General features: G+C 36.0%; 5 protein-coding genes across 5 annotated transcripts; 1 reads left to right on the top strand and 4 right to left on the bottom strand.

The window, feature by feature from the left end:
* Positions 1–75,341: 75,341 nt before the first annotated feature.
* Positions 75,342–110,778, top strand: LOC131166870 (ATP-dependent helicase BRM). Its single transcript, XM_058125481.1, has 14 exons — positions 75,342–76,024; positions 77,821–79,158; positions 79,292–80,620; positions 80,797–80,909; positions 81,427–81,514; positions 81,606–81,692; positions 82,013–82,105; positions 82,253–82,336; positions 82,420–82,623; positions 85,487–85,726; positions 85,810–87,384; positions 87,473–88,012; positions 89,334–89,585; positions 109,830–110,778. The coding sequence occupies exons 1-14, from the start codon at positions 75,827–75,829 to the stop codon at positions 110,478–110,480; spliced, it is 6,792 nt and encodes a 2,263-aa protein (XP_057981464.1). The 5' UTR covers positions 75,342–75,826; the 3' UTR covers positions 110,481–110,778.
* A 9,195-nt stretch (positions 110,779–119,973) lies between these two features.
* LOC131166659 (E3 ubiquitin-protein ligase At1g12760-like) lies at positions 119,974–120,675 on the bottom strand. The gene has a single exon (XM_058125237.1). It carries the CDS (start codon positions 120,673–120,675, stop codon positions 119,974–119,976), a length of 702 nt encoding a protein of 233 aa, XP_057981220.1.
* A 4,866-nt stretch (positions 120,676–125,541) lies between these two features.
* LOC131166658 (uncharacterized) lies at positions 125,542–126,243 on the bottom strand. The gene has a single exon (XM_058125236.1). It carries the CDS (start codon positions 126,241–126,243, stop codon positions 125,542–125,544), a length of 702 nt encoding a protein of 233 aa, XP_057981219.1.
* A 4,876-nt stretch (positions 126,244–131,119) lies between these two features.
* Positions 131,120–131,821, bottom strand: LOC131166657 (probable E3 ubiquitin-protein ligase ATL45). The gene has a single exon (XM_058125235.1). It carries the CDS (start codon positions 131,819–131,821, stop codon positions 131,120–131,122), a length of 702 nt encoding a protein of 233 aa, XP_057981218.1.
* Positions 131,822–136,394: 4,573 nt separating this feature from the next.
* Positions 136,395–137,480, bottom strand: LOC131166869 (probable E3 ubiquitin-protein ligase ATL45). Its single transcript, XM_058125480.1, has one exon. The coding sequence runs from the start codon at positions 137,472–137,474 to the stop codon at positions 136,689–136,691; it is 786 nt and encodes a 261-aa protein (XP_057981463.1). The 5' UTR covers positions 137,475–137,480; the 3' UTR covers positions 136,395–136,688.
* Positions 137,481–144,179: the final 6,699 nt, after the last annotated feature.

The following is a 144,179-nucleotide window of genomic DNA, read 5'->3' as shown; positions in this document are numbered from 1 at the left end:
GTAGAAGGGTGTTTAAGGATTGTCCAGCGGATATTCAGGGAAGGATATTGTCTGCTGGTCTTGTAGTGCTTTATAGGCACTGGTTTATTTTGATCTTGGCAATGGACTGACTAGCTGCCAGTTAGGCTAGTATGAACTATTATTAGAAAGTGGTAGTGTTCAAACCTCCAAGAAAACATGAGTATAGATTTGTGGGGCCATGTATGCACGCCCCACCACAGTTGTTATCCACCATTCATGCGAGAAGGTTGTTGTTGGAGGGTTGTCAGGGATTTGTGGCCTGTGTGAAAGAAGTATTAGAAGGGGATTTGAGGGTTGAGGATATCCCGGTAGTGAGGGATTTTGTTGATATATTTCCCGAGCATTTGCCAGGACTACCTCCTAAACGTAAGGTAGAATTTGCTATTGATCTGATTCCGGGGATAGCGCCAATTTCGAAGGCGCCGTACAGAAGGAAACTGGAAGAGCTGAAAAAAAAAATGAAAGAATAGTTGCAAAAACTATTAGATAAGGGGTTTATCGGGCCCAGCGTGTCACCCTTGGGAGCGCTAGTATTGTTTATGAGGAAGGAAGATGGGTTAATGAGAGTGTGCATCGACTACATATTTTCATATTTCCATAAGTTGGCCAAAATAGTGAGGACCGTGTAATCCTAAAATTAAGATGCCCATAAAAATGTAAGATATTAAGTGGGCAACAATTTGACTTCTATGTTCTGTGGAAGTTCTTTATTCCCTAGGCAGTGATGTTGTCACCATAAGCTGAAAACAAACCTGAGAATAAGATGTCATGGGCATCACATTACCAAGTAACCTGAAGGATCTTATGAATCAAATAACACCTAACAGAATCATCTTTATCAACTTTCTTAGAAGAAAAATCATAATGATACTTGGACCTTTAACAATCTGCTATCCAGAAAGAAACCGTACATGTTAGGACTCGGAGCTTTATCTTTTGCTCTATCCTATGCGAATCTTATTTGGCAATGGGATACCAATTTAACCATTTAGGCAGCGACTCGATTGAGATTTGATTTGTATACAACCTAATGATACTTGAACCTTTAGCAATCTGCTATCCAAAAAGAAACCGTACATGCTAGGACTCGGAGCTTTATCTTTTGCTCTATCCTATGCGAATCTTATTTGGCAATGGGATACCAATTTAACCGTTTAGGCATTGACTTGATTGAGATTTGATTTGTATACAACCTAATGTGGAATCTTCTGTTGTTGTCTATAATTAATTGTGGCTTTTGAAGCCATCCTCAGAATATGATTTTTCTACCATTAGCAACTCTTTGGTACAAATAAACGCCACCCTTTCCTTCTTGGTCCATTCCACACAAGATTTGTGCTGCCAAACAATATTCGATCACTGATTATAACTGACTAAACAACTTCATTACTATTATATTTTGTACCAAAAACAAAGACACGATTTTATTACATATTTGGCCAATCACTGGAGCAAGATCAGGGTTGGCTTGAGTCATTATACTAGACATTTATTGCTAACCTGATTTTGTAGCTAACTCTACAAGAGATAATTAAAACAGCTCAAAGGAAGGATGTAGAACTAGTAGAGCTTCTGGAGAAGGTACCGGATGGTCAAGAGACAAAATTCAGCATCTCAGATGATGGAGTCTTGAGGTTCCGTACCAGATTATGCGTTCCTGTTAACCCTGAGATCAAGAGGGTTATTTTGGAGGAAGCAAACCGGTCCCTGTATACTGTACATCCAGGTGGTACTAAAATGTATAGGGATCTTTGAGAGTCCTTCTGGTGGAGCAACATGAAGAGGGAGATAGCCTAGTATGTGGATTAGTGTTTGACGTGCCAGCAGGTGAAAACTGAGCATCAGAGACCAACAAGATCATTGCAGCCACTCTACATTCCTGAGTGGAAGTGGGAGCATACAACGATGGATTTTGTTACAGGATTACCGCCGACATTATGTGGATAGGACGCTATTTGGGTAGTAGTGGATCAACTAATGAAGACTGCTCACTTTTTGCCGATCAGAGTTAACTACTCCATGGACAGATTGACTGAGTTATATATTCAGGAGATAGTTAGACTCTATGGTGTCCCAGTGTCCATAGTTTCAGATTGAGACCCACGGTTCACATCTCGTTTTTGGAGGAGTTTGCAAGGGGCCATGGGTTCTCAATTGTTATTTAGCACAACTTTTCATCTTTAGACAGATGAGCAGACGGAGAGGATGATACAGATTCTAGAGGATATGCTGCGAGCATGTGTGCTGGACTTTAGAGGTCGTTGAATGTAGTATTTACCACTAGTCGAGTTTGCGTATAACAACTACTACCAGGCTAGCATTGGGATGGCACCATATGAGGTATTGTATGGCAGGAGGTGTCAATCCCTGTTGTACTGGGATGAGATTGGGGAGAGACAGATATTGGGGCCAGAGTTAATACAGTAGACTCAGGATAAAGTCAGACTCATCAGAGATAGGATTAGGACAGCACAAAATCGGCAAAAGAGTTATGCAGATACTCGTCGGTGAGAACTGGAGTTTGACGTAGGGAATCACATATTCCTAAAGGTGGTACCGATGAAGGGAGTTATGAGGTTTGGGAAGAAGGGTTGAGCCCTAAGTATATTGGGCCATTTGAGATTCTTGAGCGAGTAGGTCCAGCTGCCTACAGGCTGGTTTTACCACCTGCTTTATCTTGAATACATGATGTATTTCACATTTCGATGTTGAGGAAATACATCCCGAACCCCTCCTATGTAATTAGTTATGAAACACTGGAGTTGGGTGATACCTTAACTTATGAGAAAGTGTCAGTGCAGATTCTTGATTGGAAGGAACAAGAGTTACGTGCGAAGAAGATTCCACTGGTAAAAGTTTTATGGCGCAATCATGTCGTTGAGGAGGTTTCCTGTGAATTAGAGGACCAAATGCGCCAGAGATACCTATATTTATTTAGTGAAGTTTAGAGTTGAGCCAGTTAGAATAAGAGTTAATAATAATGTTGTATTTTGATTTGTTTAGTGTAACATAAGATAGATAGAGTTTTTAGTTTTGGGATGTGAATGGCTTTGGGAGAATTTTGAATAGTTGTAATCTCCCAAAACCCTCTTTGTAACTATGGTATTCCTCCATCATAAGTGAGGGTAATTAATAAAATTTGGGTGTTTTCTTTAAAGAATGAAAAGATGATGAACAACAAATTTCGAGGACGAAATTTTTATGAGGGGAGAATGTAATGACCCCAAAAATATTTAGGTGAAGTGATCCTAAAAATAATAAAAAATAAATATTAATTAAAATTAAAATTAAAATTAAAATTAAAAATTTAAAAAAATAATTAATTAAATAATAATTATTAATTAAAATAATATAATATAATATTATATATATATAGTAAAGCTTCGTAAAGCTTAACTTCAGGAAGCATTTGAAGATTCATTTTGCAGAGAGGTCTGCGAGCAGAGCCCCCCCCTGAATCTCATCTCCATCTCTCCTCGTTCTCTCTCCCACTTTCTTTAATTTCTTGACTGATTTTCGCCCGATCGAAAATTAGAAAATACTGCTGGACTCCATTTTCTGTCACCATCATTTCTATCAGAGCGGATTTGTCATAAGAGTGGCGTAGACATCATTCCTGGGGTAAGGTAATCTTTCCCTATTTTCTCAATTTCTCCTTAGATCTTCAGTCAAATTGACGATTAGACACTACCACATGGTCCTAGTCGCGATCATCGTCATTTTGGTTGGAGTAAGTTTTTAATTTAGGTTTCCTAAGCACCATTCCAAAGCGAGAGTTGGATTTGGAAAATTAAGTAAATTTGTTATATTTGAGGGCATAATTATTTATTTGGAATTTGTGAGCCTAGGGAATATTAAAATAATATTTTATTCAGGGTTGATTTAATGGAATTTGGATTTTTGATTCAGGGTCCGGGTGAGCACTGTAGGTATCAGTTTGGGATTCCTGTTGGCGTAGTTCAAGAAACCAGGTAAGGGAATAAATTAAGTCATAATTTTCATGGAAATACTTATTATTCTACAACATTTTATTTCAGAAATTATGTATGATATAAAATTATGTTTGGAAAAATTACTGCTGATAGAAATGCGAAGGCGGTAGAGTTTTGTATTTGATGCAGGGGCATATGACGGTACAACATGTAGCTAGATTTATCGAGTTGTTCCGGTTTTTCCCACACTTAGTGCCAGATAAGGAAAGAAGGAAAGAAAGTTTGGGGAGGGCCTGATTCAGGTATTTTATGAGCCTGATTCAAGTATTTTATGAGCAGGTTGTAGGTTTCTAGGCCTAGACTTTTTGGAGATAGTTGATAGAGCCACAGTGATTTAGAGTGGCCTATAGAGAGGTGCTGTGGCACAGAGTCAGAGGAAGAGGCCAGTGCCTCTAGATTTTCAGGTAGGGTTCATCCGAGGGATATGGAGGAGGTAGGATAGCAGAGGAGGTTAGAGACAGGGGATGGGACATCGAGCTGTAAAAGATAGACCGATTCCCCCTCCTTGTCCCAGATGCTACAAAAGACACCCGAGAGAGTTCCGAGTGTGGGAGGTTGTTTGTTATCGGTGCTATCAGTCTGGATATTTTTTTTTTTTTGAAACTGTTAGACACCTCCAACGATAGCGGCTGCTCCTCGACCATATAGAGGAGGCTATCAGGCACCTCGAGGCAGACAACAGATGAATACTGTTTCGATGCTAGTTTATGCATTGACGTCGGGAGATACTGAGGCGATAGAAGACAGGGTGACAGGTAGTAAAGTTATAATTTTAGTTAAAGTTATTTTTCTATGTTTTTTTAGAAGCAATGTGTTCGTTTATTTCTTGGGAATATATCAGATTGTGTAAGATGGAAATTTAATTGTTAGACATCAAATTATTTGTAGCCACACCAATAGAAACAATGGTAAAATGTAGAAGGGTGTTTAAGGATTGTCCAGCGGATATTCAGGGAAGGATATTGTCTGCTGGTCTTGTAGTGCTTTATAGGCACTGGTTTATTTTGATCTTGGCAATGGACTGACTAGCTGCCAGTTAGGCTAGTATGAACTATTATTAGAAAGTGGTAGTGTTCAAACCTCCAAGAAAACATGAGTATAGATTTGTGGGGCCATGTATGCACGCCCCACCACAGTTGTTATCCACCATTCAGGCGAGAAGGTAATACATGACACCAACTAGCTATCCATCCTAGGATTTATTTTATGTATTATACTATGATATATGATGTTTTACATGTACAAATATATAGCATGACATGTATGCTACTTTCAAATATGTTTATTCAGTAAATTATCAAAAAGTTTTCACAGATACGATTTATATATAGTATATGCTTATGACACATGAAAATACTCATGTTGCCACACATTGATATTAGTTTATTTCCCTTACTGAGAGGTGTCACACCCCAGCTCTAAAACATTTCAGGGAATTCAGGTAGAGGAGTGAATAGAGCTTCGCAGCGTTAGTGGTCACCTGATCTCCCCTGCCAAAAGGGTAAGTCACTATGTTAGGGTCAGATGGGTTTTTGGGTAGTGACCCTAGGGAACTTTATGATCATTTTGGGATGTGTGTATATTTAGATAACAGGTTTGTAAAACTCTAGTATTGTATTTGGACGGTTGGTTTGTTATGTATATGATGTATGTTTTTCGCTGCTAGGGTGACAGTGATATATGACAGGGTTTTTCCTCAGTACCCACGGGTCTTGGTGGATTATGTTTTTGGTTATCATAATTATTGGCATGCTATTATGTATAAAAAAAATATATATGATAAATTAGGCAGGTCGTTACATTAACACTGAAATTAACGTGGTTCGACCCTTTGCTTACATCCACACCTTGAGACACACTCAAGGATTCCAAAATCCACCAACCAATCTCCTTCAAGGATGGAGAATCCTTTACACAATCAGGGAATAAATCCCCTTTCGCTCACCAAGAGCCTTATAGCAAGGTTCACCAAGAACCCCTCAAAATCGGTTCACCAAGAACCTTTTTACAAAAAATGTAAGTAGCGAAGATGTGGTTGATACAAGTGATGCCCCCTCTATGAGCTAATTACAGCACAAAGAAAATCCCCACACTAATCTATCTAGTAATGAATTTTCACAAGTATAAAGAGCAAGAGAGATTTTTGAGCAATAAATGATGCACTAAATGCAAGTTTGGTATTCACTAAATGTCAAAGGTGTATATTTATTGCTAGTAGCTTGTATTTATGGGCAAATGGACAAACTAGCCGTTATATAGTCATTGGGCATTTAAAACAATTAAATACTTTGAAAACTAGCCGTTTTATGGACGTTGGGTTTAGAATTCCGATGCAAACTTGTTGGTCTCACAAGGTTTACGAATCTTATTTTGATGAAAACAAATCAAGGAAATTTAACATGTTTGGTTAAGTGATGATGTTTCAGGTAACTCAAGTATCAAGATCAAGTAACTGAAGTGATCAATATCAAAGTGCTTGTCAAAGTCTGTTTAAAAGCTTGAACTTAATGGCACAAGATCTTATGAAGCTTAAAGCCAAGCTTAATATGAAGAATGAAAGCTATACATGACGACTTAGTGATTAGAAGAGTCATTGCTTTTAAGAAGTCTCATGTAAGTACTTCAAATATTTAAATATGAATGAATGAAGCTCTTAGGTTTCATTATTGACTTAGATACCAATTTTTGAAAACCTCAGAAAATATTTTCAAAAATCTCAAAGTAATATGGCAAGTATAAAAGTTAACAAATTTTTTTGGAAACAAAATTGTAAAAGCATATATTGTTACACGATCAGGCGACTGACCTATTCTGGTAAGGCAACTAACCTTTTTATGCTGAAATAAATTGGGAAAACAAAATAGGTCCAGTCGACTGACCCCATGAGTTCAGGCGACTGACCCCATTCTGACTTTAAAATTTCGCTAGATTTTAAAAGATCAGGCGACTGACCCTGATAGGCCAATCGACTAAACTTTGTAACGGTCAAATTTAAACAACGAAAAAAAGTTTCCAAAATTTGATTACTTGGCTCCCAAACTTTATGAAAACTTAGGAAACACTCCAAGTAACTTGGGGAATATGAAAATTAAACTTTTTTCATCTATAAATACATGTTAAATCAAAGCATTAAAGACACCAATACATACAATCAACATTCAAGTATAATATTTTCTACTCTTCAAAAGCTATCTTGCTAAAACTCTTGCTAAAGTTTCTACTGAAAATTTGCTGATTAAAGCCTACGATTCTTTGCGTTTCTTCTAAGTTTCTCAATCTAAGAAAGAACTTCGGTGATAAATTCTTAAGCTTCATCTTTCTGTATTGATTTTGATTGAATTATATTGTGGTATTCACTTGTACTAATCTACTCTTGCTGAGAGTGCTTTTTGTACACAAGAATTGTTCTTGTTTCTTTTGTTGTTTTTTACGGTTCAGGATTGTTGAATCGTTGGACTACCAAGCATCCTATTTGAAGGAGTGTGTAGATGGTTTGCTCCACCCGGTTAAGGGAGTGGTATAGTGAAATCTTTGGGTGGTTTGCCTAAGGCAAGGACATAGACGGGTATAGCCGAACTTCGTAAAATCTCGGTGTCGTTCTCTTCCCCACTCTCTTTAATTTTCTGTAGATATAAATTGCGTGGATGTTTATTTAATTTCTGGAAATTAAATAGTTATTGGGAATTGCAGAAACCTTGATTAAAGAAAGTACGTTGATTGCGGAAATCTTAATTAAATGATATACGTTGATAAATATCAAAACTCATCAATAACACAAGTAACTTGTTTGATATCAAAGTCTGAATTTTGGAAGTTTACTGAAATTTCTATTTTATTGTAAAATCAAACTTACCTTATTGATTGAATTGATATATTTAAAAGTTGAATTCTAAATATTGAAGTTCTGACTTTTATGGTTATTCATTAATAAATACTAAATCTTGGATTGAATGTTGGTTATTGCAAATCAATTATACATGTGCAATTGCTGAATATAAAAGAGTTGGGAAAGATTTAATAAAAATATTATAAAGAAAGTTTTTAAAAATCCAATTCACCCCCCCCCCTCTTGAGAGTACACCTTACTTCTTAAAACTATCGACGAATTCTCCCAAACCATGGACGGTTTGCTTAAACCCTGGATGATTTCATTCAGGTCAAATTCCATTTAACTTACTGCCTGAAACCGTTGAAGGACCTACTCAAACCGTCAATGATTTGCCCTGTTTCTTTACTTGGGATGCTTACTCTTGGTTTAAACTTAACCGGGACCAATTATCTGAAAGATTATAATACTAAGATCGTTTAAAACTTGTCCTTTATGAAAATACATTTGATTATAGAATATTCTTTATGAAATGCATTTGAAAACTCATTAAGTTTTGTTCTAAGAGTTTGGTGATATCCTATATACTAGCATGCTCAGGCAATTGCTTAACTCTTGCTAAACTGACTTGCGCAAATTAGAACTACAAGACTTACAATCAATTCCTACCTTCAACACTCCCCATTTACATTGTAACTCTACATATGCTTTAGTTGGTTGTGCTTGAATTCTTCCGAGTGAGTGTCCACTTTGGTCTTTTCTTCTTGAATGTTCACTCGATCTTTGCATTTGATTCAGTACCTTCATGTTGTACCTATACTAACTTGATGTGCAAAGATTAGTTTAAATTAAAATCACTAATGAGTTGTTATCATCAAAATATGACAATTAGGATTATGTAGTCACTAAGGCTAATAGTAACCGTTGATGGTCTATGCAAAACTGTCGACGAATTTCAAATAATCTGGTAAAACTATTGGATATCTTTTATATATCATACCACTTCAATAAGAAAGAATAATTGACCAAATTGTTTATAAATAGCCATTTAAAAGGACCTCTTGGGACCTCTCTCTATATACACATATAACCTAGTGCTAATATGTTGTTACTTAATTTGGTCCTAGTGCCACTATCTCTCTCTCTCTCTCTCTCTCTCTCTCTCTCTCTCTCTCTCCCTCCTATGTACTATCTTTGATTCATTTTCTTATTTCTCTATTTCCCTCTCTATCCATTCTAATCTAAGTCAACACATCCTATTTCCCTTTGATACAATTTCAATTGTTCTACAATTGAAATTTACCTTCCCCCTCATTTGTGATGCATCCTTTACATTGTAGGGCACCCTCTACCTTTGTGGTGGAACAGACATAAGATATCAAATTTACCATTTTCACATTGCTCTATGACGATAATTGTACTTAACATGATTAACTTTGACAGATGATTTTGAATGTACTATTTTTTTTTTATCGCTTGGAATCCTAGCTTAAACGAAACCTTCCAACCTCGCCAGGTAGCACCAAACCGGGGAAGGACGTAACCAAACCCATAGATTTCTCCTAATAAATGAAGAATTGGCCTTCATGTAGAATTGAATCCAAGACCTTCTATTATCAAGAAACCTTGCAACCTGCTTATGTCCACTTGAGCTAAACCTTGGAGGCAAATGTACTATTTGTTTTTCAATGAAAAAAATTGAATAGCATCAATTGTAATGAGTTCAGTGCATAAAACTTGGATGGAATGCAATATAATAAGTCTTTATTTTTTTTATGTGTTTGCAATATAAATTTTTATTCTATTCCACTCCCAACTCTATTGAACGTTATTGCAAGTAGGAATGATTTGACCATCTAAATAAATCTCTACAACATGACTAAGGTTTATAATATCATACAAAGATATTTTTCACACACCAATTATTTTCTAGATTTAAGGGCATTAGATCGGCGTGTTCTTTTCATATCACTACAATGTTATGTTGTGGATGATAGTTCATTGATTTTATTATTATTATTATCATTATTATTTGATTCATTGGAAGCATATTGGGCTAGGCACACAATGGTAGGTAGCATTCATTTCTTATCCTATATCCTTTCTCACCCCTCCAAAATTTAAACTTGGAGTATCCAACATTGAAGTCCCCTAGCTTTAACGATTGAATTATTCCTTATAAGACTTACTGATTTAAGCTTAATTAGTTGTTAGTTGATAGACAAAAAATGCACTAAGTCAAATCTGTAGTTACTATTAGAATGAATATATATAATGTGATTTGTGAATACGACTTAAGATTATGCACACCCATAGAATAAATTGTGCCCAAGTTTAGGAAATTTATGTTGTGCCTAAGTTTATGGATCCTTTATGAGGTTTCCATACTGTCAACAAGTACATTAGGATTTCAATCATCACTTTTGAGTGAAGTTCTATGATATCTTTATATAATACTAAATCAATTCTATATCCTAATTCAAAAATATTATAACAAGATATGGGTATTAGTTTAGACTCGAGAGGACCAAAACTAACCCTTTACAAACTCCAAGTGGACCATCCTGTTAAACATAAGTCACAACTTTAAAATCTTTCCCTTGGCAAATATGTATTCTTTAGGTCTTTTGAAGAATTGTATATCCACCTAAACTGGTAGGCATCAATTCATAAACTGGTAACATGTGCAAATGCAAGCAATGCAAAAAAAAAAAAAAAAAGTAACAAATTTTCGTTTTTCTCTTGTGCCTACTGCTAAAAGTTGAATTCCATCAACATCAATCAACTCTCTTATCTTCGTTATACCTAACTAATATGTTTTGTCCTATCTAGATAGATATGATTCATTACTAAGCAAATGTTATTGTGGCTGTCAAAATGCAAATGAGTAGTGTGTTGTAAATAGTGAAATAATCAACCGTAGAATAAGTTTCCAACAAACAGGTTGTTTGTTGTAGACAAACACAATAATAAATTGTAGAATGAGTTTTCAACAAATAGGTTTGTTTATAATAGATAGACATATTTTATTGTGAACCTTTTGTTATCCAAGTCATTGTATAATCTACAATATAGTGCTTAATTGAAGTTGAGTCCAACCTTGTGCAGAAATGGTAGGGATAAATCTAAAACAAGTGGAAAAAGATAGTAAGGATTTAAAACCCTGTAAATATGTGGAAGAAATTTCCCAAGATTGTGCAAATTGGTGGAAAAGAAATCAGGTAGTCAACCCTATCTAATGGAATTTAAGGCTTAGTCTATTGTTGTTGTTTGCAATTATCAAAAAGGGAAAATTACAACATATGGGAAGAATAATTATATAAATGGAAAAAATCATTTAAAGCTTTAGTATTCTTAGGGTAATTGAACTTCTCATTAAGAATATATGCCACATACCAACATCTTCAACAAAGCTTAGTCAACATCAACATATTTAAAAAAATGTAATTTCAAAATTAACAAAAATAAAATAAAATAAAAAGCACTAGATCAACACATAAGTAAACATACATTTTACACATAAGAATAAACAAATTTATGACTAATAACAAAGCAACTGGCATGGCGTGCCTATTCAATCCATTCTATTTCTTTCTACCATTTTTGGGCTATCATAAATGATCCAACGACAAGTGATAAACCATATAATTATCACTATATGATTATGTTACTTATCATTGGTTATGCAATCACTAAGAGTAAACATACGCCGTACAAATATATATATACAGAAGGCGGTTCTCTACGCCTCCATCAAGGATAGAATTCTTAGCCTTGTCAAAATTACCTTCTTTGGGCATAGAGAGACTCTAAATCCATTTTCTTGGTATACAAACTAACCTTCCAAAATTCAAATGGTTTTCCTATATTCAAAGAAGCCATAACCCAAACCTCATGTGAATCCTCGTTCAAGGTTCCTCATTAAATGTCCTCATCCATTATGGACTTATCTAAGATTCAACTTTATTAATTAGAAGGAATTAAGATGTTAACTTAAATAACTCAAAAATGCTTGAGAATTTCATATTATATGTCTCGAGTTTGAGTTCTAATAGGGATGAGAGATGTGTTATTTCCTATTGTGTAGCTCAAGCCTTGTGTTGGCTTCTAATTGACAAAAAAAAATTAACAAATGTTTTTTTTTTTGTTCATAGGGTGTCACACTAGACTTAGGCTACATAATAGGAGATAGCTCATTTCATAATGTATATCTCTTTCCACCCCCACTAGACTTAGGCTACATAATAGGAGATTGCTCATTTCATAATGTATATCTCTTTCCACCCCCACTCCCCTGATCTTTCATAATGTATATCTCTTTCCACCCCCCCCCCCCCTCCCCTGATCTAAATATGAGATCTCCAATATGTCCCAAAATTTTAGTACTAGGATGTTGTCCATGGACCTCAACCAAACATATGCTCGCCACATGGGAATGAATCATGATTACTACCAACTTGCACACAAATTGAGCAAAAGTCTTTCTCCTTCACGTGCTGTTTTTTTAAATACCAAATTTGATTGTATGAGATGATTTGGGATAATCCAAAATTGTAAAAGAGGTTTGACACTGATTTGAACTTTGGACATACAAGTCGAGGCAAAATTTTTGTCATTTTAGGCTTTTTTATCCTCTTTTTGCTAAATCAAATTACACTAAGTGATTCAGGACAATTTGAAATGGTAAGAGGAGGTCCGACAGTGATTTTGATTTTAGAAATGCAAATTGAGGCAAAATCCCTATCATTTTGGGTTTTTCTATCCTCTTTCTACCAAATCTAACTATACTAGGTGATTTGGGATAGTTCGAAATGGTAATAGGAGGTATGACAATGATTTTGACTTTGACCATACAAATCAAGACAAAATTACTGTCATTTTTGGTTTATCAAGTTTTTTTTTTCTACCAATTTGGTTGCGCTGAGTGATTCATAATAGTCCGAAATGGTAAGATCATAGTATCTCACAACAACTTTGCTCTCCTACACGAAAATTGAGGTGGAAGCCCTTTCATTTTTGGCTTTTCGACTCTCTTTTTATCAAATCTTACTACACTCAGTGATTTAGAGCAGTAGAAATGATAATGAGGGTTCAAACAAAAATTTTGATTTCTAGCATGCAAATTGAGACAAAATTTTAACTTTTCTATAATTTTCTGGTATTTTTGGACACTTGTAAAAATTTTTATCATTTTTTGTGGACCCATGTACCTTTTCCTTTATTTTAATAAAATTAAAATTTTCAAAAAATTTAATGTAATATTATACTATTTTAATATTAAAATAATTTAAAAGAAATGAAAATCAAAAAGCGTTAGGGGTGGGAGACCACGCGCACACGCGTATGGGCATGTGCAAACCTCCCTCAAAAGTCAAAACAACACCATTTTGATTTTAATAAAAAATAAATAAAAATGAAACTAAATAAGGTGGGCATATCAAAAATTTTAATATATATATATATATAGGGGAAATGACGTCGTTTTGCCCCGTCTTCTTCGTATTCCCCACGGCTTTAGCGGCCCTCTGACCGTCAAAGCTGCCATTTTGACTTGCAAACCTTCTTTTTTTCTCTATTTCTCCATGCTACCTTGAGTCTCCCTCAGTTCACTCTAATCCCCGGAGTCCCCTTGCCATGACCATCCCGTCTCTGGCTAGCCCCAACTACCCTACCATATCCTCTGCCAGGTCCGGCCAGCCCTCTCTTTCTCTCTTTTTATTATTATTATTTTTTCATTTTTTCCCTTTCTTTATCTTCCCTTGGGTTTATAAATACCTAAGGAAGAAGGGGGTTTGGGGGAGCTCAATCTCTCTTTCTCTCGGATCTTTCTCTATTCCAGCTCTCTCCTCTCTAAGCTCTCTCTCTCTCTATTCTTTGCTTCTCTCTCTATGTTCTTTATCTTTTTTTCTTCTTCTACATGTATTGTGTAGCCGTGTGTGCGCTTTGCATGGGTGTCTACATGCAAAAATGCATGCATGTATGAGTGTGTGTATAGTGGGTGGGGGAAAGTTTGGATGTGTGTGTATAGCCATGCATACATATGTGTGTGATGATGCATGGTCATATTTATATTCATGAAATACATGTGCGGTGCACGTGTGTATGCATGTATGGATAGATGGGTAGATGCATGCGGGCATGTGTATGTGGATGTTTGATGCATACATGGATGGCTATGTATGAGGCATGCATGGATGTGTAGATGCATGTGAATTTGTGTGTGTGTGTGGATGTTTGATGGATGTATGGATGTGAATGTGTGTGTGGATGTATGATACATCCATGGATGTGCATATGCATCTGAGCATGCATGTGTGAATGTTTGATGCATACATGGATGTGTATTGCATGTTAATACATGCATGATGCTTGCATGGATGTGAATATGCATATGAACATGATGTATGTGCAAATGCATATGGATGTATGCATATGCATGTGAATGGGTGATAATGCATGATGATATGTATATTGCATGTGTATATGTGTATATTATTATGTAAATACTATTGTGTATATGTATATATGGATATGTGTTTTAGTATATGTATGTATATGTACTTATATATATGTATATAGATGTGTGTGTGTGTGTGTATATGTATATTTGTATGTATGTTAGTATATCTTATATGTATATACAAAGCAAGTTTATTACAAAGCTAACAACTCCAACAATCTTACCAAATTCAATTCAAACAAGTGAAAAAGGAGAAACTCTTATGTTGCAAGCTAATTATAATAGAAAATCTTTTGTATCTCATCCCAAGAAACTTTTATGGCATGAGATTCAGGCCGGGGGAGATTGGGAATTCACAAATCTAAACGAAACAGATCATCAAATCATTCCTGAAACACAAAAAACAGTTGCCACAAAAGTTATTCAAGATCAAGAAGGAAATGTTAAAATTAACTTTCAACCTTTACTCGCAAGAAGTCATAATCTAGGACAGATTTCAAAACAATCAATTGATTTAGGAAGAAATAGTATTTCAAGTTTCTACACTTATATTGAACCAAATCAACCAAATCTTAAACTTAAAGGAGTTGACTTTGGTCCTGAAATACCTCAAGGATATTATCAAGAAATTCCTGAATCAAACTCTCCAACTGAAACACAAATTTTAACAGAAGAACAAAGAGAAAATCTTTACGAAGAAAATCAAAGAAAAAATATAATGGTAATTAATAAGGAATTTATACCAAACATGGAAATGATTAAACGAGATTATTATCATGAACTTAACGAGAAAAATTGAAAATTATTTTTCAAAAAATTTAATCGTGAGGAAAGAGAACAGATTAAATCAGAATGGTTTAAAAAGATGGAACAATTAAAAGAAAATATTCCTTTCTTCAAATTTGTCAAAGAAAGAAGAACGGTTAATGTTATTCAAGACCCTTCTAAAAATTGGAAAACTATTGATAATTATTTTATTAAATCAATTCATCCTCCAGAAAATTCAATTAAGTTTAATTACAAAGAAACAGATATCTTAGCTTCTCCCTTCAAAGAATCAAAAGGAAAAACAGATATTGATCAATTAATTAGTCAAAATAATTATACAAATCAAATATTAAGATCAGTTGCTACTCAATCAACAAGGATTGAAGAACAACTTGAAAATCTTCTTGAAGTTAAAAAGAACAGCACTTATGAAAAAGGAGAATCAAGCAGATCCGAAGAAAGACTTGAAGAACCTATTAAATTTAACATATTAGATCATAATTTAAAGGATTTTAATTTTGACAAACAAAATGAATTACTCATTAAAAAAATTGATGAACTAGTTAGTCAAACTTCAAATCTCAAAATTAACACAATAATAAAAAAAGCCATTAATACCCTTGAATCCAACTTTACAGATGAAAGCTTTAACATTAACAAAATTAAAGATTAGAAGAGTCAAAGTCAAAAAACTTATTTCAAAAAACCCACACCTCCATGCCTTTTATCAGAAGAATCAAATGATTTACTACCACAAAGAAATTTTCAAGGTAATGAAATTCATGAATGGAGAATTGATGGTTTAACCGAACACCAACTTCATTCATTTTTACATCAAATGGCTATGGCAGCAACTGCCTATAGACTTCATTCAAACAAAGTTAGTGAAGAACAGATTGTCTCTCTTCTTATTCATGGATTTACTGGAACTCTGAGGGAATGGTGGGATCATTACCTCACTTCCTCTGAAAAAAGACAAATTTATGAATCCAAAAAAGTTAAAGAAGAAAATGGAATTCCTACCCAAGAAAGTGATGCTGTTGCAGCACTTATTTGGTCAATTTTTAGACAATTTATTGGAGAACAAAGTAGTCAACATGAGAAAAATAGTGTTATCCTCCTTAACCTTACTTGTCCAAAATTATCAGATTTTCAATGGTATAAAGAAGTTTTTATTGCTAAAGTGATGAGCAGACCAGATAGAAGATCTGGCTTTTGGAAAGTAAAATTTATTAGTGGATTACCTAAACTTTTTGCTCAAAGAGTTAGAAATCGTGTTAAGGAAACATTAGGAACAAATTATGAATTTATAACATATGGTCAAATTGTCTGTACAATTAATCACGAAGGATTAAAATTATGCAATGAACTTAAGATTCACTCTCAAATGAAAGCTAAATTTAAGAAAAATAAAGGTGAACTAGGTGACTTTTGTGCCCAGTATGGTTATGAAAAGATTCAAGCACCTTCAAGAAAACATCAAAAGAAAATTTATAAACACAAACCTTCGAAAGGTTACTACAAAAATTATAACAAAAAACATTCTAAGAAAAAGAAATCTGAAGAGACCTCAAAACCTCAAAGAAAAGATAAATCTCAAAAATAAAAAAATAAAAAAACTTGCTTCAAATGTGGAAAGAAAGGTCATTATGCAAGAGACTGCAGAGTTAAGCAAGAAATCAAAGAACTTAATATTGGAAAGAAATTAAAAAGACAAATGCTTAATTTAATTATTAATAGTGAATCAGAAGAAACTGAAGATTCAAGCTTATCTTCATCTTCTGATAGAGAATTTATCAATGAAATTGATTCAAACTCTGAATCTTCAGAACAAAATATTTCTTTAAAAGAATCCTGCCAAGAAGACTTAGGATTTTGTTCATGCAATAAATGTTCAAAATCTATTAATGTTATTTCAAAAGAAAATGAAATTATTTTTGAAATGATTGAACATATTCAAGAACCAGAAATTAAAAATAAATATTTACAAAAATTAAAAAAAAGGCTAGAAAAAGAAAATTTTCCCAAAATACAAGAACAAAGAGAGTTTAAACAATTGGCAAACAAGCATCATAAATAGTATGAGCAAATTGAAAGTATTCTCAAATTTTAAGGGATGACTAATGGTCCGCTGGAGGGACGTGCTATTATGTCAGAATAACTGGCCAGGCCAAGCTTGACTGACAACCTTTAAGTAATCTTGAGAAGATAAATCTAAAACAATTTTTCTGATGCAGAAGATCGAACAAAGTCACAAGTGCGGAGCATACTTAAGAAAAGCTTTAAAATAAACATTCTCACAAAACATTTATTGAATGCTTAAATATTTTACATAAGAGAAATGACTTACAGAAGAGAGGGATAGAGGAGGGAGAAGAGAGATTTGGGTGGAGCTCGAAGTGTCTTAGATCCTTACTAAAGAATCCCCAAATGTGGTGCGAGTTGTGAAGAAGGGAGACTACCTTATTTATAGATAGAAAGGCTTGGACTTGAAAATGTTTGGAATCCGGGGAAATTAGTGCGGGTGCTCATTGGGCCCCATCGACCACTAAAAACTTCACGAGTTCCTTATAGGACAAACGAGCCGACACAAACGACAACAGAAAAGTAGGGTTACTGCAGATGGACGGCAGCATTTCTGAGGCAAAGCCACAACCCTAACTTTAACTGATACAGACATAAAATAAAATAATTACAACCTTGGCCGAAAGGTGGACAGGTGTAAAAGAAAAACAAAGTTGGGCCAAATGGCTAGACAGCTGTAAAACATATTTGACAAGCTGACAGAAATAAAATTGACAATCTTGAATAAGCCGCATCTTTTGACAAGTTTGTCTTTAAACTTATTTCGAGGAGCTTTCAGCTGGATCATGAATAAATTTATACCAGGCGTCAATATATGAACCCAGTAGATTGAACTTTGGGGCGACTGGTGAGTCGGGCTCGGATCTAGAATCATCCGAGTTGAGCTGAGCAATCATCTTGAGTAATTTTCATTTTGTTGAAGATTTTGACTTTCTTGATGATACTGTTGACATAGTATCATCTTCTTCAAAGGTTTCCTTCTTATCCTTTTGAGTTTGATCTGGACTGAGGGACTGTGACAGCCATGCACGAACCTTTCCTTCTGGCATGGAGAACTTATCCCACCATCGAACTTTAAAAATTCTTCGTAATGTTTTCGAGTGTCTGAAGGAACTTTCAGGTGGAGAAACCAGAACATAGTCCCAACAGAAGATTCAAGTAATCATAAAAATTGAACAGAAGAAGAGAAGACTGGTTAAATCTTCTACTCCTTTTGAAAAACAAGGAGGAAGCTTGAAATTCTTTTTGAATAAATCAAAATCATTTCGAATTTGTTCTGGGAATAAATCAACTTCAGGTCCGAAGAAATTGAACCATGTAAGAAACCATTTTGGAAAATGTTTGATAATTTTTTGATCAAAGTGAATAAACCATGAGTGGGTAAAGTTTCTTACAAACAAGGCGTAAAACCAGGCCTTTTGATAATCTTGATAATCATAGGTTTGAGGAACATAAACTCCTTTAAATTCTTTTGAAGTTCGCGGATGTTGACCCCATTCAGAAAGGGGAAATGATTTTCAAAATTTTAATTTTTGAGAAATTAATTTTCGTGGCATCTTGAAGATCATAAGTATGATCAATGGCAACAGAATGGGTTTCATTAAGAATTAATTCGTAAAATCTTCTATCTTTGAGAATGTCAAGAGTATCAAAATGACATCCCCTAAAAAAGCATTTTTTGATAATTTCAAAAGGTTGGGATGCCTCCCATTCGGGTTCAACGGGAAACAAATATTCATATAGATTTTTAGTAAAGTAACCCTTTGAGGTAGATTTTAAGGGATGAGGGGAAGAAACTTGTCCTTCCATAATTTCTCTGAAACTAGGGGTTTGAGGTCTTGAAGGTCTAGTAAGGGGAGAATACCTGTTCGAAACAGGAATTCCTTCTCAAGGTTTTGAAGAAGGGGCTTTTGAATAAAAGTCACTGGTAGTTTGTCTTCTGGCCATGGTAACCCTGTAAGAATTCTCTTGTTAAAAAATCTGGGATTGAATTTGATGTTCCTTTAATAAATTCAATTTGAAAATCAAAAATTGAAAGAATTGCTTGCAATCTTGCAAAAATCTGTTTTGAAACAAGGTTTTTAACATTTTTTTCAATAATATTTTTTGCACTTGCACAATCAATTCGAAGTAAAAATTCTTTATTAATTAAATCATCTTGAAACTTTTGAATACATAAAACAATTGAAAGCATTTCTTTTTTAATAGTTGAATAATTAATTTGAGGACCAGACCATACTCCTGAATGAAACCTAACCAAGGTTTCTTTTGAATCAATCCTTTGCTTGAGGATGCCTCCAAATCCAATATCAGAAATATCTGTTTCGACTATCATAAAGGCTTTAGGATCTGGAAGACTAAGGCAAGGAAGAGTTTTGACTAAAGCTTTGATTTTAATGACAATTTGAGTACATTCATCATCCCAAGCTGGAGGATTCTTTATAAGTCTTTTAAATAATGGTTTGACTAAGATTCTGATGTTTGGGATAAAGTCTTCAACATAGTTGAGACATCCTAAGAATCTTTGTAATTGATTTTTATTAGTAATTTTTTCTAGGAATTTATCGGAAAATTCTAAAGATCTTTGAATTGGGGTAATCTTGTTTTGATAAATTTGATGACCAAGAAATCTAATATTAGTTTGGAATAATTTAATCTTTAGTTTAGAGACAACTAAACCATTTCTTTTTACAATATTATAAAAAATATTGAGATATTTAAAATGTTGACTTATTGACTCAAAGTATACAAGGACGTCATCAATGTATACAATGGTAAAGTTTGTATAATTGTTAAAAATTTCATTCATAATATTTTGAAATTTTGAAGGGGCATTTTTGAGTCCCAAAGGCATTACATTCCATTCGTAGTGACCAAATGGTACTGTAAATGCAGTTTTGTAGTTATCCTCTTCGGCAATTTGTATTTGCTAGATCCTGATTTCATGTCAAATTTTGAGTATATTGAAGCAGTATTGAGTCTATTGAGTAAATCTCTTTTATTGGGTATTGGATAGCTAATCCATTGCAAAGCTTTATTCAAAGGTTTGTAATTAATGACAAGTCTTGGGGCTCCTCTTTCAATTTCAGCTTGATTCTGAACATAAAAGGCAGCACAGCTCTAAGGAGATTTACTTTTTCTAATTAATTTTTTATTGAGTAATTCTTGAATTTTTTTTTTTTTACAGTATTCAAGTAATTCTTTGTTCATTTGTATTGGTCTTACTTTTGTAGGTATTTTTTTTTCATTAAAATCTTTTGTATAAGGCAATTTAACATAATGTTTTTTTCTATCCCAAAAAGCATTTGGTAAGTCTGAGCATACTTCTTTTTCAAGTTTTTCTTTGAATAAATTAATTTGTTTTTTGATTTCTGGAGTTTGAATCTGTTCTTTTATTTTCTTATGATAAATTTCCCTTGATAAAGATTTAACATGTTTTTGTTTATTTTTTATAAGATTTATTTTACTTATTCCAAGATTTTTGAGTAAATTGATTTCCTTTTCTTGCATTTTATCAATAAATTCAAACGTAATATCTTGACTACCAATTGAAGTATGAATACCACTTTCATTAACTGTGAAAGGGTAGATCATTGTAAAGAAGGGTGTTCCAAGTATGATTTCTTGTTGCATATTTTTGACAAGTACAAAAGTAGTTTTAAGACAGATATCTTGTTTACAAATATGAGCATTTGAAATTTTGTATTGTATTTTGAGTGTAGAATTTGTTGTACTGAATAATTGTACTTTGGTCTTTTCATAATAACAGGAGGGTATAAGACCTTCTTGGATACAATTTAAGTTTGCTCCTGTGTCAAGGAGGGCACAAGCTTTGAGAACAAAATTTTTATTAATCACAATCTTGATTTCTGAGTACCATTTATGAATATTGACTCTGGACAAATAATGAAGAAATTCTTGATTGATTTGAAAATCATCTTCATTATCAGAATTGATCTTCTCTTTTCCTTTATAATTAATTTATCAATTTTTGAATTTAAGTGAAACATTTCTTGCTTAAATTCTTCACTTTGTTCCTTTAATTTTTTGATTTCTTCTTTAGTTTGATTAACTTCTCTTTGTAGATCTTGAATGCTTAATTCTTCTTTTGGTAATGATTCTTTATCTTTGAATTTGTTAATAATTTCTTCAAGATTGTATCCTTCTTGTATTTTGGGAAATTTTTCTTTTTCTAGCCTTTTTTTTTAATTTTTGTAAATATTTATTTTTAATTTCTGGTTCTTGAATATGTTCAATCATTTCAAAAATAATTTCATTTTATTTTGAAATAACATTAATAGATTTTGAACATTTATTGCATGAACAAAATCCTAAGTCTTCTTGGTAGGATTCTTCTGAAGAAATATTTTGTTCTGAAGATTCAGAGTTTGAATCAATTTCATTGATAAATTCTCTATCAGAAGATGAAGATAAGCTTGAATCTTCAGTTTCTTCTGATTCACTATTAATAATTAAATTAAGCATTTGTCTTTTTAATTTCTTTCCAATATTAAGTTCTTTGATTTCTTGCTTAACTCTGCAGTCTCTTGCATAATGACCTTTCTTTCCACATTTGAAGCAAGTTTTTTGATTTTTATATTTTTGAGGTTTATCTTTTCTTTGAGGTTTTAAGGTCTCTTCAAATTTCTTTTTCTTAGAATGTTTTTTGTTATAATTTTTGTAGTAACCTTTCGAAGGTTTGTGTTTTTTATAAATTTTTTTTTTTATGTTTTCTTGAAGGTGCTTGAATCTTTTCATAACCATACTGGGCACAAAAGTCACCTAGTTCACTTTTATTTTTCTTAAATTCAGCTTTCATTTGAGACTGAATCTTAAGGTCATTGCATAATTTTAATCCTTCGTGATTAATTGTACAGACAATTTGACCATATGTTATAGATTCGTAATTTGTTCCTAATGTTTCTTTAACACGATTTCTAACTCTTTGAGCAAAAAGTTTAGGTAATCCGCTAATAAATTTTTCTTTCCAAAAGCCAGATCTTCCATCTGGTCTGCCAAAAAAAACTTCTTTATACCATTGAAAATCTGATAATTTTGGACAAGTAAGGTTAAGGAGGATAACACTATTTTTCTCATGTTGACTACTTTATTCTCTAATAAATTGTCTAAAAATTGACCAAATAAGTGCTGCAACAGCATCACTTTTTTGGGTAGGAATTCCATTTTCTTCTTTAACTTTTTTGGATTCATAAATTTGTCTTTTTTTAGAGGAAGTGAGGTAATGATCCCACCATTCCCTCAGAGTTCCAGTAAATCCATGAATAAGAAGAGAGACAATCTGTTCTTTACTAACTTTGTTTGAATGAAGTCTATAGGCAGTTGCTGCCATAGCCATTTAATATAAAAATGAATGAAGTTGGTGTTCGGTTAAACCATCAATTCTCCATTCATGAATTTCATTAACTTGAAAATTTCTTTGTGGTAGTAAATCATTTGATTCTTCTGATAAAAGGCATGGAGGTGTGGGTTTTTTGAAATAAGTTCTTTGACTTTGACTCTTCCAATCTTTAATTTTGTTAATGTATATATGGATATGTGTTTTAGTATATGTATGTATATGTACTTATATATATGTATATAGATGTGTATATATATATATATATATATATATTAGTATGTGTAATTTTTCTGAAAAACTGCATGTTTTGTTTTCTCTAAGCGTTGGTCAACCAGTTAAAATTCGATGGTCATGCCGATAAGCCACGAGAGCGTCTAGGGTGGTCCTGGTGGTCGTCCCAATTAGGAAAAAATAAAACCTGCAATAAAAAGAAAATTTAGAAAGATTATGGATAGGCTAGTTCAAAATTTCAAGAAAACGTGAAAGTTTTTAAAGGAAGTTAAAATGGAACAAAAGGAATCTTCATCAAGCAAAACATCAGATAAGAAAGAAATTCAAATTTCATTGGGCAGAATTGAAAAAAAGATCAGCAAATTGGAATGGTAAAGATTTACCTAAGCAAGATCCGAAAGAAATCTGGAAAATGACAAGAATAGAAGCTCAAGTAATTAAACAAAAGGATTCATTAGAAGTGAATGAAGAATATTTAGTCAAAATTGTTAATAAGTTTGTATCATTAGTAATAAACGAAGTTAGACAACAGAAGAGATTTTTAAGTATAGAAGATCTAGAAGCCTTTAGATCAAAATATGATAGGATTCACATTGGGATGGTCCAAGTAGGACTATTTCCTTTGACACGAGCAGGTCTTAACAAACCAATCTGTGTCTTACTTAAAGACGTCAGATATCATGAGTTTAATGATTCTTTATTAGGAATGCTAGAATCAAATATAGCTAAAGGACCAATTTATTTTGAATGTTATCCAAATATTATGGCAAACCTTCATGATGAATCAATTTACAAATTACTAACATTAGATATTCAAACTAAAAATTATAATATGGACTCAAGATCATCAAATTTAGAAATGATTTATAGAATCTACTACAAAGTAACAACTTCAACAGTTTTTCCAAATGCGATAAAAGAAAGTCCAAAAGGTGAAACTCTTTTACTTCAAGGTAACAATGAAAGAACCTCGTTAGTATCTCAATCAAAGAAACTTCTTTGGCATGAGTATCAAACTGGGGGAGAATGGGAGTTTAACAATCTTAATAAAAATACTAATGAAAAAATTCGAAGTGTTCAAAAGACAATTGCTACAAGTATTATTCAAGACCAAACTGGTAATGTCAAAATAAACTTTCAATCTCTATTAACAAGAAGCAGAAGTGCAGGTCAATCTTCAAGATCAAATATAATAGAAGACTTAGGTAGAAAAAGTATTTCAAGTGTGTATACTGAGCCCAATAGATATTACAAACTTAAAGGAATAAATTTTGAACTAGAAGTTCCTCAAGGATATTATTTTGAAGAATCTAATTTACCTACAATGTTTCAAGCTTTAGATGAAAAATAGAGAGAAGCTTTAAAGGAAGAAAATCAAAGAAAAAATTTATTAACCATAAACAAAAAGTTTGAACCAAACATGGAATTTTAAGAGAAGACTACAAGCACAAACTAAATAAGAAAAATAGAGATGAATTTTTTGAAAAATATAATAAGGAAGAAAGGGAACAAATAGGAGAAGAATGGTTAGAAGAAATGAAAAAGACTCGAAAGAATATTTTATTTTTCAAATATGTAAAAGATAGACAAACAATTAATGTTGTCCATAATTATAAGTCGAAATTATTAGACAATAATTACGTATCTTCAACACATTCACCAAAAGATTCTTTCAAAATTTCATATAAGGGAACAGAAGTTATTGCATCACCTTATAAAGAAGTTAAAAATACCAATAATGAATTTGATCAATTAGTGAGCCAAAATAATTATGCCAATCAAATGCTGCAATCGCTTGCAAACCAAACAACAAGAATGGAGAATCTTTTAGAAGAAAAATTAGTTAAAACTAACAGTACTTACGAAAGAGGAGAATCAAGTAAAATAAATAAACAAGAACCTTTATTCAAACCTTTCTCAATGTCTAACATTAATTTTAAATTTGAATCTAAAGAAGAGAAAATTATGTGGAAAATTGAATAACTGTTTAAGAAGTGTAATTTAAATATCTTAACCAAAGAAGAAGCTATTCGTAATTTAGAAAAGAGTTTTAAAGAACAAGAAAATTATGAAATCAATAAAATAAACAATAACTCTTGGAAGAACAAAAGTGCAAGAACTTATTACAAAAGACCCACATTTCCAAGTCTATTATTTGAAGATGAATTTATAAAAGAAGAAAGAAGTTTTAGCATAAACTCTTTACATGAATGGAATCTTGACTGTTTTACGAAATATCAAGTTATTAAGTTGGTTCAACAAATGACCTTGGCAGCTGCAGCCTCCATATATAATAATGAAAGAGTTGGAGAACCCACAGTAGTTGGGTTGTTAGTTCAAGGGTTTAATGGATCATTAAGATATTGGTGAGATTATTATCTTACTCCAAATGAAAAAGATCGTATTTTTGGGGCAGTTAAGATAAAAGAAGAAAATGGTCAGCAAACTCAAGTTAGTGATTATAATGACCCGAAAAATAATGGTTTTTAAATAATAAAGAGGAAGGGAAATGGAAACAAAAACAGATGGAGCCAGCAAGCTTTGACGACGTTGCACTTTAGACATAATAACCCAGAAGTTTTACATAGGGCCTCGTCGATGAACACAAAGAGTTTGTCAACGAGCTCATAAGTAGGCCTCGTCGATGAAGCCATGCCTTGTCGACGAGAAGATACCAAGAGGGGTTTTTGGGCAGTCTGAATTTCGTAGACGAAGAGGTAGGGTTTGTCGACGAAATTACTTAAGGACTCGTCGATGAGGTGACGTGTCTCATCGATGAATCTGGCTCTATAAATAGTGGAAACCTAGATTTTTTATGGAAATTCAGTGCAAGAAACCCTCTCTTTCTCTCTCTACACCCCTTCCTCCTTCTTTGTTTCATTCCAGCCCCGTTTCACGTCAAATCGATGATCTGAAGCCACTACGATGCTCCTGGCAAAGTTCTCTACAAGTCTGCTGGAGCTAATCGTTGGTAGAGTTGGTTTGGATTTCGTCCCAATCTTAGGGTAAGTCATTTTATTCGGTATTTGTCTTTCCCTTAGTTATAAGAAATACAATACACGAAGAAATACTGATATTTTGTTCTGGGGGGATGTGGTTTTCAGGGTGTTGAATGGGAAACCCTACGGTTATAGTGCTAGAGTACAGTAGGGACTTTTCAAAGATAAGGTAAGGGAAATATGCTATGCTAGGAGATTTATTAACGTTATCATAAATTTTATATATATATATATATATATATATATATATATATATACGCATGTATACCAGATATTATATAGGATATGAATTTTTAAAGTATGTGTGGCCTGAGTACATGATATTGATATGGAGTTTTAAGCAGTTTTTCAGTATTTCAAGTTATACAGATATAGTTAGAAAATTGCAGATTTTATACAGACAGAATATGTGTACATATACAGTTTTATTTAGGTGATTACATAAACAGATATATATTACAGTATACAGATATTTATTTAGAATAGTATATACAGTGTATATAGAAAGCTTGTTTTCCTAAATGTCATAACACTCATGTTATACAAAAAGAAAGTACAGACAAATTATACAGTTATAGCATCAAGATGCTACAGATATTACAGTATTTACAGTACATCAATATAGCGTTATGGTTATTTTGGAAATATAATGAAAACAGTATAAAGGGTATAGTATGTATATATATATATAATATCAGATCCTTGTGCAAACATTACAGACAGATACAGTATAAATATAGATTACAGAGCACGATACTGTTGCTAATACAGATAAAGTGCAACCATATATCTCAGATAGTGTGTGGGTACCGTCAACCATGCTCGGAGAGTATGCAGCTCCCCGGTTCGCTGGGTTGAGGGAGCCGGTTTGACGAGGTAGCAGCCGGTCCCGCACCTAGGAGAGTTTGCAGTTTGGCCGGACTGAGGTAGTGTAGAGTATAGTGACTTACCTGGAGGGCCGACCAGGTTAAGTCCCACCTATGGGCCGCACAACCCTATCATGAGGGGTTAAATCATGACATACAAAGTCTCAGGGAAAGAACACAATTATGTATATTTATATAGTTTTTGTCGTATGTAGTATGTTATAGCAGTATGAATGATAGAAAGCTCAGATGATACAAATGTTTTAAGCTATTATACATGTGTTTTTATAGATTTTCCAGATCATGCAATTTGACATACTATTATTATAATTTTATGACTCGGTCGCCACACACGAATAATAACATATTTCCACTTACTGAGCGTCGACTCACCCCATTACGTTAACATTTTTCAGGAGAGCCAATTAGGAGAGTAGATTAGGCACGGATAGAGATCATTTGGTCACCCTAGTAATAGGGTAAGTTTTGTGTAGGGTTTTGTATTTTTGGGGTAATTGACACTGGAGAGAGAGATGTATTATGTAGCTATGGTTGAAAATACTGTATTCTGGTATTGTATATATATGTATATGCGGTTATGTGATATATGTCTTCCACTACATAGGGGTGCCCATTATCTTTAAATATTGGAGTAATTTGTTATAAAAAAAAATGGTGAGAATTTTGAGGATGTTACATTTTGGTATCAGAACCTAGGTTGTTAGGTTCTGTAGACTCTAGAGTGTAGTAGAAAACAATACCAGAATATAGGAAAAGATTTGAGGTTTTGTTTTGTGGTCTAGATATAGGATTTTCATGGTGGTTTCTACGTTTTTCCTGGGGTGAGCATTTCAGGAAAACCATAGTAAACTATCAACGAGTCATGTGTTTGGGTTGCAAGATTGGAATTTGGGGTTAGGATCAGGAGGAATGGTTAATAGAGAATTTGGAGTTTTTATTGAATACGTTGGGTTTGTAGGGAATTAGGATTCTAAAATGGTGTTCTATGTGTTTGCAGGATGGACCCAGGAGGCAATAGCGCTCACACTAGTGGGGATGATGGTGCTGGTTCTTCTAGTGCAGCAGGTGGGGATTCAGATGCTGTGCTACGTAGTGTGGCTCAGCAAGTTATGGCTAAGATTACATGGACATCTAGAGAGCAAGGAGGTCCATCTTCAACTCAGGGATGTTCCATAGAGAAATTTATGAAGATGAATCTGCCATCATTTTCTGGAGTGACTGACCCTGCAGTTGTAGAGAACCGGGTGTAAGAGGTAGAGAAGATTCTGACAATACTTCATTGCACCGATGAGTAGAGAGTTTTATATGTTACGTATAGGCTGGCGAGGGAGGCCGAGAGATGGTGGTCAGCCACCAGACTGTTGGAGGAGCAGAGGGCTATACCAATGCCAATAACCTAGGCTCGATTCAGGGACGTGTTCTTCGATAGATATTACCCTGCCTCAGTCAGAGAAGCTTGAGTACAAGAGTTTCGGAGTCTGTCCCAGGGGTCATTTACTGTCCAACAGTATGCCGCAAGTTTTATTGAGCTATCGCGTTTTTGCCCCTATATTGTCCCAGATGAAGCGAAGAAGGCTAGAATGTTTGAGAGAAACTTGAGGCGTGATATTTATAAGCAGGTGGCAGTACTGAGGGTCCAGGACTTCTCAGAGTTATATTGTCCCAAGTGAAGTGAAGAAGGCTAGAATGTTTAAGAGAAACTTGAGGCGTGATATTTACAGGCAGGTGGCAGTACTGAGGATCCAGGACTTCTTAGAGTTATATTGTCCCAAGTGAAGTGAAGAAGGCTAGAATGTTTGAGAGAAACTTGAGGCGTGATATTTACAGGCAAGTAGCAGTACTGAGGATCCAGGACTTCTCAGAGTTGGTCGTCAGGGCTATTATAGCAGAAGACAGTTTGCCTAGGGAGACTGAGACACAGAGTCAGAGGAAGAGGACTGCGCCCTCAAGTTTTCAGGCGGGTTCTAGCTGAGGCCCTTGGAGAGGGGGTAGATTTGGCGGAGGCCAGAGACAGATGGTAGAGCACGGTGGATTTTAGGGCGGACAGCTTCCTGCCATTTGTCCTAAATGCGAACGGAAACATCCTAGTGAGTGCTGACTGGGGAAAAATATTTGTTATCGATGCGGGAGGCCCGGTCATATGGCTCGATCGTGTCAAATGCCTTTGAATTATGCACAAACTCCCAGACCGTCTTGAGGTGGATATCAGGCGACCCGTGGTGGTCAGCAGAGGAACACTGCGCCGGCGAGGGTCTACGCGTTGACACCAGGAGACGCTGAGATTGCTGGAGCCGTGGTCATTGGTACTTTTACTGCTTTACCACGTAAAATTATTGTTTTATTTGATACAAGTGCCACCCACTCTTTTATATCGGCGGGTTAGTTTAGAATAACTGGAATAGAGACACGGTCATTAAATATAGAACTGTCTGTGGGTACGCCGATGGGATCTGTGATGAGATGCAGGAAGATACTTCAGAATTTTCTAGTAAGTATTCAGGATAGGGTATTATCAGCTGATCTAGTCGTTCTAGATATGTAGGGGTTTGATGTAATATTGGGTATGAACTGGCTGGCTACTCATCATGCCAGTATAAATTGCCATCAGAAAGAAGTTATTTTCAGACCCCCAGGCGAGCAGGAATACAAATTCGTGGGTTCACGTGTACGTGCCTCACCACAGCTAGTGTCGGCTATTCAAGTGAGGAGACTGCTACAGGGTGGTTACCAGGGATATGTCGCATACATAAAAGAATTGCCAAAAGAAGAATTGAGACAAGCTGACATACCAGTAGTGAGGGAATTCCCATATGTATTTTCAGAAGAATTATCTGGTTTGCTGCCTGACTTTGAGATTAAGTTTACCGTTGATTTGTTGTCGGGATCTGCACCAATATCGAAAGCACCATACCGTATGGCCCCAGTAGAGTTAAAAGAATTGAAAGAACAGTTACAGGAATTGTTGGATAAAGGTTTCATCAGGTCCAGTGTGTTGCCTTGGGGTGCGCTAGTTTTTTTTGTGAAAAAAAAAAGATGAAACCATGAGATTGTGCATCGATTATAAGGAGATAAACAAATTGACAGTTAAGAATAAATATCCTCTCCCTAGGATCAATGATTTATTTGATCAACTTCAGGGAACCCAGGTTTACTCTAAAATTGACCTGCGGTCGGATTACCATCAGGTGAAAGTTAGAGTACAGGACATTTCGAAGACCGCATTTCAAACCAGATATGGGCATTACGAGTTTTTGGTGATGCCGTTTGGATAGACTAACGCACCACCAGTATTCATGGATTTGATGAATCGGGTGTTCCATCAATACTTAGATCAGTTTGTGGTTGTGTTCATCAATGATATACTGGTCTATTCGAGAAGTTTTGAGGAGCACGAGCATCATTTGAGACTAGTGTTGTAGGTATTAAGGGAAAGGAAATTATATGCAAAATTCAAGAAATGTGAGTTGTGGTTAAAGCAGGTTACTTTTCTCAGCCATGTGTTCTCAGAAGCAGGAGTATCAGTTGATCCGAGTAAGATAAAGGCTGTGGTGAGTTGGAAAAGGCCGGGAAGTATTCAAGAAGTCAAGAGTTTTCTAGGATTAGCAGGCTACTACTGGTGCTTCGTAAATAGATTCTCTAGTTTATCAGGTCCGTTGACGCGACTCACGAGAAAAAATATAAAATTTGAATGAACTGATGACTATGAGCAGAGTTTTCAAGAGTTAAAGCGATAGTTAGTTTCAGCTTCGGTATTAGCTATTCCATTAGGGAGAGGAGTTCAGCATATCAGATGATGGAGCCCTACAATTCCGTACTAGGTTATGTGTTCCTGCAGATACTGAGATCAAGAGAAGTATATTGGAGAAGGCTCACAGATCCCTATGCACGGTTCATCCCGATAGCACTAAAATATATCGGGATCTGCGGGAGTACTTCTGGTAGTTCTTTTGGAAAAACATCTGAAAATTCCCGCACGACTAGGGTACTATCAAGCTTCAATTCATTTCTAACGCTTCCTTTATAAAAGCCACGAATCCCTGACTTCCATCCAGGAGTAATCTGCTTGCCTGTATAGCTGACACCAGTTGCGGTGGAGTACGTACCCATGAACCAACGAATCTGAATTCCTACTCACCAGGGAGTCTAAAAATTACTTCTTTCTGACAGCAATCAATTTTGGCGTGATTAGCAACCAACCAGTCCATACCCTGTATTACATCAAACCCTCACATATCAAATACATCAGATCTACTGGTAGCACTCTATCCTGAATTCCTATTGGATGGCTTCTAAACACCCTTTGACATCTCATCATTGATCCTAATGGTGTAGCTACTGACAATGCTATATCCAACAATTGGGTCTCACTTTCAGATAATTTAACGTAAGATGTAGAGACAAAGGAATGAGTGGCACCTGAGTCAAATAAAACAATAACTAGATATGATAAAACAGTAAATGTACCTGTCACCACATCCGCGGCAGTCTCAGCATCACCTGGCGTCAGAGCGTAAACTCGCGTTGGGATTGCATTCCTCTGCTGGCCTCCACGAGGCACCTAATATCCTCCCTGAGCTTCCTGATGTCCTCCCCGATAGGGCCTGGAAGCTGAAACCTGGTCCTGCGGCCCTGGGCATGCACGTGCCATATAGTCGGGTCTCCCACACCGGTAACATATACCTTTCCCTGCCAGGCACTCCCCCAAATGACGTCTCCCGCATGTCTAGCACACTGGGAAGGCCTGCATACCCTGCTACTCATGAGATCCTGCCGTCTGCCTCTGATCTCCTCTATCACGGCCTCCCCTCCATAGATCCCTACTGGAGCCAGCCTAAAAACCCTAAGGCATCAGTCTCTTTCTCTGACTCTGAACTGCTAAACTCCTCTGAATACCACTCTCAATGATCAAAGGCTCTATTTACAACCTTCGTAAATGTCTGAGCTCTAAAGCCAATCACCTGCTCAAACAAGTTCTGCCTCAATCCCTCTTCAAACTTCCTAACATTTTTCTCTTCATCAGGTGCTAGATGTGGAGCAAAATGTGACAACTCGATAAATCGAGCTGCGTACTGGGATACGGTCATCTGCCCCTGTACCAGATGCAGAAACTCTACTACCTTCGCACTCCGAACGAGAGAAGGAAAATATTGCTCGAAGAACAGCTCCTTGAATCGATCCCAAGTCACTGGCATTGGAACCAGTCTCTGCTCCTCTATCAGTCGCTTTGACCTCCACCAGCGCTTCGCCTCCCCTGTCAGTTTAAACGCTACAAAATACTACCTTATGCTCATTCGAGCAAGGAAGCACTGCCAATGTTTCTTCAATATCCTGGACCCAGTTCTCAGCTACAATCGGGTCATCTCCTCCAGCAAAGAATGGGGGCTTCATCCGCATAAACTGCTCGATCGAACAGCCACGCTCCCTAGAGCTCCTGGTCATCTTAGCCAGCACCTGCTGGGTGACGCTGTGTAGAATGGCATCAGTATCTGCACCTCCTATACTGGAAGGTCTTGCTCCATACCTCCCAACGTTCGTACCACTACTTCCCATCCTGAAAAAGAAGAACACGCTTAAGAATCTTATCTCCTGATTAGACCTAATCTATTTTATTCTACTCAAATCTTATATTTATAATTAACTACTCTCCCCAATCTTAACTCAAAATCCAGTTCTGCCACCTAGACACACGACCCGATGATAGTTTACTATAATTTTCCTGAAATCGTCACCCCAGGAAAAACACAAAAACCACCACAAAAAATATTGTACCCAGACCACAGAACAAACCTCAAATTCTTCCCTATACTCTGGTATTGCTTCCATTGTGCTCTAAAGTCTACAGAACCTAGCAACCTAGGCTCTGATACCAAATTGAAACATCCTGCTAATAAAATAAAATATTTTTCCCTAGTTTTAAATTCAATCATTAACCTAAACAGCGAAAGGTTAATCATATAAAATAAAACCACCCATAATACAATACTAGAGTGTCAAATCAACCCACAATATACAATCATCACTGTTTTCCTGAAACTACCCTTACTGATACCAAGGGTTTACAAAAACATGCTACCCAAAAATACTCACTCTCAAAAAGGGCAGTACAAAAACCCCTCTACCTGCGAGCCTGCTCCGCTCGCCTAGTTCACCTAAAAAATAATTCAACACTGGGATGAGCCAACGCTCAGTAAGACAAAACATACTATTACTAGGGTGTGGCTATTGAGCTATAGTTTGGTAAAAATAATATGATTTAAGAATAATATGAATAATTGAATCCAAAAGTGCTGATATTACATAACGTATAATAAAACCATTAACTACATAAGTGAACATGCCAATCTGTATGAAATTACTTTTCATATTAATACTACTATTTTTGAAAATTAGATAGTACTCATAATATTTGAGAAATTTCCCTGGATGGCTGTGTGTCATAATTTAACCCCTTATGACAGGGTTGTGCAGCCCGAAGACGGGACCTATCCTGGCTGGCCGACCAGGGTAAGTCAATTGAATTCCGATAGTCTGATCGGCCCCCTCAATCCATATCTGATGGAGAGTCTGTCTCGACGTGGGCACGATCGACCTCATACCACTTACTGTCTGAGTAAAGTGGTTGCCCTCTATACTGAATATTTGTAGCTACAGTATCGTGCTCTGCTGGCTGATCCATCAGGGTCTGATACTATATAGGTAACTAATATCCGTAATATACTGTTTTTACTGTAGTTTCTAAAATAACCATGACCCCATAGAATTTATCTGAAATTCTAAATAACTGACTGAAAATCTGATTTATGTATAACCGAATTGCTGTCTGAATATCTGTATATCGGGGCGTTATGATACTAATAAACATGTTATTTTGAAATTACTGAAAATGCATATTTTTGAGTAATACTGTACATTGAAAAATTCGTCATTCTATAAACATGCAAATATCATGGTATTTCTGTTAATAACTATGAACATGATATTCACAAATTTTATAAATATAGTACTGTTCTGTTATCAACTCGAACCACACAAATAAATATTAATATTATCAAGTTCTGGAAACTGTAAATATATATAATCTGAATAATAATTTGATAAAAATATATAGTTCGTGCTGAAATTGTAAAAAAAAGTTTCCTAACATAGCATATTTCCCTTACCTGACTATTGAAAAGCCCCTATTGTTTACTGGTCCAACACCCACAGGGCTTCCTACTCAACACCCTAAAAACAACATTTGCCGAAATAGAATATCATTGTTTCTTTGTCTCCATAATTTCCTACAACTGTCAAAAGGTCAAAAATTGACTAAAAGACTTTACCCTGATTTTGGGAAGAAATTCAACTCGATTCCACCGACAATCCGCTCTGGTAAACTTGGAGAGAACTTTGCCAGGAGCGTCGTGGTGGCCTCAGATCGTCAATTAGGCGACTAACGAGGCTGGAATCGAAGAGAGATGGAGGAGAGACCATAGGAGAGAGAGAGAGAGGAGAAGTTTTCCATCAAATTTCTGCGATTAAACCAAGTTTAGGGCTATTAATAATGCAGCCTTCATCGACGAATCACGTCATCTCGTTGACGAGTCTAATAGGAAATTCGTCGACGAACTCTGCCCTTCGTCGACGAAATTTAGAATCGCCCAAAACATTCTCTCGGTATTTTCTCGTCAACGAAACATGTCCTCGTCGACGAGACCCTCTTGTACCCTCATTGACGAATCTCCTGTGTTCGTCGATGAGGCCATTAAAAAATTCCTTGGGTTATTATATCCAAAATGCAATGTCGTCGACAAACGCCTCGTGTTCGTCGACGAAGTCTTTTGTCGACGAAGTCTTTTGTCGACGAAGTCTGCTACCTCCTTCTGTTCCTATTTTCATTTCCCTCCCTCTTTATTATTTAAATATCATTATTCTTCATGTCGTTGCAATGCATGTAATAAAGCCATGCATGTAATGAACAATCAAGATAAAAGGGACTCAAGCTATGCATGTGAAGAAAGCTACGCCCGTGCATGGAGGAGCTCCTGCATGAAGAAGCAAAAAGGTTGGAAGCCGCATACACATGCATTAGAAGGCCGTGTGTGGGCTAGTCGTGAGTTTTAAATGAAGCCCATGCATTGGCCATGCACGTGAAGCCTTGAAGGAACCATGCCTTGCATCTTGGGCCATGCACATGAAGCCATGAACCATGTTGAAGTTGGGCTTCTTGTATAAAAGGGTGATGTGACCACGTGGAGAAGAGATGCAATGGGTCTCTTGAGAACTGGATTGCAATTCATGTGCAAGAAGGCCTTGGGGAAACAAAATGAAGTCGTTGGATTGCTGGGGAGCTAGAAGAAAATGAATAGAGGTGAGCCGGCCCATGGACATGTGCATGGATGTGACCATGTGGATAACCCATGCTTGAAGGCGCTGGAGCATGATATGGTTGCTTTTGAGGGGGCTATTATGGAAAAGGAAAAAGGTAGCTTTTGGAAGGCTTTATTAGGGTTTTAATAGGCTAGGGCTTTGTGAGCTTTGGGGAGGAACGCTACACTAGTTGTGGAGTACCCGAGCACTCTCTCGCGGCTTGCTCTTTTCTTTTCTCTCTCTCTCTCCCATCTCATTACTCCTCTTTCCCTCAATTAAATATCGTTAGAATTTATTTTCATTGTTCAGATTTTAGTTTATTTCAATTCAAAGCTTGGATTAAATATTTGTTTAAGAAAGTTTTTTTAATTTAAGAATCTTTTATTCGATAAAATTTTGTTTAATCTCTTCAATCTCTCTCCCTCTCTCTTGCATTTAAATCTTTGTTTAAGTAATTATTATTATTAACTTCAGTTTTGTTTTATTTAAAGTCTTTGTTTGGAATTTAAATATTTGTTGGGTTATATTTATTTTTAAGTTTAGTTTATTTGAAATCTTAGTTATTATTGTGTGTTAGTTTATTATCTTCCATTTAAGTTGTTAAGGTATTGAGTTCATCGTTGGGTTTAGTCTTGTTAATCCGTTATTGAATTTTAAGTTAATTTATTTTTGTTTGAAACTAGTGTTCGATTAAGTTTAATTTTTGTTTAAGTTATTGATTAAGCCAAGTTTAACTTTTGAGTTGGTGTTTAATTGAGGATTTTATAGTTGAATGCTTAAGTTAAGTAATAAAGTTTTCGTCTTTGAGCTTTTGTCCGAAATTTCAAATGTAAGATTTATTTCCTATCTGAATGTTTAAACATAGAATTGTGTTCCACATTTAATTTTGTTATCGTTTATCTTATTGTGTGGATGAATCATTGAGTGAGAAATATTAATGCCCATAGTTTATGTTTTGTTTCGTTTTAATTTCATCACAAATTCTCAAAAATCCTAAAAATGGAATTTGAACTGTGTTCAGTAAAATTTGTTTTCTTATCTTCTTTTTGTTTTATACAAGTATGGAATTAACCTGCATCCCCTGAGGAGATGATCTGGCCTTTGGGCTAATTATTACACGACAAAACTCCTATACTTGGGATAGTCTTTGCGCTGCTCATTTTTAGAGTGAGTCACCAACTAAATTCAAATCATCAACATAAACAGCAATTATAGTAAATCCAAATTATGATCTTTTAATGCATGAACAAATTGGATCATTCATGAATCCTTCTTTCACAAGGTATTAAGGAAATTACTCAGTTTTCCAGCAAACCGTCGACGGTAAAGTATTTGAATACTAAATCAAAGAGATTCTAGATTATCAAATACAAATAGATATTCAAGTAATACAATCTGAAGAATCCCAGATCACCGTGTACAATCAGATATTTGCAAATCTTCAACTACTAAGATTCTTGACAGTTTAGTAACAGGTGTAACTGACGACGGTTTGGAGAAATTATCGATAGTTTAATCACAGTAACCATTCTGCTTTAATCCGTCGAAGCATCCGTTGAATGGTTTATTGAAATCGTCGACAGTTTACTAGAAAATTGAGTAATTTCCTTAATACAAGGTACTCACTTAATCGATTGTACCACATGTATCTAGATTACTTTAATCCATATAAAGAACGTTAGAGTTTAATTGAATATAAATTTCTGAATTTTGCTTTAGGCAATTTAAATCCTTTAGGGATTTTCATATAAATTTCATTATCCAACGATTCATATAGGTATGCTATTACTACATCCATAAGACGCATGCTCAATCGTTCAGCGGTTACTAGCTCAATTAAGAATTTGAAAATGATTTCATCTATTACGGGAGAATATATCTCCTCATAATTAATTCCAGGGTTCTGCAAGAAACCTTGTGCCACAAACCTTTGCTTTATATCGAGTAATTTCATTATATTCATTTCGTTTGCGCACGAATACCCATTTGTATCTAACGAGTTGGACATCTTTTGGTGTCTGGATTACAGATTCAAAAACTTCTCTTTTTGATAGAGAGTTTAATTTTGATGTGATTACCTCTTTCCATTTTAGCCAATCACTTCTATATCGACGTTCATTAGCAAAATTAGGTTCAGGATCCTCATTACTTCTGGTAATGCCAGTAGCTACTGCATATACAAATGTGTTGTTAACAATAACTTTATTTCTATCTGATGGAATTGGTGAATTCCCAAGAGGGGGTGAATTGGGTATTTTTTTAAAAAATTCTTCCTAGGTTTAATCAAAACCACAATTAGTATTTCGCAACCTAGGGTATGTGTAAACAAATATCAATTACCCAACAATATAAAACTGAGCAGATAAATAAAACTCAGTACTTCCCAAACGTTCACAATAATTAAAATGTGCAAATATATAAATCATACATAGCAAATTAGATAAAGCATTCAAGTGTAGAAATTAAAGAGCATAGGGAAGAGAGTGACATAGAATATGTTATCGGGGGTTCGGCCAAACTTGCCTATGTCCCCGCCTCAAGCTAACAAGCAAGAGGATTCCACTAGTGCTCACTTTAACAAGGTGGAGTGACGCCACTTTGTTGACCTTATTAGTCATATCCCGTTTTGATTATGATAAATACTTTGGTATTTAATGGTTGATGAGTTTGTGTGCAGGACTAATCAGAAGTATCATATCGTACACACACATGACACATGAAATGAAGACCTAAAGACCATGAAAATTATTTCATGTTGTATTGTAATTTAATCTTCTATATAGGTCTGTAATAGTAACATAGGAACATGGTCTGTAATAATTAATGTTTTACCTGTATGGTAGGATGGATTAGCTCAAGACCATAGATGGACCTTAGGGAACACCCTTTGATCGATCGACGCCAGATTTTTTAGGTCAATTCTAAAATGCCTTAAACTGACCTTAGGACCCACAAATCTGTATGAAAAAGTTCCCCATTACATTAAAAATAAACAGCATATGAATAGGGTTAAGGTATAAGGGACTTAGAATCGAAATGCATTAAAAATGCATGTTCAATCGACCGTACCTTCACAGTGAAAATTTGTCGATCGACCGAACCAGTCAAGCGGTCAACATTTTGACCATAGTTCAGTCAACCGTACTGTACCAAGTTCATATGACTTGGTCGATCGAACTCCCACCAAGTCGACCTTTGACTCCTCGGTCGACCGACCAAATTTAAATGGGCAACGCCTAGTCGACCGAACCCACACTTGGGAACTTCATAGTTCAAAATCACCTGATCGACCAAACCGCGCGGAAATGGAAAAATTGCCTTAGAACCCTGTTGTCTGGTCGATCGAACTTCCAGTTCAAATTTTACCCGGTCAACCGAACTTGGACACTTGGTTAACCGAACCTCACCTTCGGTCGACCGGTGCTTTTAGGTTGTCATATTATTTTTACCGCGGTTAAATTTTTTAAACATGGTTAATGGTGTTAAAATGTTTTTAAACAATCCTACTAATACCCTACATGTCCTGAATGGTTATATTTTTGGAAAACCCTATATATACCCCCTCATTTACAAAAATTAGAAAAAGATTAGTAAAACAATTAGCAAATTTTCTCCGATTTTCGAAAGCTCATTTTATCACATTCAAGCTTCGTTCTTTTATTCTTACTCATCCTCATTGCAAATCTAGCTAAGCAAGAGTATTATTGTGAGTTTCTAGTTAAGCTTACACTCTCGTTAGTTCTAGCTGATTGGCATACATTTTTATCCGAGAGTAAGCTTGAGTTTTTCTAGGAGACTTCATTACTAAGTCTTCCATAGGAAAACTTCGTAGAGCTTATGAGTTTTGCATCATCATTACAAAACTCAAGAGTTTGGATTGTTTTTTATTTGTGAAATAAATTTTTACAAACCGATTTCAAATACTTCGTGTGATTTACTTTGAGAAATATTTTGTTGAGATATTTGTGCATATGCAAAAAGATCTTTGTTGAAATATCCTTTGATTGATTTTATCTTATTGAACACAAGGATCAAATCATTTTATAAATTAAATTTGAATATCTCTTGAGGTTTATATTTATACAAAAAATATTTGTTGAGATATTGAAAGTGTGTTAAGGATCTTTGTTTGTGCATTGTGATTGAAATCATTATTTTGACACAAAGATCATATCATTTATACTCTCATGCACTGATTGGAATATTTGCATAATTATTTGCGAGTAGACACTTAGACTACACTGCACTTATTAAATCCTATCTTTTGGTAGTGCATTGACTATACTATGCGTATTGTAGTACATATCTACTTAGTTGAGAAGCATATTTGTTGTACACAAATTTTATTGAAAAATCTTTTGTATTCTAGGTGTGGCCTGAGGGGGTAGTAATCCAGGCGTGGCCTGATTGTGTAGGTTGAGGTCAGCCCTATATTAATTGGCTTGGTTGTAAAGGTTGAAGTCAGCCCTGTGCTAATTGACCTAGTTGTTTAGGTGCCACTCCACCCGTTAAGTGAGCCTATAGTGGTAACCCTTGTACTTGTTAGCCAAGGCGGGGACGTAGGCAATTTGGCCAAACCTCGATAACATATTGCGTGTATTACTTACTTTTCCGCACTTTACTTTTATTGCACGTGTATCTTTATTCGTTGATTGCATAGACTGGCCCTATGTTGTATAATACTGTTGTTAAACCGATTGACCTAGGTGAACATTTTAAAATTTCCAATTCACTCCCCTCTTGGGGTTGCACCAAAGCTAACACACTTACATTCTCCTTACGCAACAGAGACTTCCTAACTCAAATTACGGGGCTGAGCCACAACCAATTCTCCTTACGAGAAGGAGACACCTCAATTCAATTATCAGGCTGAGCCAAACTATGCACACTTTACGGGATGATGCAAATCTCAGCTTTCCTAACCCGGTTTAAGCCAATTCGGGGCTCTTAACAAGGCGAGTCTACCTCTTCAGGCCACGCTCGAAATACAACAAATATAAAAATTTAAGTACAACCAAATTGCTTCTAAAAAACAGATGTGTACAAGTTGAAGCACTAAAATGCACTCACACAAAATATGAAATCAAAATTCAAATGAGTATATGTATTTTCTCTCAATAATTTTGTAATCTTTGAAAATGATATATATGATAAAGTACTTCAAAGATTTTTACCCTAACAAATATTCCTCCAAAAATATATTTCAATAAAATTAGGAGAATCTAGGGTTTTTCTTTCAAAATAATTTTCTAAAAAATGAGAGACATTTCAAGCAAAGATACGTAGTTTTGGAATATACTCAAGGTCCTCTTTGACTTACCCAAGTATTTTCCCAAAGATAATATTTAAGAATATAGTTTAAGGGAAGTTAAGGTTTTTGCTTTCAAATGATCTTGCAAAATAATACTTATCTATGTAAGCACAAATTCAAAAAAGACTTTCAAAACACTATATATATATATATATATATATTTATATGAATGTAGATATGTGCTCAAGTCTCTAAAAAATAACCAATAAAAGTTTTATCCCAAAAATATTTATCGAGAAAAAATTAATAAGGATAAGCTCTTGATTTACTCTCAATAAGGGATATTAAAAAATGTAAGATTAAAGAGAGTAAATACTTTAAAAGGATATATAAAAATTTTCCCAAAAGAATGATTCTCAATCAACCTTTCAAGAGCAACAAGTATGCTAGTGAAAGAGGTAAGAAATAATCAAATGCTCTCTTAAGAAGATTTTGAAATGAATGAAAAAGAGAGTATAAAATTAAAACATAAAATATTTGGGAGAATTTTCTAATCTAAGTATTAGTTTAAAAAATGGATAATGAGGGGGTATATATAGATTCTAGGGAAAATATGACCGTTTGAGACATAAAGGGAATTTTTAAATTTGTTTAATCCAAAAATTAATCACAATTAACACTAAAAATTAATTTTTCCCAAGAGGTTCGGTTGACCCAAGGCTTCGCTAGTCAACTAAACCAAGCTCAAATTTGAATTTTCAAAAGGGCTCGGTTGGCTAAAGAGAATGTCGGTCGGCTGAGCCAAAGGCGATTTTGAACCTTTCGTAGGTTCGGTCGACCTAGGCATATTTGATCTAAGTGGTCGGTTGCCCGGGCATAAGAAATTGGGCCAAAAAGCATTGGCTGGTCGGTTGACCATTTCAATAGAAAAACGGTCTGTCGGTCAAGGTTTCTAGAAACTTAAGGACACTCGACCGAGGTGTTTTAAACACGAAAGGGTCTGTCAACCAAGGCCTTTGTAAAAACTAAATTTGGCCTTGTTTTTTACCTTAAATTATTCTAAAAACCTTTGTAAGAGTTGAGATTTTTATGAAAAGGTTTTGGAAGAAAGGTATGAGTCCCTAAGGTCTGTCTACAGTCATCCGGAGCTTACATTTACGTCATGCATGACATGCATTATTACAAACCAAATAGAAAACAAAATGCATTACAAATAAAAACAAATATGTCTTCTTCTTTTGCTTTTGTGTGTGGAATACACCAGATGATGTGTTCTTTAAGTCCTTCAGGCTTCCATTTCATCTGTACCTCATGTGTATGTTGAATTGTAGACTTGTTCAAGCCCTCAACGCACAGATGAGATACCGGTGCTTTGTCAGTATCAAAATAGGGATCAGACTCAAAAAGTCAACACTATCCCATATTTCTCCTATGTAATGAATTGAGATCTCATTATTATTTCCAAATACTTGTCCCTTTTCAAGGGATGTCTCTTCAGGAGTTTTCTCTTCAGGAGATTCCTCTTTAGGAGGTTCTATAATAGGGATTTCATTTTCAGGAAAAATTGATTTGTGAATGTCGAATGGATTATCCACCTTTATAACTTCTTCTAAAGTGTTTACAGATTTCATTTTTCTCCTTTTGAGAGTTTTATCTTTTGCACCAATAGGCCTTCCATGCTTAACTTTTGGTTTAAGTTCATTAGTCGGTTGTTGTCCTTTAGGAACATCAATACGTGCTAGAATATTTGCAACAAGTATATGAAATTTTAATATGGCCTTGGTATCTACAAAAGAATCTGGTAATTGATTTGCAACCCCTTATAAATGTATAATCTTCTGAACTTCAGGTTCACTTTGATTTGTGTGAGAATCTGAATAAGATAAACTCATGACATTCCATATGATTTCATGTTGTGCTTCTGGTACTGATTTTGCTCCCCCTAATGTAGGGAATACTGCTTAATCAAAATGACAATCTTAAAACCATACTTTAAACAAATCACCTATTAAAAGTTCAAGATATCTAATAATAGAAGAGGAATCAAAACCAACATAGATACCAAGCTTACGTTGAAGACCCATTTTAGTTCCTTAAGGATGGGCAATAGGAACATATACAGCACAACCAAAAGTTCTTAAAAAAGAAATATCATGTTGTTGCCTAGAAACTAATTGCATGGGTGAAAGATTATTATAAGCAGTTGGCTTTATATGAACAAAACATGCAACATAAAGAATAGCATGTCTCCAAACAAATAAAGGCAATTTGGTTCTTATAATCATAGGTCTAATAATGCGTTGAAGTCTCTTAATAAAATATTCAGCAAAACCATTTTGTGTATGGGTATGAGCAATAGGATGTTCAACATCTATTCCAAGTGACATGTAATAATTATCAAAAATTTGAGATGTAAATTCACCAACATTATCCAAATGAATTGATTTAATTGGATAATTGGGAAAATGAGCTCGTAATCTAATCAGTTGAGAAAGAAGTTTCACAAATGCAATATTATGAGTAAAAGCAGAGAAACATGTGACCATCTAGTAGATGCATTGATTAAGACTATGAAGTATCTAAATAGTCCAAATGGTGGATGTATTAGTCCGCATATATCACCATGAATTCTCTATAGGAAACTAGGAGATTCAAGACTTACTTTTGAACTAGATGGTTTGACAATTAATTTCCCTTGAAAGCGAGCAGTACACATGAAATCATTTGATAAAAGAATCTTCTGGTTCTTTAGTGGATGACTATGTGAATTCTCAATGAATCTACACATCATTACATTTCTAGGATGTCCAAGACAATCATGACAAAGTGTAAATAACTTTGGGTCATTGCACTTCTGGTGCAAGACATTATATGATTCAACTGCTTTAATCTTTGCATAATGCAATCCAAAAGATAATATTGACAGTTTTCTAAAATTTATTTTTTCCCAAAAATAATAAAAGTAATGTAAAGGAATTCTTTACTGCCTTCATTCGTAGTTTTAATGTGATACCTATTAAGTCTTAAATCTTGAAAGCTCAAAAAATTTCTTTTGAATCTGCTGGAATATAAAGCTCCATCAATTTGTAATAAAGTACAAGTGTATAACTTTATATTAGCTTTTCCGGAGCTTTCAATCAAATTTGTAGAACCAGATATTGTATTAACATTTGTTGAATATATATTCAACTAATGGAAATATTTCTTATATTGAAGAATTGTGTGTATTGTAGCACTATCAGTCAAACAAACTTCTTCCAAAGACATCTTAGAATTGATCAAAGCTTTAAGACATTTCACTTTATAATACATATTTTAAAAATCCATTATTATAATTGATCATAGCAACAATAAATATGATAATTTATTAAAATCAAAATACAATATTTCTTACTTTATATCTTAAAATATTACATCATTATTTTTATCTTGATTTACAAGGAAATCAACAACATTAAGATAAACAGAGTTGGATGGTCCAACATTAAGATCTATTGGAACAACATTATTAGCAAAATCTGTTTCAACTTCTTTACTTTTTTCCTTTTCTTTTGTAGAGGTTTGGTATAGATCTATCAAGTGTCTGGATGTACGATAGGCCCACAACCAATGATCTTTTCTCCGCATCTGTAACATTCAGTTTCATGCTATCTGAGTCACTAATTTTGATCATTTACCCACTTATGGGGGTCATCCCTCTCATGGGGGATTGCAGCCTCACGTTGATGCCAGTGATTATTTCGACCACAGCCATGACCATGCCCACGACTATGCTTACGACCTCATTCTGGATCACGGGATGTATTCATATTCACTACAGGGAATGTGGTTGAAACAATTGGACGAGTTTAGTGATTTTTCACCAAAAGTTCGTTAGTTTGCTCAGCGATAAGAAGACAAGATATAAGTTAATAAAATTTAATAAATTTCCTCTCCCTATATTGCTGCTACAAGAGCATATTAGTGAGATGAAAAGTAGTAAAAGGTTTTTCAAGCATGTCTTCATCAATAATATTTTCACTACATAATTTTAGCTTCGAGGTAATGTTATGTAGAGCGGAGTTATATTCGCTAACTGTTTTAAAGTCTTGCAACATCAAGTACAACAATTCATATCGAGCTTTTGGTAAAATTACAATTTTTTTGTGGTCAAATCAATCCTTTAAATTTTTTCATAGGATAAGTGAGTCTTTAACAATGAGGTATTCAATCTTTAATTCTTTATTTAAATGATGACGGGGGAAGATCATAACTTTTGCGCGATCCTGTGGGGATGCAGTATTTACATCTAAAATAGTGTTTCCCAAGTTCATTGCATTTAGATGGACATCCACATAAAGAATCAATGATAAATAATTGTTGCCTTTGATATCAAGGTAAACAAATTCAACTTTGCTTAGGTTTGGCATCTAAATAAATTAACAATAATAAGATAATTTAAAAAACAAAATGTAAAAATTGAAATAAAACTTAGATAATAAAATAATATTATTTCCTTCCTTCCACGGTATTTAAATATGTTTCTTCAGGAACGTTATATTATTTTTCTCAATTTGTACTTTTCACGAGTATGATTCCAATTTACAATATTAAATTGAGTAATAATTTATCACCTCTTCCTGAGGTTAAATATACTACCTCATCTGGAGGATAAATGTTTCACCTCTTTAGGAGGTTGAATTTAACATCTCTTTGGGAGGTTAAAAGTATACACTCTTCAAGAGGTAAATATTTACCATCTATTCTGGAGATTAGATACATAACCTCTTCAAGAGGTCTATCTAAATATATATCTTTTTCAGGAGAACTATCTTACCATCTTTTCTGGAGATTGATATTTCTTTAAACCTTAAAAGACATATTCTCTTCTGGAGAATATCATGTTCTTGTAGAGTAAAAGTTATAAAAAATAAATTTCATAGGATTTAAAGAAATATCTTAGATAGTTAGAGTCTTGCATTGATAAAGTGTTATAAAATATGTAAAAAAAATAAATAGAGACGAGAAAGAAATTTACGTGGTTCGCCTATGCCTACTCCATGGGCGTATGTGATAAAAAATTTTACCATCTCGGGAGGAATTACAAGATGATTTAGAACCGACCTTGTATAAAATATCTCCGGTCTTGTACAAACTATCTCTTTTTTGTTTATCTCTTATCTTTTTTCCATATATCTACTAACTTCAAGCATGCAAATGTGTGTACAAGCATGGAAATATGCGTGTAACAAATAAGAAGGGGAGGGTGCCCTTATATAGGCAATAAGGATTGTCGTAACGTTCCTAGACGCGAACTGGACGAGAGGTGGTGAAAGACGTGGTTTTAAAATGATATTTTCGTAGAAAACAATGGTGTAATGGAGTTGTCACTAACCTTTTAGTGTGGTTAGAACACTTGATTACTACCCAATTAATGATAGAATCGGTCTGCGTTACAACAGCCAAGATCGGGAATTCAATTACGCGAAGAGAAGGTATGAGCACCCCCTACACGCCTGTTCTTACAAACGGTACCTAATTAATAAAAAATTATCACACAAATTAAATTTAATAAGCCTTTAAAATTACTCCCTTTCAAAAATTGCAAAGAAAATGCACAATAAAAATATTATATAAATATTCCTTCAGAACCGGGGCATACCATACTCCAAATAGCTCATACCCTTTTGTTGCAATCATAGGAAACGGAAAATCAAGAAAATAGGTTATAAAAATAGCTCCCGTAATTTTTGAAGTTTAGGGGTTTTCTCTAAGTATGAAAAATAATATTTTGGGAGGTTTTTTGAATTTATTTGGGAATGAAAAATTTGTAAAAATGAGTTTCCTGACTTAAAAATATTTTTATATTTTTCTACAATTTTTTTGAATTTTATAACAACTTTTCATATTTTCCCCAAATTTTGAAATAACAAAAAGGTGATAAAAGAAAAATAATGAAAGTTAGGAAATATTTTGAGATTTTTATTTTTCTCGTTAAGAAATATTTTGAGATTTTTATTTGCTCTGAATTTTTGTGATTTTTTCTAAAAATATTTTTATGATTTTTCCAAATACAAAGGCAGTCTTTCTAACCTTAAAATATTTTAGAAATTTTTATAACTTTTCTAATTTTTTATAATTTTTATTCAAACACAAAAATAATTTTCTAACCGAAGTCTCAGCTTCCATCTCCTCTCTTCCCTCATTCTCCTCTAACCTTCTTTTTCTACCATCTCTTTTCTCGAGTTCCATGTGCAGCAATCAAAAAAAAAAAAATTTATTTTAAATTTTAAATTTTAAAAAAATTTAAAAAATTATAAATTATAAATTAAATTATTATTAATTAAATAATATAATATAATAATGATATAATAATAATCTTATATATATATATATACGATTCAATCCTGAGATTGATCTCAAGATTGAGATGCAAACAGAGGTCGCCCTCTAAATTTCCTTCACTCTCTTCATCTGCGTCACGCCTCCTCCGTCTTCCTCCTCTCTCTCCTTATTTTCTCGAAAAATATTCAGCTGATCAGGAAATGGAAGGTGTCATTGGATTCCTAATTCCGCCACCGACATTTCTACTGGAGTGAATTTGTCGTGGAAGCGGCTTAAGCACCACTCCTAGGAAAGGTAACTTTTTCCTATTTCTTCAATTTCTTTTTAAATCTGCCGCTAAATTGACGATTGGGCACCACCACGGGGTCCTAGTCGCCATCATCGATGTTTTGGCAGGAGTGAATTTCCAATTTGAGTTTCATAGGCCCCACTCCAAAGTGAGAGTGGGATTTGAAAGAATAAGTAAATTGGTTATATTTGAGGGTATAATTATTTATTTGAAATTTAAGGGGTTAGGAAATATAACAATAGTATTTTATTTAGAGTTGATTTAATGGAATTAGGATTTTTAATTTTTGGATTCGGGTGAGCGCCACAAGCATCTTTTCAGGGTCCCTGTTGGCGTAGTTCAAGAAACTAGGTAAGGGAAAAAATATATATTAAACCAGAATTTTTATAAATTCAATGGAAAATGAATTGTGTTATATATACGTGTATATGTTTCGGTACGGGTTTAAAATGTCAACCATATAAATTATGTTTTCTGAACCTAGGGTTGTTTATTTAGATACGTATATGTGAAAATGAACTGATGTAAGTGAATGATATTTTCAGGATAATTATGTAAGATAAGAAAGGTATATTTTCAGCATATAAATATTAAATGTAGGTTGGCTTATTTTACAGGAAATATATATATATATATATATATATATGAATTTTACTACTAAATAGTGTGACATGAGTAAATAAGAATTCTGTGTGGAAATATGTTATATATATATAAGATGAGGGATATACAAGAAATGAACCGAGTATGAAAATGTTATATGAAATATACTACATGTGAGTGTTAATGCAACCATGTAAAACAGCTAAAAAATGTTGGGTAAAACAATTGAAAGATGCTGGGTAAAACAATTATAAAATGTTAGGTAAAACAGTTGAAAGATACTGGCACTACAAAAAATAAGGTTATTAGTGACGGTTTTCAATTTGTCGCTATACCTACCGTTACTAATACTTATTAGTGACGAATTTTTCAAACCGTCACTAAAGACCTAGGCCCGTCACTATACATTCTACACCAAATCAACAAAAATCGTCACTAAAGCCACAGTATTAGTGACGGTTTCAAAATCGTCACCATTGCTCTATTATTAGTGACGGTTGTAAAACCATCACTAATTATCCATTATTAGTGACAGTGCTAAATTCGCCATTTTTGCTCAATTATTAGTGACGATTCTGAAACCGTCACAATTACTCATCAATAGTGACGATTTCAAAATCGTCACTATTGCTCTATTATTAGTGACGATTTTGAACTCGTCACTATTTTTCTATTATTAGTGACGATTTCAAAATCGTTACTATTGCTTTATTTATTATTAGCGACGATTTTTAAAACCGTCACTATTGGTCTATTAGTAGTGACGATTTTAGAACCGTCACTATTGCTCTGCAGAACCATCACTTAGGATTTGGTGATGGTTTTAAACCGTCACTAAAGCGTATTAGTGACAATTTTGAAATCGTCACTGATACTTAAATTGCACAATTAATAGTGATGTTAATTTTTTTTCCAATGATTAATTCCTGTAAAAATCTATAATTAAATTACATTTACATTAAACCATAATTGCAATAAAATTCTTAAATTATTCAAAATTCTAATTCAAATTTAAATACATTTATTATAAAAATTCAAATTCAAATACAAATATATTATACAAATTCAAATTTAAATACAAATACATTATAAAAATTCAAATTTAAATACATTCATTTGTTCAGATAAAAAAAAAGTGGAAAGCTGCATTCGAGCTACATGACATCGTCCTAACGTTGTCACAGTTGCAAACCCTACAAAATAAGAAAGTTAAAAAAAATTAGTATATGGTTTTTGAAAATAAATCACTACCTACCACATATACAGGTATAAAAAATAAATCACATCACTAGGATTATTGGGATGGGGAGACCCACATATTGTGTTTGCCCTTCCATCTCCTTAATAATTAATGGATCTCTCCCCAAAGAGATGGGCCTTATTTATTTTATTTTAGGCAACATCAGTACAGTTTCTGATTAATAATACTAAATAAATAAAATTTTGAACAGCTGAACTGATTAATAATTACTGTTTGTTTTGCTCTAATCCTTTACTTGAATCACTTGTTTGCTTCAAATATGTATCCTTCTTCACCTCATTGTAAACTAGATTATTATATGTTTTAAGAAAAAATTCTAAATTGATTCTTTAAGAAATCCATAGAGGCAGTGCCTTGTAAAGGGATTTGTAAATCACATTTTTGTAGTTCTATTTTTAGTTTAAATATTATGCTTGGAAAAATATACAAAGAAATAGGATTAACTAGGTTCACAATTCTAAAAATAAAAATAAAAAGACATTTTGTACAAAAAGTGGTTGTCAGATTTGGTGAGAATCTATAAGCATTTGGAAAGAAGTACTGTGATTGCCCTTTGTTTATAATTTTTCATTTAAATACGAACAATTGATTAAAATAAGAAAATATTAGATTCACTTACACTTCTATTCATGCCAAGTAACCATATTGGATTTTTAAAATGGAATGAGTTCAATTCTATTACACTTTATTAGCAATAAGGGTGCCACACATGATCAAACCTCAAATGACAGCTCATCATCAAATATTTTTTGTTATAGCCAAAATCCTCTAGAATATTTTTCAGTTAAATACTGAGATATGCTACAAAATATTCCTTCTTGATGTATATAAATACCATGTCTGTATCAAATATTACATATATGAGAATGATACAATTCCTCTCAATGTTATTTTATTTTCTCTGTTTTTGTCATGGTATCAAAGCTAGCTAGGATAGTCCATTGTTCCAGGTCTTTCAGTCCAAAGCTCATAAAACTTTTCTCCCATGGCTAAAAATCCTGAACAAATTATTCCCTCACCACAAACTCTAATGTCTCTCTTTCCTCCCCCACAAACTTCATTGTTGTCAAATTAAACCATGAAAGTTATCTTCTGTGGAAGGCACAAATCACGCCCTACCTCAGAGGACAGAACTTGTTCACCTATATATTGATGAGACCATTGTTCCATTTTGAGGAATACAACAGTGGTGCACCAACTAGGACAGCAGCCCTTCTGCGTGCTAACCAACCAACCAGCAATAATAGTGGTAAAACAGCCCCAAGTAAACCTGAAATGCTATAGATGCTTCGATATTGGCCACGAGTCCAATGAGTGTCCAAAGAAGGCTGAAGGCAAAGTTAGCCTTGCTGACGATCAAGAGGCTGCCTGTGAAAAAAAAAAAGCTGCAATTCTTGAGGACCAAAAGCAACAACTACAAGCTGAAAATGATGTGGCAAAATAAGAGATTGAGGGTGATGTCCTTGGTGAGTCTTTAGTCATTTGAAGGTCATTACTTTCTCCTCTAGCCAGTAGCGACACGTGGCAACATAAAAATATCATTTGAACTAGAGGCACAGCGGGTGGAAAGCTTTGCAACTTGATAATTGATAGTGAGAGCAGTGAGAACATGGTTTGTCAAGAGAAGGTAGACAAGCTGGGATTGAAAAAAAAAAGACATCAACAGCCATACCACATTCTATGGTTCAACAAAGGAAATGAGGCAATCGTCTCTTTGAGATGCCTTGTCAATTTCTCAATCGGTTCCTTCATGAAATCTGTTTATTGTGTTGTGGCTCCTATGGATGCATGTCATATTCTTCTTGAGTGGCCTTGGCAATACGATAGCGGCACAATCCATGATGGTATCAAGAACACTTATTCATTTTTTTATTAAGGACGGTGAGAGAAAATGGTTGTTCACCTGCTCCTAAATAAGAAGGGTTTTGTTGAAAAAATGAAAATGGGTTGGGTTACATCCTTCTTCAAAAGGAGTGTAAGATGCAATTTGTGTTCCCAAATGATGTCGAGGAGATTTTTGATGAGTTAAAAAATGTGATGCCAGATTTTTGGAGTATTGGATTCTGAATGTGAAGTCTAACCTCCTCCTTAGTAATACTATTTCTTTTGCACAAAGTGTTTTTTGTTCGAAAGAGGCAGATTGTGTATGTTATTTTTAGTAAACATTTAAGTGGTAGGATGTTCATCGTACAGAGAAAAAGGGCATTGTGTTCAAATTAGATTTTCTAATTTTGAGAAGGCGTGTGATTGAGCTAGTTGTGAGTTCTTGGATAGAGTGCCTTTGAGGAAGGTGTCAAGTGTTACGTGGAGGAATTTGACAGGGGGCTTTTTATCTAATGCTTTTGTGAACCACCAATATGGATTGGAATACCTAATGAATGTCCGTTCTAAATTAACTAAGTCTACGTTGCCTTATTTATTATGATTCCTAAGATTCACTCATCCTTTCAAAAATATTTTAACATTAAACGACTAAGCCTATCTTTTCTTTTTATTTGGTCAAATTTTACCGCAATTTTAGCAGCATGCCGTCTGTAAATTGGACGTTTTCCTATAAAACCTGCACCTAATAGGTTCAAATAGAACATTTATAACAAATTCACGGCACATGAGAACCTATATCCACTACCAGCATGCAATACACATCAACTGCATCCGCCATGCAGGAGGCATTCTAGACTAGCATGCAATTATCTAGCATATTCACGACAGTAACATGCCAACCATATCTTAAATTCAGAATATAATTAAATAGCAGAGAACAGTGCTTAAGTTTCCATTTGTTGGAAAAGGAGAAGATAAGACAGTGTAATCAATAGGGAAGGAGAGAATGAAGTGGAATTGGACTTGTGGGTTAATGGGTATTTCTGAAAATGTGACAGGTTTGAACTCAGCTTATGTAAAAACGTCTTTTTTTGTCAACTCATGATATGCCATGGTCATTAATTTGGCAGTCACTTAGGTGGGACAATTCATGAAGTTTGAAGAAGTATCGGAAACATCTTCGAGACATGGTGGGATGACAACTGTAGGGGCAGTTCCTGTCCCTCAGTTGCCAAAATTACAAGAAAATGTGTGCAACTTCTTCTTTTTTGGGGGGGGGGGGGGTCGGGGGTTAAACGAACTGAGCACAACCTGCATAGCTTCTATATAGTTGCTGGATTTTGTTCCGTGTGTTGGACAACTTGAATCTTTAGAAGTAATAGTAGAGGTAGTAGTGGTGATAAGCAGTAAAATCTTAGTTATAGTCAGTTTTTTTGGAAAAACTGAACATAATTAAGATTTTACTGCTTATCACCACTACTACCTCGACTATTACTTCTAAATATTCAAATTGTCCAACACGCGGAACAAAATCCAGCAACTATACAGAGGTCATGCATCCTGTGCTCAGTCATTTTAATCCCCCACTCCCCCCCCCCCAAAAAAAAAGAAGAAGTTGCACGCATTTTCTTGTAATTTTGGCAACTGAGGGAGAGGAACTGCCCCTGCAGTTGTCATCCCACCATGTCTCGAAGATGTTTCCGATACTTCTTCAAACTTCATGAATTGTCCCACCTGAGTGACTACCAAATTAATGACCATGGCATATCATGAGTTGACAAAAAAAGACGTTTTTACATAAGCTGAGTTCAAACCTGTCACATTTTCAGAAATACCCATTAATCCACAAGTCCAATTCCACTTCATTCTCTCCTTCCCCATTGATTACATTGCCTTATCTTCTCCTCGTCCAACAAATGGAAACTTAAGCATCTTTAAACTTCATATATTCCCACACCTAAGTGCCTGCCAAATAAGCATAGCATATAATGAATTGATAAGTTCAAATAGAGCATTTATAAGAAGTTGTAGGCACACGAGAAAGTATATCAACTACCAGCATGCAATACACATCAACTGCATCTGTCATGCAGGAGGCATTCTAGACTAGCATGATTTAACATGAAACTCAATTTGTGATCATAATACCTTATAATCAATCAGAGGAGCCACCCGCATCATCTTGTCCAGATCGGCTCATCCTTTCCTCTAACCACACCTTCTAATCCATCATGGCTTGCATCAACGAACGGTGGAGAGGTCCGATCTCAGTTCCGCGTTCTCCATAGCGATCCTCTGCATCTGTCGAGCCATCTCCTGCTTATCACACTCAGCCTCTCGACGCTGTCGTTCCATCTTGCGCCGCACCCATGGATGATGATGCTGTTGGGGCGATGTATCCACTTCCAAGACCTTTCACCTAGCCCCCCTCGTTGCCCAAGCACGTGGGAAGTGATCTCAAAATCTGTCATGTGCGGACTCCCCTCTGAAACAGGTGCATTCCTCAGCTAGACCATCCATGCCTAATTTCAATCATGAAAATAATAAAAAGGAATAAGTAAGACTACAACTTTGATGTTTTGAATAAAGTAATAAACTAAATCTTTTGCTTCACTTACATGTCGATCCTGCGCACCCTCGCACCACTCCTCCGATCATCGTTGGTGTGTTCTCTGATACAGATCCGGCTCCTCTGTGCCAGTCTCGAGATCACGCTACAATATCATATAAGTCATCATTACTATTATGTCATGTAATGGTCAGATAATTTTATATATAGTAATTACCTGGCGATGATTTACAAATAGCCTCGATCCACCGCAATGCGTCGTAGGGAGTTTGCTGCGGTTCGCAGCATTTGTTTCACATATGGCCTGCAAGGAAGATGTTATGCTGACATATTAGGGACATCATTCTGAAAAATTAGTGATTAGAATACAAACACATCACTTGATAGCGCGGGTCGCAGAAATGGCAACAGACCACGTCCCAATCTTCTTGGGATATCTTATCGTATGGCCGCGCTTCAGCTTCATCTCCTATTGCTCGAAAATGGGAGCGCATTTTCGAGCGATAGCTCTTAAATTTATTACACAATTGGACATCGACCGCCCTTTTCACATGGTCATCCTCAAGGATGTCCATATCAAACTCCTCCTGCATATATAGGTAATACAATTACAATGTTAGACAGTTGTTAATTGGCTAGTATATTAAAAGTAAAAAAACATTGAAATTAAAAACGGCTATATAGGGTTAGGGAACTTACCAAAATGCGCTGCTCCTAAATCACCTGGGGCCAGCTGAATGCGGTGACTGGAGCATACTGTTGGCATATAATGCCGAGCTCCCTCGTCCACGCGATGCACCAATCGTTTAGCGGGGCGGTGTATCCTGGAGGAATGTCAATCCGAATTCGCTGTTTAGTCCTATCCAGGTGCTTCTTCAGTGACATGTTCTTTGCTGCACCATGGCTTGACCTGACCGTGGACGTAGATGCTGAAAGTAGAGTTAATTTAAAAACAACATTATAATCGTACATGTGAATAACTATAATCAACAGTTGATATGTAAATAAATGAATCGTATCCATACAAACACTGCTTATGACGGTCAACAACTCACCCTACGTGTTAGTTGCATTAGTGGTATCCATGTCTAGCCGAGGTGCCAATGGCTCAGACAATGGTGCTGTCGTATCAGTACCGACGGGCTCCGCTGGTCTCGAGGATGTCAAATCATCCTCATGCGATGTAGTAGTGGGCCTGAAAGGAAGTCTCCAACGTCGACCTCCTGGTGCCATATCAAATAATTATACAAGTCAATATAAGAAGAACGAATTTTTAAGTTATTTACACATGTCTCCAACGTCGACCTCCTAGTGCCATATCTGCCCATAATGCATATACCCTCTTCTTTTTGTCCTTGGCCCTTGGCCTATTTCCTCACATTCAGAGGGTTTAGCTTAGTGTTTGCTGCTTCCTCCCTACTAAACAATTCTACAACATCTGCAAATCCTGAGGCCCAAGGTAGAAATGAACCATATGAATTCTATAAAGTTTTTAATGGTTCTTTCTGAATTTTATATAGCTTTTAATGGTTAACTGAACACTGAGTACTTATTTGCCACCCTTGATGATTCCAAAAACATTATGAAGGATTGGCAAGCAGATAAAAACACTAGAGATAGAATCATAATACCAGAAAAATTATATGCATATGATCTAGAAAATGAACTATCTCCGCATATTAAAACGGAAATTGAATGCTATAAGTAGTACTCTACTTTCAACATAAGCTAATGCGTTTAAATTCAAATGCTTGAACCAGATTTTGATTATGGGAAGATCAAGTCTGCTTCTGTGTTTATATTTTTTTTCATTAAAAAATGACAAAGAATGGGAAAGCCAGCAAGTTATTTTTCTCAAGAAGTCCAAGATTCCTTCTCTAATTATGCTTTCAATGCCAAATGAGGTGTTAGGTTCAATGGTTTGTGTTAGAATTTGCTTTATTCTGTGCAAATGACAAATTGCTCTGCCAGTCAAAATACCAAATCACAAAGTATACTGTTTGCCAACAAATCATTTTATACAGTTATGAGTGGGCTGCTCTGTTTTCAACATAAGCTAATGCGTTTAAATTCAAATGCTTGAACCAGATTTTGATTGTGGGAAGATCAAGTCTGCTTCTGTGTTTATATTTTTTTTTTCATTAAAAAATGACAAAGAATGGGAAAGCCAGCAAGTTATTTTTCTCAAGAAGTCCAAGATTCCTTCTCTGATTATGCTTTCAATGCCAAATGAGGTGTTAGGTTCAATGGTTTGTGTTAGAATTTGCTTTATTCAGTGCAAATGACAAATTGCTCTGCCAGTCAAAATACCAAATCACAAAGTATACTGTTTGCCAACAAATCATTTTATACTAGTTTTGAGTGGGCTGCTCTGTTTAAGAGTAAATGGAGACCCCTTTTGTCTTCAATACTTGAGAGACTTTGTGTTTATGAATATCATATAATTAGCAACTTTGGGAAATTCACAGCATAGAGACTAAATCAGAGACCAACTTGTGTTTCTTTGATTACTAGCCTGGATATAGAAATCGCATTTATGTGAATTTTTTATGTATGAATACCAATACCAGATTTTTTTTTATCCCCAAAAATTGATATGTCAAATCTCTGCATGTTAACAAATCTGCAAACTACGGAACTAAGAAGGCCAGCCAATGAAAAGGGGAATAGAGACACAAAAAAGACAACAAACTTCAAGATCTAGGGAGCCCATTTATCTGCTCAAATTTTCAATTTGCTCTTTGTTTGTCTATTTTTACCATAGTCTTTCTGCAATTTAAATTTGACTACAATGCACTTGAGATACAACTACTCCACTTCAGATTTGCAGAGAGCAGTGGACTGCTGTTTACTCCAGCTGGCTTAGTGGGCAAATTGTTAATGATCTTAGTGCAATCCTTGATGTATGTGACACTCTACAAAGTGGTTGATGTTTTGTATCTGGGGATGGCATCCCCTTGATGCACTACTAATATAAATGAATCCAAGAACCACATGAGAGAGTTCCTCAAGCTCCCCATCATTAAGGCTAAACATACTAAAAAACTGATGAACATGGAAAGCAAAAAGCAGATTTGTAGAAGAAGAAGAAGAATACTTACAAATTCGAACTTCGATGCAAATGAACTCATGAACTCACAAACGCTCAAAGACGAGCTTGCGAGGAGCTCCTTCTGGTTTGAAAATTTCCACGATGAACTTGTGAAGCTCCTGACGAAGTGACGAACTCGCGAAGGGCTCTTGCTAGTTCGCAGTGTGGAAGACCAACTCACGAAGGCCAGAGGGCTTCGAAGGGTCGAAGAAGAAGGCCAGAATGAAGGGTCTCTCACTCAGTCACTCTCTCCTCTGGTGTTGGCTCTCTAAGTAGAGACGTTCGTCACGCTCAAATGAACAATCAACAGCAGGCAGCTAGGGCTCCAATTGAATTGGGCTGCGGGCATTAGGTGATTAGGGATTTAGGGTTAGGGCGCCGGTTGGCCTGGGATTGGAGTGGGAGGGGCCGAGTGGGGCATGTGGGCCGTGCAGTCGTGGGCACTAATACCCTTAAATATTTCTTTTTTATCATTTTTTAAATACGAATACTAGTAGTGACGGTTTCAAAACTGTCACTAATACCCGCTTATTAGTGACGGTACTCCCAAACCATCACTAATACCCTTAAATATTTCTTTTTTATAGTTTTTTAAATAAAAACACTATTAGTGACGGTTTCAAAACCGTCACTAATACCCCTTATTGGTGACCATTCCCCAAAACCATCACTAATACCCTTAAATATTTCTTTTAAATAATTTTTTAAATAAGAACATTAGTAGTGACGGTTTTGAAACCATCACTAATACCCACTTATTAGTGACGGTACTCCCAAACCGTCACTAATACCCTTAACTATTTCTTTTTTATATTTTTTAACTAAAAACACTAGTAGTAACAGTGCTATAATCGTCACTAATACCCTAAAATCGTCGCTAATATTTTCTTGGTAAAATTTTCCCGCAGAAATTGTTTACCGTGCTGTTTTTAGTGATGAAAGTATTAGTAACGGTTTAAAATCGTCACTAATAGTGTTGTATTAGTGACGACTGCTTAAACCGTCACTAATGCTTACATTATTAGTGACGGTTCTTAGAAATTGTCACTAATGCTCTATTATTAGTGACGGAATTGAATTCGTCACTAATACTTTCGTCACTAAAAACCAGTTTTTTTGTAGTGTGAGTAAAACAGCTGAAAGATGTTGGGTAAAACAGCTAAAAAATGTTGGGTAAAACAGTTGAAAAATGTTAGGTAAAACAGCTGAAAGATGCTGGGTATATTATGAAATGAAATGAAAATGAAAATAAATGAAACGGAAATGAAATGTGAAATGTGAACAATGTAAAATGGGAAAGAGCCACGTAAAGTGAAATGAAATGAAATATAAAAGATGAAAATATGAACAGTTGAGAAATGGAGAATAATGGCAAACAAAATAATATATTATGGTATTATCAGTATTTATGCTAGTAGAACATGTTACATTTGGGCGAGGCAAACTCTTCGCCTGAGGGCTTCCTGAGAAAGGCGAGTACCCTGGTTGTATCAGGTGTAGCAGTAGGTTACATAACATGTTAGGGCAGAGGGAAACTACTTGTATGGGCGAGTAGATTTCCTTATTCTTAGGAGCTTTCACCGGTAAACTTTTGTATGAACTGTGTGAGTATGATATTAATCTATCACTTGAGGGCTTATTGAGTAAGGTGAGTGCCCTGGTATGCTTCAACTATGACCTTTGGGTTGCCTAATGTATTAGAGCAGAGGGGTGCTACTTGTATGGGCGGATAATCACCCCTATCCTTAGGTAATATCGTGGGTAAAATACCTTGCATGTGTTTGAATAGGATCAAAAAATGATTTCAGAAATTATGTTAATGATTTGCAAATGATGAATAATATGTTATATACAAATTTCAAATTGGTCACATACTATTTTAATATATTGTTTCTTCCCTTACTAAGACGTGTCTCACCCGAATATGAACTTATCTTTTTCAGGACCTCCATGAGATCGAGCTTAGAGAGCTCGAGCTGTTATAGCATTTTTTTTTAGAAAGGGTATAATTTTGATGATATTTTGGGAGGTACATATGTTTTATATTTTATGTTTTATGTTTTAAGTCTTCTGAAATATGGATGGTTGTGAAACATACTGGTGTTTGTGAATACTAAATGTTTTTTGAGATATGTGTATATATGAGAATACATGCAATGAATAGTTTTTTTGGATTGTGGATAGAAATAGTAAACTCTGGTATTATATTTGTGGAGATTATATTTATGTTTTCCACTACGTACATGATATTAGAATGTGGATTATCAGGTAAATGAATGGATTAGTAGCACTCCAGGCCCACTTAGAGGGTTGAGGCGTTACACTATGTAACCGAAACTTGGTTCAAGCTCTCCTTATTCTCTCTACTCCTTCTTCGTGTTCTTCGGGAGGATCTACTGGCATTGGTGGTGGTAATGGTTTCTTCATCAGACTAAATTGGGGGAATATATCTGGTCTCCACCCAAGCTTCAACCTTTCCCACTCTATTACAAAATGAAGAGCCGAATGGCGAGTCATCTTCTCCTCTTCGGGTGCCATGGAAACAACTTCCCTTCTCCTCCTACGACAGTTGTGAGTCATCCCCAGTTGACTCCCAGACAGTGAAAGATCCAAAAGAAGACCGGTCGCCGGCTTGTAAGAGATATCTAGTGGAAGACATTGATGCCGAGGGAGAAACCATGAAAGTTGAAGAAGAAGACACTGGTTGAGTTTGCCCTTGTAACAAGGCGGGCGGAGTTTGAGTGCAAGGCCGATAAAACTCAACCAAAAGTTTCTATTTCAAAAGCTAGGTATTCTCTTTTTATTTTCATTGATTATTGTTGGTTATGATGCGGAGGTTGGAGCTCATATTCTGAGACAGAATGTTATTGATTTTTTTGCAATTGATTGAATGTTGTTAATATTTTCTGTTGATTTTGGGGCTTATGGTTCGAGGGGTTTCGGATTAGGGCATTGGGTTGAAGACGAGTCCACTCGTCTCAGCTTGATGAGTGGTGCAACAGGGTTGAATCGTACGAGTCAACCTAAGTGAATCACATGCTTCATGTGTGAACTTTAGGCTTTGGGTCAGCTCTTTGGGCTTGTCTAATGGGCCTTGGAGTTTTTAAAAGTGAGTATGAGCCTGAGTTTAGTTTAAAAAAAATGGGCAAATTATTTTCACAAAAAAAAAAACAGGCTCAGGGGTGAAATTTTTAAAAGTTGGGCCTCGGTTAAATTTTGAAAACAGGCCCGGGGTTAAATTTTAAAAAGGGCTTGGGGTGGAGTTATTTTAATGGGTCTGGGGTATTTTGAAAAAGGTTATGGGATAGTATTTTGAAAACTGGGCCTCGAGGTGAGTTTAAAAAAAAAAAAAAAAAATAGGTCCGAGTTAGTATTTTGAAAGTTGGGCCTTGGGGCAAGTTTAAAAACAGGCCCATGGTTACGATTTTGAAAAGGAGGCCTAGAGTTTATTATTATTTTTTTCTTAAAACAAAATCCCAGGTTAGGTCTCGGGTAATTCAAAAAAAGGATCTGGGTTGGCTCAGAGAATCCGAACCTGAGTCAAATTTGAATTCGGATCAAAAGATCTGAACTCTAGTTTAGGGCATTCGTTTGGGTCTAATGCCACAACTCAGGTTCACATACGAACCTGAGGCTTAGATAGGAGTTCCTGTATGACTGTATCCAAAGTCACATGGCATTGCACATGAATTATAGAAATGAAGAGAAGAGAATTAAGTTTTACCCCGAGTCTTTTCTCATTTAGTCTTCTTATCCTCTCTTTCTGTCTGATTGTCTGTCTGGTGTTTGGTTTGGTACTTTGCTTTCTTTGCTCTCTGCTTCTGTGCTTTTTTTGGCTCTTTGCTTCTTTTCTGTAATGCTCTAATTCTCTGCAGAGCTTCTTTTCCTCTTTCAAATTCTAGAGATTTTCTCCCCAAAGCTTCGTGATTTTTCTCCCTAAACTTTTGCAGGGATTTTTTTGCTATGCTTTCTACCCTCTTTTTTTCAATTCGAACAGGGTTTTCTCTAATGCCCTCCCCGTTGGTTCCCTTGCTACAGGGTGAGCCTCCCTATTTATAGGGACGCTTGGGGGTCTTATTGGCGCCAAAAATTCACCTTGCTAACTGATTTCCCCTCTTTATTCTCTGCGGTGGCAGGGAATAATTCTAATAAACTCATTCTTTGCACATGTGATTGTATTTTTTTTTCTTTTATTTTGTAATTTTTGTTGCTCACTAACTGTGCTATTTCTCTCTTTTGTGCATAGGTGATTTGAGGGATGCATTAAATTTGGCCTAGGTGACAATCTAGGAGTGGAGGACTTGACATTTTATTTATTTTTTGTATTTTTCTTTTGGGTGTATTTGCTTTGGATTGTGGATGTACCCATGGGTTTCCTTTCTGCAACATTTATTTGTACCCTCTCTATTTTTTTTAGTTTTCATTTTCTTTATTTTTGTACCTTTTTTGTATGTATTTTCAGTATGTGTGTGCCAGGTGCTTGTAGCGTCACCCTGTACCTTACAAACCCTGGGCGTGTGTCCTCCCCTTAATAAAATGTGACTTCATGAGTGTTTTTTTTTTTTTTTTTTTTTTCAATTTTTACTTTCGAATGGCCAACTTTGCTCAAAAGACTACGAATAATAAAAATGACTTTAAGGCTTAACCATTGTACTTGGTTCTGAAATTAAAAGACTAATTATTTGAAAAACCTAATTCAGGAGTTCTAACTCAAGATCTAAGAACCTGACTCAAAACTTGGAATTAAAATTTGAGAAACTCAATTTTTAAAATGAAAAGACTAAAAGGACTTGATCTAAAATTTATCTGAAATATTAGGACCTTTTTTTTTCGAAGAATTAATTTTTAAAGGCTTGATTAAAAATGACGGACCCTTGGACTCGACTTGGAAAATATGTGACTTGTTTCATAAACCTTGGATTGAGAAAAAAGATTAATTTTGCAACTAATAAAAATTTTATAAAAACTTAGTGCAAAAAGGACTCAAGACTATCCTAGAATACCGAGACTCATCTTGAAATAGAAAGACTTTACTTTGGAATAACTGGGACTCCAATATGGGACTTGATTTTTTTAACAAAGACTCAATTGAAAATAAGTCGGGACTCTATTTCAAAATAGAATAACCAGGACTTGATCGACCTTAAAAATCAGCTTTATTACACTTGGTCTTTTCAGGAAGACTAGGTAAAAATTAAGGTGTCTACAGTTACCCCTCTTTATAGGCACCGTTGCATAAAAATAACAGTGGAGGTTGCTCCTCTGTTATTTTATGGCAACATAGCTATAAAGATAAAAGACGCCAATTTTTACCAGGTTGGAGCACATATTTTCAAATGATTAGGCATTTGATCATCGGGATGAAACAATTTGTCTTAGCTAATCTCTTGACCATCAATAGGGATTCAAAAAGGGTTGGAGATAATGGCCCAGGTGTGGGAGCCCAAGTCTCTGGAAAAATGGTTGTTTTCTTGTGAATGATTAATCAGGTGAATTCCATGGTGTACTTGACTCGTACTAGATTTGAAAATCTAAATACTATAGCAATTGGGGATGGCTTATACCAGGCATGGGGACCCGAGTACCATAGTAAATGGGGATAACTCGTACCGGGCATGAGGACCCGAATACCATAGCAAATAGGGAAAGTTGTATCGAGCATGAGGACTCGAGTACAATAGTAAATAGGGAAACTCGTACCGAGCATAAGGACCTGGGTACCATAGTAAATAGGGATAACTCGTACCGGGCATGGGGACCCTAGTACTATAGCAAATGTGGATAACTCGTACTGGGCATGGAGACCCTAATACCATAGTAAATGGGGATAACTCATAACGGGTATGGGGACCCGAGTACCATAGTAAATAGGAAAACTTGTACCGGGCATGGGGACCCGAGTACCATAGTAAATATGGAAACTCGTACTGGGCATGAGGACCCGAGTATTATAGTAAATAGGGAAACTCATACCGGACATGGGGACCCTAGTACCATAGTAAATGAAGATGACTCGTACCAGGCATGGGGACCCGAGTACCATAGTAAATGGGGATGACTCGTACCGGGCATGAGGACCCGAGTACCATAACTGTAATGACCCAAATAATAATGGTATTTAAATGATAAAAAGAGAGGAAAATGAAAATAGTAAAAGAGAGCGGCAACAGACTTCATCGATGACGTTGCATATTGGGCTCCTCAATGAGGGTGTGCTTTGTCGACAAGAAGATACTGAGAGGATGTTTTGGCAATTCTGAATTTCGTCGACGAGGGGAAGAGTTCATTGATGAATTGCCTTCTTGACCTCGTTGACGAGGTAACGTGACTCGTCGTCGAAGGCCAGTGTATAAATAGGTCTAACTCTCATTTTTGGCTAAAAATTGTGCGAAAATCTCCCTCTCTCTCCTCCCTTCGTCCCTTCTACCTCTCTCTAAGATTTCGGGTTGAATTCTCGCCGGTTCGACGATCTGAAGCCACCACGATACTCCTGGGGAAGTTCTCTACAAACCTACGTGAGTGGATCGTCGGTGGAACTACTTTGGAATTCATCCCTGGTTTAAGGTAAGGATATTTATTCAAAATTTGGTCTTCCCATAGTAATAGGAAATGTTATTCACAGAAAAATATTGAAGTTTGGTTCTGCGAGTTGTCGTTTTCAAGGTGTTGAATGGGGAACCCTGCGAGTGCAAGATCAATGAATTTTAAGGGGGTTTCTTCTCAAAAATCAGATAAGGGAATAAATTAAAGCAGTTATCTTTCCATGAAAATTATTATTAATTAGAAGAATTATGTTCAGGAAAGCATGTATTATATTTGTATATTATTGAGAAAATGCATATTTGGGAAAAATACTGCTATTATGTTGAAATGTATATATATTAGAATGAAATGCCAGAAAATATGATTTTAGAATAGAATGTATGGTTTTATACAGCATTGCGTGGCATGAATATTATTTTACGTGGAAAGTACTATGGCATGACAATTTTATGAATAAAGTATGTTTTTCAGAGATTATGAAATAATGCAGTACATTATGATTTCAAAATACATGATAAATGAATTATTTATTCAGAATGATAAATATGAAATATTCGGCGCAAGGCCATGATTGATAGTCGGCGCAAGGCCGTGTATTATGTATCATTTCGGCATAAGGCCGTATTTATGAATGTTCGGCGCAAGGCCGCAGATATGAAAGAAATCGGCGTAAGGTTGTATATATGTATGTATGTATGTTATTACAGAAAATGCTATCAATCTATTTATGTTAGACAAGTATATTATCATGTATTATATGTTATTAGAACCAAGATGTTAGTTCAGTTTAGTTACAGGAGTATTGTACCGTTGCTATACAGATCAATTTCTTCTGTTCATACTTGTGCTAACCGCCCCTACAAGTAGAGGGGGTGGGAGATGGATAGTCGATGTGGCTTTCAGTGTAGAGTTGTAGACATCCACCTAGTAGTTCGGACCAGGGTGTGGCGGGCCCATCGTACTTACAGACATTTTTGACTCGGCAGTGGTCGGCCAGCCATTGTTGGGTCCCGTATTTCGGCTGCACAACCTGTCATGGGGGGTAATACATGACATCAGCTAGCTATACATCCTGGGTAAATTACAGTATTATCAGTTATATCAAACATTTCATGATCAGTATGAATTATTAGAAATTATGAAAGTATATGATTATTCAGTATGTTATGATGAATGTTTTCCAGCATATGAAATGTACTGTATATGTATTATAGTACTAAATATTCATGTTGTCACATAGATATATTTAGTTTATTTTCCCTTACTAAAAAGTGTCTCACCCTCAAACTTAAACAATTTTTAGGAAACCCAGAGAGATCGGTGGACCATGGCCGCCGTTGAGATAGGTTGATACTACCCCACTAAGAGGGTAAGTTTTGATCTAGGAACAGGAAATTTGTGTTATGGGTTCCTAGATATGTATATATTTTTGTATTTTTTGGAGATTGTATATAAACACATTATTTTGAGATGTAGTTGACTTTGGTGTTATGTATTTTATGATTTTGAGAATGTGATTTATATTTACTACTACTTAGGTTTTCGCTGTGAATGTCAGATGTGTCCCCATTACCCATAGGTTCGGGTTGACTTTGTTATTAATTTTGTTTTATTATAAGATAAGATAAGTAGGTCGTTACAATAACAAATGAGGATGACTCGTACCGGGCATGGGGATCCGAGTACCATAGCAAATGAGGACAACTCGTACTGGGCATAGCGACCTGAGTACCATAGTAAATGGGGATGACTCGAACTGGGCATAGGGACTCGAGTACCATAGTAAATAGGGAAACTTATACCGGGCATGGGGATCCTAGTACCATGGCAAATGAGGATGACTCGTACCGGGCATGGGGACCCGAGTACCATAACAAATAAGGATAACTCGTACTAGGCATGGGGACCCGAGTACCATAATAAATAGGGATGACTTGTACTAGGCCTGGGGACCCTAGTACCATAGCAAATGAGGATGACTCGTACCGAGCATGGGGACCTAAGTACCATAGCAAATAAAGATAACTCGTATTGGGCATGGGGACCCGAGTACCATGATAAATGGGGATGACTTGTACCGGGTCTGGGGACCTTAGTACCATAGCAAATGACGATAACTCGTACCGAGCGTAGGGATCCGAGTACAATAGAAAATGGGGATGACTCGTACTGGGCATGGGGACCTGAGTACCATAGTAAATGGGGAGGACTCGTACCGAGCAAGGGGACCTAAGTACCATAGTAAATAAGGACGACTCGTACCAGGCATGGGGACCCTAGTACCATAGTAAATGGGGATGACTCGTACCGGACATAGGGACTCGAGTACCATAGCAAATGGAGGTAACTTGTACTGGGCATGGCCGCATGGGGACCTGAGTACCATAGCAAATGGGGATAACTTGTACCGGGCATGGGAACCTGGGTACCATAGTAAGTCAGAATGACTCGTACCGGGCATGGAGACCCGAGTACCATAACAAATGGGGATAACTTGTATCGAGCATGCGAACCCAAGTACCATAGCAAATGTGGATAACTTGTACTGTACATGGTGACCTGAGTACCATATTAAATAGGAATGACTTAAAAGATCATCTAAATATTGGAGACATATTTTGGGACTTAAAGACTTGTGCCCCAGTCTCTGGGGTGGATGAAACAATTGTGGGAAAGAATTAAATGGTTCTGAAGACCATTGCCTCGGTTTCAAAGTATGTCATTCTGTGCCTGGGGTCAGCTGCCCCAGTTTCAAAGTATGTCATTCTACGCATAGGGTCAGCTACCCCAGTTTCAATGTATGTCATTCTGTGCCCTGGGTCAGCTGCCTTTATTTCAAAGTATGTCATCCTGTGTCTAGGGTCAGCTGCCCTAGTTTCAAATATTAGCAAGACAATAATGGCTCAGACAAGGATGCAAAATGATTATTCAAAAGCCTATTCAACAAGACAAGTATGAATGAATGGTGTTCTGTTGTTATATGTATGCATGTTGTTACCTACGATGCTAGAATGCAAGGATATATGCATGTTGCATAAGATGATGAGTATGCAATGTGTATTTTCTTTTTTATGCAATGCATGAAATACATGATGATGCATGAACTTTCTTCTTCCAACGTACCCGTACTCGACAATCCCAACTCTGACCTTGGCCCCTTTTTAAATTCCAATCCAATTTGAGGGTCCCTGAATTGGTTCGTTAGAAATTCAACTTGTCATTTGCCCTAGTTATATTTATTTGTCATTGATCTTGGCCAAGCTTTCAACTTCTACTCCAATGTGCAGGCTCTAGAACTGGCTATAATGTTACTTAACATGGAATTTGCCCCAGTAAAATGCATCTATAACAGCTCCTGACCATGTTTTCAAATTCTACTATAATGTGAAGATTCCAGGACTGGCTGAAGCTCAATCCAAAATTTGCCCCAGCTACATTTATTTGTAACTGCTCCTGGCCATATTTTTAGATTTCATTTGAGTAAGCAAATCTCTGAATTGACTCCTAGAAAAGTAGATCGGCAGGCCTTGCGAAATACTTCTTTGACTATCCAATCGTCTTTTGGAGCTTTTGAAGGATGAAATGGGTTTTAAGGGTGAGTGATCGTGCATTTTGGACATTGATTTGCAAAATCAAACAGTCACATGCACAAAATAAATGTTTCACCATGTTTATGCTATTTTGAAAGGAAAATTTTATACTAGTATTTGAAAGTCACGTGACATTAATGTTAGTTTATCAGGCTAAATAATTGACTCTCTCGTTTTGTTGATTACCCCAGTTTTGTCGAAGGAAACATTTCCCCTTCTGTCTTTTGCTGGGAAAGAAATGTCGCTTTCTTATTCTGGCTGTTGTCCGTAGTTTAGTGAAGCTCTACCCCTATTTTGATCTCGAGATGGACTTTAGGACTCGGGACGAAACGTAGGCCTAAGGATATGAAGCTCTACCCCTATTTTGATCTCGAGATGGACTTTGGGACTTGGGACAAAACGTAGGCCTAAGGATATGAGTTCTCAGAAAAATAAGGAAACCAAGGCTCAAAATTCCCTTCCCCAAATGATATCTTCTGCCCCCAGTTCGTGGCGAAGTATTTGCAAAATATTGACCGAACTTGTCATTTGAACAAGCTTCCTACATACCTTTTTAGGATCATGTCATTATGTAGTTTAAACTCAAATTTGAGTCTAACAAATCATTTAAGACAAAGATATGTACCAATCTGGTTAGGACTTTCATTTAAACCATAATGCAGGCTGGGGGTACAGGTCAGAGAAGAAATGGTACAATAAGGCTCAAATTTTGTTGAGCTCATAAAGGGTAATCATTGGCCAAATATCACATTTGAAGCATGTCCCTTTCTTTTTTTCATTTTCTTTTTCTTCTTCTTTTGCTATACTTCTTGTTTTTCCTTTTATGGAGGACTTTGAGCATCATTTTCATTGGGACTTCAATTGGGACTAATCTTTTTTAAAACTGCCCCAGTGTGGGGTGTGATCCTTTGATGGCTTAAATCAAGAATTGAATATTTCAAGCTCAAAAGGGCCAGCAAGGGGTTTATCTTTCTTTTGAATTTCTTTTGGGTAGCAGAAAAATGGTTTGCCGTCCTTTTGATAGCTAGTTGTTGTTTCATATGACTTGTTAGACGCCCGAAATCCTGAACCCAACTAAACTTTGGAAAATGACTTTTTAGAAAAGAAGATTTGACATTCTGACGCAAATAGTGTAAAAAGTGATAAATTAGTGCTTGGTTCTTTTTGTGGGAAAACTGGTCAGCCAAGGATGGCTATCCGTCATTTGATCAAAACAAAAGCGACAAGCAACATGAACTTATGGAACAAATAACACCATTTCATGGTTTCTAAGCAAAATGCTCTTTTGACGCGTGAATCCATAGGATGAGAAAAATTGTTTCATCTTTTTTTAACCTCCATTTCCTGGCTTACATTAATATATGTTTCAGGTTCATGAATACTGGTATGGTTATTTTCCTTATTCCTGCATGAAACACGAGCAAACAAATTTGGGCGATTGAACTCATGATGCAAGTGATATATGAAAGTGCATGACTTTATTTCATTGATGGGAACAAAATTCTCTAAGACAGAAATGTCACGGGATTACAAAGAGAAAATGAAAATAAATACAAAAGCCCCATCTGACGTGGATTGGATAGTCAACAATCTGTCGATTTTGTGTTTCTGCTCCTGTTGCAAAAGGTAAACCCATCCATTCAGGGCATTTGTGGAACTTCTTGGATCCATGGCTGATATACTCTTTCTACTTGACTTTGACTCTTTTCGACATGTTAATCATTTCTTTCCTCGTGATTTGGTAGAGGATCATTCTGAATTCCTGACTGTTTGTCATCAAAAGACAACCAACCCGCATCCTTTTGTGTTTGTACCTTATGTTTGAATGCCCAACAATGCTCGATGGTATGTTTCAGGGAATTGGCATGATACACGCACCAAGCATCTGAGTCATACCAATACGAGAAAGGGGGTATGACAGGAGTCCCTGGAATGGTTGAAACCATGTTTTGTTACTTCAATTGGGGGAATAAGTCTGAATATTTCATTGGAATAGGGGTCTATTTTTCTAATATTCCTCTGGATGCCCCTTTCTTGTGTTCGGTGAATCAACTAGGCAAGTATAGGATCGAGAGGAACCATTTGAGGCCTCATGCCTGCATGTGCAATCTGATTAACGGTGGGTCTAAAAGCAAAATTTTTCTTAGGCCACTGATTTCTGCCTCCCTAATGATAACGCCCCTAAACCATCTGAGCTTCCTCGTCTTTCTTCCTACCCATCCATTTCTTGCTTGATCTCGGGTATGAATCCACACCTTTGGTTTTGTCTGTCTTGATGGCTACCTCAATCCTCTCTCAAGTGGACACCACATCCATGAAATCATGGGGGGTCGCTCCTAGAAGGTGCCCAAAGTAGGGTTCTTTTAAAGTATTCACGAATAGGGAGATAGCCTCCCTATCCTCTACCGGAGGACTCACTTGGATTGTCATATCCCTCCATCTATACGCGTACTCCCGAAATGTTTCAGTGAACTTCTTCTCCATTGTATGTAGAGTCATACGGTCTGGCTCTATTTCAGTCACATGGCGGTATTGGGCTAGGAAAGCATTAGCCAAATCTTTCCAAGTACGGATTCGTGCTCTGTCTTGCTGAATGTACCACCTAACAGTCGTGCTGGTCTAATTATTTTGAAAGCAGTGCATCATTAGTTTTTCATCGTCTGAGTATGCTGTCATTGCCTGACAGTATAACCATAAGTGGGTTTGAGGACACTGGGTTCCATCAAATTTCTCAAAGTCCGAGATCTTAAATTTTGGCAGCAGAGTAATCATTGGCACTAAGCAGAGGTCCGCAAGATCAACAGAGTTGAATGCATTAATCGCTTTAATAGCTCTTAGGCGCTCTTCGAGTACATCACAATGATCCTTGATTTTAGATTTGTTTACTCCCGCCTCTATCATCACCATCAGAGGCATTCCGGCTGCTAGAAATCTGGGCACCAGTGCAATTGGAACAAACAGAGAGACGTTCGATAATGGGTTTTTTTTGTGGCGACCGGCGGATGTGCCAACGTTTGCCCATGAATCGGGGTGGAACTAGGAGCATGGGTAGGATATGAGTCTACCTTGTTGTCCTGCATTTGTACAACCTTCCCTTTACTTGTCAGCAACTCCAATATCTTGCTCATTTTGTTGTTCAATTGTTCTTGTCCTTGTTCGATGCCCAAGACCCTACTTTCTAGCTGCTTCGCCATGATCCTTGCTTTTCTTCTAGTGTTGTAATGGTGGGTAGAGGTGGCCTCAATGTTGGAATTCAGAATTTTGATTCCATCCTAATTTTACAAGAAATTGGGATGTGATTACTTGGTTGGTCGGAGATGAAATCTCATGCATGGATTATGTGTGAATTTATGCATGGGTGCATGTAATGCAACCTAAATAATCATTTGGCCAGAGTTCTAGGAAAAACCCTATCTGTTAATGGTCTCGGGAATGATCTATTTTCCCCTTAGTAGGGTACTTTGGGAGATAAAATTTGACTTTTTCATAACTGAATTTTCGAAACATTGGCCAAGTGATATGGATGCCTAAGTAAATGCAGAACATACAACACAAAGCATTTGCCAAACATATGTACAACAATGGTATTAAAACATGTGGAGAAGGATGCAGCTCATGTCCCAACCTCAAGGTAGTTTTGTATACACACAAGATTCTCTTAGGCTCTATTGTAGGCAAAGGATTCTAGATAATCATGTGTAGTTAGGCTCTAATCCTTACTGACGGCAGGTCCCCAAATTGAACTTCAATCCTCCTTTATAGGGGTTCAAAAAAAGCCCGCATTGAGCGGAGTGGTTTGCAGGTCCCATCAGGCTCTGCCACGAAGGGACTAACGCCATTACACTCCTATCTAATCCTAGTAGGGAAAGCTTGGGCATAAGGTGTGCGAGAGTGTGTGAAATCATCTTTTCTGCCCAAACCCTCTACCCCACATTCATCCATATGTTTACCAAAAATATTCACAAGCAATCTCATGCTTATTCAATCAATAAAGGAGACAAAGTATTTATAGTTGATCACAAGCTTATTTAATAAACAACAAAGTATTCACAATTAATCACATGTTTATTCATGGTATTCACAATTAAAGCATAGTATTCCAGATATTCACAAAATATTTGTGCAATGAAATATTCAAATGTATAAACAATATTTACAAAATGAAACAGAGTAATCAAAAGACTTATCAAATTTGGAATTCAGGATAATTATCGATTAATTATTGGTTCGACTCTCAGAGTCCCCAGCGGAGTCATCAAGCTGTCGCGACATTCCTAGATGCGAACTAGACAAGAGGTGGTGAAAAAGGTGATTTTAAAATGATATTTTCGTGGAAAACAGTGGTGTAATGGAGTTGCCACTAACCTTTTAGTGTGGTTAGAGTACTTGATTACTACCCAATTAAGGGTAGAATTGGTTTGTGTTATTAGAGCCGGGATCGGGAGTTCAGTTATGTGAGGGGAAGGTATGAGCACCCCCTACACGCTTGTTCTTATGAACGATATCTAATTAATCAAAAATTTTCCACAAGTTAAATTTAATAAGCCTTTAAAATTACTCTGTTTTAAAAATTGCAAAGAAAATGCACAATAAAAATACTATATAAGTATTCCCTTATAACCCAGCCATACCATACTCCGAAGAGCTCATACCCTTTTGTTGCAATCATAGGGAACAGACAATCAAGAAAATAAATTATGAAAATATCTTCCGTGATTTTTGAAGTTTAGGGGTTTTCTCTAAGTATGAAAAATAATATTCCGGGAGGTTTTTTGAATTTATTTAGGGATGAAAATTTTGTAAAGATGAGTTTCCTGAAAAATATTTTTATATTTCTTTGCAATTTTTCTGAATTTTATAACAATTTTTGATATTTTCCCCAAATTTTGAAATAACAAAAAGTCAATCAAAGAAAAATGATGAAAGTAAGGAAATATTTCGAGATTTTTATTTTCTTTGACTTTTTGTGATTTTTTCTAAAATATTTTTATGATTTTTCCCAATACAAAGGCAATTTTTCTAACCTTAAAATATTTTTGGAATTTTTATAACTTTTTATTATTTTTATGATTTTTTTCAAGCACAAAAATAATTTTGTAATTCCCAAAATATGTTTTTGAATTTTTCTATAATTTATCTGATTTTTTTTGGGATTTTTATGAATTTCTATGAATTCTTAAAGTTTAAATAATATAATAGTAGGTTGAACCGGTTCCATACCGATTTAGAGGACCAGATCGATTCAAAGAAGAACTGGTCAAAGAAGGGAAGCTGGTCAACTTGTTTTAGGCATAGTTAAGGCCAATGCCACGTGTCAGGGCTTGATTGGGCAAGCATGCTGTTAAGGATCAGTGTGGTGGCTTGATCCTAACCATCCACTGAGGGGTAATGATGTGACGATAGGGCAATTGTTGCGCTCGGATTGATGACATGGAGGAATCCTCATTGCCCCTAAGAAGCACACATTGGACGACAATTTGCAAAAGCATGCAGAATCGTGCGACTACGCCATGTGTCATGATCTAAAAGCTCCAAGCACGAATCATACTTAAACTAGAATTTTCCAATCCTTCCATTTTCATTCCCTTCTCTCCCTTAGGGTTTTCTCTTTCTCCTAGGGTTTCTTTGCCTCCTCTCTCTCCAACCAAAGCTCCAACCTCCATCTCCTCTCTTCCCTTAGTCTCCTCTAACCTTCTCCCTCTGCCATCTCTTCTCTCGAGCTCCATGAAACCGAAACCTGGTTCAAGCTCTCCTTTTTCTCTCTTCTTCTTCTTCTTCTTCGTCTTCTTCGAGAGGATCTGCTAGCATTGGAGGTTGTAGTGGTGTCTTCATCAGACTAAATTGTGGGAATATATCTAGTCTCCTCCCAGGCTTCGGCCTTTCCCATTCTATTGGAAAATCAAGAGGCGAATGATGAGTCATCTTCTCCTTTTTCGGGTGCCATGGACACAACCTCCCTTCTCCTCCTCTGACAGCCGTGAGACATCCCCGGTAAACTCTTGGATAGTGAAAGAGCCAAAAGAAGACTGGTCGTCGGCTTGCAAGAGATATCTGGGAGAAGACGTTGATGTCGAGGGAGAAATTATGAAATTTGAAGACAGAGACACTGGTTCAGTTTGCCTTTGTAACAAGGCAGATGAATGGAGTTCGAGTGCAAGGCCGACAAAACTCAACCAGAAGTTTCTATTTTAAAAGCTAAGTATTCTCTTTTTCTTTTCATTGATCATTGTTGGTTATGATCCGAAGGTTGGAGCTCATATTCTAAGTTGGAATGTTGTTGATTTTTTTGCAATTGATTGAATGATGTTGATATTTGTTGTTGATTTTGGGGCTTATGGTTCGAGGGGTTTCAGATTAGGGTGTCGAGTTGAAGATATGTCCACTCCTATCAACCCGGTGAGTGGTGCAATAGGGTTGACTCGTACGAGTCAACTCGAGTGAATCATGTGCTTGCAGGCACGTGTGGACTTTAGGCTTTGGGTCAGCTCTTTGGGCTTGTCTAATGGGCCTTGGAGTTTTTAAAAGTGAGTACGGGTCTGAGTTTAATTTAAAAAAAATGGGCTGGGTTATTTTCACAAAAAACAGGCTCAAGGGTGAAAATTTTAAAAGTTGGGCCTTAGTTAAATTTTGAAAACAGGACCGGGGTTAAATTTTAAAAAAGGCTTGGGGTGAAGTTATTTTAATGGGTTTGGGGTATTTTGAAAAAGGTTATGGGTTAGTATTTGAAAACTGGGCCTTGGGGCGAGTTTAAAAAAAAAAAACAGGCTTGGGTTAGTATTTTGAAAGCTGGGCCTCTGGGTGAGTTTACAAACAGGCCCATGGTTATGATTTTTATAAGGATACCCAGAGTTTATTATTATTATTTTCTTAAAACAAAAGGCCAAGTTAGGCCTCGGGTAACTCAAAAAAAGGATTTGGGTTGGCTAAGAGAATCTGAACCTTAGTCAAATTTGAATTCGGATCAAAAGATCCAAACCCTAGTTCAAGGCATTGGTTCAGGTCTAATGCCACAACTCAGGTTCACAAACGAACGTGAGGCTTAGATATGAGTTCCTATATTCAGAGTCACATGGTATTGCACATGAATTATAGACATGAAGAGAAGAGAATTAAGTTTTACCTCAGGTCCCTTTAGTCTTCTTATCCTCTTTTTTTATCTGATTGTTTGTTTGGTGTCTGGTTTGGTACTCTGCTTTCTTTGCTCTTTGCTTCTCTGCTTTCTTGGTTCTCTGTTTCTTTTTTTGTAATGCTCTAATTATCTATAGAGTTTCTGCAAAGCTTCTTTCCCTCTTTCAAATTCCAGAGAGTTTCTCTCTAAAGCTCTTTGATTTTTCTCCCTAAACTTCTGCAGGGATTTTTTTTTGCTATGCTTTCTGCCTCTTCTTTTCAATTCCACAGGGTTTTCTCTAATGCCCTCCACATTGGTCCCCTTGCTATAGGGTGAGCCTCCCTATTTATAGGGAGGCTTAGGGGTCCTATTGGTGCCAAAAATTCACCCTGCTAACCAATTTCTCCTCTTTATTCTCTACACTGGCAGGGAATAATTCTAACAAACTCATTCTTCGCACATGTGATTGTATTTTTTATTTCTTTTATTTTTGAATTTCCGTTGTTAACTAATTGTGCTATTTCTATCTTCTGGGCACAGGTGATTTGAGGGATGCATTCAATTTGGCCTAGGTGGCAACCTAGGAGTGGAGGACTTGGCATTTTATTTACTTTTTGTATTTTTCTTTTAGGTGTATTTGGTTTGGATTGTGGATATACCCATGTGTTTCCTTTCTGCAACATTTATTTGTACCCTCTCTATTTTTCGTAGTTTTCATTTTTTGTATTTTTATACCTTTTTTGTATGCATTTTTTAGTATGTGGGTGCGTGCTAGGTGCTTGTAGTATCACCCTGTACCTTACAAACCCCGGCGTGTGTCCTTCCCTTAATAAATTGTGACTTCATGAGTGTTTTTTTTTTTTTTTTTTCAATTTTTACTTACGGACTACCAACTTTGCTCAAAAGACTACAGATAATAAAAATAACTTTAAGGTTTTACCATTGTACCCGATTCTAAAATTAAAAGACAAATTATTTGAAAAACCTAATTCAGGAGTTCTAACTCAAGATCTAAGAACCTAACTCAATACTTGGAATTAAAATTTGAGAAACTCAATTTTTAAAATGAAAATACTAAAAGGACTTGATCTAAAATTTATCTGAAATATTGGGACTCATTTTTTCGAAGAATTAATTTTTGAAGGCTTGATTAAAAATGACGGACCCTTGGACTCGACTTGGAAAATATATGGCTTGTTTCATAACCATTGGATTGAGAAAAAAGATTAATTTTGCAGCTAATAGAAATTTTATAAAAACTCAGTGCAAAAAGGACTCAAGACTTTCCTATAATACCGGGACTCATCTTGAAATAGAAAGACTCTACTTTGGAATAATTGAGACTCCAATACGAGACCCAATTTTTTTTTACGAAGATTCAATTGAAAATAAGCCGGGACTCTATTTCAAAATAGAATAATTAGGACTTGATCGACCTTAAGATCTGCATTTTCAGGAAAGCCTGGAGAAAATTAAGGTGTCTACAAGAATAGCTAAGTATTTATTGGGTGAAAAACGAAGGGGCGGAAGATGGGGTGATATTTATATTTTTCATAACAAAAATCATAATATTTAATTTTTATTTTTTTAAAATAATTCAAAATTAATAAAAAAAACAAAAAATAAAATAAACACGTTATAAAATTATTTTTGGACTAAATAAAAAAACCGGCATCACACGGGCTTACAGTTTCTGAAATCTAAACAAAAAAACCAAAAAAAAAAAAAAGAAAAAAAAGAAAAAAAAGAAAAAAAAGAAAAAGAAAGCTGCAGGGGTGTTTGATGTAGATATTGAAAATTTCAGGGGCAAATTCGATAACTCACTCTGCCTCAAGCTTTTTTCGGGTAGTTATAACCTCAGTTAACATTAACCCAACGAAAGAGTTTAGAAGTATGATAAATATATATAAGATATTACCACATACAGAGTCACGCGACATCTTCGAAAACCCGAGAAGGAAAACAAAAATTAGGAAACGAATCCAAAGAAGGGAAAGAAATAAAAATGAAATTCATAGAATAGCTTAGGGTTTGACTGAACGCACCAGAGAGTGCGAACCCCAAAGCCGAATAACACCCGATTCCGGCAACTTCGGACCTCTCCGGCACGCCGATCGCTTCATTGGTTGAACCATTTGCCTCACGCCAAACATCCGCGGAGGTCCACTTCGTGTTAGCAGCGGAAACATCTGGTTTAGAGAGAGAAAGCTGTCGAATCTAGAGAGAAAGTGTGGGGGGAGAGGGAGGGAGTGTTGGGGTTTTTGAACGTTAGGATCGTGGGACAAAATAGGTGTTCTTTACTTTTGAAAGGGGTTGGGATGGGTTGATTTGGGTGTTTTTGATCTTGGGTTTTTGTCTTTTTCGTTTTTTTTTTTTTTGGTTTTTGTTTTTTGTGCATGCAATCTGGGGGTGGGCCGCAGCAAGGCCGCGGGGCCGCCGGAGGTGGCGTCGGCGGTGGAGCCCCTGGTCGGAGTCCGGGTTCGTCGGCATCACCGTCTTCTTCGTCATCTGCAGTGTCAACGCCGCACTTTGGATTTGATTCGATGCAGCAGCAACAGCATCAGCGGCAGCAGCAGCAGATTGGGTCTAGGCAGGTTAGTAATTTGTGTTTGATTGTGTGCTAATTTGATTTAATTTTGGTTGGATTGTGTTACTTTGATCGAACTGCTATGTGGGTTTTGAATTTGGTTTTTTAGGCAATGGGGTGGATGAACTGTGTTATTGATGGGGTTGATCGGCGCACCCTGATGCGAGTGTTAATACTTTACATGTTTGATTATAAGCTCTGTTGGGTGTGAATTAATAGCATTTTAGAAGTGAATTTCTGGCTTTGTAAAGCTAAAATTGTTCCTCTTTTTTTTTTTGGTGTTTGAAGCAAGAAAAGCATCTCCAAAATGCTAGTTCGGATGTTAAGGATTTATTTTGTGTTAAATTCTGGCTAATGATGGAGTCAAACCAGCCAGGTCTTAGTATAGAAGGGAAACTAGTGGTGACATTGAATGGTGAGTTGCTTAGCTATAATTGGCCCACAACTAAGCTCAATTCGACTAAACTTTAATATCAGCTGCTTCATGGTGAGCTGAATGCATTGTTTTTCCATTCAGCTTCATCTAGGAATCAGGGCCATTTCCTATGGCAATGTATAGGCCATAATGTCATTTGTTGTGGTGCTGTATTTACTATATCTTTCATTCTCTTTAATGTTTGCTTTGCAACATTTTGAATGGTGTGTGGTGATGAAATGAGGAATATACCATTTTAGGCTAGTGAAGTTACTCATTTTTGTAAGAGTTTAACTTATGTGAGTATACCTTAGGTTTGATTTATGGAAGAATCTGAAGTTCAATCATGTTTGCATTAGAATGGCAAGCTTCACTTATAGAATCTTTTTAAGTCAAAATCAAATTCAAATTTTGTATGCCTTGTCTCTATACCATTTTGCTGACACTGTTTACATTTTATTTCTACGTCCTGAGTTGTTTATGGTAGAATTTATGCGCTATTGTTGTAAGTCTATTGTTTCTTCTTGCTTGTATGGCTTGTCTGTATATTATTTTGCTGACAGTGATTACATTTTATTTCTACTTTCCGAGTTGTTTGCAGTAGAATTTATGCACTTATCTTGTAGTATATTGTTTCTTCTTGCTTCCATTTTTTTTTTCCTGTTTGAATTGCTATTTTGGACACACGCTTGTAATCCTATTGTAGTTAGGATTTTCATCTATATTTACATAAAGCTCCCAATGCATTCTTGTAATAAATGTTTGTGTTGACCTAGAACTGTATTGTACCCTATCCAAATTGGTTCCAATTATTTTATTCTAAATCCTGAACTAGAGATTGTGTTTTCTTTAAAAAATGATTCATTTTATGCACATTGTTTGTATGTAGAATATGTGGACATACTTCATTAGTAAGGGTAAATTTTAAGAATGCCAGTACTATCACCATCATTGATGGGTATGAAATCAGTGATTGATAAAAATGTATTGCTGCCATTTCAAATATTGTTCTTGTTTCTGCATCATTTCTATTTTCTGCAATTGCGCATCTTTGATGATTGATTCATATAATTTAAAACAAATGAAGGCTATGCAATTTTCAGGGGACACCCAACTGCACCCTCAATGCAAGCTGGGATTGTGTTTTCTTTGAGAGCATAAACTACAACCACAATAGAAGTAGTTTCGCTAAAATTTGATTCATTTATTGAGTAATTTATGATAGTCGTTTCTTGCTTTAAAAATTCTAAATTTTTCTTTACATCCCTAGTTTCTTTGTTTTGGATTTCTAGATTATATTGCGAATGATATATACATGGAATTTTATATGGAATGATGTATTTATGTCACTTAGGCTTCAATTTAAATTTTGAATATCTTCAATGTAGTCATTACAGCAACAATTACTAAGAAAACCAGAAGGAAATGAAGCTCTTCTAGCAGCATATCAAGCTGGTGGTCTCTCTGGAATCATGGGAGGAAGCAATTTTGCTTCGTCTTCTGGCTCCATTCAAATGCCTCAACAGCCCAGAAAATTTATTGATTTGGCTCAACAACATGGTTCCTCTCACATCCGAGATGAGGGACAGAATAAGAATCAAGGCGTTGAGCCACAAATGCTTAATCCAGTTCATCAAGCCTATTTGCAATTCGCTTTACAGGCTGCCCAGCAGAAGTCAGCCATGGGAATGCAATCACAGCAGCAAGATAAAATGGGATTAGTGGGCCCTTCATCTGGGAAGGACCCGGACATGCGGATGGGAAACCCAAAAATGCAGGAACTCATTCCTAGTCAGGTGGTGAACCATGCTCAGGTGTCGTCATCCAAGAAATCAGCGGAACACTTTGTTCGCAGTGAGAAGCAGATGGAGCAAGGACAGCAGCCATCCTCTGATCAGAGGAATGAGCCAAAGCCTCCCAGCCAGCCGACAACTATGGGACATATTGGAAGGCCTATGCAGGCACCGCAGGCTCAACATGGCATCCAAAATATGTCAAACAACCAGCTGGCAATGGCGGCGCAGATGCAAGCAGTGCAGGCCTGGGCACTTGAGCGCAACATTGACCTGTCGTTACCTGCAAATGCCAATTTGCTGGCTCAGCTAATTCCACTCATGCAATCTAGGATGGTTTCACAGCAAAAATTAAATCAGAACAATGCGGGTGTACAGGCATCTCCAGTTGCAATATCAAGGCAGCAAGTTGCCTCGCCTCCTGTCGGAAGTGAAAATTCTCCCCATGCTAATTCATCAAGTGATGTGTCTGGGCAGTCTGGCTCTGCAAAAGCCAGGCCGACCGTTTCACCTGGTCCTTTTGGATCAACTCCAAATTCTGCAATAGTTAACAATACCAACAACAATCCAGTGCAGCAGTTTGCCGTTCATGGCCGAGAGAACCAGCTTGCTCAAAGACAGTCGATTGTGATTGGAAACGGGATGCCTCCTATGCATCCTCCACAGCCATCTGTGAGTGCTAGCCAGGGTGTGGATCAATCTTTGCTTGTGAAAAATACCTTAACTGGTGCAGAAGCTGTCCAAATGCAACACCTCAGGCAGTTGAATCGATCATCTCCTCAATCTGCAGTTCAGTCAAATGATGGGAGCTCGGGGAGCCAGTTATCATCTCAGAGTGGACCAGCAAACCAGATGCCACAACAGCGTTTTGGTTTCACTAAACAGCAGCTCCATGTTCTTAAAGCACAAATTTTAGCATTTAGGCGTCTAAAGGTCTGTCAATTTATCTTAATTTCTACTTTGGTTATCTTCTACATTTTTTTTGAATACTCAAGAAAAGGCACTTTGATTTATTTAATTGTTGCTGACTGAGTGGCTCAAAGTAATTTATTTGCCTTCTTGACAGAAAGGGGATGGTACTCTCCCACAAGAACTTCTTCAAGCAATTGCACCACCGCCCCTTGAATCGCAGCTACAACAGGTTTGTCTTCCTGCAGGCTCAATTAATCAGGATAGATCTGCTGGGAAAAATGTGGATGACCATGCAAGGCAAGTGGATACCATTGAGAAAGATCCACAGGCTGTGCCCTCAAGTAATGGGCAGAATCTTTCAAAAGAGGATGCTTTTGTTGGAGATGAGAAAGCAACTGCATCAACAAGTCATATGCAGGGTAAAACTGCTGCACTGAAGGAGCCTGTATCAGTGGTATCTGCTGGAAAGGAGGAGCAACAGGGTACAACAGTTGTTAAGTCAGAGCAAGAAATTGAACGTGGCATTCAGAAAACTCCTGTTAGAAGTGATACAACCATTGACAGGGGCAAGGCAGTTGCACCACAGGTTTCAGTATCTGAGGTGGTGCAAGCCAAAAAACCTGTACAGGCAAGTAATGCATCCCAGCCAAAAGATGCTGTCTCAACTAGAAAGTATCATGGACCGCTATTTGATTTCCCATTTTTCACTAGGAAACAGGACTCCTTTGGGTCAGCAATACCTGTTAACAACAATAATAATTTGACATTGGCATATGACCTCAAAGATCTTCTCTTTGAGGAAGGCATGGAAGTGCTACACAAGAAAAGGACAGAAAATATAAATAAGATTGGTGGCTTATTAACTGTAAATTTAGAGAGGAAAAGGATTAGGCCAGATCTCGTTTTACGGCTGCAAATTGAAGAAAAGAAGCTTCGACTCTTAGATCTTCAGGCACGTTTAAGGGATGAAGTTGATCAACAACAACAGGAGATAATGGCAATGCCGGACAGGCCATATCGGAAGTTTGTTCGGCTTTGTGAACGTCAACGCATGGATCTCTCAAGGCAAGTACAGGCCACTCAGAAAGCCATGAGAGAGAAGCAACTGAAATCGATTTTTCAGTGGCGTAAGAAGCTTCTTGAGGCTCATTGGGCCATCCGTGATGCACGGACTGCCCGCAACAGGGGAGTTGCCAAATATCACGAGAGAATGTTGAGGGAGTTTTCAAAACGAAAAGATGATGATCGCAATAAACGGATGGAGGCACTGAAGAATAATGATGTAGAGAGGTATAGGGAAATGTTGATGGAGCAGCAGACTAGCATCCCAGGTGATGCTGCTGAGAGATATGCTGTTCTCTCATCATTTTTGACTCAGACAGAAGAGTATCTCCACAAATTGGGGAGTAAAATAACAGCTGCAAAGAATCAGCAGGAAGTGGAGGAGGCTGCAAATACTGCCGCAGCTGCTGCAAGAGCACAGGCATGTGTTCTAAAATTCTCTCTCTTCCTGTCCCCTCAAATTTTCTTGTTGTTGAGTTTTTAATGTATGCCTTTCTTGCCATTACTAAATGAACAAATAAATTTTGATTGAGTTCTTCTTAACCCTTTAGGCTTTGATAGCTTGAATTCATTTGCTTTTCCATCTGTTGACTAAAGGGTCTGTCAGAAGAAGAAGTGAGGACAGCAGCAACTTGTGCTGGAGAGGAAGTTATGATAAGAAATCGGTTCTCTGAAATGAATGCACCCAAAGATAATTCATCTGTTAACAAGTAAGATTGTCTTTGAAATAATGGGATGCTTCATATTTTTCTGTTTACTCAGGGATTTTAGAGATAATGTTAAATAGGTTGTTTAATTTGATGTTTTCTTGTGTTCTGTTTCATGAGATTCAGGAAGCTAGTTAGTTCTTCTCACATGTAGTATACAGCATTTCTTCTCTCCGGAAAAAAGACTTATTTTCATATTGGATTTTCAGCTAGCCTCTAAATTAGTGAATAAGTTGGTTTGTTCCTTATCTTTATGAACTCCCCCCAACACATGCACTCAATAAAAGAAGAATTTGGATGGAAGTTTTTTACCAGTTGTGGGTGTGAAATGCGTGTAGTATGTTCTAAAGTATTCCCTTTATTATTAGTTTACAAATGGTCACTAGTCATGTAAGCAGAATGTTTCCAAATTAATTTCTGTTTTGCTAACTTCTAGACAGCACTTTCTCTTAATATTAGGATCTGTATACAATTTAATCCCTGAATTTACTTATTTTTCTTCCCTTTTGGTTGTCACCAGGTATTATACACTTGCGCATGCTGTGAATGAAAGGGTCATGAGGCAGCCCTCAATGTTGCGGGCTGGAATGTTGCGAGACTATCAACTTGTAGGTTGCAATCTCTCTATGATTTGTTTTTTTTTCTTCTGTTTCTTATGCTGCTAAAAGGTTTTGGGATATTTACTGTGTTCATCTGCAGGTTGGGTTGCAGTGGATGCTTTCTTTATATAACAACAAACTGAATGGGATTTTGGCAGATGAGATGGGTCTAGGAAAGACTGTACAGGTGAATTTCACTTATTAGTTACATTTTGAAACCTCCCTCCTGCCAAACTTCCCCCAAAAGGAAGAAAATAAAGAAAATAAAAATTAGCATAATGAAAAAAAAATAGAAAAAATGCAAAAAAAAAAGAAATGCTTAATTTTAGTCTGAGCAACTCTACACATTTGGATTGCTGGGCTACTATATAATTTCAGTCTGAGGAAGCACATTAGTGTCTCTGGGTTTATCAGTATTTAGTGTGCACCATTCGTGAAACATCAAACGAGGGCAGAAGTTTTAGGTTACCTAGTGAAGCTTCTTTTATCATCTTGTTGCCCATGCAGGTAATGGCATTGATTGCTTATTTGATGGAGTTCAAGGGGAACTATGGCCCACATCTTATTATTGTTCCAAATGCTGTTTTAGTAAACTGGAAGGTGAGTTACTCCAGCAATTCCTCCCCATACCCCCCCCTCTACAAAAAAAAAAAAACATAAAAAAAAAAAAAATTACGATTGTGGCTTTTGATCCTTCTGATTTGTTCTTTTCTTTTCTCCACATGGCTGATTTCATTCATTTTCCAGAGTGAGTTGCATAATTGGCTACCATCTGTGTCCTGCATTTTTTATGTTGGTGGAAAGGATCAGAGGTCGAAATTATTTTCTCAAGTAAGATTTGCAGTTTCATTTATTTAGAAGATGCTGTTGTTTGGTTGCTGAAGTTTCCTTTTGTTTGGGTACTTGTCATTTAGGAAGTTTGTGCAATGAAGTTTAATGTCCTTGTGACAACTTATGAGTTCATCATGTATGATCGTTCAAAACTTTCAAAAGTTGATTGGAAGTATATTATAATCGATGAAGCACAACGAATGAAAGACAGGGACTCAGTTCTAGCACGTGATCTCGACAGATATCGCTGCCTGAGGCGCCTTCTTCTCACAGGGACTCCATTACAGGTCTGTTATGATAGCCATCTAATATTACTGTCACATACATGGGATATAAACCACAATATATGTATATTTTGTAGATGCACGGATTTTAAAAGTTCATAAAAATCTTGGCTATATTCTAGTTTATATCTCAAATAATCTTTCTAAAAAATACGTACGATATCAGCAGCTATGGTTTTGTAATTAATATACAATAAGATTAGATACCTCGATATTTCATGGTTTACCTTGCCAGTATATTAAATGTGCATTAAGTTCAGTAGAATAAGAACTTTTTGGTACAGCTAGCTGTACCTTAGATGAGCCTAAGCTCAATATACTCCTAAGAATGTAGCCTGAACTCCTGAAAAATATATTATTAATTGATAACTACATCCTTGAGCCTAAGGTTTTATTTTATTTTATGGTTGTACCTTTTTTCTTTAGTTCAGCTTTTCTGCTAACTAAATCTGCCATTTGAACTCCCTTTCTTACTAGCAGTTGCTGCTCTAGATTGTACTGGTTTAAGTAATGGTATAGCATGCATTATAAGGCTTTTAATTTTAGTTTATTTGGTTCTCTGCTCAGCATGGTACTTGGCAAGCTGAAATCTGAGTTTTAGAATAGGGACTGAAAACATTACGTGCAACTCCTTGTATGCTCAAACAGGCTGCCTTGTGGCCTGATATGTGTGCTCCTCTATCATGTGGATGAACTGGCTTGCAGTCAGTTTTATTTTCCCTTTTCTTTTCTGTTACACTTTGTGATGCTTTTTATGCTGTTTTCCCTTCTTTTTTGGTCATACCGCGTCTATTTGATTATGTTTTTATCCCAGAATTTGTCAGTTAGGAGTGCAGTTGTGTAAATGATTTTTTTTTTTAATAAAAAAAAATCAAGGTCAGAGGTCGTAGGAGTGGAATTGAGACCTAAGAGAACTTGGATTGATTCCGTAAAGAAGGATATGATGGATCTCCAACATTCTGAGGTGGTTGCCCTTGATCAAATAGAATGGAGGAGGATTCTTATAGCTGAGCTAACCTTACATAGTGAGACTCAGGGCTTTGATGTTGTCGAGATTTATCTTTGTTGCTATTGTTGTTAATGCTTGTTATTATTGTTGTTGATCTAGGGAGTGGGTTGTGGACTCTTTGGGTAATTTTTCTTTTTAGTTTTTTTTTTGCCATCTCATCAAGTCTGATGTCTTTTCCTTCATCATTGTATTTGGGAGTCAAAGGTCCCTTCCAATATCAAAGCTTTTATTTGGTTTTTAGCCCTTAATAGAGTTAACGCGAACAATTTGCAGAGTAGAATGTCCTTTTAAGGCATTGTTTCCAGAAGTGTGGTTTCTTGTGTTTTAAAGGTTCAGAGACTCTTACCTAATATATTTCTGCATTGTCCGTTTTCTTGGGACATGTGGAGTAGATTGTTTGGTTTATTTGCAGAGGATTGGGTGTCTCCAAAGATGGTGGATGAGTTTTGGGTATTTCTTTTATTGGTTTGGGAAAATGAAGTTTGCTGTAACTTTGTGGAAGTGTGTGCTCTTTGCTGTTTTGTGGGGGTCTGCTTGTAGCTATATGTGTGGGTTTTAATTGGAAAGAAGGTGTCTTCTAAATTTATTTGGGATAGGGTGTTTGACATCTCTTTGGGCTTTTAGTTCGGCTAATCAAAGTTCAGCTGTTTTAAGGGTATATGCTGTGAGGATGTCCAGCGAGACTGGAAGGCTTTACTGTTTTGTTTGCTCCTTTTATTTTATTTATTTTTTTAAATTTCCTATCCTCTCCTTTGTATATTCTTATCTATTTAATAAATTTCTTTATCTATAAATTTTTTTTCAAATATTAATATAATATTATATTCCATAATATATTTATATTTAATTAGGATGGCACTATTGACCCTTGGACTTTTCACTCTGCACGTGAAGACATAAAAAAAAGAGGACACATTTGTCATTACATTGAGAAACTAAGGGGTAAAATTGCCATTTGATACTTGAAAAGTAAATATGGAGTGCCAATAGCACTTCCTTTAATTATATTATAATGTTAGTATTATTTTTTTCACTTCATGTAATATATATTATAAAAGTATATATTATTGTATAAAGCATGTTGTATTATAATATTTACATATGTATGAGTATACTTGTGCGAATATTTATATATGCATATGACCTATTTATACTCATGTACGCATCTATACATGTGAATATATCATGTTTGTATGGATAAGTTATGCTTATGTACATACATGAATGTGTGCAAGCATAGATGGATGTTGATGTGATGTATACATGTACGTGTATATGCATGCATCGTGAGAGAGGCAAGATTGAGTTTTTAAAATTTCCTATGATTCTGGCCAAAATAAAAATATGATTCCGGCAAGGAAGCAGGAATCAAAAAGTAGGCTAATGGGAAAATCTGATTCCTGTACAGAGTGGGATTCTTGCAAATCAAATGTTACAAATTGAAATTGACCATTTGATTTCCCGAGCAGATTCCCAATCAACAAATGCCACAAGTGTCCTGTAATTACATTTCATAAGAAACTTGTGAGATTCTCTAGGCCCCTATTTTTCTTGGAGAAAATCCAGCAAAAAGAAAAAATATTTTGATTTTGTTAAACTGAACTCATATGCCAAATCTTATTCATTCATCCACAGGTTTTCATTGTCAGCAGTTTGTTGATGAATATAAACAGTTTTGGATATGACATTATCCATCTAGAATAATGAAATCATAAATGCATGTCCAATATTGATTTCTTAAGTGTAGAGTTCATTGATCTTACAAGTAATATAACCGTCTACTGGATTTCTTCTTTGTGCTCTTCTTTTGCTAATTATTTGAGTTAGTGTGTAAGTGCAATGAATTTTCTTCTGCAGAATGATTTGAAAGAACTCTGGTCCCTTCTAAATCTGCTGCTTCCAGAAGTTTTTGATAATCGAAAAGCATTTCATGATTGGTTCTCGCAACCCTTTCAAAAAGAGCCTACTCATAATGCGGAGGATGATTGGCTTGAAACTGAAAAGAAGGTGATCATTATCCACCGATTACATCAAATTCTGGAGCCTTTTATGCTTAGACGTCGTGTTGAGGATGTGGAAGGCTCGCTTCCACCCAAGGTATGCTCTTGTTACGTTATACAACAGTAGCATTGGTGCTTTCCACTTACATGGTGATTTTTAATATTAAATTTGGATTGCAGGTCTCTATTGTTTTGAAATGTAGAATGTCAGCCATTCAGGGTGCAATTTATGATTGGATTAAATCGACAGGGACACTGCGAGTTGATCCTGAAGATGAGAAGCGTAGGGTTCAAAAGAATCCAATTTACCAGGCTAAAATATATAGAACTTTAAACAACAGATGTATGGAGCTCCGGAAAACCTGCAATCATCCTTTGCTTAATTACCCATATTTTAATGATTTCTCAAAGGATTTCCTTGTTAGATCATGTGGGAAATTGTGGATCCTGGATAGAGTTCTTATAAAACTCCAGAGAACAGGCCATAGGGTTCTGCTCTTCAGTACCATGACAAAACTCCTTGATATATTGGAGGAATATTTACAGTGGCGGAGACTTATCTATAGACGGATTGATGGAACAACAAGTTTAGAAGATCGTGAAACTGCTATAGTGGACTTCAACAGTCCTGATTCTGATTGCTTTATATTCCTTCTTAGTATTCGTGCTGCTGGAAGGGGCCTTAATCTGCAGTCTGCTGACACAGTGGTCATTTATGATCCTGATCCAAATCCTAAAAATGAGGAGCAGGCAGTTGCTAGAGCCCATCGCATTGGACAGACGAGGGAGGTTAAGGTCATTTACATGGAAGCAGTTGTTGACAAAATCTCAAGCCATCAGAAGGAGGATGAATTCAGGAGTGGAGGTACAGTTGATATGGAGGATGACCTTGCAGGTAAGGATAGGTATATGGGGTCTATTGAGAGCCTAATAAGGAATAATATTCAGCAGTATAAGATTGACATGGCAGATGAGGTTATCAATGCTGGACGTTTTGACCAGCGGACAACCCATGAAGAGAGGCGTTTAACTTTGGAGACATTACTGCATGATGAGGAGAGGTATCAAGAAACTGTCCATGATGTTCCCTCACTGCAGCAGGTAAATCGTATGATTGCTAGGAGTGAAGAAGAAGTTGAGCTTTTTGACCAAATGGATGAAGAACTGGATTGGGCTGAAGAGATGACGAGGTATGACCAGGTCCCTAAGTGGCTTCGAGCCAGTTCTAGAGAAGTGAATGCTACCATTGCTAATTTGTCAAAAAAACCATCAAAGAACAGTTTATTTGGTGGTAATATTGGCGTTGATAGTGGTGAAATTCATTGTGATTTATCTTCAAAGACAGAGAGGAAAAGGGGTCGGCCCAAGGGAAAAAAGTTTCCTAATTATGCAGAGTTGGATGATGAAAATGGAGAATTCTCTGAAGCAAGTTCAGAAGAGAGGAATGCTTATTCTGTTCGTGAAGAAGATGGAGAAATTGGAGAGTTTGAAGATGAAGAAATTAGTGGTGCTGTTGGGGCAGCACCAATGAATAAGGATCAATCAGAAGATGATGGTCCAGTTTGTGATGGTGGGTATAACTATCCTCGAGCTTCAGAAAGCACTCGAAACAATCATATACTTGAAGAGGCTGGCTCCTCGGGATCATCCTCTGACAGTCGAAGATTGACACAGATAGTGTCTCCTATTTCTTCTCAAAAATTTGGGTCTCTGTCTGCATTAGATGCTAGGCCAGGTTCTCTATCAAAAAAACTGGTGTGTTTCTCTTTTTGTACGTATGCTTTCTTTTTTGAGTTGATATTATGTGCTTTATGCTGAGTTAACTATTTTGCATGTTTGACAGCCAGATGAACTAGAGGAGGGGGAAATTGCTGTATCAGGAGATTCTCACATGGATCATCAGCAGTCTGGAAGCTGGGTTCATGATCGCGATGAAGGTGAAGATGAACAGGTTTTACAACCCAAAATAAAACGGAAGCGTAGCATTCGGCTTCGGCCTCGCCATACTGTAGAAAGGACAGAAGACAAGTCTAGCAATGAGAAGGCACCTCTCCAGCGAGGAGACTCATCTCACTTGCCTTTCCAAGTGGACCGTAAATATGAAGCGCAGTTGAGGGCTGATTTGGAGTCCAAAACATCTGTAGAGTTTCATGCTTTCAAGCACGATCAAAGTGAGTCATCTGTGAAGAGTAGGCGTATTTTACCTCCAAGGAGAAATGTCAATGCCTCAAAGTTACATGCTTCGCCAAAATCCAGCAGGTTGAATTCTGTCCCTGCAGAAGATGCTGCTGAACACTCCAGAGAAAGTTGGGAAGGCAAAGTTACCACTGCAAGTGGAACTTCTAATTTTGGCATAAAGATGTCTGAGATCATTCAGAGAAAAGTGCGTATCTTTGAAAAGACCATGCCTTTTTTTTTTAACTTTGTTTAGGCCTTGATTTTGTAGGATTACATGGTTCATTTAGTACCCGTCTCATCCTCTTCCCTTTTGTCTTTTGCATCTTCCAATTGCTTTATGAAAGTTGTGAGAGTGGGAATCCATGAAAGCATTTGGTCTCCATCTTTGTTTAGTACCAACCATTATATTGATATTTGGTCTCCTTTCTTCTCTGGTTATCAATTATTATTATTATTATTTTTTTAAGTTATTACCTGCACTGTTTTCTTCTTTTATTATGTCTCTTGCATGGGAATTAGATACCATAGTTAATTAGTTCCTTAAGAACTATATTTCATGATCTAGGATGTAATTGCAGTTTTTCTGACATTTAATGTTGACCATGCTTTGCTTCCTTGTAGTGAGTATTCTCACATGTTGCTTGCCCTCGTTATATGCCCTGTAATTGGATTTTTTCCCCATGTTTGTATTGTGCTGGTGGCAATATATTTGGACTTTAATGCTTGTCTAATTGTGACTGTCTTGCACTCTCCATGTTGCATTTTGGCTTTCGATTGATTGGTGAATGACAGTTATGTAGTGGAATATAGAAGTCTTTATGCATATGGCATATAGAGTTTTAAAGAATGTTTAATTAGTGTTACTCATAGCCATAATCTTCGCTCTTATGCATAATGAACCTTTTGTTGTGTTACTAGAATATGGAAGCCGTCTCTCTCTCTCTCTCTCTCTCTCTCTCTCTCTCTCTCTCTCTCTCTCTCGCGTGCGCATGTACGCATGCACACACTTGCATATGCAGAGACAACAATCTTATGGCTGCAGTTTGACCTCTGAAATTTGCTCTTTTTCCATAATGAGTGAATATAACATATATGGTTATGCTGACAAGGAGATGATCAGATATTTTCCTCAAGCCGATGATAGGATAATGCCATTATTTCATATGAACAGGCCCAGCATCTCCCACTTGAAGAATGATTGTGTAATTAAATGAAACTTTTGATTTTACTGGATATACATCAGATTGTGTTAATTAGATTGGTTAATTTTTGGTTGACAATAGGGTTATTCTCACAATCAAGTAATCAAGCCAATGGAAAGATGTGTGATTCGCATTTTTAACCATTTTAAGCATCAATATCTGTGCATCTTTTTGGTTTCATAATGCATGAAAGGCAAATTTGTGCATGAGCTCTAAACATAATATATGTTTGCTCCTCTTTTTCTTCTCTTGTTCCCCCTTTCTTTCTTCTTATGTTTCTTTATCATCTGGTTATGCAACAAACTGAAATCTTATTATTTGCAGTGCAAGAATGTAATAAGCAAGCTTCAAAGGAGAATTGATAAAGAAGGTCATCAAATTGTACCTTTATTAACCGATTTGTGGAAGAGGAGTGAAAATCCTGGTTACTTGGGTGGGGCTGGGAATTATCTCTTGGACATCCGAAAGATTGATCAGCGGGTAGACAGATTAGAGTACCATGGAGTGATGGATTTTGTGTTAGATGTGCAGTTCATGCTGAAAAGTGCGCTACAGTTTTTTGGCTTCTCACATGAGGTATGCAGATTGTTTTTATTTTTTCAATCTCTTGTTAATTAAATATTGCATGTTTGCAACGCTACTTGACCCCTTTTTTGTGACAATTTTTAATTTTTGAAAATACTTCTAGAAAGAATGACTTTAAAACTCTCAATAATAACAGGCCTCACTCATAGTTTATGGTGGCTGATGTTTTGGACTAGTCACTTCGTCTTGAACATGGCCAGTTTTATAGAGCAGGCATAGGCTGCATCTTTTTTTCCTTGGAAGTTTTAGCCTTTTAGGTGGAATTCTTAACACTGCACATGGTTTCCGGAAGTCGCAAGAAGAGAAAATTTGGAATTATAAAATCTTTAAATTTGGAATTATAGAATCTCCAGTTTGCTGATGATTTTTTATGCTGTTTCTTGAGTGCTATGTTGAGAAATTCTGAAAGACAATTATTTTGTTAACAATCTTTCAAAAGCATTTTTTGGAATTAATTATGTACCAGAGTGGGTGGGGTGTATTAATGCGAGAGGTGGGTTCTCGAGGGGTTTAAGGCCATGGAGGGTTACTCTATTGTGGAGTGGCCTCTATCCCATCTTGGCCTCCCTCTTGGAGAAAACCTTCATTCCATGGCTTTTTGGGATCTTTTGATTGATAGGGTTGATTGGTGGCTGGAGGGGAGGAGAAAAGGGTACTTGTCCTTGGGGGGGTTGTACTACCCTCAATGGTGCTGCCCTCCCTAATGTCCTTGTTTACTTTCTATCTCTTTTTGGAGTGCCCAAGAGTGTTGCTAGGATTCTTAAGAGGATGTTGCACGAGTTTCTTTGGTTGGGTTCTTGGAGAATGAGAGACCACCTTATTAGCTAGGCATTAGTAGACCCAAATCAGCCCAGGGGTGGGGGGGGGGGGGTGTGACTTGGGAATGGGGTTTCAATAACATATCTCTAATTAGAAAATGGTTGTGGAGGTCCCCTTAGAGGTAGACTTCTCACGACACAAGGTGATTAAAAGTACGCATGGGTTCATCAGAATGGGTGGGACTCTAGAGGAAGTGGACTTTTTTTCCCATGCTAGCCCCTACAAGTTTTTATCAGATTGCCAATCTTTTCTTATCCCTCACCCGTTTCAAAGTGGACAAGTTAACAAGGTTTGTTTTTGGAAAGATGACTAGGTGGGTTAGGGATCATTGGAGTTGATGGGTGCCTTGCTTGTTTAACTTTGTTCCCTTCACCAATACACCTATCAATGACTTTTTCCCTTTTGAGGGGGTCTCTCTTTTTTGGGCTTTCCACTTCTTTAGGAATCTCTACGAAATAGAAGTCAACAAGCTTACTACTTAACATCCTAAATCTTTTTGTGTGGTCTAGTAGGGGAAATAAGAGGTGTGGAAGGGTGATTCATAAGGTCTTTTTCCTCCAAATCTTTCTTTCTTCATTTCCTCAAATTTCCTGCACTTGATTTTTTCCTTTGGAGCCACATTGGTTGGAAAGCAAGGGTTTCCCTCGATAGTCGAACTTGAACTTTTATCAGGACTGTGACTTTGAACAGGATTAACATGTATAGGTTGCTTTAGATTGGAAGGTACTTCTAGGCACTTATTCTTGACATGTTCATGATGTGCTGTGAGTCCAATGAAACAAATGCTGACATCTTCATACATTGCAAGGTTGCAACTCATCTTTTTGGAGTGCCCTCTTTTTTTGTTTTTGTGAAGCTTAGGTGCCACCTTGAGTGGTGGGTGAGTTTTTGGTTGTGGATATTGGGGTTTTGGCCAGAGCAGGATGGGAGAAGTGTAATGACATATGTCAGTTTTTGCTTTTTTGTGGACCTTATAGATCACAAAGGAATGTGAGAATCAATGATTGCGCAACCTCTCTAGGTATTTTGGAATAGAACACTGTTCTTGGCCTCTCTTTGGGCCCATTCCTTTGGGCTTTTTAGGTGTTTGCCGCTGCCTTGTTTTTTAGGGATTGACAGTAGTGCTTTTGTAACTTTTTGGTTTTATTTTATTTTTCTTTGGAAGGCATTGTGTTCTCCACTTCTCTTCTTATTGTACTTTTTAGTTTGATGTTTATGTGTTCTTTTTGGGGATCTCATTAAGCTCTAGTGGTCCACGTGGCACATTGAGGGGGAAGCCAGATTTGTGCTAGCTTCAAAACTGAAGGGATTGAAAGAGAAGCTCAAAATGTGGAATAAAAGCACTTTTGGGAACATTCAGGCGGGAAGACTATTATTCTTAATGACATCAAGATTATTGATGAGCAAGAGCAAAGACAAGGGCTCAATTCTGATGAAAGGGCCAAAAGATTTTTGTTGAAGGAGGATCTGACTGAGGCTATTAGCCTTGAAGAGATCTCTTGGAGGCAGAAATCTAGAGCCTTATGGCTCAAAGAGGGAGACTGGAATACCATATTTTTCCACTGAACTGCAAATGCCTATTGCAGATTGAAACCATTTCCAATATTGAAATTGAGGAGAACACCTTAACTGAGGAGGAGGACATCAAAAGGGGTTTTTCAACTTTTATAAAGCTGTTTACGTCAAATCCAAAAGCTGGAGACCTGTAGTGGACGACATCAGTTTTAAACCTATCAGCTTCTCCACCACAGAGTGGCTTGAGAGACCTTTTGGGGAAGCTAAAATCCTCAAGCCATTGGAGATTGCAATGGAGACGAAGCACCAGGGCCAGATGAGTCCTCCTTATCATTCTTCTAGAAATTGGGAATAGCTTAGGCAGGACCCTATAAATTGAGGAATTCTTTGGATTGGGTAGATTTGTGAGCAGCGCCAATGCCATTTTCCTTACCTTGATCCCGAAAAAACCCAGGGCAACCAACATGAAGGGCTTTCATCCAATTAGCTTGGGGGGAACTATCTATAAGATCCTTGCTAAAGTCCTTGCTACAAGGCTTAAAAAAGCCACTCCAGGGAAGTCATTGGGCAATTTCAACATGCCTTAGTGGCGGGAAGACAAATCATGGATGCAGCCCTCATAGCTAACAAGGTAAAGGATGCTTACCAGAGGGCGAAGGAAAATGGGGTGGTGTGCAAACTTGACATGGAGAAATCTTTCAATCATGCCAATTGGAACTTCTTTCTTTATACTCTTAGGAAAATGGGTTTTGGGGGCATTGGTGTTGTTGGATCACTCATTTGTATCAACAACCAAGCTTCTTAGTGTTAATTAAGGGGTGCCCTGCTGATTTCTTCCGCTCCTCCAAAGGTCTGAGACAAGGGGACCCTCTATCGCCCTTTTTGTTCATCGTGGTGATGGAGGTGTTGAGCCTCATGTTGATAAAAGCTACTGGAGAAGGGCTGGTCAAAGGCCTTAGAGGCTTCCTGTCAAGGCCAAATTCAAAGATAAAGGAGTGTGGGATCCCATCATTTAATAATTTGAAAAAAAGTTGGCTGGATGGAAGGGGAATTTCTTGTCTAAAGTTGGCAGACTCACTCTCATTAAAAGCACCTTGACAAATCTCCCTGTTTACTTCATGTCTCTCCTTCCCATACCAACTTTAGTTGCCAAGAGACTTGAAGGAATTCAAAGGAGGTTTCTTTGAGGGAGCTTTGGGGCGGGATTCAAATTTCACCTTGTCAAACTGGGCATGGTCAAACAACCCTTTCATTTAGGAGGCTTGGGTTTGAAATCCCTCCACATTTTCAATAAAGCCCCATTAGGGAAATGGTTATGGAGATTCATGATTGAGAAAAGACCGCCTTTGGTGGGGAATCATTGCTGTGAAATATAGGTTTGAACATAACGATTGGATCTCCTAGGCTAATAGAGGACCATGTGGTGTAGGGGTGTGGAATTTTGTCAGGGAAGGCTGGAATGATTTTTCTTCTTGTATTAGATTTCAAGTGGGGCATGACTTGTGGCGCGATCAAGTAGCTCTTAGTGTCTTATTTCCAGCCATCTACAACTTGGCCTATAATAAAGATGCCTATGTCAGTCAACACCTTCAAACCTCAGATTAGGGGCTCTTTTGGAACATTCCCTTGGAAATGTGGAAATTGGGAACTCAACCAGCTCATGGACTTTTACAGGTTTCTTTACAACTTCCAACACCATAATTAGCACCGATTGTTCCTATTTGGGCCTTAGATGAGAAGGGAGCCTTTGCTGTTAAATCCTTCTACAGGAAGCTCACCTCTTTGGAGTCAAACAACTTTAATTTCCTTTGGACTCAGATTTGGGAGCAGCCCCCACACAAGTTTCCTTCCTTGCATGGGAGGCAACACATGGGAATATTTTGACTATGGATAGTTTGCAAAGAAGGGGTCTGTCAGTCGCCAACAGATGTCTCCTTTGCACGGCTGACACAGAATCTGTTGAGCACATCCTCCTTCACTACACTTGGACAAAGAATCTCTGGAGTATGGCGCTGACTGATTGGACAAAGGTGGGTTGCTAACTCTGTGGGAGGGGAACTCAGGGCCTGGAAAGGGATTCACGCAACAAAGGAGAAGAGAAAGGCTATGTCCCCGGTTCCCCTTGCAATTTTCTGGTGAGTTTGGAAGGAGAAGAATAGGTGAGTTTTAAAAAATTCAACCTTCAATCCAAAACAGCGGAGAACAGTGGTTTACTGCGGTCAATAGCTGGCATAATGGGACTGTTGTTAATGATTATGATGTAATCTTTGATTTGTGTGATACTTCCCTTCAGGGTGCTTGACTTAATGCACCCTGGGCTGGCATCCCTTGATGCCTCTTCAATAAAGTTTCTTTTACTTGTCACAAAAAAAAGAAAACGTTTATGACTATATAGGGGGTTCTTGATAGGGGGAGAGTATGCATTGTCTGTGGGTGATGCATGTTTGAGAGTGGGCTAGAGAAAAGAGCTAGGAAATTTCTAAGAAGCGTGGCTGGTGAAGGGGTTCTGATGATTGGAGGGATTCCATGAACTAAAAGCAATCCAAAAGTTGGGGTGGGGGTGAGGGGGGAAGGAGAGCGAGGGGCAGGCAAACATGTGTGGGTTTTCATCCTTTAATAAGAGAATGCCAAATTGGGTTTTAACTAATGAAAAAGGGATAAATAAGTGGCGGCATGTGGCCGAGGTAAGAGATAAGAAATACTGGCACATGACTCACAACTTACAAATGAGGCATGGCAGGCACCTGAGCAAACTTTGAAAAGGCCAAGGTGATCTAGACTTCCCCTAATGAACCCTGGTTCCATGGTTTAAAACCTGGACTGGTGACAAACCCAGTGAAGCCACCGGTTTGATATTAACGTGGCATCATAATATATATAATATTTATATATGTATGCATATAATTCCATATAATATTGCAAAGGTTTGGTCAATATCACTTATAAGCTAATTAGAGCCAGAAATAATGACTAGCAATCATCTAGAAAAAAATTGTACTGTTCTTATTTTTCTAAAATATTATTGAAACTTATTAATTAACAGTGAAAAAAAAAATTGAAATTTAGGGAGAGAAGGGCGTTCTTAATTCTTGATTAAAATTTATTTCAAGTTGGCGTACGTGTTTCCTGACTCTCTATGTTTGTATTTCCTGTTGTTTAGTATATTATTTACCTGGTAAATAAACTGTTTCATGCAAGTTGTCTAGTGGTAAACCACCACCATATCTTTGTGGAGGTCTTTGGTCTGAGTTGGCGTTCTGCACTTGAGAAAGACAAATTACTCTCTCCCTCTGTAGTTTTTCTTTTTGTTTTTGGCAAGGGGCTGGGTTGACCCACCTTTGGCCTATTCATGTTGGTTCAGATTTGTTAGGTCAACCCCTGTTTGCATCGTTTCTAGTTTTGATCAGACCAGGCTTTTGGATGGTAATACCCGTAAGAATCAGATAGGCTAATTATTAAGAAGACCAAAATACCCATTCATTTTGGGCACATCCTTCTCTAAAAAAAGGAAAGAAAATCCCTAATTAAGAGCAAAAATATGATTCTTAAATAAATAACTCATACAAAATTCTGTAATTTTCAACAACATAAAGAAAATATCTGTCATATATCATGCTACAAAATATTACAAATTTCTACAACAAAGCGGAAATGTTTGAAACTGGGAAGGGTAGGTTGGGGAAGCAGATCAGTGTTCCCTAAGACAGCAATGGTGGCGATCTGAGTGATGGAGAAGGTGAGGAAGCGCTGAGGAAGTTTACCCAGAGCTTCAGATCTTTATGTGTGTGTATATATATATATATATCATTGAAAAGATATATAATGAGTTGACAACCGAAATTGATATTTTTGCTCTGGCAAAATTAATCAAAAAACTTCTTTGCTCCAGCTGATGTTGGCAGTTCACCACCATTGGGATTGTTGTCATTTTGGAGTCTAGAAGCCTTGTGCGCATCACCATGTGCCAGACTAGCACATGCAGATTTGAAAGATGAGATCTCTGTGGCGTTAATGGCTCTGTCAAAAGAGAATTTCTTGTTGTTCGCTATTGCCTTCAGCATCAGATCAATTCTCTTTCTAAGTAAAGATTCTCTTTCACAATAGAGCATTGACGAATTCGCCAACAGGGGATTTCAGCACAGATGTTGATAAGCACTGAATCCCGAGTAAAATCTGGAGGCGGAGAAATCCTCCTTGATCCTGTTGACCTGCAGAGCTTGGCGAAGGCATTGAAAAAGTTCTTGAGGGAGTTCTTGAGGGAGGTGTTCTCACTTTTACGGGTAGAGCAGAGTGGGAAGTTGGGGGGGGTGGGGGGTAAGGGGGCATCTCGCCCATTTTTTTTGTTAACTGGTCCTGGCTTTGTTTGAAAAAGGGGGGGGGGGGGGGGTGACTAGCTAGGCTTATCCCACATAGAAGGGCTAAGGTCCCCTTGGCCAGCCCAATTTGATTTGTGTGTTACACCTAACATGGGCTAAGGATTCTTGCCATAGCCTAGCAACTAAACTAAACACACCCTAACTAAAGAATTTATTGGTTAATTAGGTGAAAGTCAAGTCTTGTGCAGATTTTCTAGTTTGTTCTAGAGTTTCTTTGGGAGAGATCTCATTCTCCTTCTTGTAAATTCTTTTCCCATTAAGATAATTTTCTTTTTCTTTTAAAAAAAATGAGTATTGTGTAGTCCTACTAATGGTTTTAAATCGCGGTTGCGGGTAGCGTAACGTAATGGTAACTAGTGTAACGGGAAGCGGGAGTAGCGGATGTTATGTAACGGGAAGCAGGTGTAACGGCCGTGAATTTTTTGGAAGCATGCACAACCTTGTGCATGTTAGTGTACTTGCATGTTTTAAGCTTTTGGCCCTTCTTAGAATGAGTTTTAGCTTATTTTGGATCATTTAGTTCGTGTAACTAAGTTCTTTGGTAAGGGCAACAAGTTTACATTTGTTTTAAACCACCATTGATAGAAAAATTACGTGTGTGTATGCGTTTATACTTCTCATTGTTCTTATCTGTGATAAATTCTTATGTGTGCTAAATTAATTAATAGAACAAAATACACTCCATTAATTTATTAGACACATAAGACATACAAATAATACAAATATAAAATAGCTAGAAAAAAAAGATGGTTGAAGTTGAAAAATATAGAACATAGATATCACATTACTAATATTATCAAAATAAAATATTTTCCTAGCTAGTATTTTCAAATTGTTAATTAATGCATCTATTGTGAATATTTAAAGAAATAGTAAATTTTGTATCATTGTCATCCTCATTATAATCTTTTCCCCCTCTCGCCACATGGTATGTTGAGAATGATTTATGAAAGAGGGAAAAAGTGAGAAGAAAAAGCAAAAAATAAAATAATTTTTTTGGTGTAACAGTCCTATAGTGGTTACGTAATGGCCGTAGCGGCCTTTACGTAACGGTCGCGGTTCATAACGGCCGCTATGGCTGTGATTTTTCTTCACACCAATTTCGCGGTGTGTAATGGTATTGGCAACCTAAAAAACCGTTACGTAACGGTCGCGGCCTTTATTTATAACCATGGACTCCTTCTCCAGCCAGACATTCTCTTGACCTTGGTTTGCAGGTGTTGATACAGGATTAAGATTTTTTTTGGGGCTAAGGAGATAGACATTCAATATGAGGATATGGATTCTGTACTTATAGTTAAAGAGAGGCACTATTGACCCAACTCCATTGTGTCATCCTCTAAAATTTGCAGCATAAGGACTATCCCAATATATCCTCTCATAAAGTAACATGAAAGTTTAGGACCCACTGTTTGGTAGCATATCTAGTATGGGACTATTCATGGAATTCTTGAGGAATGGTGTTTGATATTGACTGTCATTTTGGAATGAAAATTAAGCCAAAGAGGTCTACAAGATATGACTTGAGAGGAACAATGGTGATATCTTACATCATACTCTGAAGTTGCAAGAACCATTTTGCTATTCTCCTAGAAAGAATTGGCTTGGTGAGGTGATATTTTATTGGCGAACTTCTTCACTTGGAGTACTTCGTAATCAAGAGGATAGTGTTAGAGCTTTTGAGGGGCAAAGACAATTGATGAACACTGCTTTTCTAACCTTCGGTATTAACTTCACTCTTGTGCAAAGATCTACTTAAGTAATAAACTAGGTGCCCACTTACTCACTTTTTGTGCCAATGGATCCCTTAAGAGTTTTTCATGGAGATGAGATACAATTTCATTGGAAGGTCCTAGATTGGCGTAATCATGGTGGTTGGAACACACTCAAGGTTGTAAAGGTTGGGATCCTACATGTGATCGCTGGAAGGGTTAGCAAAATGATCTTAGGATCGTATTGTGAACGGTAAGATTCTACTACCAATACAAGATAAATATAACAGTGCATTTTATTTTATTTTCCATATATTTTATATTAAAAGCAAACAAAAAATGTCTCAAGTTTTTAGGACTAGGAAAATGATAAGCAGCTTATATAATATAACCCTTACATAACAAGGATACTTGAGTGTTCAAATTGTTACATTCCTAGGTGAATCAAACCGACTTATGATGAAAAAAAAGGAACACATGCCTACTGAAAAAGAGAAAGAAAGAATCAAAAACATAATTTAAACACAAACCAGTCAACAAAGTGCAAACCATCCCAACATCCAAAATGGTATTTACTTCTTTAGCATCACCAAGACCAATCTGTCATCAAAATCTTCACCATCATGGTCATCATTATTCTCATCAAATGCATTAGTGGGTTAAAAATCTGCTTTCATCTTCAACCTACATATTAATGTTTGAACTTTGAAGTTCAAACCGCCTAATAAACATCAATATAAAAAACAAATTTAAGTTCATAATTTTGTTAATATTAGATAAACCAATTTACTTTCAATGTTGTCCATTCCTTGTAGAAGTTGTATGGGAAAAAGGCATAGCTTGTAGTACAAGTAATTAAGTATAATTTTAAAAATAGTGTATTGTAGAATCTTACAATTCTACCACAATCCTATGGATTCAACCGATCCTATCAATTCTTCTACGATTCTACTTTGATCTTACCAATTTGGATTCTATATAGAATCAATATCGGTTTGGTAAAGTAGGATTGCAATATCATATGATCCTATGTTCAGATCACAATTTTAACAACCATGAGCACACTTGAGAGTGGCTATCCTTAGTTTAAATTGTCACAATCTTGTTTGATGGGTGGGATCCAATACGAGCACTTGCTTGTTTCACTTGGGCCCTCAAGGGTTAGGTGCTATTTTTGTGGGTGTCAAGTAGTCCTCATATGCCTGGCCAAGTATTTTGAGAACAAAAATGCCTCCAAGACTGGTACTAGAGGAGCTTTGGGTGGCCTTTGTGATATGCAAGCTCTTGAAGCTTGTTGGATGTAAGAGGACGACAGTCATGAAGGGGGATGTTGTGTTTTGGTCATAAGCAGTAGACTTGGGCTGTCAGAGGTGTACAACCAAGCAAAATTTTTTTTGGGGGGGGGGGGTGGGGGGTGCTGCAGAACAAAAGAAAGGAGATGTTATTATCAAATGGGTTTGAGTAACTACTAATCAAATTTGACGATAAGGAGGATGATCTTCTATCCTCTTACAATTATGAGGAGGATCATTTACTGATTGATGTGGAGGAGAGGTGAAGTAGCTAATAACGATTTTTGGATAGACTCGAATGTAGGGAATTATAATTTTGGGGAGGTGGTTGGAACCATTGATGAGGATGAGTCTAACTTTAGTGGTTTCGTTGATGAATGATTCCCATATTAATGCAGGGAGAGGCAATATGGCAAGTGAAGCTCAGATCCAAGGACTGCAAAAATTAGTTGGGGTTTTTTTTGTGTCATGAAATCTTTGAATAATGCTACTATTCTTGAATCCCTTTCAAGTTTTTGGTTGAGAGCTTTGGAACTCAGAAGACAAGGTTTCACCAAAAAATCAGTGCTACTTCATCAGGTATGATTCCTACCTATTGGAATCTCATTGTCTCATACAAATGTTGAGTCACAGGTGTGCCCATATTTTTTCTTTTGGGGGGGTGGGGTGTTGGGTGTTTTGAGATCTGTAGCTAAGGGAATTTTGCAAATCGGATATCTTTTGGGAAATACTCAAAATCTCTTGGATGGTTTACGTATAAGTCTAGTGAATCCTAGTGGGTAAGTGATAAGGCTTAGGAAAGAGGGCCCTTAAAGTATGGAAAAAGTTTAAAAAATTAAGCAAAGAGTTGGCTAGGCTTGTTTATTATGTGAACTATGAAAAAGGTGGTAGGACCTTGGGTGCTAGTGCTACTAGTGGGATTAAATGGGACTCCTTTCATGGAATGTACGATGGTAGTGGGATTAAATGGGACTCCTTTCATGGAATGTACGATGGTTAAGGGAGTGGTAGTAAGCGTAGATTTGATTACAGAGTTATTCAATAGGGCCAGTCTTGACATTTTTTGCTTCTGCAAGAATCTAAGTAAGGAGAGATGGGTGCTTTCTTAGTTTTGAGCATTTGGGATGGTAGGTTTAAAGATTAGGTGTCTTTCCCTCCTTTAGGAGTGTCAGGGGGCCAGGTTGTGTTGTGGGATGTGAGGGTAGCTTTGCTGAGAGAGTATCTGGTCACATCCTTTTGTTATTATTGTTAGAAGTGAGGGGTGGTTTTCGAGTGTTGGTGGGTTACATTTGTATGTGGGGCCACTCAATTTTCTATATTGGCTTCATTTTTAGCTAGTCTGCCTGGTCTTTGTAGTCCACATTGTGCAGTTGGTTTTATATTTTATATTTTTTTGGTAGCCTGAAATTGTCGGAGGAAATTGTTCACAATTGTGTAAATTGGTGGACAAGGATTCATGTGGCAGACCCACCTAGTGGGACTTAAGGCTTGGTTTTTTGTTTTTGTTTTGGAGGGTGGGGTTGATATTATTAGGAATTCTAGTGATAGCTTGCCTGGGGGGTGGGTTCAGGGGGACTATGGTGACTGGTAGCATGGGGGAGTTTGATTTTTTCATTCAAGATTGCAGGCTTAGGGATATGCCCTTGACTAATGGGCATTTCATTTGGGTGGCTTCTGGAGATTGGTGGGCTTCTTTTATTGATTGATTTTTGTTTACCAATGTTTGGATAGTTGTTTTTTCTGAATGTAGTTCGAGAGGTCTCAGGACTGTTTTTGATCATTGCCTGGGGCTTTAGATTCCAATTCTGTTCAGTGGGATCCGTTCAGATTTGAGAATGTGGATGCATTCTTTCTTGGATCATGTCAAGAAATGGTAGAGGTCTCTTTCAAGGATGTGAGGCTTTCAGATTTGTGAAAAAGTTGGAAGTTTGTGAAATATATATATTTTTTTTTAAAGTGTGGAAAAAAGAGGTTTTTGGAAACATGCAAGAGAGAAATGAAATCTGTTGTTGGGATTTAAAGTTTGGATAAGTTGGAGGAGTGTGGGTTGTTGGGATAGGGCTAGAAGGGCTCTTTGTAGTAGTGTTTTGAAGGTGATTTGTTTGAGGGAGTATATTTATTGGAGGCAAAAATGAGGATAAAATGGGTAGAGGGGGATTGAAACCCTACATTGTTTCATAGGGTGGCTAATGTGAGGTGTATGAAAAGTTCTCTTAAAGAGTTGGAGAGATTTGGGGAGTCTTTTGAGTTATAATAGGCAAGTCAGTGAGGTGATTTCAAATATTTATAGAAATTTATTTACTTGTTGATTGTCAGCATAGATTGATGGTGGAGGGACTCACATGGAGCCCTATTTGGGGATATAAATCTCTTTGATCAGAGAAACTTTTTGATGTTAAGGAAGTTAAGGGGGGCTGTGTTTGAGATGGAAAAGGTAAAAGCTCAAGGATCTCATGGTTTTATGATTGCTTCTTTTCAAGGATAGTTGGGTGGTCATTCAAGAGGGTATTATGAGACTTTTTTGACATCACAATGGGATGGTGGGCAACGGTAATTCTACCTTTAATGTCTTCATTCCTAAGAAGGAACTATTGAATAGGTTGAGAATTTTTACTGGCCACTACGAGATCTTAACAATGGTTTTGTCAAAGAGTTTCTGAGAGGTTTTTGGAGGTATGGTACTATAGTGACTTTTGCTCACTCTGTTTCATTAAAGATGCACCGATTTTAGATGTAGTGCTGGTAGCTAATGAGGTGGTTGAAGATGTGAAGAGGAGAGAAAACATTTGGGCATTGTTTAAACCCCAGACCGGTAACCATCCTGTAATGCTGATGGGTTGGTCTGACCAGTTGAATCAGTGGGTCAAATGGTGGTTGGGACTGTTGATACACACACACATTGTATATGGTGAAAAAATTGTGGTACTAATAATATTATAATTATTACTAAGAGTCAAACTATATTTAATAATTGTGCTAGAGGATTTAATTTAATTAAAATTTACTTATGGTTATGTAGCTTTGATCAATTCATAATATTAAATAAGAACAAGAGAGGATTTGACTCTTTTAAAATTTTCTCTATGATAGATGAGGTTTATAGATATAAAAGTATAAATAAACGTGTGTGGTGTATATGTTGTTGGTCAAATTCTTAACATGAGCATGATTGCTTTGCTGGCAGAACCACCCCTCACTAGTTTAGTGAACCTTCTCTAGATTTGCATTTTTCTTGATTTATGGGGTGACTAGGTGAACCCAACCAACTCATTGGGTTTGAACAGGTTAAGCCAAGTCTCCCTAGTCTTTCTGGGTTGACACTGGTTCTTGTAATTTTTGGTTTCAAGCCATCACCGGGATCATTAAGTGGACTGGTTCGGGTCCAACCGGGTTGGATTAGTGGGTCTGATCCAGGTTTTAAAACCTTTTTTGGGAGGGGGTAGGGATTTCATTCTTAAATTGGACTTTGCGAAAGTCTATGATCTGGTGAGCTTGAGGTATTTTGGATAAGGTGTTGGGAAAGGGTTTTGGGTTCGGAGGAACTGGATTAAACCATGTTTGTCCTCGATGAATATGGCTGTAACTGTGAATGGACAGTGTAGGGAATGGTTTAGGAATTCCCGGGGTTGAGGCTTGGTGGTTGATCAGTTAAGCAGATTTTTGATTACTCAAGCTTTGGGAATGATTAGTGTTTTAATGGCAGGTAGAGAGGTGGTGGAATTGTCTCACCTTTGCTTAATAGGCGACACTAATTTTTTTCTTGACGAAAGAATTCTGAATTTGAAAATTTGGAAAGTTGTTACGGCTCGTTTGGTTTAGAAAGGAATGGCTATTCATTGGAATAAGATCAAATATAATTTAAATTTTAGGAATCAAGGGAATAGTTATTCCTTATATATTCCTAATTATTTTATTCAACATATAATAAGAAAGGAATATACATCCCCATGATGAAATTTGGGAATAGTTATTCCTCATTTATTCCTTATTATAGATTCATAAAATGTTTCACATTGTTATTTGTTTTATAGAAATAACATAATTTCTTTTACAACAATTGTAACTATCCTACTAAAACTAATTTAGTCTTAAGAATAGGCATTTTGCAAACCAAATGTAACCTTATTTTTTTTGAGAATCTTTGAGAAGATTTTGAGATTGAAGATCGAAACATGGATAAAAGTGAGGTGGCTGTTATTAATCCGGATGATGATGTTCTAGAAGGTTTCAAGGCTTTAGATGGTTGTGATTTTGTGGCTTGGCCTTGGTCTTAATCAGGTCTTCCTTCGAGTGTAATCCTACTTGCTTTTTGGGATCTGGTGGTTGAGAGAGTGGGTAGGAGATTGGATGGTTGGAAGAGGGTGTGTTTGTCCTTAAGGTTCGTATCACTCTCAATAGTACTTTTCTTTTTACTATCCCTATTTATTTATTTTTATCCTTCCTTAGAATTCTTGCGAGTGTACTGAGTGTTCTAGAGAGGCTTATAAAATAAATGGCCTAATGTAGATATGTAAGTGCAGTGAGTGTTCTAGAATGAGTTGGCATGTGGGATAATAAAAGGGAATCACCTTGTAGATTGGGATGTGGTTAGGAGAGCGAAGTCAGAGGAGGTTTGGGGCTTGTAATGTGGTTTCTAGGAACATTTCCTTAGTTGGGAAGTGACTGGAGTTCTAGCAGAAGGTTATTAGAAGCAAGTATGGTGTTCATTGGAGTGGAAGGGATACCAGAGGGAGCATTTATGTTTCTCATGTGAGTCCTTGGATGTTTTCCCAGATTTCTCATCTGTTTTTTTCTGTCACTTGCTTCAAAGCGGTTGATGGCAATATGATTTGATTTTGGGAGGATCTTTGGGTGTGGGTGGGGTTTTGTTGGAGGTTCTGGTGTCCTGTTTTTTAGATTATCATTTGTTCATGGTGGTCCAATCTCTTCTTTGTATTCTTTGGACCCCAGGGGGTGGGGGGGGGGGGGGGGGGGGTCGGGGGCTCTCTTTCTTGGGATTCCTCTTTATTAGGAGTCTTGATGAAAGAGAGATTGATGAGCTCATCACTTTGCTCAGATTTTTGGGCTTAACGAGTGATACAAGGGTTTGGTAAGGGGATTCATTGGGATCCTTGTATTTTTGTCTCCATTTATTGAAACCTTCAGCCACTTGTTTGTTTCCTTTAATTTATTTTAAAATGGAAGGCTAAGGTTCTTTTAAGATGAAGGATTTCATTTTGACTTTTGAATCTTAATAGGATTAATATGAACAATTTAATGGAGGTAAGGAAAACCTATTAGGCTATTGGCCCAGATATTTATGATGTGCTTAGAGTCTAATGACATTAATGCGCATCTTTTCCTATATATCTGTGGTGTGGTGTACTAATTTGCTTTATTTTTGGTAGGTAGTTTTGCAAAATGTGCCTGAATTTGTGCTTTGTGCAATTTTGGGATTTTCAGATGAGGAAAAAAAGTAATGGCCTTATGGGTGTGTGGTTTATGCTATTCTTTGGACTTCGTGAACTGAGGGAAATGCCGGGATCTTCAATGGGGAAACTACTTGGATATACTTGTTATGGGATAGAATTCTTTTTCTCACTTATTTTTATCAGACTTATGGTGGAATATTTTTGTCTAACCTTGGAAGGGAATGGAGAGCAGCACTACTGTAATTACTTTAGTTCATTAGTGGAGAATGTCTTGTCCTCCACTGTTTGCATTTTTGTTTCTTTTCACATGAATTATTTTTTCTTTTAATTAAATCTACGACATCTATCAAACACCCTCCTTAAGTGCTTTTGGTGATCGTTGTCTGATTTCACTACATCATCCATATAGTTTTTGATATTAGCATGTGTCAGGTTGGGGAAGATAGCAGGCTAGTCCCTAGTCGATATGTTATTATAGCAAGGCTGTGGGTGTGGTGTCGTTTATGTGTCAAAACTATCAGTTTTATTTCCATATAAATTGGGTACGATTATGCAACTCATTTGCATATTGACAAGCTTTCAGCAACTCTTTTTTTTTTTGTTTTTTGAAGATATATTTTAGTATAAAACGAAGCTAAAATTTTAAAAAGGTTAAAATGAAAGATGCTCTTGAATCCCTAAGGTCTGGTTGTAGCAGTAAAAGGGTTGGGGTGAATATGGGAGATTAGGCTTCAAATTTTTAATAAAAAAAGATTTACGATTTTATCAAAATTATCTCTTACGACTTGGGAGCTTTTTGTTTCCACTTGGTTGACTATGAAGTGGAGGCTAGGTCTGATTTGTTTGACTAATAAGTGAACCGGTAGGACGTGAGTGTGTTTGGGAATACATCTAAATATAAGGTCTCTTATTCAGTTAGACATAAAATAAGCGCCAAATGAGAATCAGAAGCTAGCCATTCCTCTTTGTGCATCTCAATTTCAAATTGAATTTGAATCCAGTTCATTAGTTTGGAACTTGATTAAGATTTCAGCACTAACACCTAATTTTGCTGGAAGGCACCCTAGTTGATCTGTGCATATTTTCATTAATATCATTGACTTGTTTATGTTGGCCAAAGTGTGCCAACAATCAGCCCATGTGGAGGAGAAATGGGTGTGTGTCAAGTTGCAGTTGAAATGTGGCACTTGGGCCAATGTAGCTCAATGGATTCGAGTAGCTTGCTTGCTATCAGCTATGGCTTTTGGTGCAATTGCAGGGGCTCGGTCCAACAGGTGGTGTCAGAATCAAGAACATTGGCTTGATTCTTAAGAATCTCGACGCCAGTGGGCAACTGTTTTTTGTTTTATTTTTTAAAATTTTGGATTTTTTTATTGGGGGGGGGGGGGGGGGAATACGTTTGACTAGGCATGGTAGCAATCAGATTGTGTGGCAGAGGCTCAGGGTATGGGTCCAGCCACAGTTGAAACGTGGTGCTTGGGCTGTAGTTTAATGGATTTGAGCAACATTGTTACTATTACCTATCCTTTTGGTGCTGTAGCATGCAGTCCTACAGTTTCAACCATGCATTTGGGTGTCTGATATGGATACATTGAACACTGTATCATCCTGTACTACTACTACTACAACAACAAAACCAAGCCTCAAGTCCCACTAGGTGGGGTTGGCTATATGAATCCCTTTCCGCCAATTTATGCGATCATGAACCATTTCTTTTAACATATTCAGAGATATTAAATCCTTACTCACTATCTCGTCCCAAGTTATTTTAGGTCTACCCTTACCCTTTCTACTGCTCACCATAGTAACCAACTCACTCTTCCTCATTGGCACACTATGTGGCCTACGTTGTAAATGTCCATACCATGTGAGTTGTCCCTCTCATATCTTATCTTCTGAAATTAGGAATAGCTTCCCAAGAGAGGGGGTGAATTGGCTTTTTAAAACTCTCTTTAGTTCTTTTAAAATCCTCAACTTCTTTTGTGAATAAACCAATTCTTTGACTTGTTTATTTATTTTGTCAATCAAACAAGAACAATCAATCAATAACACAATTAAACATTTAATCTTCAACCACACTTTGAAAGTAAAAACAATCAAACAATTAATCACAATTTCCAAACCAACACAACCAATTTGATGGCCAAATATCAATTTACTTTAGCACTATAAGATTGATGGAAGCATTCAAGATTAGTATATGTAACTTTCAGCTTTTATGTTGTGTTCAGTCCTGTAGTAAATATGAGTTTGAACAAAGCCCTGTATACATGAAATTTCTTCTTCAATATAAAATCCAATTACTCTTTCCAAACTTCAGAATTCAAATAAAGTCTTAAGTTAATTTATCTTTGGGGTGTTTAGCCAAGTAATGTAGTTTCGTATGGTTTCCGCAAAGAATGGTTCAACCAACGTACTCCCTTTTGGTTTCCGCAACCCAAATCAAAATCAAACTTTAAGGTTTACTTGATTTCCGAATATACGTAGTTTATATGATTTTCAAATTCAAATCATCCGCGCAATTTAAATAAATACTGAAAATAAAGAATAAGGAAAGAGAGAGAGACGGATATTTTTACGAGGTTCGAGTTATACCAAGCCTACGTCCTCGCCTTTGGCAAACCACCAAAGGATTCACTAAACCTGTTCCGTTGACGACTGGAACAAAACCTTTACAAGCGATACCCCACGCTCAAACACTCCTTCACTAGGTTAGAGCCCGTCTCTCCAAACGATGTCCCCTCGTTCGGTCACTCCTTTAGGCTAGAGCCCGCCTCTCTAAGCAATATCCCCTTGTTTAGCCATCGATCCAAACAATCCTTGGAACGTCAAATAACTACAAGAAAACAAGATATAATCTGCGTACAAGTATACTTCCTCAAAGAGCAAGTTAGTACAATTTCAGCACTATATACTTCAATGTAAAATATCAATATGAAATACAATGAAGCTTAAGTGTAGAATTCACCAATATCCTTCTTAGATGAGGATTAGTAGTAGGAATTCAGAGAAGGAAGGATTAGCACTTCAGAATATCTCAGCAAAAGAATTTTTCAACGAGTGAACAAGAGAACTTTGGAAGAACAAGAGTGCTTTCAGCTTCTCAAACAAAATTTTCAATTCTTGGTATGTTTTGATTTGCAAAACCATGTATTTATAGGCATTCAAATTTGTTTCCTTGTTGCTAAAGTTTCCTTAGATAATTTCCCAAGTTTTTAGAAAGTTTGGAGTCCAAACAATGTAAGTTTGAATTTAAAAACTTTTGAAAAATATGCCCGTTAACAGTGTTCAGATGACTGAACTTTCGAGTTCAGTCGTCTGAGGAGGTTCTGCCTCTTTAGAAAATTCAGTAAAAAATCTTCAAATGACTGAACTTAATCTTCAGTCGTCTGAAGTTATTCTTCAGACATATGAAGTTACACTTCGGTCGTCCGAAGTGGCTTTGTTTGTTGTTCAGTCAGTTGAAGTTCCTCCCGTGAACAGTGTTCAGTTGGTTGACAGCTATGACCCCGCTTCAGTATTTTGCTCATAACTTTTTCTGTATAACTCCAAATTAGGTGTTCTTAGTGTTAAAAGAAAGTTAAGAGAAAATCCTACAACTTTCATGTTGAACACTTCTTAAAATAAGGAGGTTTTGATAGTGAAAAATGTACCTCAATGCGGATGTATAAAAATTGACAGCATTTGGAAAAACCTCCTTTTGATGCTTTTCATTCCAAAAATAATTTTAACCTTTTTGAAATATCGTTTGACCTTATAAAAATATTTTCCAAGTATTTTAAAAGGTATCTAGGTCCAAGAAGTTAACTTAAGAGCTTCATAATATTTCAAACGATATTTAAACATTAAAGTACTTACATAAAGACTTCTAAGACTTGACATTCTAAACACTCAAGTCTTCATGCTTGCTTTGACTTTTTCTTGATTTTCAAGTTTTAATATTCTTTGGGCTTTCTCACTTTGCTTTTTCTTCGACTCTTTTGACTTTAACATTCCTTGGCTTTCAACAAATCATTCATGTCCTCATATTCTTCAAGTTTTAATATATCATCTTTAAATTCATGCTTTGATCTTTAAATCCATGCTTTGATTCTTTTAAGTTTCATTTGATCCTTGTGAGCACTTTGACCTTGCTTTCTCATATATGAGCCCTGAGACAACATTACTCGCACAAATATGTTAAAATTCCACTTGTTTGTTAGCATCAAAACAAGATAACAAGATTTTAAGTCTTGTAAGACCAACATCTTCTATAGGAGTTACACCTAACTTACCGCGCATATGTTCATTTCTTAATTTATCTTTTAATGTTATACTACTCATCCGTTTAAGCATTCTCATCTCAGCAACTTTTACTTTTTGGATTTATATTTCTTCGTTGCCCAACATTCTAATCCATATAACATAGCGGGTCTTATAGGTGTCCTATAAAACTTCCATTTTAATTTTAAGGGTATTCTACGACTCAGAGCACACTTGAAGCACTTCTCCATTTTACCCAATCTGCTTTAACTCTATGCATTACATTATTTTCAATTTCTCCTTCAGCTTGCATAATAGATCCAAAGTATCGAAATCTACAAGTGCTATTTATTTCTTCATCATGATGTGCTAGTAGGGAACTCTTCTAGTATTAATTCGAATTTTTTTCATAAGAACTCTATGGGGTAAACTAAATGATACTACTAAACATTTTAATCTGTTTAAGCATATTGGTATTGTTGTCATTCAACAATAATATGTGGCAAATATTTACTTTATATGGGAAATGATGTTTAGAATCTCTGGATACATGTTTTGACTATTTCAACATGCTGATATTAATATTGAAATGTTCTTAAGAACTCATTCCCTATGATTGGTTGAGGCCTTGGATTTGGATTTGTATGGATTTGGACAAAATGTAATATAAAATTGTATTGAATTTGTTCAAATCCACAGAAATCAAAATCCAAGTCCCAAAATCTATGCACCTAAACACACAATTGAGTATTTCCAACTAAAATTCTTTATATACCTGTAGCTGTACAGTTTGGATGTAGTGTTTCCAATTCCCTGTTCTTAAAAGGAGCATCAAATTGTAAGATAATTCTACAACAATGATTTGCAGGTGAGAACTGAGGCAAGGAAGGTTCATGATCTCTTTTTTGATATCATGAAGATTGCATTTCCAGATTCAGATTTTCGAGAGGCTAGAAATGCGCTCTCTTTTTCTGGGCCATTAAATACAACTGCCTCTGCTCCGTCTCCAAGACAGGCAACTACTGGCCAAAGCAAGCGACACAGGCTAATAAATGAGGTGGAACATGACCCAAGCCCTCCCACAAAGCCACTGTCACGTGGGTCGAATTGCACTGGTGAAGACATGAGGCCTAGAAGCCATGTGCCCCAGAAAGAGTCGAGGCTTGGAAGCAGCAGCAGCAGTCGGGAGCAAGTTCATCAAGACGATTCTCCACTTCTCACTCATCCAGGGGAGCTGGTTATCTGCAAGAAGAGGAGGAAAGACAGAGAAAAGTCAGCAGCAAAGTCTAGGACTGGGTCTGTTGGGCCTGTATCGCCCCCCAGCATGAGTCGTAGTATTAGAAGTCCAGGTCCCAGTTCAATCCAAAAGGATATGAGATCGAGTCAGCAAACAGTGCCTCAGCAAGGGTGGGCCAACCAACCAGCTCAGCAGCTGAATGGTGGTGGGAATGTGAGCTGGGCAAATCCCGTTAAGAGGATGAGAACGGATGCTGGGAAGAGGCGGCCAAGCCATTTATGACTTTAAAGGTTAGTGTATGATGTAATGTAATAGAAAAGGGGAGAAATAATGTTGCTATTACTCTCATGTGGCATCAGGTGGGAATGTATTAGCGGCCTTTCTGGCCCCATACTAGTTCATCGAGCTCATACTTGCTGTCAATATAGTGTAGGCATTGCCTGCTCATTGTATCTTACTGCCCATTGCATGATTTCAGTCTGATGACTAGCTGCACCTCGCAGGCATTATTTTGTTATAATGTGCTTCATTAGATCAAAGTTTTTGTAAATTATATTTCCATTTGTAGTTAATTTTTCCCCCTTCTATGAGTTTTGCATTTCCTTTGAATGTGTGTGAAATCAATCCAAAGGCATTGCCTGTCTAGTGTCTTACTGTTCATTACACACCTGTATTATTTTTTATTTCTTATTATTCACTCTCAAAAGAAAGCCAAAGTTTATTATTTATCTATTTAATGGGCTGTAAGATTTGAAGTCATTTCCTCACCACCCTCCTACGGGCTCCATGTGCAGGCTGAAGTTCTAGTATTGTTGAATGAGTCTGAAATTACCTCATTTGCCCATATATTTTGCTGTAACATTTTCTGGCAGCATTCTTTTAGTCACAAGTTACTTCTCTCTCTCTCTCTCTGCAACTGCAACCAATTGAATCCCGTGCTCAATTCAATTCCAACTCCTTCACGATCTGTTGGCTGTTGACAACCTTTGGCAGGGTGCTTTCAAATGCTTGGAGGGGGCTAATGCTGAGGCTTACGGGCAGGTTTAAATGCAGCTATGCTTTCCATCTTGATGACTGAGACTTGATCTTTATATGTTGTGAGATGATGTTCTCGAGTGAAAATGTTTAATGTCCAACTAGTTGTTTGATGAAATTAGTGATGTGGGCGACTGAACTAGCCAACTTGCAGGATTGATCAAATTATGATTGCAATTTTCTAGGTTTTTAACCGTTATTTGCTTTTAGGCTTTTCACTATTAATGTTTGTGTTTGGATCAATGTGCACAGCTGGTTCAAACAAAATTGGTGGAACTAGATGCTATTTCAGATATGCTGTTCTCTTATTCAACCAGTTGCATCATGGTATAATTGTTACTTTAAACTTGTTCAGGCAATGGCGAGATGCTTCTGGCTCATTTTTTTTCCTCTAACTTAAATTTCCAATTAAAAATTTGTATTATTAAAACTTTTATATATTGTGCTGGTTGACGATGCATTTATATATAAAATTAGATATTTTGGTTGTGATACTTTCTATATTAAGATGATATTTGTTGTGGTTTGCTAAGAAATTGCAGCTTGATGGAGACGATGTTCAGAGGCCAACAGGTAGGGAAGAGAAATCGTTCCCGAGCACGGTATTTATGGGCTTGCTTGGATGCATCGACCTGTAATGCAATATGGTTTAGAGCTTACTACAATCCGACAGTATGCTCACCTAGTTGGTTGCACTTCATTGTTTAAGCTTTAATACGCGACTGCTAATAGGTAAGACCTTGATAAGATGTATGCACGTCTACTTTATTCTTTTATTGCAAAATTGATCTTTTAGTAACATGAAAAAGGATGTAGTGTACATTTAAAGCCTTGCTCTATTGGGTCTTGCTATCCAAGAGGGAAGCATCCTTCTATAGATAGGTGGGTACTGACATTGGATTGATTCTGTTTGGCGTGCTGACAAAAGGGAATGACAGTTGCCGAACAAGAAAGAAGAGTTTTGATGATTTAAAACAAAAAAGTTGTAACCTTACTTTTGTTTTCTTTTTGAAAATGTAGGGAAAATAAAGAAAAATCTGAAGAAAGGTTTGCGAAAATCAAATTTAGAGTTTGGGAGTAAATTTGTGCATAGAAAAGGTGATTAGCTAATCATCTCAGTGATAAATAACCTTTCAACACTTTTGACGACACATGTTCGTAGAATGGTTACCACAATTACGCAGGTGTTGCCTTTTAAAGAAAATCAAAAAAAAAAAAAAAAATGAAAGAGAAAAAAAATTCCTCTTGGTCCAATGATGAAATCACTGTCGGAGCACTTCAACATGGTTACGAGAAGTTCAGAGTATTGCTTTAAAAGAGGTTCACCTCATAATCCTAATTTTGATTAAAACATGATGATAATGATGAGTGAAGAAAACAATTGGTTTGAAAACGTCAAGCTTGTATTCTTGACTTGGAAAACCAAAGTTATTAAAAGAGAGGACCGCACTTATATTACTATTAATTGAATATGGTAAGTGAAAATAGTGAACTTGAAGATGAGAGTTGGAGTAGGAAAAGTATGGTGAAATGTATGAGTTTTAGAAATTTTAAGATTTTATCATTGGCATTTTAAAATCAAGAAAATACTAAAAAAACACATTTGATTTTTTTTTTTTTTTTTGAAAAGATTTTTGGAAGAAGAAAACTTTGACACCAAATAACAACATATGGTTCTGTTGGTCGGAATCATAATCATTTTCAAATCATATGATTCTCAAAAGTTCTTGCCATGCTTAGGGATAAGGGGAAGAAAATATTATCTCCTTTTATCCTATCATTGGCTAGAAATAGATTGTGGAAACCAATAGATCACACTTTTTTTTTCCACATTTTTTCATTTTTTTTTTTTAAATTTTCTATGAAGACAAGATGAAACACACTAAAACACATGTATACACTTATATACACATACACAGATGTACGCATCTACATACATACATGCACTTAGCTACATATGTACATACAAACATACTAATATATACAAGCAAACATATATACCACATACATACATACTGTAGTAACCGGAAATTTTTTATTATTATTAATAATCAATTAATTAATTAAATATTATTAAATTAATTAATTAAATAAACAAATAAAAAGGAATAGTAAACTAATTGGAATAAAGATATATATAAATATATATACACACATCTATTACTAAAGCTTCCTCAAGAAGTCATTTCTATTCTTCAGAACAGAGATGCCATCCCCTTGAAATTTCTTGCGCTATCTCTCTCTCCAGTTGTTTTCCTCCTCTCCGCCATCGACATTTCTACCAGAGAAGATTTATCGTAGGAGCGACGTAGACACCACTCCTAGGGAAAGGTATATTTCCTCTCTTTCCTTAATTTCTCTTTAAATCTTCAGTTGAATTGATGATCGGGTACCACCACGGGATCTTAGTCTCGATCGTCATCATTTTGGCTGGAGTGAATTTTCAATTTGGAGGTCTTAGGCACCACTCCAAAGCGAGAGTGAGATTTAGGGAATTAAGAAAATTGGTTATTTTTGGGAGTTTAATTGTTATTTGAAATTTAAGGGCTTAAGAAATGTTAAAATAGTATTTTATTTAGGGTTGATTTGATTAAATTAGGGTTATTGAATCAGGGTTCGGGTGAGCACCGCAGACATCGTTTTAGGATCCCTATTGGCGTAGTTCAGGAAACAAGGTAAGGGGAATATATTAAATCAGGATTTCTGAGGAAATAACCAGTGAAAAATGGAAATTTTATATGTATATGCATATGATTTTCACGTGACTTCTGAAAAGCCGATCATTTGAATTATAAAGCATAGGGCTATATTACTAGATATTATTTGCGAAAATAGAAAGTTAAAATGACATATTTTATGGATAATTTTGTAAGAAATTAAATGTATATTCTCAGTATATTAATGATGAATGTGGGTTAACTTATTTTACAATAAACGTATGAAATATGTTGTTAAATTGTGTGGCATGAGTAAAATGAAGTTTCTGTGTTGAACTATGATATATGTATGAGATGCAAGAAATATTGGAAATAAATTGAAAATAAAAATGTGATATGATTTATTCTGCATGTGTTTGAGAATGTTAAATTACAATGTATTGTTTGTGGTGAAAGGTAACCATGATCGTGGGAAAGGAAAATTCAGAAATGGATCGAGTCAAAAATCCCGAACTCAATCTAAGAAAAAAAAAAAGGATATCTAATGTTATAACTGCGGTAAAAAGGGGTACGTTAAACCAATGTGTCTGGATTGGAAGAGAGGAAATGTTGAATAACATGAAAGGATTTCAAAATCAGCAAATGTAGTTCAAGAAGGAAATTCAGTTTGTAGTGATGGTGATGTACTTTCAGTTTCAGGTTTGGATCGCCTCACGGACTCATGGATTCTAGATTCGGCATGTTCTTACCATATGACTCCAAATAAGGAGTGGTTCACCACTTACAGGTTGATAAATTCTAGTTCAGTCCTTAGGGGCAATGATGTTTCTTGTAAAATCATTGACATTGGAAGTGTTAAAATTAAAATGTTTGATGATGCTATGAGAACCTTGAGTAATGTAAGACACATACCGGTCCTACGGAAGATTCTCATCTCACTTGCTACTGTGGATTATAATGGATTCAATTACAAGTCCAAAAGTGGGATTATTAAAGTGTGGAAAGGTAATCTGACGGTGATGAAAGGAAAAAAATTAGCTGGAAATATTTATACATTGCAGGGAACTACTATTGTAGGTGGTGCTGTAGCCATAGATACTGAATTTGATGAAACCGTTTTGTGGCATATGCAGCTTAGGCATATGGGTGAACATGGTATGAAATAATTTCACAAGAGGAAACTCTTGAAAGGTATGAAAAAATGTAAATTGAATTTTTGTAAGATTTGTGTTCTTGGGAAACAAAATAGAGAAAAATTTAAATAATTCATTCACAAGATGGAAGGTATTCTTGATTACATATATTCTGATGTTTGGGGGCCGGTTAGAGTGGCATCAAGAGGTGGACATGTTGACGACACAAGTCTAATACGTTTGCCAGGTTTAAGTTGTGGAAAGCTGAAATGAAAAACCAGACAGGGAGAAGAATCAAATGTCTTAGGTTAGACAATGAGACTGAGTATGGTGATTCTAGGTTCATGGAGTTTTGGGAGCAGTAGAGCATTAAGAGACATTTTATTGTTCGCCGGACACCTCAACAAAATGGTGTGGTTAAAAGGATGAATCGAACTCTAACTGAAAGAGCTCGGTGTCTCAGGCTTAATGCAAGTCTATTAAAGAAATTCTGGGCCGAGGCAGTCAGTATGACTTATTTCTTGGTAAACCGATCACCAAGGGCATCACTAGAGGGGAAAGTGGCTGAAAAGGTATGGATGGGAAATGCAGTAGACTATTTCGGATTGAAGGTATTCAGCTGTCCAGCTTATGTTTACGTGTCTAGGGAGGAGAGATCGAAACTTGATGCAAAGTCTAGACATTGCATCTTTTTGGGATATCAAAAAGGTGTGAAGGGGTACAGGTTGTGGGATCTAATGGCAAACAAGGTGGTGATCAGTAAAGATATAGTTTTCGATGAGAAAACTATGGTGAAGCGTGCTCAAGAATTTGATGAAGAGAAACATGAGCCAGAAAAATGGAATAGAGACGAAGATGTTGTGTAGGTGGAGTTAGAAACTCAGGGCAATGACAATGATCTTGGTCCTATGGTTATAGGGAGTTCTAGCTTGGGAAACCAACAAGTCGACAATATTCTGATACGGAGATCCAAACGCACTATTAGACTACCGCCAAGGTATGAGTTTGAAGAGTTAGTATCTTTTGCTTTCATTACTAGTTGCAATGATCTAACTACTTTTCAAGAGGCAGTGTACAGTTAAGAGAAAAGCAGGTGGATGGGTGCTATGATTGAGGAAATGGAATCGCTGCATAAGAATCAAACTTAGGAGTTGGTGGAGCTTCCAAATGGGAAGAGAGCAGTAGGTTGTAAATGGGTATATGGGAAGAAGGAAGCAGTTTCTAGAAAAGGAAGGAGAGAAATTCAAGGCACAGTTAGTGGTAAAATGGAACTCACAGAAAAAGGGAATAGATTATGATTAAATCTTTTCACCTATGGTACGACACACTTCCATTAGGGTAGTGTTAGGGTTAGTAGCTCATTATGATCTGTATTTGGAATAAATGGATGTGAAGACGACATTTCTCCATGGTGACTTGGAGGAATAGAATTATATGATATAGACAGAGTGATTCAGTGAACTAGGGAAAGAACACTTAGTTTGCAAGTTGACGAAATCTATTTACGAGCTAAAACAGTCTCCAAGGCAATGGTACAAAAAAATTTGATTCCTATATGATCAAGATTGGCTACAGAAGATGTGAGTATGACTGTTATATGTATGTGAATAAGCTTGTTGATGGTTCTCTTATTTTCTTATTGTTGTATGTCAATGACATGTTTATAGCTGTGAAAGATTTAACTGAGGTAAATAAGTTAAAGGATCTGTTGCATAAAGAGTTTGACATGAAAGATCTTGGTCAAGCCAAGAAGATACTTGGGATGGAGATTCGCTAAGACAAAACTGCAGGGAGGTTGTGGTTATCTCAGGGCGGTTATATAGAGAAGGTGTTGGAAAGGTCCAGCATGGCTGATGCTAAATCGGTATGTACACCTCTAGCGAGTCATTTTAAATTGTCTATTGCTGAATGCCTAAGTACGGATGATTATATTCGCGATATGTCAAAGGTCCTTTATGCCAGTGTTGTGGGGAGTTTAATGTATGCCATTTGTGTACAAGACCAGACTGAGCACATGGAGTGAGTGTGGTGAGTAAGTTTCTTTCTAATCTAGGTAGACAACACTGGGAAGCCGTCAAATGGGTTTTCAGATACTTATGGAGTACTTCTAGTTATGGCATTATATTCGGAAAGCAACAAGATAGTCCATTAGTTGTTGGATTTGTTGATGTTGATTATGCAAGGGATATGGATGACATAAGGTTTACAACGAATTATGTCTTTACCCTTGTGGGAGAATCTATATGTTGGAGGTCCATGGTACAATCCTTGATGACATTATCTACAACTAAATCTGAATATATGAAAGTTGCCGAAACTGCAAAGGAAGTCTTATAGCTTACCAGTTTGGTCAAAGAGTTGGGTATACAACAAAATGGGGTTGTGCTACATTGTGATGGCTAAAGCGCTATCTACTTAGCGAAGAATCAAGTGTACCATGCTATAACCAAGCATATTGATGTAAGGTTCCACAAGGTCCGAGAAATGATTACTTCAGGTGAACTTCTATTTGAGAAGGTTCACACATCTGAAAATGCAGTGGATATTTTGACAAAACCAGTTACTACTAAAAAGTTCAAGCATTGCTTGAACTTACTTCATGTCTCCAAGTGCTAGAAGGGAGACGAACCTAACCTAACGTTCCAAGGTCAAGGTGGAGCAATGAGATATGTTTTCAGATTCTCCTAAGGGGCGTATACTTGCCAAGGTGGAGATTGTTGTGTTTTTGTTACTCATATACTTGATGGAGTGCATAAACAAAGAAAGAAAAATATTTGAAGTAACTTGTGCAGAGCAGCAGCAGGAAACTATCGACTGATTGGCCAAATCAGTCAACTCATTAATTTAAATGTAGACATTTACATTCTGTCTGAATTGGTCGACTGATTGGCCTAATCAGTCGACTGATTTTCTCGGGGCAGCGAGACAGATTTCAAAATTTGAATGTGAGCATTAATATGGTTGAGTGTTTGGAGGGAAGCCTCCGAAGTGTTTATAAATATTCCGTTATGGGTATATTCTGAGAGTGGAAGATCATTGTATTTTATTGTATTGTATTGTATTGTGTACTTTGTGATTCTCATAGTGAAAACCTTTGCCGATTGCTCCGTGGACATATGCTTTGTCAAACCACGTAAATCTTTATATTGTTGAGTTTTGCTTTCAGATATACTGCGTGTATGTGTTTCACATACGTTTTTCATTGTTTGTTGTGTTTAAATTTTGCTGTACAATTCATAGTTCATACACAATACTATAGTAATCAAGCAATTGTAGGGTGAGCACTGCTTGTGCTCTAATTACTACACTCTTACATGAAACTATTAACTTGCATAAACGTATTTACAATTTGGTAGTCGTTTAATGTTTACTTGTCAAGTTGAAAACAATAATTGCACTAATAAGGACTAAAATGGATTAAATTATTATGGAAACAATGAGAACATGGATAAGCAAAACCAAACTTACATATCTAGATCGGTGTCCAAACTAGACTGGTGTCATCAAGGCACCATGATAGGTTAGCATTGAAAAGAATTGAAAGTAATTTAGTAATGGAGAAAAACACATGCACCCAACAATTTACATCAAACAATAACAGCAATAATAAAAGTAGTTCATTCACGGGGCGTGGGATTAGTCGCTGGCCGGTGCGACGGACCGTAAAACGGACGTCGTTGACGGTAGGCGGATACCCGGGTCGTACCCAAAAAAAAAAAAAAAAAAAAAAAAATAAAAGTAGTTCATTCAATGCATTACTCATAAAAAAACTAACTTAATCCCTCCAACATTAAACAATTGCAAGCCATCCAATTATCACGAACAAGGTAGTAGTTTCTTTTTTAAAATTACTAACAACAAATGACAATACAAAAGAACCTACTAGGCCACCATAAAACCCCTAACAAAAACAATACATAAAAACTAATAGACATCCTATGATCTTTATTTTAAATCCTCATTCAATATTAGTATGGTTCAAATCTGTATTTTATTTTTCTCAATTAATTTTACATTTAAATTAGTCCGTTGCAAATAAATTTATATCAAATATACATGTCCGCAAATTTTTGAAATTTTATATACTATGTGCAATTTTTATAAATATCATTTTATTCATATAAATTTATCAATATTTTCAAATACTCTGCTGCATTCATATTTTTAATATGCACAAAAATATAAAATTATAAAGATAAACTTTTATTTTTTTTTCTCACAATTAATTATGTGTTAATTACATTTTAGGACAAAAATTTAAATAAATTAGACATCAAGTTTCAGTCTGCAGCACTATGACTTTTCAATTAAAATAACATCTTGATTTAAAATTAGAGAGATATAGGAAAATAGAGTCATTATGATACAAAGAGATTAAGCTACTACTTAGATGTTAAAATAATTTGTTTCAATTTTAAGGGATCATGAACCGTGTTTGGAAGTACGGTTTTAAACTTTACATGTCTGGGTCTATAAAAAATATTTTGTATACATTCACACAAATCTAAATCTTACAGTTTCAAATGAGTGAATGTAATTATATTTCTATGTATCATTTTGCATGTGAATTTATCTGCACAAAAGAATTAAAATTGCAATAGAACTTAAGCCTTTGAAGAATAAAGAAAGGCAAATAACTATTACTAAATTTTATCAATAACTCTACTCTAGAAAAATGATTAGTATGACAATCATAAGCTCTTATGGTAGCTAAAAGTAGATTGGGCAAAATATTATGACTACCCGCCTATTCTATTTGGTATATATGACTATGTGAGTTTGTGACGAATCTATATACAATAAAAATAGGATTATTGCTAACCCAAATATCTAAAAGAGAAATTATGAAATACATTCGGTGTAAGAATCAAGCTGATGCATATACTTCTTGATATACTTGATATTTTTTTTTCTACCAAAAAATAAGAAAAAAAAAATAAGGGAAGAAAATCAGTGCGGCATAGAAAAGCGGCACAAGGGACAGAAGTGGCTTTTCCCGAGCCACTGAACGATACAATCTCCATGGAAAACATGAGAGCACGGCATTCGTCGGACCTCCGATCCTACCAGAAATTCTTCCAGGCAGATTACGCAGACGGACCCGGAACCCGTGCTCGACCCAGAACTCGGACCGTCGACTGTCGCCGTCTCCAGGGCTGCGACAGACGCCGTCGTCGCTGGCACCGCCCTGAATTCCGCCGCCTCAACCAAAGATGCCTCCATCGCACTTTCGGTTTCGAGGACCTCACTCTCCGCGTACAGTTCCACGGTCACAGCCGCAACGGTCATGGCGATGCAGCCGGGCACGCAGGCATCGCTTCTCCTGTATCGCGCGAGCTTTTGGAGCATTCGGTCGCGGTCGATAGGCCCGGCGCCGATTGCAGAGAGAAAAGGGGACAGCGCGGCGCCCACGGCAGCGTCGTCGGCCGGCGCCTCGGGGAAGACGGGGACGGTGGTTTGGGACCGCCGATTGGCTGCGGCGAGAAGGACGCGGTGGCCGGTGGGGGTTAGGTAGCATTTGTGGAGGACATGGTTCATGTTGAGCACCACGTAGAAGAGGTCCGGCGGCCCAATAGAGGGCGGCGGCGGCGGCCAGTAACGGGCCTGGGGTTGCCATAAACTGCAGCCGAAAACCTTCTCTCTGACTATCATTCTCACTCTTGCTGGATCTCTGTTTTTTTGGGGGAAGGGAATGGAATGATGTAAAATTGATGAGAGGATTGGAGTATTTATACATGTGAGTGTTTGTAATTAATCATGAGACTGAGAGTCCTTTTAAGAGAAGACCGGAGAAGGAGGACACGATTACTTTTCAAATTTTAAACGTCATGATTCATTAGCTGACTTATATATTGTACCAGGATTCACACACACACATGCCTCACATGTGATTGTCTCACATGCGACTGTATGTGAATTCATAACATTGGGTAAAATATTTTTATAATTTTCAATAAATTTTTAGATGTAATTTTAAAATTAATTAATAATATATTTTCATAATTTAATTACGAATATTAAAGTGTAAATATTCAAAATTATTTATAAAAATTTATATTTTATTAGAAATTATAAAATACAAACATTGATATGAGATATAATTATAATATCAAGTATCATCTAGATCTACATTGAGTTGCGCCTCATTGATATTTTTAAAATAAAACTTTTTTTGATAAATTAAAGAGTTATCTAGGCTTTAAAAATAAAAGAACAATACCCTGCTCCCACTTTTTTTACATCAACAAGAATAAAGGAAGAGTTTCGTACTTTCTTTTGACTTTTTTTTGGTCGATGAATATTATTTGATATAATTATTACGAGTGTGTGTGAATGCGCTTCCATTTTAATTTCCTGATAAGAAATTACTAAAAAAAAATTATATTTTATTATTTATATATTTCTTTATCTCTACTAATTCTTTTTTTTTTTCTAGATTTGTCACTAGAATTCACAACATTGTTCCTATAACATCGGTATGAAAAATTTGAAAAGAATGTCACAATATATTTTTTTGACAAAATTACTCTAATTAAAATTATGACAAATATTGAATTCTAATATTTACATAAAATTATAAAAAAAAAAATCAATTAGTAGGTTTATCATTATTTTCTATTTTTAAAACTCTAGATATGATTTTTTCCCATAAAAATATTAATAACTTCGTTGCAATTTTTAAAAATGTGATTTTTCTACCTAAAAATTTAATTATTATTATTTTTTAGTTAATGGTCAATTTTTAATAAATTTAAAATTTATTATTTAGAGGATACTTCTAGATCAAGAGTTTCATTTATAAAATTTCTCTTTCACAAATTATATTACTATTTATCTAAATAATGTTAGATACTTCACAATAATTTTAGAAGACGTCAGAGAAGTTTGCTTGTTTTATTTTGCGATGTACATTCTATTTAATTAATATTTATAATACCATTACATTTATTTTGTTATGAATTCTATGATTTTTAAAGTCCAAATCTTGACCTATTCAAAATAAAATTTTTGAATGTAGATTTTTCTAATGTCATTGAATTTAATATTTTTATATATTCTTGTTTCACTTCTAAAAGATAATAAATTTTTTGTTTACAATTGATTTATACTATTTGTGCTTTTATATATATATAGGATGTGCATATACATTGTCAACCATATATATTTTTTAAATATAGCTTCTTTTTGGGGTTCAAACTTTAAAATATCTGAATAGATTTTATAAATGTAATATTATATATATATATATATATATATATATATATATCTAATTTTGGTTAAATTTATTTTCTTCCAAAATTGTTTTATATTATTTCTAAAATTTAGGCCATTTTTGTCATATACTGCTTTACTTTATTTATAATTTATAATTTTATTATTATAATATGGATATAGATGTAGATATCTATATATAATGTTTTGCTTATTTTATTTAAATATTTTTTAAGTCAAAAAATGATAGGAATGGTGAATTCCCAAGAGAGGGGGTGAATTGGAAATTTAAAAACTTTTCATAAATTAAGTTCAAGTTACATATAGTATTTCACAACTTAGGAGCAGTTACCAATTCCATAAATAATCAAAGCATGTATGTAAAGTAATTAAAATAGTAATAAAAAAACATACATGTACAGAAATTAATGTGTGGAAAATAAAGAATGGACACAAAAATTGTTATCGGGGTTCGGCCAATCCTGCCTACGTCCCCGCCTTGAGCCAGCAGCCCAATGATTTTACTAATGCTCACTTAACGGATGGAGTGACACCAATTACAACCTTGAGGAATACCCCATGTCACATTACAGGGGTGATCCCAACAATACACCTTACAAGACGGTGCTCCTAATTCTCCTAATCAGGTCTGAACCAGTTCGGAACTTTCTTAACCGGGTCTAAGTCTATCCGGTGCTTTCCTAACCAGGACTGAGCCAAATCTGTTGCATGTTATAGGCCAGTGCAATTCTCCTCCCGACCACACGTTGGAATGCAACAATATCAAATATTTGTGCACAAAGATAATGCTTCTATACTAAGCAGATGATATACAACAAGTAAGCCTTTGAATCTTGCTATGGATGTGCTAGCTAGATTCACAAGCAATAACAAGTTTTTTCCAAAGATATATTAATCAAGAAAATGTATGGGAAAAGCTTTGAGGAATACTCTCAAAATGATTTTCAACAATAAAGTATAAGTGAGAGTGAATGGTTAAAATATATGTACAACTTAAATAAATGCCCAAAAGGAAATTTATCTCTTCCAAAAACTTTTTAAATTAAAAATAACGAGAGAAGGAGTATTAAATTTTTGCCCCAAAACGATTTTGAAATAATAGTGAATGTGGGGGAACTTTATTAAGAAAAGAATTGAGAGGATATTAAAGTAAATCAAAGTTGCTAATGTGACTTATGCAAGGGGTATATATGCAGTTTGGGAAAATTATGACCATTAGGGACACACTTGGTATTTTTAGATTTGTTTAATAAAAATATAATTATGTTTAGGAGCTGAAAAATTGACCGATCTGGAGGTTCGGTCGGCTGACATTTAGTGTCTGTGGACTAAACACACACAGCAAATTTGAAATTTAAAATAGGCTTAGTTGGCTGTGGGGGTCATTGGTCGGCTGGCCGAAAGGTGATTCCGAGCCTTCATAGGTTTGGTCGATTTAGGCCTAAGGCTGGTATGTCGGTTCTTGAGGGTCGGTCAACTAAGGGCATTTTGAACTAAGGTGGCCGTCGGAGGGATCGAGGAAGGTGGAAAAATCAAATTCATAGTTCGGTCAATTGTGAAAGCGAGTTCAAAATTGGTCGGTTCGACCAACCTAAGTCAAATATTTGACTTCTGGCCTAATACGTGGTTGGTCAACCTGAGAGATATAACACATAATTGGTCAGTCGACCAAGGCTTTTTAATTAAGCCAAAAAATCCAACATTGGTCGACTGAAGTTTTGTAAAATTAATTTTAACCTTAATTTAACCCTAAAGATATTCCAAAAATCCTTATTTGATTTTAGTTTTTTGAAAAAAAAATTTTATTAAAGTTTAGGTGCCCTAAGGTTCGTCTATAGTCATTAGTGAGCTTTCATCCACATCATGCATGTGATACATTATTATAGACCAAATGGAAAACAAATGCATTACAAATTAAAATATATGTCTTCATTTCCTTTGCTTTTCACTTCATGGAATGCATCAGACAAAAAGGTCTTTAAGTTTCGTCCTGACTTCCATATTTCCTTCGTCGTATATGCGTGCCAAAATATAAATATGTTCAATCACTTAAAAACACGCATAAGATCATTGTGCTTTGTCAGCATTAAAACAAGAATCAGACTCAAAAGTAAAAACAAAATTAATTTTTGAGGTCCCTTTGGAACTTAAAAAATGTTAAGGAAATGAAACCAAAATAATAAAGATTCCAATTTTTTTATATTTGATTATCAAGAAAAGAGAGAAAGAAAATAATATATATATATATATATATATATTCAATCTGTAACGACCCGGCCCTTTATACGGACTCAAGTGTCACTCACTCATACAAAATACCTGTACCTGTTCCAGATATATAGACAACCCGCCCTGAATAGGGACATACGGGTGTAAATCATACATAATATCAATGTAAATGTTGCGAAAAAACATAAACATTCATTGAGGTTTCTTCTAGACTTATACTAGAGCTTACTAACACATCCACAAGTACAAAACTCAGACATAGAATAAATCATGTTATTACAATCCTCTAGAAAGGACCTTCATCTAAGTTTAATACATGATTCGAATGCTTACGTAAGCTAAACCAAAATACAATCTCTCCAGTCCCTTTAGCTACTAGGACCGACGTATTGATGAACCTGAAAACAAAGGTTGTATGATAGGATGAGACACCTCTCAGTAAGGAAGAAAGTGTTACAACAGTATGTGATTGCATATATGCACATTTTCATACAAACTCATACGTTTGAAACATTTGTTTATAATACTATAACATATAATATTTATCTGCACATCAAGTATTTAAATCATGCATATGATTATTAGAACACCTCCAACTTGGTATGACAATTTGCCTATTTACCTCGTGGTACAGGTTGTGCACTGATTGCCTCTGACAATGTCCTGTTCGTGCAGACGAAGCCGAGCATCTTTTATGATCCGATCGCCCCCTAGTTTATTTTTACCAGCAGCTTACAAAAGAATTAAAATTGCAATAGAACTTAAGCCTTTGAAGAATAAAGAAAGGCAAGTAACTATTATTAAATTTTATCAATAACTCTACTCTAGAAAAATGACTAGTATGACAATCGCTCTTATGGTAGCTAATGGTAGATTGGGCAAAATACTGTGACGAATCTGTATACAATAAAAATAGGATTATTGCTAACCCAAATATCTAAAAGAGAAATTATGAAATACATTCGGTGTAAGAATCAAGCTGATGCACATACTTCTTGATATACTTGATATTTTTTTTTCTACCAAAAAATAAGAAAAAAAAATAAGGGAAGAAAATCAGTGCGGCATAGAAAAAGCGGCACAAGGGACAGAAGTGGCTTTTCCCGAGCACTGAACGATACAATCTCCATGGAAAACATGAGAGCACGGCATTCGTCGGACCTCCGATCCCACCAGAAATTCTTCCAGGCAGATTACGCAGACGGACCCGGAACCCGTGCCCGACCCAGAACTCGGACCGTCGACTGTCGCCGTCTCCAGGGCTGCGACAGACGCCGTCGTCGCTGGCACAGCCCTGAATTCAGCCGCCTCAACCAAAGATGCCTCCATCCCACTTTCGGTTTCGAGGACCTCGCTCTCCTCGTACAGTTCCACGGTCACAGCCACAACGGTCATGGCGACGCAGCCGGGCACGCAGGCATCGCTTCTCCTGTATCGCGCGAGCTTTTGGAGCATTCGGTCGCGGTCGGTAGGCCCGGCGCCGATTGCAGAGAGAAAAGGGGACAGCGCGGCGCCCACGGCAGCGTCGTCGGCCGGCGCCTCGGGGAAGACGGGGACGGTGGTTTGGGACCGCCGATTGGATGCGGCGAGAAGGACGCGGTGGCCGGTGGGGGTTAGGTAGCACTTGTGGAGGACATGGTTCATGTTGAGCACCACGTAGAAGAGGTCCGGCGGCCCAATAGAGGGCGGCGGCAGCGGCCAGTAACGGGCCTGAGGTTGCCATAAACTGCAGTCGAAAACCTTCTCTCTGACTATCATTCTCACTCTTGCTGGATCTCTGTTTTTTTGGGGGAAGGGAATGGAATGATGTAAAATTGATGAGAGGATTGGAGTATTTATACATGTGAGTGTTTGTAATTAATCATGAGACTGAGAGTCCTTTTAAGAGAAGACCGGAGAAGGAGGACACGATTACTTTTCAAATTTTAAACGTCATGATTCATTAGCTGACTTACATATTGTACCAGGATTCACACACACACATGCCTCACATGTGATTGTCTCACATGTGATTGTATGTGAATTCATAACATTGTGTAAAATATTTTTATAATTTTCAATGAATTTTTACATGTAATTTTAAAATTAATTAATAATATATTTTCATAATTTAATTACGAATATTAAAGTGTAAATATTCAAAATTATTTATAAAATTTATATTTTATTGGAAATTATAAAATACAAACATTAATATGAGATATAATTATAATATCATGTATCATCTAGATCTACATTGAGTTGCGCCTCATTGATATTTTCAAAATAAAAAGTTTTTTGATAAATTAAAGAGTTATCCCCGCTTTAAAAATAAAAGAGCAATGCCCTGCTCCCACTTTTTTTACATCAACAAGAATAAAGGAAGAGTTTCTTACTTTCTTTTGACTTTTTTTTGGTCGATGAATATTATTTGATATAATTATTACGAGTGTATGTGAATGCGCTTCCATTTTAATTTCCTGATAAGAAATTACTAAAAGAAAATTATATTTTATTATTTATATATTTCTTTATCTCTACTAATTCTTTTTTTTTTTTTCTAGATTTGTCGCTAGAATTCACAATATTGTTCCTATAACATTGGTATGAAAATTTTGAAAAGAATGTCACAATATATTTTTTTGACAAAATTACTCTAATTAAAATTATGACAAATATTGAATTCTAATATTTACATAAAATTATAAAAAAAAAAATCAATTAGTAGGTTTATCATTATTTTCTATTTTTAAAACTCTAGATATGATTTTTTCCCATAAAAATATTAATAACTTCGTTGCAATTTTTAAAAATGTGATTTTTCTACCTAAAAATTTAATTATTATTATTTTTTAGTTAATGGTCAATTTTTAATAAATTTAAAATTTATTATTTAGAGGATACTTCTAGATCAAGAGTTTCATTTATAAAATTTCTCTTTCACAAATTATATTACTATTTATCTAAATAATGTTAGATACTTCACAATAATTTTAGAAGACGTCAGAGAAGTTTGCTTGTTTTATTTTGCGATGTACATTCTATTTAATTAATATTTATAATACCATTACATTTATTTTGTTATGAATTCTATGATTTTTTAAAGTCCAAATCTTGACCTATTCAAAATAAAATTTTTGAATGTAGATTTTTCTAATGTCATTGAATTTAATATTTTTATATATTCTTGTTTCACTTCTAAAAGATAATAAATTTTTTGTTTACAATTTGATTTATACTATTTGTGCTTTTATATATATATAGGATGTGCATATACATTGTCAACATATATATTTTTTAAATATAGCTTCTTTTTGGGGTTCAAACTTTAAAATATCTGAAATAGATTTTATAAATGTAATATTATATATATATATATATATATATATATATATATATATATATCTAATTTGGTTAAATTTATTTTCTTCCAAAATTGTTTTATATTATTTCTAAAATTTAGGCCATTTTTGTCATATACTGCTTTACTTTATTTATAATTTTATAATTTTATTATTATAATATGGATATAGATGTAGATATCTATATATAATGTTTGCTTATTTTATTTAAATATTTTTTTAAGTCAAAAAATGATAGGAATGGTGAATTCCCAAGAGAGGGGTGAATTGGAAATTTAAAAACTTTTCATAAATTAAGTTCAAGTTACATATAGTATTTCACAACTTAGGAGCAGTTACCAATTCCATAAATAATCAAAGCATGTATGTAAAGTAATTAAAATAGTAAATAAACAAACATACATGTACAGAAATTAATGTGTGGAAAATAAAGAATGGACACAAAAATTGTTATCGGGGTTCGGCCAATCCTGCCTACGTCCCCGCCTTGAGCCAGCAGCCCAATGATTTTACTAATGCTCACTTAACGGATGGAGTGACACCAATTACAACCTTGAGGAATACCCCATGTCACATTACAGGGGTGATCCCAACAATACACCTTACAAGACGGTGCTCCTAATTCTCCTAATCAGGTCTGAACCAGTTCGGAACTTTCTTAACCGGGTCTAAGTCTATCCGGTGCTTTCCTAACCAGGACTGAGCAAATCTGTTGCATGTTATAGGCCAGTGCAATTCTCCTCCGACCACACGTTGGGAATGCAACAATATCAAATATTTGTGCACAAAGATAATGCTTCTATACTAAGCAGATGATATACAACAAGTAAGCCTTTGAATCTTGCTATGGATGTGCTAGCTAGATTCACAAGCAATAACAAGTTTTTCCAAAGATATATTAATCAAGAAAATGTATGGGAAAAGCTTTGAGGAATACTCTCAAAATGATTTTCAACAATAAAGTATAAGTGAGAGTGAATGGTTAAAATATATGTACAACTTAAATAAATGCCCAAAAGGAAATTTATCTCTTCCAAAAAATTTTTTAAATTAAAAATAACGAGAGAAGGAGTATTAAATTTTTGCCCCAAAACGATTTTTGAAATAATAGTGAATGTGGGGGAACTTTTATTAAGAAAAGAATTGAGAGGATATTAAAGTAAATCAAAGTTGCTAATGTGACTTATGCAAGGGGTATATATGCAGTTTGGGAAAATTATGACCATTAGGGACACACTTGGTATTTTTAGATTTGTTTAATAAAAATATAATTATGTTTAGGAGCTGAAAAATTGACCGATCTGGAAGGTTCGGTCGGCTGACATTTAGTGTCTGTTGACTAAACACACACAGCAAATTTGAAATTTAAAATAGGCTTAGTTGGCTGTGGGGGTCATTGGTCGGCTGGCCGAAAGGTGATTCCGAGCCTTCATAGGTTTGGTCGATTTAGGCCTAAGGCTGGTATGTCGGTTCTTGAGGGTCGGTCAACTAAGGGCATTTTGAACTAAGGTGGCCGGTCGGTCGAGGAAGGTGGAAAAATCAAATTCATAGTTCGGTCAATTGTGAAAGCTGAGTTCAAAATTGGTCGGTCGACCAACCTAAGTCAAATATTTGACTTCTGGCCTAATACGTGGTTGGTCAACTGAGAGATATAACACATAAATTGGTCAGTCGACCAAGGCTTTTTAATTAAGCCAAAAAAATCCAACATTGGTCGACCGAAGTTTTGTAAAATTAATTTTAACCTTAATTTAACCCTAAAGATATTCCAAAAATCCTTATTTGATTTTAGTTTTTGAAAAAAAAATTTTATTAAAGTTTAGGTGCCCTAAGGTTCGTCTATAGTCATTAGTGAGCTTTCATCCACATCATGCATGTGATACATTATTATAGACCAAATGGAAAACAAAATGCATTACAAATTAAAATATATGTCTTCATTTCCTTTGCTTTTCACTTCATGGAATGCATCAGACAAAAAGGTCTTTAAGTTTCGTCCTGACTTCCATATTTCCTTCGTCGTATATGCGTGCCAAAATATAAATATGTTCAATCACTTAAAAACACGCATAAGATCATTGTGCTTTGTCAGCATTAAAACAAGAATCAGACTCAAAAAGTAAAAACAAAATTAATTTTTGAGGTCCCTTTGGAACTTAAAAAATGTTAAGGAAATGAAACCAAAATAATAAAGATTCCAATTTTTTTATATTTGATTATCAAGAAAAGAGAGAAAGAAAATAATATATATATATATATATATATATTCAATCTGTAACGACCCGGCCCTTTATACGGACTCAAGTGTCACTCACTCATACAAAATACCTGTACCTGTTCCAGATATATAGACAACCCGCCCTGAATAGGGACATACGGGTGTAAATCATACATAATATCAATGTAAATGTTGCGAAAAAACATAAACATTCATTGAGGTTTCTTCTAGACTTATACTAGAGCTTACTAACACATCCACAAGTACAAAAACTCAGACATAGAATAAATCATGTTATTACAATCCTCTAGAAAGGACCTTCATCTAAGTTTAATACATGATTCGAATGCTTACGTAAGCTAAACCAAAATACAATCTCTCCAGTCCCTTTAGCTACTAGGACCGACGTATTGATGAACCTGAAACAAAGGTTGTATGATAGGATGAGACACCTCTCAGTAAGGAAGAAAGTGTTACAACAGTATGTGATTGCATATATGCACATTTTCATACAAACTCATACGTTTGAAACATTTGTTTATAATACTATAACATATAATATTTATCTGCACATCAAGTATTTAAATCATGCATATGATTATTAGAACACCTCCAACTTGGTATGACAATTTGCCTATTTACCTCGTGGTACAGGTTGTGCACTGATTGCCTCTGACAATGTCCTGTTCGTGCAGACGAAGCCGAGCATCTTTTATGATCCGATCGCCCCCTAGTTTATTTTTACCAGCAGCTTACAAAAGAATTAAAATTGCAATAGAACTTAAGCCTTTGAAGAATAAAGAAAGGCAAGTAACTATTATTAAATTTTATCAATAACTCTACTCTAGAAAAATGACTAGTATGACAATCGCTCTTATGGTAGCTAATGGTAGATTGGGCAAAATACTGTGACGAATCTGTATACAATAAAAATAGGATTATTGCTAACCCAAATATCTAAAAGAGAAATTATGAAATACATTCGGTGTAAGAATCAAGCTGATGCACATACTTCTTGATATACTTGATATTTTTTTTTCTACCAAAAAATAAGAAAAAAAATAAGGGAAGAAAATCAGTGCGGCATAGAAAAGCGGCACAAGGGACAGAAGTGGCTTTTCCCGAGCCACTGAACGATACAATCTCCATGGAAAACATGAGAGCACGGCATTCGTCGGACCTCCGATCCCACCAGAAATTCTTCCAGGCAGATTACGCAGACGGACCCGGAACCCGTGCCCGACCCAGAACTCGGACCGTCGACTGTCGCCGTCTCCAGGGCTGCGACAGACGCCGTCGTCGCTGGCACAGCCCTGAATTCAGCCGCCTCAACCAAAGATGCCTCCATCCCACTTTCGGTTTCGAGGACCTCGCTCTCCTCGTACAGTTCCACGGTCACAGCCACAACGGTCATGGCGACGCAGCCGGGCACGCAGGCATCGCTTCTCCTGTATCGCGCGAGCTTTTGGAGCATTCGGTCGCGGTCGGTAGGCCCGGCGCCGATTGCAGAGAGAAAAGGGGACAGCGCGGCGCCCACGGCAGCGTCGTCGGCCGGCGCCTCGGGGAAGACGGGGACGGTGGTTTGGGACCGCCGATTGGATGCGGCGAGAAGGACGCGGTGGCCGGTGGGGGTTAGGTAGCACTTGTGGAGGACATGGTTCATGTTGAGCACCACGTAGAAGAGGTCCGGCGGCCCAATAGAGGGCGGCGGCAGCGGCCAGTAACGGGCCTGAGGTTGCCATAAACTGCAGTCGAAAACCTTCTCTCTGACTATCATTCTCACTCTTGCTGGATCTCTGTTTTTTGGGGAAGGGAATGGAATGATGTAAAATTGATGAGAGGATTGGAGTATTTATACATGTGAGTGTTTGTAATTAATCATGAGACTGAGAGTCCTTTTAAGAGAAGACCGGAGAAGGAGGACACGATTACTTTTCAAATTTTAAACGTCATGATTCATTAGCTGACTTACATATTGTACCAGGATTCACACACACACATGCCTCACATGTGATTGTCTCACATGTGATTGTATGTGAATTCATAACATTGTGTAAAATATTTTTATAATTTTCAATGAATTTTTACATGTAATTTTAAAATTAATTAATAATATATTTTCATAATTTAATTACGAATATTAAAGTGTAAATATTCAAAATTATTTATAAAATTTATATTTTATTGGAAATTATAAAATACAAACATTAATATGAGATATAATTATAATATCATGTATCATCTAGATCTACATTGAGTTGCGCCTCATTGATATTTTCAAAATAAAAAGTTTTTTGATAAATTAAAGAGTTATCCCCGCTTTAAAAATAAAAGAGCAATGCCCTGCTCCCACTTTTTTTACATCAACAAGAATAAAGGAAGAGTTTCTTACTTTCTTTTGACTTTTTTTTGGTCGATGAATATTATTTGATATAATTATTACGAGTGTATGTGAATGCGCTTCCATTTTAATTTCCTGATAAGAAATTACTAAAAGAAAATTATATTTTATTATTTATATATTTCTTTATCTCTACTAATTCTTTTTTTTTTTTCTAGATTTGTCGCTAGAATTCACAATATTGTTCCTATAACATTGGTATGAAAATTTTGAAAAGAATGTCACAATATATTTTTTTGACAAAATTACTCTAATTAAAATTATGACAAATATTGAATTCTAATATTTACATAAAATTATAAAAAAAAAAATCAATTAGTAGGTTTATCATTATTTTCTATTTTTAAAACTCTAGATATGATTTTTTCCCATAAAAATATTAATAACTTCGTTGCAATTTTTAAAATGTGATTTTTCTACCTAAAAATTTAATTATTATTATTTTTTAGTTAATGGTCAATTTTAATAAATTTAAAATTTATTATTTAGAGGATACTTCTAGATCAAGAGTTTCATTTATAAAATTTCTCTTTCACAAATTATATTACTATTTATCTAAATAATGTTAGATACTTCACAATAATTTTAGAAGACGTCAGAGAAGTTTGCTTGTTTTATTTTGCGATGTACATTCTATTTAATTAATATTTATAATACCATTACATTTATTTTGTTATGAATTCTATGATTTTTTAAAGTCCAAATCTTGACCTATTCAAAATAAAATTTTTGAATGTAGATTTTTCTAATGTCATTGAATTTAATATTTTTATATATTCTTGTTTCACTTCTAAAAGATAATAAATTTTTTGTTTACAATTTGATTTATACTATTTGTGCTTTTATATATATATAGGATGTGCATATACATTGTCAACATATATATTTTTTAAATATAGCTTCTTTTTGGGGTTCAAACTTTAAAATATCTGAAATAGATTTTATAAATGTAATATTATATATATATATATATATATATATATATATATCTAATTTTGGTTAAATTTATTTTCTTCCAAAATTGTTTTATATTATTTCTAAAATTTAGGCCATTTTTGTCATATACTGCTTTACTTTATTTATAATTTTATAATTTTATTATTATAATATGGATATAGATGTAGATATCTATATATAATGTTTGCTTATTTTATTTAAATATTTTTTTAAGTCAAAAAATGATAGGAATGGTGAATTCCCAAGAGAGGGGTGAATTGGAAATTTAAAAACTTTTCATAAATTAAGTTCAAGTTACATATAGTATTTCACAACTTAGGAGCAGTTACCAATTCCATAAATAATCAAAGCATGTATGTAAAGTAATTAAAATAGTAAATAAACAAACATACATGTACAGAAATTAATGTGTGGAAAATAAAGAATGGACACAAAAATTGTTATCGGGGTTCGGCCAATCCTGCCTACGTCCCCGCCTTGAGCCAGCAGCCCAATGATTTTACTAATGCTCACTTAACGGATGGAGTGACACCAATTACAACCTTGAGGAATACCCCATGTCACATTACAGGGGTGATCCCAACAATACACCTTACAAGACGGTGCTCCTAATTCTCCTAATCAGGTCTGAACCAGTTCGGAACTTTCTTAACCGGGTCTAAGTCTATCCGGTGCTTTCCTAACCAGGACTGAGCAAATCTGTTGCATGTTATAGGCCAGTGCAATTCTCCTCCGACCACACGTTGGGAATGCAACAATATCAAATATTTGTGCACAAAGATAATGCTTCTATACTAAGCAGATGATATACAACAAGTAAGCCTTTGAATCTTGCTATGGATGTGCTAGCTAGATTCACAAGCAATAACAAGTTTTTCCAAAGATATATTAATCAAGAAAATGTATGGGAAAAGCTTTGAGGAATACTCTCAAAATGATTTTCAACAATAAAGTATAAGTGAGAGTGAATGGTTAAAATATATGTACAACTTAAATAAATGCCCAAAAGGAAATTTATCTCTTCCAAAAAATTTTTTAAATTAAAAATAACGAGAGAAGGAGTATTAAATTTTTGCCCCAAAACGATTTTTGAAATAATAGTGAATGTGGGGGAACTTTTATTAAGAAAAGAATTGAGAGGATATTAAAGTAAATCAAAGTTGCTAATGTGACTTATGCAAGGGGTATATATGCAGTTTGGGAAAATTATGACCATTAGGGACACACTTGGTATTTTTAGATTTGTTTAATAAAAATATAATTATGTTTAGGAGCTGAAAAATTGACCGATCTGGAAGGTTCGGTCGGCTGACATTTAGTGTCTGTTGACTAAACACACACAGCAAATTTGAAATTTAAAATAGGCTTAGTTGGCTGTGGGGGTCATTGGTCGGCTGGCCGAAAGGTGATTCCGAGCCTTCATAGGTTTGGTCGATTTAGGCCTAAGGCTGGTATGTCGGTTCTTGAGGGTCGGTCAACTAAGGGCATTTTGAACTAAGGTGGCCGGTCGGTCGAGGAAGGTGGAAAAATCAAATTCATAGTTCGGTCAATTGTGAAAGCTGAGTTCAAAATTGGTCGGTCGACCAACCTAAGTCAAATATTTGACTTCTGGCCTAATACGTGGTTGGTCAACTGAGAGATATAACACATAAATTGGTCAGTCGACCAAGGCTTTTTAATTAAGCCAAAAAAATCCAACATTGGTCGACCGAAGTTTTGTAAAATTAATTTTAACCTTAATTTAACCCTAAAGATATTCCAAAAATCCTTATTTGATTTTAGTTTTTTGAAAAAAAAATTTTATTAAAGTTTAGGTGCCCTAAGGTTCGTCTATAGTCATTAGTGAGCTTTCATCCACATCATGCATGTGATACATTATTATAGACCAAATGGAAAACAAAATGCATTACAAATTAAAATATATGTCTTCATTTCCTTTGCTTTTCACTTCATGGAATGCATCAGACAAAAAGGTCTTTAAGTTTCGTCCTGACTTCCATATTTCCTTCGTCGTATATGCGTGCCAAAATATAAATATGTTCAATCACTTAAAAACACGCATAAGATCATTGTGCTTTGTCAGCATTAAAACAAGAATCAGACTCAAAAAGTAAAAACAAAATTAATTTTTGAGGTCCCTTTGGAACTTAAAAAATGTTAAGGAAATGAAACCAAAATAATAAAGATTCCAATTTTTTTATATTTGATTATCAAGAAAAGAGAGAAAGAAAATAATATATATATATATATATATATATTCAATCTGTAACGACCCGGCCCTTTATACGGACTCAAGTGTCACTCACTCATACAAAATACCTGTACCTGTTCCAGATATATAGACAACCCGCCCTGAATAGGGACATACGGGTGTAAATCATACATAATATCAATGTAAATGTTGCGAAAAAACATAAACATTCATTGAGGTTTCTTCTAGACTTATACTAGAGCTTACTAACACATCCACAAGTACAAAAACTCAGACATAGAATAAATCATGTTATTACAATCCTCTAGAAAGGACCTTCATCTAAGTTTAATACATGATTCGAATGCTTACGTAAGCTAAACCAAAATACAATCTCTCCAGTCCCTTTAGCTACTAGGACCGACGTATTGATGAACCTGAAAACAAAGGTTGTATGATAGGATGAGACACCTCTCAGTAAGGAAGAAAGTGTTACAACAGTATGTGATTGCATATATGCACATTTTCATACAAACTCATACGTTTGAAACATTTGTTTATAATACTATAACATATAATATTTATCTGCACATCAAGTATTTAAATCATGCATATGATTATTAGAACACCTCCAACTTGGTATGACAATTTGCCTATTTACCTCGTGGTACAGGTTGTGCACTGATTGCCTCTGACAATGTCCTGTTCGTGCAGACGAAGCCGAGCATCTTTTATGATCCGATCGCCCCCTAGTTTATTTTTACCAGCAGCTTACAAAAGAATTAAAATTGCAATAGAACTTAAGCCTTTGAAGAATAAAGAAAGGCAAGTAACTATTATTAAATTTTATCAATAACTCTACTCTAGAAAAATGACTAGTATGACAATCGCTCTTATGGTAGCTAATGGTAGATTGGGCAAAATACTGTGACGAATCTGTATACAATAAAAATAGGATTATTGCTAACCCAAATATCTAAAAGAGAAATTATGAAATACATTCGGTGTAAGAATCAAGCTGATGCACATACTTCTTGATATACTTGATATTTTTTTTTCTACCAAAAAATAAGAAAAAAAAATAAGGGAAGAAAATCAGTGCGGCATAGAAAAGCGGCACAAGGGACAGAAGTGGCTTTTCCCGAGCCACTGAACGATACAATCTCCATGGAAAACATGAGAGCACGGCATTCGTCGGACCTCCGATCCCACCAGAAATTCTTCCAGGCAGATTACGCAGACGGACCCGGAACCCGTGCCCGACCCAGAACTCGGACCGTCGACTGTCGCCGTCTCCAGGGCTGCGACAGACGCCGTCGTCGCTGGCACAGCCCTGAATTCAGCCGCCTCAACCAAAGATGCCTCCATCCCACTTTCGGTTTCGAGGACCTCGCTCTCCTCGTACAGTTCCACGGTCACAGCCACAACGGTCATGGCGACGCAGCCGGGCACGCAGGCATCGCTTCTCCTGTATCGCGCGAGCTTTTGGAGCATTCGGTCGCGGTCGGTAGGCCCGGCGCCGATTGCAGAGAGAAAAGGGGACAGCGCGGCGCCCACGGCAGCGTCGTCGGCCGGCGCCTCGGGGAAGACGGGGACGGTGGTTTGGGACCGCCGATTGGATGCGGCGAGAAGGACGCGGTGGCCGGTGGGGGTTAGGTAGCACTTGTGGAGGACATGGTTCATGTTGAGCACCACGTAGAAGAGGTCCGGCGGCCCAATAGAGGGCGGCGGCAGCGGCCAGTAACGGGCCTGAGGTTGCCATAAACTGCAGTCGAAAACCTTCTCTCTGACTATCATTCTCACTCTTGCTGGATCTCTGTTTTTTGGGGGAAGGGAATGGAATGATGTAAAATTGATGAGAGGATTGGAGTATTTATACATGTGAGTGTTTGTAATTAATCATGAGACTGAGAGTCCTTTTAAGAGAAGACCGGAGAAGGAGGACACGATTACTTTTCAAATTTTAAACGTCATGATTCATTAGCTGACTTACATATTGTACCAGGATTCACACACACACATGCCTCACATGTGATTGTCTCACATGTGATTGTATGTGAATTCATAACATTGTGTAAAATATTTTTATAATTTTCAATGAATTTTTACATGTAATTTTAAAATTAATTAATAATATATTTTCATAATTTAATTACGAATATTAAAGTGTAAATATTCAAAATTATTTATAAAATTTATATTTTATTGGAAATTATAAAATACAAACATTAATATGAGATATAATTATAATATCATGTATCATCTAGATCTACATTGAGTTGCGCCTCATTGATATTTTCAAAATAAAAAGTTTTTTGATAAATTAAAGAGTTATCCCCGCTTTAAAAATAAAAGAGCAATGCCCTGCTCCCACTTTTTTTACATCAACAAGAATAAAGGAAGAGTTTCTTACTTTCTTTTGACTTTTTTTTGGTCGATGAATATTATTTGATATAATTATTACGAGTGTATGTGAATGCGCTTCCATTTTAATTTCCTGATAAGAAATTACTAAAAGAAAATTATATTTTATTATTTATATATTTCTTTATCTCTACTAATTCTTTTTTTTTTTTTCTAGATTTGTCGCTAGAATTCACAATATTGTTCCTATAACATTGGTATGAAAATTTTGAAAAGAATGTCACAATATTTTTTTTGACAAAATTACTCTAATTAAAATTATGAAAAATATTGAATTCTAATATATACATAAAATTATAAAAAAAAAAAATCAATTAGTAGATTTATCAATATTTTTGATTTTTAAAACTCTAGATATGATTTTTTCCATAAAAATATTAATAACTTCATTACAATTTTTCAAAATGTGATTTTTTTTAACTAAAAATTTAATTATTATTATTTTTTACTTAATGGTCAATTTTTAATAAATTTAAAATTTATTATTTAGAGGATACTTCTAGATCTAGAGTTTCTTTTATAAAATTTATCTTTTACAAATTATATTACTATTTATCTAAATAATGTTAGATACTTCACAATAATTTTAGAAGACGTCAGAGAAGTTTGCTTGTTTTATTTTGGGATGTACATTCTATTTAATTAATATTTATAATACCATTACATTTATTTTGTTATGAATTCTATGATTTTTTAAAGTCCAAATCTTGACCTATTCAAAATAAAATTTTTGAATGTAGATTTTTCTAATGTCATTGAATTTAATATTTTTATATATTCTTGTTTCACTTCTAAAAGAAAATAAATTTTTTGTTTACAAATTGATTTATACTATTTGTGCTTTTATATATATATATAGGATGTGCATATACATTGTCATCATATTTTTTTTTAAATATAGTTTCTTTTTGGGGTTCAAACTTTAAAATATCTGAAATAGATTTTATAAATGTAATATTATATATATATATATATATATATATATATATATATCTAATTTTGGTTAAATTCATTTTCTTCTAAAATTGTTTTATATTGTTTCTAAAATTTAGGCCATTTTTGTCATATACTGCTTTACTTTATTTATAATTTTATAATTTTATTATTATAATATGGATATAGATGTAGATATCTATATATAATGTTTGCTTATTTTATTTAAATATTTTTTTAAGTCAAAAAATGATAGGAATGGTGAATTCCCAAGAGAGGGGTGAATTGGAAATTTAAAACTTTTCCTAAATTAAGTTCAAGTTACATATAGTATTTCACAACTTAGGATCTTTTTAAGCAGTTACCAATTTCATGAATAATCAAAGCATGTATGTAAAGTAATTAAAGCAGTAAATAAACAAACATTCATGTACATAAATTAAAGTGCGGAAAATAAAGAATGGACATAAAAATTGTTATCGGGGTTATGCCAATTGTGCCTATGTCCCCGCCTTGAGCCAGCAACCCAATGATTTCGCTAATGTTCACTTAACGGGTGGAGTGACACAAATTACAACCTCGAGGAATATCCCAGGTCACATTACAGGGTTGATCCCAACCAATACACCTTACAAGACGGTGCTCCTAATTCTCCTAACCGGGTTTGAACAAGTCCGGAACTTTCTTAACCGGGTCTGAGTCTATTCGGTACTTTCCTAACTGGGTCTGAGCAAATCCGTTGCACGTTACATGTTAGTGCAATTCTCCTCCGACCACACGTTGAGAATACAACTATATCAAATATTTGTGTACAAAGATAATGCTTCTATATTAAACAGATGATGTACAACAAGTGAGCTTTTGAATCTTGCTATGGATGTGCAAGATTCACAAGCAATAACAAGTTTTTCCAAAGAAATATTAATCAAGAAAATGTATGGGAAAAGCTTTGAGGAATACTCTCAAAATGATTTTCAACAATAAAGTATAAGTGAGAGTGAATGGTTAAAAGATATGCACAACTTAAATAAATGCCCAAAAGGAAATTTCTCTCTTCCAAAAAATTTGTTAAATAAAAAATAACGAGAGGAGTATTAAATTTTTGCCCCAAAATGATTTTTGAAATAAGAGTGAATGTGGTGGAACTTTTATTAAGAAAAGAATTGAGAAGATATTAAAGTTAATCAAAGTTGCTAATGTGACTTATGAAAGGGGTATATATAGAGTTTGAGAAAATTATGATCGTTAGGGACACGCTTGGTATTTTTAGATTTGTTTAATCAAAAAATAATTATGTTTAGGCGCTGAAAAATTGACCATCCCGAAAGGTTCAATCAGCTGACCTTCAGTGTTGGTTGACTGAACACACACAACAAATTTGAAATTTAAAATAGGCTCAGTTGGCTGTGGGGGGCATTAGTCGACTAGCCGAAAGGTGATTCTGAGCCTTCATAGGTTCGATCGACCTTGGCCTAAGGCTGGTTTGCCGGTTCTTGAGGGTTGGTCGACTAAGGGCATTTTGAACTAAGGTGGCCGGTTAGCCGAGAAAGGCGAAAAAGTCAAATTCATAGTTTGGTTGACTATGGAAGCTGAGTTCAAAGTTGGTCTGTCGACCGAGCTAAGTCAAATATTTGACTTCTGGCCTAATATGTGGTTGGTCAACTGAGGGATATAACACATGATAGGCTTTTTAATTAAGCCAAAAAATCCAACGTTGGTTGACCGAAATTTTGTAAAATTAATTTTAACCCTAATTTAACCCTAAAGATATTTCAAAAATCCTTATTTGATTTTAACTTTTTATGAAAAAGATTTTTTGATTAAAGTTCAGGTGCTCTAAGGTCTGTCTACAGTCATTACTGAGCTTTCATCCACATCATGCATGTGATACATTATTATAGACTAAATGAAAAACAAAATGCATTACAAATTAAAATATGTCTTCATTTCCTTTACTTTTCACTTCATGGAATGTGCAGAAAAAAAGGTCTTTAAGTTCCGTCCTGACTTCCATATTTCTTTTGTCTTATATGCGTGCCAAAATATAAACATGTTCAATCACTTAAAAACACACATAAGATCATTGTACTTTATCAGCATCAAAATAGGGATCGAACTCAAAAAGTCAACAAAAAATTAATTTTTAAGGTCCCTTTGGAACTTAAAATATGTCAAGGAAATGAAACCAAAATAATAAAGATTCCAATTTTTTTATGTTTGATTATGAAAAAAAGAGAGAAAGAAAATAATATATATATATATATATATTAAATCATTAAAAAAAATTTGATTTTACATATCATTAATATTTGAATTTATTAATTTTTGATAATACATTTTTAAATTTAAATTATTTATTTGTAGTATGGATATAAATGTAGATATCTCTATATAATGTTAGTTTATTTGATTTAAATATTTTTTTGAGTTCAAATATTAATATTTAAGGTTCCTCTGGAGCTTGAAAAATGTTAGGGAAAGGAAAGGAAAGGAAAATAAGAAAGATTCCATTTTTTAATGTTTGATTATCAAGAAAAGAGAGAAATTTTAGAAAAAATCAATAAATAAAAAGTTGATTTAACGCATCATTAATATTTGTATTTTATTAGTTTTTGATCATATATGAAAAATTTTCAAATTTTAAATTATCTGAAATTCGCATTACAAATGTAGTGAAAATATATATATTTTTAATTTATGATAAAAAAATCATTGTTACAATTAGTTATGATATTAGTTCCCATTTACAAATAAAATAACATCTGTGGACAAAATTTTTTTTTATTTATGATAAAAATATTCATTCTTTCAATTATGTCATCCTAAAAGAGTAAAATATATACTTTCTAGTAAGTCAAAATAGAAAAACTCACATTGAGTTTAAGGATAATCACGCTCGAACTGATGACTTCCACGATGTTAAGGTGACACTCTACCGCCGAGTTATATCCCTCCCCAGCCCCTATCGAGATAAGTTGAAGGGCCGAGAAACTCAACGCCACACCATTATTCTTGAACAACTTGGAGCTGAACCTTCTTTTCGTAGTACGAAAAGAATGCGTGGGAAAAAAAAGATTGGATTCAATTGTCAACTATATACATTGACTAAATACAATTTGTTTGTGTCTAACAAATTACTTCAATACTATAATTATAACGATCTTTGGTATTTCAAAGTCTTTTTCAATGCTCGTCTTTATCTACATAGCTCGACAAGTATATATTAGTATGCAATAAGAAAAAGGCTAATAATAAAATATTTCTATAACCTTTTAACTCTACATTGCTATTGATACGCCCAAAATAATCTAGCCAATGAGGGCAGGTCAACACATGTCTCGCGCCTTCTCCGGGTTAGACATTCTGACGAGTGATCGGCTCCAACTTAATAAAAGGAGGAGAGATCCACGCCAGTGGCTTAAATAGTCGAGTAATAAGCGCAAGCACTTTATGATTGGGGAGCGATTCACGCCTCCACGCAATAAATACGAACCAACCTACGGTCAACTCGAGCCCCTATAAGCAGGGATCTGGAGACGAGGCAGAGGTAAGTCACTCAATACTATTCTACTGTTGCGTTCAGCCTCTCTAAAAGCATTCCTCTTACTTAGGCATCGGAGTGATCCCCCGGAGTACACCTCAGGTCCTCCAAGCCTTTCTTTTCTTCCCCTTTCAGGTCAACGGAAGTCGAAGGAACATCTCTGCAATTTTTACCCCGCAACAGTTGGCGCCGTCTGTGGGAACTTGCTTTTAAGAGGCGATCATATCTTGCTCTCGACTTTTGACATTCTAGTAATGCCGACCTCACACAGTTCTACCTCCATCCCTACTGCAAAAGAATCGTCCCAGTCCATCCAATCCATGCCCGCAAAGTCATCGGGTGTCAGTAGGGAGGAGTTCCTCGCTTTCCAAAAGGAAATGAAGAATATGCTCAACCAACTCTTACAACAAAGGAGTCAAGAAGGGCACGTCCTCCACCAACCACAAGAGAACCCCAGTGCAGACAAGCAATCTAACAAACTAGTGGAGAACGAGGAGAAAACCTACCCCAATAAGAAGGTAGAAGATGCAAACAGCGTGGACGTCAACCAGCAAAGATCTACAGAGCTCGAAGAAAGAATCAAGAAGATAGATCATATAGAGAAGATAATGAAAGAGGGCAGAACCAAACCCTACTATGGGGAAGCATTCCTGAGGTCCTCAGAGCCGCCATTCAACAAAGAAATCATCGAGGCTCCATTGCCAAGTAGATTCAAGATGCCCACCTTTGAAAGGTACGAAGGTTTGTCTGACCCAATTGATCACCTAGATAATTTTAAAATGTTGATGCAGCTCCAAGGGGCTCCAGATGCCATCATGTGTCGAGTTTTTGCAACCACCCTTAAGGGTACTGCTAGAGATTGGTATCAAACTCTGCGACCAGGATCCATTGGTTCCTTCCAAGAGATGGAACAAATGTTCACCGATCACTTCCTTAGTAGCCAAATAGTTGCTAAAAAAACGGGCCATCTCATGAGTGTGGCGCAAAGGGAGCAGGAGAATCTAAAGAACTTCATGCATCGATTCAACATGGTGACCCTAGAAATCCGTAACTTAGACATAGGGGTGGCTTTGGTAGCCTTGACAACGGCTCTCCAACCCGGAAGCTTCTTATACTCCCTAGGGAAAAAACTGCCAGTGGATATGGGGATGTTGATTGTCCGAGCAGAGAAATACATCAACATGGAGGAGATGATGGATACGAGAGGAAGTCGCATAGAGCGGAAAATGAAAAACAATAGCAGAGAAATAGGAGACTCTTATAGATCCGCAAAAAGGCATAAGACTAGTGCGTTGCACCCGGACCCAAAGATGAGAGGACAGCGCAACAAGTTTTACACCTACACACCTTTGAATGTATTGCGCTCGGAATTACTAATGTAGATAAGAAAGAAGGACTACATCTCGTGGCCTAAACCTATTCAAATGCCTCTACACAAGAGGAACATGTCCAAGTTCTGCGCATTCCATAGGGATCATGGCCACGACACAGAAGAATGCATTCATTTGAAGAAAGAAATCGAAGTCCTAATAAGAAGGGGACACTTGTCCAAGTTTATAAAGAAAGAAAATCCACAAAGGGAACCTCTCGAGTAGAGGAGGCATAACGCAAAAGAGAAGGAAGAGCAGGTCATAGGGGAGATTGTGGTGATCTTCGGAGGATCTGCTAGTGGAGGAGATAGCGGGAGT

The sequence above is a fragment of the Malania oleifera genome, chromosome 10 (assembly GCF_029873635.1).
Source record: "Malania oleifera isolate guangnan ecotype guangnan chromosome 10, ASM2987363v1, whole genome shotgun sequence".
NCBI classification, from domain to species: domain Eukaryota; kingdom Viridiplantae; phylum Streptophyta; class Magnoliopsida; order Santalales; family Ximeniaceae; genus Malania; species Malania oleifera.
The sequence above is the reverse complement of the archived record's forward strand: the minus strand, read 5'-3'. Positions and strand labels throughout refer to the sequence as shown.

Excerpts from the sequence above, each read along its gene's own strand:
- LOC131166870 (XM_058125481.1), top strand. The coding sequence starts at position 75,827 with ATGCAATCTGGGGGTGGGCCGCAGCAAGGCCGCGGGGCCGCCGGAGGT. Across the intron at positions 79,159-79,291 it reads TAGCATTTAGGCGTCTAAAG|AAAGGGGATGGTACTCTCCC; the intron begins GTCTGTCAATTT and ends CCTTCTTGACAG. Across the intron at positions 87,385-87,472 it reads GTTCTCTATCAAAAAAACTG|CCAGATGAACTAGAGGAGGG; the intron begins GTGTGTTTCTCT and ends CATGTTTGACAG.
- LOC131166659 (XM_058125237.1), bottom strand. The coding sequence starts at position 120,675 with ATGATAGTCAGAGAGAAGGTTTTCGGCTGCAGTTTATGGCAACCCCAG.
- LOC131166658 (XM_058125236.1), bottom strand. The coding sequence starts at position 126,243 with ATGATAGTCAGAGAGAAGGTTTTCGACTGCAGTTTATGGCAACCTCAG.
- LOC131166657 (XM_058125235.1), bottom strand. The coding sequence starts at position 131,821 with ATGATAGTCAGAGAGAAGGTTTTCGACTGCAGTTTATGGCAACCTCAG.
- LOC131166869 (XM_058125480.1), bottom strand. The coding sequence starts at position 137,474 with ATGTATAAATACTCCAATCCTCTCATCAATTTTACATCATTCCATTCC.